At 43.2% G+C, this 144,179-nt stretch overlaps 1 protein-coding gene across 1 annotated transcript; it reads left to right on the top strand.

The window, feature by feature from the left end:
- The first annotated feature begins 3,357 nt into the window (after positions 1-3,357).
- Positions 3,358-89,145, top strand: CD28 (CD28 molecule). Its single transcript, XM_029606315.1, has 4 exons — positions 3,358-3,545; positions 59,971-60,315; positions 68,428-68,534; positions 87,050-89,145. The coding sequence occupies exons 1-4, from the start codon at positions 3,491-3,493 to the stop codon at positions 87,164-87,166; spliced, it is 624 nt and encodes a 207-aa protein (XP_029462175.1). The 5' UTR covers positions 3,358-3,490; the 3' UTR covers positions 87,167-89,145.
- Positions 89,146-144,179: the final 55,034 nt, after the last annotated feature.

The raw sequence follows: 144,179 nt of genomic DNA on the forward strand, positions 1-144,179 counted from the left end.
GCTCGGTGGGACTATCCTTGTCCTGGGCCTTGTCTTGGACTCTCTTTTCCTGGACTCAAAATCTTTTTGTTTTTCTACATGACCTGCAGGAGGCGCCTGCACCATCTTTGTTCCAGATGTCTTGCCTGATGTTAAAACCTCCCATAGGAGGGGAGGGGACCCCCTTTGAGTGGGGGTACTGTTGTGATTCCGCTTATGGGAACTAGCTCACAAGCGGCTTCTCACCATCCCTGGCGTTTTCAGCAGCCTGGAGTCCGCTGGCATTTCCTGTGCACAGCTGGGAGCCACAGCTTGCCTTTCATCTTCGCAGCAGCACGAGCCACAGACCTCTGCCTTCTGCAGCGGCATGAGGCCACCGACACCATCTTCAAGCAGCAGGAGCCACCCTCCATGCTCCTTCCTGCGGCAGGGAAGCCGCCTCCCACGCTGGGGCCTGCCCTGTGGCCCAGCTCAGCTCCTGCTCTCCTCAGCAGTAGGATGCCACTGTCCAGGGTCCTGTCCACTTCCTCTAGGGGTGGGGCCGCTTCTTTTCTGCAGATCTAAAGGGCCTGTGGCCGGATCCGCCCCAGGCCCCACCTGCAAGCTCCTCCCTGGGTGTTTCCTGCAGAGCCCTACAAAAGGGCTCAGTATTCACTTCCAACTCACCTTCCCAAGGAGCCAGTTCTCTTCTCTGGACTTCCATCTTCTGCTCTTGCCTGGCATCTGCTTGGGATCCCATTCCACGTTCCTGGAATCTTCATTTGATGTTCCGTTCCAGTCTTGATGTTCCGTTCCAGTCTTGATGTTCTGTTCCAGCCTTGATGTCCATGTTCCAGTTTGATGTCTCATGTGGCTCTGCTGTCCTGTCCCTGCGTGGTCTCCGACCAGCCTGGCGGGGTTGTATAGGGCGCAAAGTGGCCGAGTGGTCTGCGACCGTCCCGGCTGGAATATGTAGGGCACTTGGTGGGATTCCAGTGGTCGCCGCCTAGGATCCTCCATGTTTCTGATCTTCTCAGCAGTGCAAGTCTCTGAGACCTTGTTTTAAACCTGAACCAGAACCTGAATCAGAACCTGAACCAGAACCCTGCACCCATTCTTGGTCCAGAGCTCCTTGCACTTGCCCCTCTCCATGAATGAACTCTTGTGTATGCCTGTCCGTGGTGTGGTCCGCGCCTGGCCTTAACTGGCTGTGGAGGGCTCGCTCGGCGCAGGTCCCTGAAAGTCTTCATCTCTTCTGTGTCAAGTCCTCTTCTCTTCTGATCTTCAGTTACAAGTCCTCGTCTCTTCGCACCTTCAGTTACAAGTCCTCATCTCTTCGGATCTTCAATTACAAGTCCTCATCTCGTCTCCTGAGTCCTTCCCAGACTTGGACTTGTCTCACCGCAGGGGCACACACCACTTGTCCTGCACTGGGGAGCACCCCCTAGCACTCCCGTCCATCGCAGAACAACCCAAGCCAAGGTATAATCCAGGGGAAGGACATAGAATCAAATTACCCTACAAGGGAACCTGAACTTTGAAGCAAGGAGTTTCAAAATTCTGCCTTCTCTCTCTGAGATCCAACAAAGAAATGACTGAGAGCAAAATGGTCACTGGCTGCTCAAAGTATGATAGAGGTATTTAAAATCACGAAAGGTCTAGAACAGGTAAATGTAAATTGGTTATTTACACTTTAGGATAATAGAAGGACTAGGGAGCACTCAATGAAGTTAGCAAGTAGCATATTTAAAACTAATCAGAGAAAATTATTTTTCACTCAATGCACAATTAAGCTCTGGAATTTGTTGCCAGAGGATGTGGTTAGTGCAGTTAATGTAGCTGCATTTAAAAAAGGTTTGGATAAGTTCTTGGAGGAGAAGTCCATTAACTGCTATTAATGAAGTTGACCTTGGGAATGGCCTCTGCTACTACTGGCATCAGTAGCATGGAATCTACTTAGTGTTTGGGTACTTGCCAGGTTCTTGTAGCCTGGTTTGGTCACTGTTGGAAACAGGATGCTGGGCTTGATGGACCCTTGGTCTGACCCAGTATAGCAATTTCTTATGTTCTTAAAGTACTCTTAGTTTACCTTTCACCAAAAAAAAAAAAAAAGATGAAATCATTAATCCATGCAGCTGCAGCTGGGAATGCCTGGTTGAAAAAGTGCTTAAACATGTTTGGACCCATGCCTTCCCTGTCCCATCCTTCACTGGCTCTACTCTGCCTGGTTTTACTTACCTCAGGACTGAATGGAATGAGCCAAGAAAGATGAACCAAGCTGAAAATCGAATCATTTGGATCAAATTTACATTCAGATCATCTGAATGCACATCCTTTAAAAAAAAAAATCTCTAAAGCCAATATCAAGCATATTGAAATCCTAAAGATAGATCGCAATGTGTGTTTCACTTAAATATGAAGCAAAACAAAGATTATGAATTACTGTGCTTAGTAAATATGTGCCAACTGGCAGTGTTAATGTTGAATTGAGGTACAATAGCACCCTATGAAGAAGAGATAAAGACATACATGTAGGGATAAGCTCTTCTTTCTGGCTTTGAGAGTGTTATATCTCTGGTGTTTAAACAATGTGATTTGAACTTTAACTCAATAAAAGTACATTTTCTTTTTAGGAAGAGGGCTTGCCCACCGGATCTCCTCTAGATTCTAGTGGCAGTTGATGACATAACTTGGAGGCATGAGATATGGTAAGGTATATAAAGTACAAGTGATACCCCAGTACCCATTTTCTTCTCTCTCTGTCCTCTCCCTTAGCAATCCCTCTGTCTCTCTTTCTCTCTTGTTTGGCATAGTGGGTCAAAAGCTTAAAAAGCAGTCACTAGCAAATGGCTGCTGAATGAAAGAAAAAGCTAAGACATAAAGCCAAGAAATGATTTTCATTTAACTTTAAACTTATGGAAGTCCAGAAATGTTATAAATGTGAATTTGAAAGTAGTCATATACTTTTGGAAGTCAAAGTGGAACACAACCTCTTGCAAGTCATGTGCTTCAGAATATTTTGCATTCTCACTATAAAAAACTGCAATTAAATATACATGAAAACCAAATATAATCACACCATATTTGTAAGAAAAAAAGGAACATTTTTTTAAAATTCACTTCTTATGGCAGGTTTGTGTGGTTTAAAAAAACCCAAACAAAAAAACATCTCCAGTGGAATAAAACCCTGCGTACAGGAGGTAACAAGAAGATGAAACGTTGTGAAACACTTAACCAGGACAAAAAAGCTTAAATCATCAAGTTAATCTATTTCCTGTGTGCACAGTTACAATCCTGAGCCCTGCCAGCTGTGCTTCTGCCGTTAATGTGCCTCAGAAACAGAGAGAGGGTGAACGAGTGTGAAAGAAGAGAGGAAAGGGCAGAACAGGACTAATTAAAGTGAGGGAGACGAGGAGGTCTGAGTGTTGGACCGCATGAATGAGACAATTCCACTTCTACCATTTGGGCTACGGTTTACATCTTTGCTCATCTTTGGAGGGGTGGGGGGCAAGATTCCCAGTCTACCATTAAGATGACTCTCAGGATGCTCCTAACTCTTGGCTTTTTTCCACTGGCTCTGCTGAAAGGTAAACAAGTTCTTGTTTTTGTTTGTTTTTCTTTCCAGATCTTTTGTTTGCAAGTTTACAGAAATGTCTACCTTTCCAGCTGAAGTCTGCCCACTTTCTCCAGGGCTGCTTAAACTAGATTTTAATTCACAGTTTTTCTGCTAGGCAGTTTGGAACCAGAGATATTAACAAATGGTGACCGGATGGGCTTGAATGTCAAGGAAAGAGTCACACTTTCTTCTGAAGTTCCTGGCTCATGCCACAGCGCGCACAGCCTATCAGTTGTGCTGCAAATACTATTGGTTGGTAACTCAGCAGTAGGTAATAGCAGAATAAAATGTCTGAGGAAATCTGTTGTTTTGAGTAGGGTTATATAAATGACTGCTATCGAACATTTATATAGTGCAACGATGTGTACACAGCACTTTACAGATACACATAACAGAAAAGCAGTCCCTGGAGTTTATAATCCAGTCAAGATAGACAAGACAAATAAGTGTTTAGAGAAAGCCAGGAATAGGAGAGTTTATGTTTTATGATCACATGTTTTAGGTAAACCTTTCATTTTCAGATTCAAAAGAATGGAAGATTCAAGATTGTTTTCTGTAGTGTGGCATGAGCACACATTTATACCTGCTTAATTTCTCTCCTGGTTCCTCATATACATCGTTTTGTCTACCCATCAAGCTATTTGTTAAAAATAGGATGCCTGTAGAGGTTAATATTAAGTTTACATGCTGGAACTTGCAACTCCTGCTTAGCAAATCTTTGGCTGCATTTCTATTTTCGGAACAGTATGAACTCTGACCTGGCTTTGAACAGTAAAGCAACATAATGTCTTCCTTGCATTATAGGACAGGACTACAAGCACTTTCATGTGGCAATTAAATTTTGGGTTCTTCTGGTTTTGCATTTTAATACATCATGGGCTACATTTTCAAAATGTGGCACAGAAGTGAGATGTGTAAAATCTCTACTTAGCTACTGTCATAAGTGAGACATCTGACAGATTTTCAAATAGCCCAATTGTACATCCAAGTATCTTAGACAACTAACTTTACACAGTCATTCAAGTGGATGGTCTGGAGGTATGGTTTTCCTACAAATGTCCAGATATCATTTTTAAATATAAGGAGGTCAAAAGCCATTTAGATGGATAACTCACAGGTTTTTCGTCTACAACACAATTTTGGAATAGCCAGCCACATCTGGCTAAATTATGGCCAGATAAGTCATTACCCTGCTATAATTTAGCTGGATGAAAAAATGGTGTCCTGTGGGCATTTCGGAGAGAGGTTTAATTATGCGGCTAACTTAGCCAATTTTAAACTATATCTAGCTAACAGGCCGATACAGTACAGTGCGCTCTGGCATATTATTGGATTGGACGCGCTAGCTTTACCCTTTATTCAATAAGTGAGGAAACTCACTCCAAGATGAGATTTGGGCAATGTTCTCTCAACCTAGCTTGATGTTACCCAAGTAGAGAGTCCATCAAGCTAGATTGAGAGAACATTGCCCAAATCTCATCTTGGAGTGAGTTTCCGAAGGCCAGCAAATCTTTCCATGAGACCACTGTTCTGTTCGTAGATGTCACGTAGCATGTCAAAGTGGCCCCTAACCCCCTACACACTTACCTAATCCCCACCTCGAGTTACTAGGTGGGCCTACCATAGGGATACAAATACCTGCCTATGGGCCATGATATTATGGCCAGTCTCTCTCTCTCTCTCTCTCTCATCACAAATGGCAATGAAACCTCACCACTATCGCACAGCCTAACGCATTTGAAAGAGGTGTAGTTAAAATCTGTGTTATGGCTGTGCAATAGCTCTTCACAGACAGGCTAACTCCTCCTATTTTTAGGATTTGCATCACACCATACGATATGGTGCGATCGCATGCGGTAAACACGTTTTCGCATGCGTTAAGGGCTTATCGCATGCGAAAACACCTTACCACATTTTGAAAAATGACCCCCTAAGTTTGTAACTGAGGCAATAGATCAGAGGTGGCCAACTCTGGTCCCCGAGAGCTACAATGCATAAGCATGAGAGAGATTTGCATGCACTCCCTCCATTTTCTGGCAGACTGAGTTGATGGTGGAGGTAGGGGGGATATGACTGGCCTTTCCATCTCTCCCTGACTGCTGTTGAAAGAGTAGTGGTTAGAGATGTACAAACAATACCTGAGTGCCACTTTTTATGGCTGGCAGGGACAAGGGGTATGCAATTTGCAGTTGAACATAAACTAGATAGATTTCAGTCTGATATGTATTCATCGTAAATGTTTTATTTCACCTAGAACTGCTGGGAAGATTCATGAAATTTTCCCTAGTAGATGATATGCATGAAATTCAAAGGTCAGAAATAATGGCAGACATAAAGGAACAGATATTTGCCGTTTCTGTGTTGCTGCTACGAGCAGAAATTTATGTTTTTTATGAACAAACAGCAGTTACAGTTTTGCAAACTAAACATATTGCATCTTGAACTGATTTCCCCCTAGTCATTTTCTTGCCCCCTTATCTTTTGGCTCTAGGGCCCAGTATTAGATCTGAATAAGATCTAATAATTTGCAAATTGGAGATTTGATGTTTTAAAGATTGAATATATTTCTAAAAAGAACCACAACTAAACTAACAGTACTGCTGTTCTTTTGATTAATTAGTCAGCAGTTAGAAGAAACATGCCAATTAAGGAGGTAATTGTAAAAGCAGTTACACTTGTAAATGTAACAAACTATCATAGCAGTTTAAAAAGGCTATTTATGTGCGTAAAACACACTTAGATGTGAATTAGCCTATGGATAATTCAATGGAATATATTGTAGTGATTTTCAAAAGCCCACTTACGCAGGTAAAGTGCATTTACACATGTAAAACATACTTTTAAGCGTGTAAATGCTTTTAAAATCAGGCCCTAAGGTTTTTTCTGGTGTCTATTTAATTTCTTATGGCCTGACCAATCCTAACACTGTTGGCTAAGGAAATTGTGGTATGGCTTGGGTGCTTGCCTCCTAAACTTGTACTAACATGTGTGCAGTGCAGAGTTATAATAACTATACTGGTCCTAGGCTATTCGCAGGTTATGAATCTTTCTGGTGGACTAACATAAGAATAATCCAAAGATTTTGTAGTTATGGGCATGTGTATATGTAGATAGTTTCATTGGCCTTGGGATACAGGCCTCATATGCAAGGTTGGATTTTCTAGTAGGCCATGTAGGTATGTGTTTAAATTGCCTCGAAGCACATAGTACTGTCGAGAGTGTTTTTCCTCACCCTTCTAGCCTCTTCCCAGCCTGATTGACATTCCTCAGCCCCCATTGACAGACAGGAAACCTCCTCTTTATTCCAACATTCACTGGCTCTAGACTTCCCTAGGTGTCCCTGTGGGTAAGGGGTCCTAATCCTTTCCAGTTGGTCTGCCACCCTGGCAAGAGATAAACACTTTTCCTGGCAGATCAATAAAACCCAAGGTTGGGCACCACACTGGGGCTACCTTCCCTGAGCTCCCAGCAAAGTGTCTCACTTTCAACTCAGATTTCTTAAAGTTCCTCCCAGTGCCTCGTGGAAGCGCCATATATACCACCCCACTTTTCCAGTCCCTCTGCGGGAAGTACTCTCCTATCATTTTCACTACAAACTAACACCCCCAAACCTCCCACTGCTGAAAAATTCTTCATTTTATCAAATAGTACACTTTAGTGAACCCAGACAAAGGTCGCTTATATCAGTGCCTCCTATCCAGCTGGATTTTCAATATTGCCACACTGAATATGCATAAGATGGATTTGCATACACTGGTTCTCCAATGTACCTCAAGGAGAGGGTTGCGAAACACTGGCATATTTAAAGTACTTTGTAAATCCAGGGCTTCGCAAACCATGGCCTCTGGACCCCACAGCCAGTTGGCTTTTCAGGATATCCACAATGAATATGCAGGAGATAAATTTGCATATACTGAGTTTCCGAGGCATGCAAATTTCTCTCATGCATATTCATTGTGGATATCCTGAAAACCCAACTGGTTGTGGGGGTGCCAGGACAAGTTTGGGAAGCCTTATTGGTTCTTTCTCTGGATCTTCTGTCTTTGTGTTGAGGTGCTCAATCAGTTAATACAGATAAAGGCATTTTTTATACATAAACCTGAATGTCTATGCATGCTGAGCCATGGTGTTGTGAATTCACGGTAGTACGCAAGTTTTAGAGTTCACATACATACCTTTTTCAGATGTGTACTACAACATGTCTGGATTATCCTTTAATTGATCCAGTATAAGATATGATTAAATCGTAATGGATTAAAGAATATATACAAGTGAAAAAGGTTTGTTAATTTACCCTGTTCCCCTCCTCCCTATGTAAAATTAGGGATATAATTTATGTGAATTCACAACATACCAAAATAAACATTTTCTTTCCAGTATAGGGTGCTAATTTAGAAATAAAAAATATATTTCAAAAACTGTTTCCATAAGAACTTTATATGAATTCTCCAAACAAGTGAAATACTTACAATGTATATTTAATATTGATTTATAATATAGCCAAGCTCATTTTTGTACAAGTATTTATTGCAAAATTTGACTTCTCAGTTTTTCTGCCCAGTGTTAATATACCAATAGAAGATACCACAGTCTACCAAGATAACTAGCAAGCACGTGATCTATTAATATAGCACAGATAGCTAAAGCCTAAGCTCAGGCGAGGAAATGCAAAAAGTCAGGGCTTGTGCTCATAATTCAGACTGCATACCCTTGATGCCCCTAGGCCAAAAAAGGTTAAAAAAAAAACAAAAACCCCTCCCCAAAGCAAAAAAAAAAAAAAACCAAACAAATTGTAAAACCTAATGTAATTCCTTTGAACTTAAAAAAAGGAAGGAGAGCTAGACTCAAAGAATGCCAAGAAATGGGCAGGATGATATTTCATGGAAAATAAAGTAGGTACAGGTTAGTACTGCTGCTTTTATAATACATCAATAGCCATCATATGCTTCCTCCATTTCTGTCTCCAAGAAAGATAAACTCCAACTGCAATGGGAATCAGAAGGTCTGCAGCTTTATTCAATAGCAAAGAGTAGCATTTTGTGTTGCTTTTCAGATTAAAACGTTTGCATTATGGGGAAGCGGGATAACACTGTCGATGGAGGATGCTCAAAGAGAAGTTCTTCCACTCCTAATTTTCCTCATTGCCCTGACTTATTTCTAAAGCTGAATCTATTGAGGCATAAGGCCAGATCTAAAGCTTACCCTTCTGAGAATCTTCGCGTTGAATCTATGGATAAGTTTGTCAGAGCTTCAGTGTTGAGATTTGTAACCGCCGCAGTGCAGCTCAGCCTCTAATAAACCATAGCTGCATGCAGGAGCCCACAGCCTGTGAAGTTTGCTGGGAGGTTTGCCTTCTTTGGAGCTTTCTTGGCAAGTTTTGTTTACTGCTTCAGAAAAGCCTGCAGCTGAGACCTCATCTGATTCTGTGTTAGGGGATTCGGCACAGAAGTTGGAAGAGGATACAGGGATGGCCAGGCCACTTAATTTATTTAGACATTTTATATACCGTCTTTCCATGTAAGGATCATAACGGTTTACAATAATTACATTCATAGGTATAAATCAGCAAATAATAACAGGTTACATAGGAGGTATTCATAAACAGGTGTTAACATCTATCAAATGAATTGTTCAAATACATTACCGACACAGTAAAATGTGTGGGAGAGCCGGTGCTCCGAGGTGAGCGCCCGCTCTCCTGCCGCGTTCTCAGGCCACTCTCCTGGGCATGTGATTTTGTATTCAAATGAGGGCCTGTGGTAATAAGGAGGTGCTAAGGACACTAGCACATCCCTAGCGCCTCCTTATTGGCAGAAGCGGCGGCTGTCAGTAGGTTTGACAGCCGACGCTTAATTTTACTGGCGTCGGTTGTTGAACCCGCTGACAGCCACGGGTTTGGAAAATGGACACCGGCAAAATTGAGTGTCCATCTTCCAACCCATGAGCTGCGGGCTGGTTTTTTATTTTTTTAATGATTTGTTTTTATTTTTTATTTGTGGGGCCTCTGAAATTAACGCCTGCCTTTGGGCAGGCATTAATTTCTGAGAGTAAAATGTGCTGCTTGGCTGCACATTTTACTTTCTGTATGGTGCGGGAATAAATAATAGGCTCATCAACATGCATTTGCATGTTGTGGGTGCTATTAGTTTTTGGGGGTTTGGACACGCATTTTCCTCGCGCTATTACCCCTTACTGTATAAGGGGTAATATTAGTGCATAAAAAATGTGTGTCCAGACAGGGGCTAATGGTGCGCTTGGCCGAGCGCACCGTTCTGTATTGGCCTGATATTTATTAAAGATAAAGATATAAGATGTGAAGTACAGAAATAAAATAAAATAATTTCACATATTCTCTGCTTGTATTGAGATTCTTTTAATCTCTCATCAATTTGTTTCTCATGGATCAAATATTATCTTTTGTCATACTTGTTACTGTGGATATCTACATTCTGATGTTTTAAGTTAGGTTGTATGCATTTTTGAATAGCCATGTTTTTAGTTCACATTTAAATCTCTTTCTATCATTCTATTAGCATTAATACAATTGTTTCTTGATCATCAAATTCTTTGACTTACAGCTGGTTTCCTAGACAGAGCAGCAGTTACTATTTCGACTGTAGCTCATAAGTTTTGAGTTTTTATGGATGATTAAGGTATGAGTGGAAGTTACAAATACTGGCAAGTATGAAAAGAGGCAGCATGATATTTCCTTGTTGGAACTATGGTTGGTGGATCAGGAAGAAAGAAGAATTGATAATTGTAACTAATTGGATGATTTAGAGAATAAGGTACTTAATTTTCAAGAAAATTCCTCTAAGTTAAAGAAAATCTGAAATTTTTGAAAATATAATGAAAAACACAATTTTCAGAATAACCGATTTTCCTGAAAATGAAAAAGTGCACCAGTGTAGGCTTTCAAAAAATATTTAGTGGAAGTGTTACAAATGTCTAAAGAAACTCTTGCACCAATCAGTCATATTTATTATTTTCCTGAAAGAAAAAGTGAAAAAGATTGGTTTCTAATAAACAGGATAACCTAAAAGGACTTACCTAGAACAGTGAAAAACATATCAACCTTTTGCTTAAAAAATTGTAATTTTGGACAAATAATTATTTATCTAGAAAACTAACACTTTGTCTTTTAATATAATCTCCAAAAAGCTAATCATAAACAGTCTAATACAAAAAGTGTAATTAGTATAAAAAATGCAGGCAATACAATTAGATATCATTAAAATATGTACAATAATACCTCTACAACATGTTTATGTAAGAATGTATTTAAAAGTTTTTGTATACTGTCTATACAGACAGTGTTAGATCTAGGTGGTTTACAGAATAAAAACATACATTATCAATTTAAAGAAATAATAAAACAAATAAAAGAAACAAAGGCATAATACGACAAAGATTATAATAGCGCATAAAAATATGCTTAAAGCTGTCTTAAAGGAAAGGAAATTATGATAGTGGAGCTGGAAATTCTAAAGAGAATAGATATGTTTTGATAGCTTTTTTGAATTCAGTTTGGTGGTATATTGATGTATTGAATTGGGTAAAGAATGCCAGAGCCTAGGGCCTGCAAAAGAAAAGGCATGATTGCAAGTTAAATCCAATCTAGCAGCTTTTACGGTGGGAACTTAGAGGTAGTTTTTATCAGCGGATCGTAGGTGTTGAGGTGGTTGGGAGAAGCTAATAGAGAACAAAATAGTTTCAAAATATGTGAAGCCCCAATTGGAATCCTCTTCATATAGGCAATGGAAGAGCAAGTTTACTAGATGTGAAGAAAAATGCTGGAAGATCCAATTGCTGTATGGTGAAAAATATTGACAACCAGTTTGTGTAAGCGACTCTAAGAATACACCTATGCCATTAATATATCGCAGCTCTAGCAGTGTCCATCAGTAGACAAAAAAATTTTTAAGCACGAGGTTGATATATTTTTCACTGTTCTAGATATGTCCTTTTAGGTTATCTTTTTTGATAGAATAGTCTTTACAGTCTTTTCTATATTTACTTCTAATAAACAGGGTTATTCATCAAAATCTGTTATGGCATTAACACCTGTGATAATGCCATAATGCATGTGATATTTATCACAAGACATGGCGTGAATGCAAATTTTTCAAATGTATTAAAAGAGGCAGGATTGGGGAGGGGTTTGGGTAGGATCAATGAAATGAGGGGTACTATTGCACTCTTTTAACGCCAGAAATAACTACACCTTTTTTACTGGTGTTAAGCTGTGTGATATGCCTGAAATGCAATTCACGATTAATGTTTCAAATTCCATTTCAGGCATTTTTGGGTGAGAGAGCAAGAGAGTGAGGTGAGAGAGAGAGTGAGCCTCTGGGATGTCACACACAGTAGTTAACTATTTATACTGCCATAGGAGGGCCAGCTAGTAACACGAGGTAAGGTTTTGGTGGTGGTCTAGGGTTTTGAGGCCAGTTTTACATGTAGAGTGAGACGTACGAACAGCACAGTATACCTTGGTGAAGATTTGACGTGATTTGGAGTGAGGAAAGTCACACAAAGATGAGATTTCTACAATGTTGTCTCGCCCTAGCTTGATGGACTCTCTACCAGGGTACTATCAAGCTAGGGCGAGAGAACATTGACGTAATCTCATCTTTCTCTGACTTTCCTCTCTCCAAATCATGTCAAATCTTCACCGAGATCTACTGTGCTGTTAGTACATCTCACTCTGCATGTAAAACTGGCCCCAAAACCATAGACCATCAAAACCTCACCTCGCATTACTAGTTGGCCCTCCTAGAGTGATATAAATAGTTGACTAAGGGGGTTATTTTCTAAAGAGATCGCATGCGATAGCTAAATTGGGGCAGAGTCTGCACTGGAAGAGGAGGAGTCAGGGTGGCACTGAGGCAGATGTGGCGGAAACATCACTGGCTGAGAAAGGGTAAGAACCCTTATTGCTGCCAGTAGCACGCACAATAGCACCACCTTTTACGATGGCGCTATTGGGTGCAAAAGCCGGCAGCGAAATCACCGCAGTGGTGTGATCGCTGCCGGCTTTCGCAGGCCAGTCCTCCGTTATCGCTGGATTCCCTAAGGTTGCGACCTTAGAAAATACAGGCCTAACATGTATACACCCTACAGGCTCTCTCTCAAACACATGTTATAATAAACTACCTGTGCAATGTGATAATTCTAAAATTATCATAGTCACACCCCTTTTCCTTATCACATGCAAAAGTTATAGCATTTTGATGAATGTAGGGGAAAGATCTATAACCCTTAAAGCAAATTTTATTCCAAAGCGGATTTTTTTAAAGCTTCATCTTCTTGATATTGCACCAAAGCAAGTTTCAGATTCTGCCACTTTGAGTCTTCTGTGTGCTATTTTCCAGCTGTTTTTCCTAGGAAGGGACGTTTCTTTCTATGGCTTAAGTTTTGTATGTTCCCTGATGTTGGCAGTTAAGACAAGATATTGTCAATCTGTGGGTTATTTTTAAGTGTTATTATCCTGTTTCACTATTCAGGGAACAATTCTATTTTTTACTATCCAGATCAAGTGATTTCTTTCTTGAAGGACAAGCAGAGAACTATTCAATCTGAATCTGTACTGGGTAGTCATTTATTATCTTCTGAAGATTCCATTGGACTCATTAGAAACTGTTAACTCAAATTTATTTTCTTATTTTGCGGCAACTTTGTTATTTTGTTCTCTCAGTCAAATATGATTATTTGATACATATTTTTTAATTTGATTTATGAATATAGTTTTTCTAGACTTTTGGGTATATTTATTATTATAATTGTATTATTTATTATACATTACTAGGTAAGAAATATTTATTTTTAAGTTTAAAATATACAAATCAAATGTATGCATTATTTATTTAATATTAGATAGACACAAGCTGGTGAAAAAATATTGGCAAAGAGAGAACAACAAGCCTCTGAGATAAGGGAGGGGGAATAGAGTCAAAGAGGAAAAACTTATTAGGTGATTAGACAAAGCAAGAAACAGGACAGTAGAGAATAAAATCTGGAATGATGGAAAATAACAAATGAATGTCAAAGCCTAATTTTTCTGGTTACCAATTAGGATATTATTACAGATGCTAATTTAAGCACAACATATGTACAAATTGAAAGCTTTTCCTTGTTACAATTGGGCAACAAGTTAAAAATTCAAGTTTTTTATGCTAATCCTGTTTTTCTTTGAGATTGCAGACCTTCACTTGGCTAGGACACTAGCTATTGAGCTATGCCTAAGGTCATGGTTTTTGTATAAAACAGCAAACTGTTACTGTACAAAAGTATACTGTTCTAAATGCTATTTAATACTAATAAACATTGCTTTCTGTAAACAATATTATCTTTCCTCATTCTCCATAAATAATTGGTTCCAATGTTTGTGAGAGAAATTAGCTAAAAGGGTGGTAACAATGCCAAAATATGCAATCAGGCTTGCAAATGAAATTAAATATATCTTGGAGACCACAATGTCAATGAAATAGGCTATTTTATTATAAGGACTACAATTACTAAAAATTACAACTGTAATCAGATTATAGCATATGATTATACAGAAATTTAGAAATATTGCTTTCACTAGGGATTGTTAGGGAGAAAATATGTAAAAAAAAAAAAAAGTAAGGCTCTGCTATTTATTATTCTTGCAAGCAATACAATAGAACTTACTGGTAGTTGGCCAAACTGCCTCTTGTCTATCATATGGGTGGGACTGGGGAGGTCAGATAATCAGTCTACACTCATAGTTGTTTCATAATGATGAAGATGGCAACTCCCCTGAAGTTCCTCTGTCTTGTTTCATGTCTTTACCTTTTCAGCAGCATGTCTGACAGTCATGGGTGATGTCATCCCTGTCAATCAGGGTCATATCTCATGCATTCTGGACAGAATCACTGTAGCTTTCTACTCGGGATGTGTTTTTTTGCTTTGCAAATAGGTGTGCCTTCCATTGTTTTGATAGAAGAGGAAAAAACTGGCTCATGGTCTTGCAATGTCTGCTTGCACACAGGAACTATAGACAATTCTCAGCAAATATGTTGATCTTAGCTTATTCATTATCATCATCATTTTGTAGTATTCCTAGACGTTATTATGAGCTGTCATAGAAGTTTGCATGAGTTTCATCTTCGGCCTATAGAAATGAACCTGGAACCTTGAGCGGGGAAGAGTAGAGAGAGGATGGAAAGTAGAGAAGAAGTGAAACACTTTCTTGCATTAGAGTTGACTTTATATCCCCCCAGGTTATTCTTGACTTGTCATAAACTGAAATATTTTCCTCATCCTATTCATAAAGATGTGGGGAAAATTTAAAGTCAAACTTGAGGCAGGAGAATGTTAGCTTTGTTTGAGTTTCAAGGATTTTTTGGATTTTTTTTTCTCAGATTTAAAGGGAAAGTTTGTCAAATATGTTTACTGTGAATATGGAGAAAGAAAATCTGATAAATTCAATGTAGATTTGTGATGGCATTGTGGATTCATATGAGTCTGCATGGAATCTAACTGCTGCTTGAATATAAGTGCAGATTCACCGATTCATGGAATCTGTATAGGACTTTCTTGGGAAAAGTTTTGACAAACTAGTTTGATGAACCACAAACTATTTTGTAGATTGCACAGTACTATTTGGCAGACTTTTTTTGAAAAACTGCACACTCTTACTCATAAACCTGGTTTCCACACTGGTAAGTGGATGATACAAATCTCTACTATCTATTCCTGGAAGAAATTCCATAATTTCTGTATGCTTAAAACTGCAACGTAAGATCTTCACATTTCTCTAACCTTGTAGAGGGAGAAATGGCAGGCAAGGTTAACTTGTTTTTCACTTTCCTGCAGACCCTGCTATTAACTTACTCACTGAGTTTCCTGCATTTGAGCACTTGTGGTTATGTTTCTCAGGCTAATTGGTGAATCATAGAGGAGCTTGCCTGTGAGCCACTCTAAGCTAGTTTATAGGAATGTACATTCACTTGAAATGAATTGGTAAAATGCAATGAATAAGTCTATTTTTATTTCATTCGTAGACCTCTGAAATGAATGGAGGGCGTCCCAAAATTTGAATGAAAATTTTAGTTTCATTTGTTTATGTTTCCCATTCAAGTCTACAGCACATTCAAGTCTATGGCTGTGCACTGCTGATCAAACAAACAACTGATAACTACAGCAACCAGCTCTTGGCTGTGTGATATCATAGCGTCCTTGAAGATGAGGCAGGACAAACTGGTAAGGAGACTAGATGGAGGACAAATCATGGAGAAGCATCTTTTTAATTATCATATAGCTGCCATCTGTGAAATATAAAATAAATAAATAAATGAAATAAATGTATTTAATTAAAAATAATATTTCACATAATCCCACAATGTTCAAACACAGACTACAATATGCATTCATAAAATATGAAAAGAAACGTTAAAACAAAAAGAGTATCAAAATAAATGAAAAGGCAAGATATTAAATCAGTAACACATACTTTCAGTTACTACTTTGCCTGAAACCCCCCTTCATCAAATGCTTTATGAAATAATTCTGCTTTTATTAATTGTATACATTTTAAATAATCAGATTCTCCATGTATCCCAACAAGCAGTTCATTCTACATAATTGGTGCACAGACAGAAAAAGCCTTAGTTCTAGTTTTGTGTAACTGATATTTTTGCAAAGAAGGGACCAGCAATAATTCTTGACTTGATGAGTGTAAATCATGAGAGACATTATGCATAGCCTTATGGGTAATAAGTAGCATTTTTTTAAAATTGTTTATTTATTGAATTTCAAAATTATTTCACAAAGAATCCACTTTGCTACAGAAATATGATACATCAAATTTAAGCAACAAAACTAAAAGAAAATAGAAAAAAGAAATACCATTTCTCATGCTACACATTGTATCCAGTAGACCCCAATCTAAGGGGGAGGCAAACTTAAATCAAGGAGAATAAAGAAACATATACTTGAAAAGACATAGCATAATACGGCTACCAATATTTTATGTCTGAACATTGATCACGCCAGATGATAACATTTTCCTAGACTCAATGAACTTTTTAAGTTGTTCTGGTGAAAGAAACACAAAATTATCTCCCTTGGACTTGACCAGACATTTACATGGATACCTTAGAAAAAAGGAGGCCCCTATGGCCAAGGTATCCTGCCTCAAAGCCAAGAAGCCCTTCCTTCTTTCCTGTGTAGTCTTGGACAAGTTCAGGAAAATTCTCACAGATTGTCCCATAAATAAGATGTTGGATTTCTTGAAATACTTTTTCATAACTGCGCTCAAGTCACTATCAGTTATGAAGGAGACCAGTAATGTGGCTCTTTCTATCACTTCATAATTGGAGGACTCCAAATAATCTATAAGGTTATCCAGGTCAACAGCTAGTGCTTGCATTTATCCGGGGGGGGGATGACTTCCGAGGAAAATTCTAAGATTTCAAGGAAAAATCTCTTTAAAGTAAAACATGGTAATTCCCCCACCACCCTTGGAAAATTTAGGAAGTGCAGGTTTAGGTGTCTCAACCTATTTTCAGCAAACTCAATCCTTCTATTCAGGATATCACCATCCTGAATTAAAGAACTTTGTACTCCCTTGATTGCATTTATCTCCTCTTCATTATGATTAATTTTTTGCTGATTGTCCTGCTGTTGTAACACATTATTTTTACATACCGTCTCTAGTTGTTGTGATAGTGTAGAAATCTTGAAAGAGTAATCAGAAATAGCATTACCCATATTTGTAACAAGGTCCCATATTGAATCTAGGGTAACCATGGCTGGTTTCTGGATCAATGCAAAGGTTTTCTCTTCAGGCACCCACAGCCTCTCACCTTCTACTCCACCGCTTACCCTGTGAGTTGTTCCATCCGGCAGGATCACACCTGGTCCTCCCGTTACAGTCTCCAGGCCTTCTAGCGTGGGATTGTGCTTCGCAGTTGCTCCCTCATTGTCGACAGCATGAGAAACCCCTCCAGGACTCTGCCCGACCAGCTGCTGCGGACCCTCCCACACCAACGGTGAAGGTCTGACATCAAGCGGGCTCAGGGATGCTTCCTCCGAGGCTGTGGTGAGTTCTCCTCCACTCACCACAGCAGCTGGGTCTCCTGACCCCAAAATTGTAGCCGTTGCCAGGCATTGCTCAATTGTTTGCTGCCCAGAACAGAACAGTGGTCTCTTGTGAAGATTTGATGGCCTTCGGAGTACGGAAACTCACTCCAAGATGAGATTTGGGCAATGTTCTCTCAACCTAGCTTGATGGACACTCTACCTGGGCAACAACAAGCTAGTTTGAGAGAACATTGCCCAAATCTCATCTTGGAGTGAGTTTCCGTACTCCGAAGGCCATCAAATCTTCACAAGAGACCACTGTTCTGTTCGTACGTCTCATGTTGAATGTGAAAGTGGCCCCAACCCCCTACACTCATACCTAATCCCCACCTCGAGTTACTAGGTGGGCCTCCCATAGGGATACAAATACCTGTCTAGGGAGCAGATGTTATAGCAAGTCTCTCTCTCTCTCTCTCTCTCTCTCTCTCTCTCTCTCTCTCTCTCTCTCTCTCTCTCTCTCTCTCTCTCTCTCTCTCACCACAATAAACCTTTACTGACAACGTATCATGAATGAAAGGGTTGTAGCTATTGGCTGTGCTAACACTGTGGCTGTTTTGCCGTACATATGCTCCGCCTCCTGACTAAAAAATTTGCAAATCGTGTTAATGGCTGTTAGCGTGATTTGTGAAATTATCTCCTGCGGTAACTCCTTGGAAAATGAGTCACTTGTCGCTTTAAGGTTAATGAATTGAAGATCTCCCCCAAATTATGTATTTCAATTGCTCAGGTCAATTCATGTTTCTTAAACTGAATAGATGTGGGAGATGACAATGGTATATTCCCCACCCATAAAATTGATGTCTTATCACAATTTAACAAATTATTGTATAACAACCATTCATTAACATTTGACATACAGCACCAAAGTTTTTCCCAAAAAACCTCACCTGGGCTACCACTAGGAATAAATACCTGCGCATCATCAGCGTAACACTTATACACCACTCCCACATTTGATGACACCTTAACCAAAGGAGTTAAATAAAGGTTAATCAGGCATGGAGAGAGACTGGAAACTTGTGTAATTCCCTCAACCAGAGAATACCAATCTGATACATTATTCTTCTGACACACACTTTGTTCCCTGTAACTTAAAAAAGAATGACACCATTGAGAACAGATCCTGCCACCCCATAATCCTGTAATTTGAAGAACAACTTCTTATGACATACCCTGAGGCTGAACCTATATCCAACTGGACTAGGGTTTCTGTTTTCTTTTTTTCCACTAAACATTAAATGTCATCCATCAAGGATAACAGCAGAGTTTCAGTACCACAATTTTTCCTAAACTCATATTATTCATGATTATAGATCCTAATGGCAAATGCAAATTCTTCCATTTCAACCTCTATTTCTCCAAAACCTTCGATAAAGTAGGTAAATTATGTTGCGTGTCCCAGCCACGGCAGGCCCTCGACTGGCCCTACCCACCCCCCAGCGCCCAGGTCCCGGACCTGGCCCTTCTTTTTTAGAAGCAGTAGGCAGCCGCCTACCCGCCCACACTCCTACCAATTCCCCAAGTCCCTCCAGCTGCTCTGCGGCCTCCTCCGGTTCCAGTCAGGTCTCCCCACATGTGCATAGGGGAGACGCCACAACCACGTAATCTCAGCCATTTTCCATAGGCACGTACGGGCCTTTCCAGACTTTAAAGGGGCTGCAGTGGGAATCCTTTCGCAGCCCCGAATGATGACGTTGCTGGGCCCTGCAATTTAAGGCTGGCCCTGCCACATGGTCTTGGCCTTGGCAACAGGTCTCCACATTTTTCGTGTGCTTAGTTGCTACTCCTTCGTTCCTGTTCCTGTGCTCGTTTGTTCCAGACCTGTGTCCCTGTTTCCAGTTCTTGAGTTCTAGTACCTGTTACCTGTTCCTGATTACCTTGGATGGATTCCTGACTTTAACCCTTGCTTCTCCTGATCACGCTTTTGGACAGATTCCTGGCTCTGACCTGTGTTCGTACTCAACCTTGTTTCCAGCCACCTGCCTTGACTTCAGCCTCTACGCGACCTTGTCTCCAGCTGCCTACCCTGACTTCAGCCGGTACTCGACTTGTCTCCAGCCGCCTGCCCTGACTCCAGTTTGTACTTGACCTTATCTCCAGCCTTCTGTCCTGACCCCAGCTTGAATCAGACTCTGCCTCTAGCTGTTTACTTGGACTTGGCCTCTTTTAGGCTCCTGTCTGCTTATAAGCCCGGACTTAACTTGTTCCTGTGCTCTAGGCTGCCTCAGCCTGTCCGGGCTTCTGGATCCAGGTCCTGTCTTGAACTCAGCTCCTGCGGAGCCTGTGTCTCTGCTGCTTCCTGGATCCCTGTCCTGAACATCTTCCATGGGATCAACTACGCGGAGGCCCGCCTAAGACTAGCCGGCCCCGGTACCCAAGGGCTCAACCTGTGGGGGAACGAGGGCTGGTATTGGCAAAACTTCAGTTGGCCTCTGCTTCCCGGTCTGCTCTGCCTCCCAACAGTGGGGACCCATGGGGGTTTCCCCACGGGTAGCGTCAACTCTACCTCAGGCCAAGGGTCCACCTCCGCAACAGATTGCCAAGGCCATGGACTCAGTAGAGCCATCCGCTCTCCAGGCCATTCCGGGGCCTGAAGATACAGGAACAGCAGCAGTTCTTGGAGGCATTGGCTACCTCCATTGAACAGCTCAATGCTTGTTTGGACTCTCATGCTGGTTCCGTGGCTTCTACGACCGCACCACTCAGTTCTCAGGCACCGGTTACTACATCCAGAGCTCTGCTTGCCCTGCCCGCTCCACCCCATTTCAATGGGAACCCAAAACTCTGCAGAACCTTCATTAATCAATGCTGCATGCAGTTTGCTCTGCAGCCTTTCGTCTTCCAGATCGACCTCATGAAACTATCCTTTATTCTGTCACGCCTAGAGGGCAAGGCATTAGCATGGGCATCTCCCTTGTGGGAGCGTGCAGACTCTCTTCTCCAGGAACTATCATGCTTTGTGACTACCTTTCATTGGACCTTTGATGATCCAGAGGGGCAGGCTATGGCTAGTTCAAATCTTCTACATTTGCGGCAAGGTCACCGAGCATTCAATGAATACACCATTGAATTCTGGACTCTCGCTATGGAGTTGGACTGGCAGGAGGACTGCCTCTGAGCCATTTACCTAGATGGCCTGTCGCCTCAACTCAAAGATGAACTTGCAGCCCGTGAACTACCCTCCTCTCTCAAGGACCTCATCGACCTTGCAGGTCGCATAGACCATTGCATCCAGGAGCACCACCGGGAGGTCCAGGTACCCTGGCGCCCTGCTGCCGAACATTCCTGCTATCCACCAGCAGCGAGCCCCGCATCCAGCAGAGTCCCACCATCCACCAAGGTGAAAGAACCCATGTAGCTGGGGCGTGGATGCCTAACCCCAAGGAGCGCCTTAGGTGGAGGCATTTGGGTTTGTGCCTGTACTGTGGAGCTGCAGGACACCGCCTGTCGTCTTGTCCCATCTGTCCGGGAAACTCTCTGGCCTAACTTCAGTTGGGGTCCTGAATTTGGGTGCTACGACTCGGGCCCCCCAGTTAACTTTACCAGTTACCTTGACCTGGAATTCCTGCTCCTTCCCCTCCTTGGCTTTGGTCGATTCAGGAGCTGGTGGGAACTTTCTTGTGAAGGATTTGGTTCAACTCCTAGGCATCTCTACCCATCCCATCAAAAAAATTATTGCCTTCATCTAAGGCAACCAGCTACCGGGAAGAATTTCCCAAGTCACCATGCCTGTCCACCTCCTCACTGGAACTTTGCATGAGGAGAAGGTAGAGTTCTTCATCCTGGATAAATCCATCCATCCAGTGGTGCTACTTTATCTTGGCCTTGGCAACAGGTCTCCATGTTTGTTGTGTGCATAGTTGCTACTCCTTCGTTCCTGTTCCTGTGCTCGTTTGTTCCAGTCCTGCATCCCTGTTTCCAGTTCCTGAGTTCCAGTACCTGTTACCTGTTCCTGATTACCTTGGACAGATTCCTGGCTTTGACCCTTGCTTCTCTTGACCACGCTTTTGGACGGATTCCTGTCTTTAACCCTTGCTTCTCCTGTAACTCCTTGCCATTGAAGCAGAGAGCAATGATGGGAGTTGCATTTAAAATATGTAGGCTTATTGGTTAAGGGTAGTAACTGCCACAACAGCAAGTTACCCCCATGCACCCTTTTCTTCATTTCCAACCTCTAGTTTTAGGTATCCACAGTATTTATCCCATGCCCCATTGAATTCTTTCACTGTTTTCTTCTTCACCTCCTCCTCCGGAAGGGCATTTCAGGCATCCACCACCCTCTCCGGGAAGAAATATTTCCTGATGTTGGTTCTGAGCCATCCTCCCTGAAGTTTCATTTCTACTGATTTCTTTCTAATGGAAAAGGTTGGTGATTGTGAATTATTAAAACCTGAAGATCTGTATAATATCTCCCTTGCACCTTCTTTCTTCCAGTGTATACATATTCAGATCATTCAGCCTCTCCTCATAGGTCTTCTGATACAGACCCCACACCATTTTGGTCACTCTTCTCTGGACCACCTCCATCCTGTCTTTATCTACCTGGCTTCAGATATAGACTCCAGAATTGAACACAGTGCTCCAAATTAGACTTTACCAAGGACATATACAAGGGCATTATCACCTCCTTTTTCTTACTGGTTATTCTTCTCTCTATTCAGCTGAGCATTTTTCTGGCAATAGCTATCACCTTGTCAAATTGTTTCACCATCTTCAGATCTCCAGACACTATTACCCCAAGATCTCTTTCCTGGTATGTGCACATCAGTCTTACATCTCCCATCACATATGGCTCATTTGGATTATCGCACCCCAGATGAATGACTCTGTGCTTCTTGGCATTGAATCCCAGCTGCCAAAACTTCGATCACTCTTCCAGTTTTCTTAAATCACTTTTCATTCTCTCTACTCCTTCAGGCATATCCACTCTATTGCAGATCTTAGTATCATCTACAAATAGGCAAATTGTACCTTCTATCCCTTCTGCAATGTCACTCACACTGATCCCTGTGGCACTCCACTTAATATGGTTCTCTCTTCACAGTAGATTCCATTTACCATTACACTCTGTCTCCTATCAGTCAACCACTTTGTAATCCATGCCGCCAGCTTGGTGCTCACTCCCAAACTTCTTATTTTATTCCCAAGCCTCGTATGCGGAACCATATCAAGAGCTTCACTGAAATCCAAGTAGATAACATCTAGTGCTCTTCCTCAATCCAATTCTCTAGTCACCCAATTAAAAAAAAATCAATCATATTTGTCTGACAGGAGTTTCCTCTGGTGAATCCATGCCGCCTTGGGTCCCTGTACCCCACTGGATTGTAGGTAGTTCACTATCCTTTCCTTCAGCAGAGTCTCCATTAATTTTCCCACCATCGAGGTGAGGCTAACAAGCCTATAATTTCTGGCCTACTCTCTGCTACCACTCTTGTGAAGCGGGACCGCCACCACTCTTCTCCAATCCCGTGTTACCACTCCTGTTTTCAGGGATCTATTGAACAGATCCTTTAGCGGACCTGCCAGCACATCTCTAAGATCTCTCAGTAACTTGTTTTATCACTGTATAAGTCAGAAAAGCTTGTCTAATAAAATTCAAAACAAATTTACACAAATCTCCAACCTGTCCTGACCAATAATTGTTGGAATGACCGCCCCCTCCATAATAACTCTCATCCAAACACCCCAAACAAAGAGAAACAGGAGGTTAGCCCTCAAACCCACAAAAACATAGTTAGACCTTACTGTTACTATTACTTTATTTACCAGTCCTCGCAAAGCCCTATGCAGAGTCTTGTGCATGGTCCCTGAAAAGGGCCTACTAAAGGGCAGGCCCTTAGGTGGACCCTTTGGAAAAAGCCTGCTGGTGGAGGCCCACCTGTGGGCCTCTCCTTTTAATGTGAGCCCCAGCAAAGCTTACTGGTGTTACATGATGGCGGTGTGGCTTGCTCTGGCATCAGAGGCAGATTGGGTAGCTCTCTTTCTCTCAGCAGACAGCGAAAGCAGCAGGCAACTCGGGGCACAAAAGCAGCATTGAGGTCCAAATAAAGTGCACAGTGCACTTAATCTGGATTAAATGATGTTGATATCATCCTACTGAAAAGCCTGATCATGTGCAATGAAGAAAATTCTTGCCATGCTGTCAGCCTTCTTGGTTTTGTTTACAGTTTTTGTGTGTGTGTGTGTGTGTGTGTGTGTGTGTGTGTGTAAAAGGAGTCAGTCAGCAATGTACACACATACACTATATATTTGTGTGTATGTTTGTGTGACAGGCATTTTTGTACATATGAGAGTAGTACTGTTACTGGTGGTGCAGTATCAATAAATTACAGTCCTTTATGATATCAAAAACCTTACTAGGCATTTCAAATTCTAACATATCATTGAGAGGAAAAGGCAGAGCAGAGAATGACAGAGGAAGAAGGTTTGCTGCAGATCCAGCCCAGCCTAGTAATAGCAGCAGTGAGAAAAAAAAAATGCAATCCTGCTCCTATACTGAAAATAACTTTTTTTAGGTGGAGAATAGCAGAAGTGGAACCCAGCTCAAGACAGAAGAAATTGAAATTTGGAAAGCATGTGCCACTACTACCTGTACCTCTACCTCTTGTTTTGGAGCAGTGGAAAAAGGCAGGAGAGCTATTCAAGGCTGGTATTTGCAAGGCAGGGGCATAAACAGAGGCAACAAAAGTAAAGCATCAAAAACCAACACCAGCAGCATGCTCCTCAATCTTTATGGCTACTACTTCTCAGACAATGGAGGCAGTATTTTCAACAACTGATTCTGAGGAAGAATCATGACTGGGATTCCATATAACAGAAATTGAAGAGCTAGTAGCTGTAGAAAAATGTGGAGATTTAGTTGGTAGTGTCTTTGTCATCAGTGAGGCGATGGGGGAGATATATGATAATGTCAGAGTTGAGACCAATCCATAGGAAGAACAGGCAGTACAGATAGAGAGTGTGAGCAATATTCCTGGGCTTTTTCCTCAGGGTTCACTCACTCTCACTTCAGTGCCATTATCAGTCTCCAATGATGCAGAGAAGGGTATTAATGAAAACAGGTTGACATCTTTTGACTTCAGCCAGAGCACAACAGTATATAAAATGTAAACGTTCTCTTGACAGTGATTTTGAGATGCAGCAATGTCTCCAAAGCAAACAGCATGTGAGATTTGAAAATCCTCCTGATGAAGAAAGGACATTTTGAAATGCAGCCTCTTTGGGTTCTTGGACATTGTTTTTAGCTTGAGATATGCTGTTAGCTCAAGTTAAGTGCTAGTTTAACTGCATCTATATTTAAAAATGTAAAAAAATGTTAATTAGGAGGAAGGAGGTTTGATGATTAAAATATAGGCAATATTAAGCAGAGAGTTAATCGCTGCAAATTGCCATTTATGAAAAATACTTCCTTTTATATCTCTATTTCCAAATTAATATGGTCTTATAGAATGTTATGACAAACGGCCTTGGAAGGCCTTGCATTCTGTTGTGTGACACGGGTTTTAGTGTGCCCTTGGGCCTCAGCCTGACCCCAGATGGATCCAGGACTGAACCGAGGGTTGGCGACGTGACCCAGCATGGCAGAACACGGTCTTACCCTCTGCCGGGCCTGCAAGCTTCCAGTGCCAACAACAGGATGATGTTGGTAGGGGAACGTTCCTCCGACCGTTCCAAGCCCTTTCGGACCTGCCGCTTGGATCGGCATGGAGCAGCAGGCTGGCCTGAGGATGAGGGCAGACAGAGGCCTTGACATGAAGACATGACACCAAGGTTGATGCGGCGGCATCACAGACGAGGGTTGATGTGAAGACATGACACCAAGGCTGATGTGAAGACATGACACCAAGGATGATGAGCAGACATGACACCAAGGCTGATGCAATGGCATCAGAGACGAGACGAGGAACTTGAAGAAGTCCAGACGAGACAAGAGGCTGGGAAGGTAGACATTGGCACTGTCTCTCAGGGTGCCCTACTCAGCCCACCTTCATGGGCGGACCCAATGGGCTGGTCGCGGACCATCCTGTCCCACTACGCGCCCCACACAGCCCAAGGAGGCTGGTCACGGACCACGAGGAGAGCGGGACGAGAGCGCAGGAAAGAATCCAGCCGAGACGGGACTTTGACGATGGAGCCGGTGTCATCCGGAGCACCACAAAGGCTGGCAGGACAGAATGGCTCAGTAACACAGGACATCAGTCCACTGCCAGCATCTCCTAAGATGGAGAAGTGTCACCTGGAGATCCACGGCCAGCAGAACAGAAGGTTCCAGAGCAAGAACAACACCAAGGAGGGCTGGAACACCAGGAAGCGAGACATCAGGAGATAAGACACCAGAGAAAATAAGACATGGAGAAAATTATTTTTCACTCAACGCACAATAAAGCTCGTTAATTTGTTGCCAGAGGATGTGGTTAGTGCAGTTAGTGTCACTGGGTTCAAAAAATGTTTGGATAAGTTCTTGGAGGAGAAGTCCATTAAATGCTATTAATCAAGTTTACTTAGGGATAGCTACTGCTATAATTGCATTAGTATCATGGGATCTTCTTGGTGATTGGGTAATTGCAAGATTCTTGTGGCCTGGTTTGGCCTCTGTTGGAAACAGGATGCTGGGCTTGTTGGACCCTTGATCTGACCCAGCATGGCAATTTATGTTCTTATGTGCCCAATATGCAAGCCTGCTCTTCATCACAATCCTCAGTGAACTGGATGATGCTTAGACACTACTGTATATGCCTCCCAAATTGCCTAAATCAGTGGATGAAAATAATGCTTTCATTGCATCATATTTAGTGAGGAAAGAAGAGCATGCTGCTAATTTTGGGCATTCCCGTTCTCCTACTTTCACCTTGCTGCTACTTTCTGCCTGTAAAAAGTCTGTCTCTTTTTCCCTCTTTTCAAAAACAGAATGGAGTGCAACATGCTCAATATTATCTGCACTCTGCAGTGGCACATACTCATCTCCATATGTCAGTTTCTTCTGGACAGAGCTGGCTTCTGTCTTATTAGTCTTGAAGAAATCCTGCTTCAGCTTAGGTGCATAATTACTTTGGTTGTTGCTGCACTGCCAACCTTGCCAGTTTTGGAAACATTTTCTTTGTCTGCTATGCCTTTCCCTATTCTTGACATGACTGATTTTGTCACTGGGGGTTTGGAGATTAAAACAATGTTATATTTATCAGTGGTACCATAACTGACAATTTGCCCACTGACTGTGTCACACTATTGTGTGTATGCAGGGAACACAGAGATAATGTTGCACTGAGTATCACACTTTGTGCATTAGTTGTGACATCGCTAAGCTTAGTGACAGCTTCCACAACATAGCCTGGTATGCTGCAGTCTCTGCAATGCGTTTAGGACTCACCTAATGCCCACTGCCCATGACCCAGGCAGACAGAGACAAAATCAGTAGCAGCTCTGCAAGCAACTCTCCATATTCTGCCTCCACCCTCCACAAAGGGAGAAAAAAAAAAACCCAGCAGCACAAGTTTGACATAGAACTCCTGCAGCAGTGTCTGGCTGACTTTTTCTACTGACTGGCACAGTGAATCTAAAATGGTCAGCAGCCAAAAGATTATTTGGGAAAAGTTAACTAGGAACACAGAGAGAGTTCAATGTCCTTCACAGACCATGCCTTCAGAAGGAATGCACAGTGAATCTCAGACATGCTCAGTCTTCAAGATCAACATCACTGGATACAGTGCACAGTGATAGTTTGGATAGTGAAAATGCTTCACTACGATATATGTCATCTCTGTTGTCCCCTTGACAACATGTCCAACCTACTCATGTCTGGTGGCTGGCTGCTTTATACTTTGTATCAATTCCTAACTGTACACCTGTTGCTCTCCCATTAATTTCTATGAGGCCATTGACGTTAATGGCTCATATAGAAATCATTTCAAAACGAATAAAACCAGTCTGATTCATTTAATTCAGAGGTCCCTTTCCATTCATTCTGGGGACACCCAAAAGAAAAGAATTGGACTCAATTCATTTTTGGATATCCATTTGTTTTAAATGAATCCACATCCCTACTTGTCATGTCATTCCTCCTAAGTCATTTTCCTTTCCATTGATGAGAATGTTTCAGCACTTGTGAGTTTTATGCAAGCCATAGGCAAACCAAAAGGTGCTGCATAGTCTGATTATCACCATAGTCATAGGTCTTGGGTCTGGGTTGAGCATCCCCATTTGGCCATGTCTGCTCTTGGCGTGGGTATAGAGACAATTTAAAGATTTCCAGATGGTCCATTCCTCTGCCACCCCTATAGAAAGCTGTTCCTTTGCTCTGTAACCTGTGCTAATCCCAGCAGCAAGATCTTCAAGTTGTGCCTGTCATACCTCCATGCAGGTGTGGTGTTAATTACTTCTGTTTTTGTGAGGAAGTTCCTGTTCAACTTCAATTATTTATTTGCCACAGTATCATTGTATAGGGCCTAGTGTCCTTTGTTTGCAGCTTCCTCTCTGTTTGGCTGGCCACAACTCCTTGGATATCTGGTGACACTATTTCAGCAAGGATACACAACCTAGAAATCCAATAATATTTAGAGATCTCATTATGATGTAAATGCCTTCCACAGAGTCCTCTCTGTGCAGACCAAGGAGCCACCTTTGGGTGCTTCAGAGTTCTAGGACAACTGTCTGCAACTCCTGGAATAGGTTCTTCCAATTGGGAGGGAATGCAATGGGGGAGCACTTGAATATAGGGTTAAAGGGATTATCAACCCAGTCTCTCAAATAAAGTCCTCACACAAAAGGTTGTTATTCCAAAACAATTTGACATTTACTGACACAAGATAAGTGAAGGAAGGAGATGACAGAAAGAAAATATATAAAACACTCCAGAGCTCACAAATAAAACAGTTCCTCAAGGCATTTGAAGAAAGTAGTTGAGGTGACAAATCTCACAGGATCCTGTAGGTCTCTCTATTTCTTCAAGATCTTGGTAAGAATTCTTTGTCCTCACTCACAATGGGCACACACAGTTCAGTGCCCTGAATAGATTCATTTATCCACTTGATTGAGACAGTGTCCATCTTGGGACTACTATTGCAGGTTCTCTCCTTCAACCCAACACCAATGTTATATAGAGTACACACACCTGCACTCAGGACCTCTATTTACTGAGAGAAGTTATTTCTTCAGAGATACCTTATTAAACAAGCAGATCAGATATTCAGTCATGTATTGCTATTCTGGCCAATGTTCATCATCTCTGTTTTTCTGATGAAATACAGGTCAGCATCCATCTTGTAAAGTCACTATTCATATTTTGTTGAAGTGTAGTAAACCTTCTGGTATTTCCTTATATGAAGGAGTTGGGATTTGGACTTATACTCAGGAACTATATTGGGAGGGCTGGCTGGACCTAGGGGGGGGTTAAGCTGGTTATTTCAGCACAGGGGTGGAGACTGACACTGAGCCCAATGGACCAGGGGTGTACAGACCTTGATGCTGCTCCTGAAGTGTGATGCCGGATGTGAGCTGTTTCTGAAGGGTGAGAAAATCGGTGACTTCTGTAACTGAGAAAAACTACCTTCAGGATCCCGTACTGGTCCTAGAAAGAGAGAGATTGCTGAGTGAGTGTGGCGTGAGAGAGGTAACAGAGGTTGCCCAAAAGTGCAGTAAGGAAGGAGGAGATAGAGCCACAGAGGTTCTGGGAAGGGTACAGTAGAAAATTCCCAAGTGAACTTCCCAAGATGACAACTGATGGAATTGGACTGTGATATCAAGAAACTGCCTACATTTTCCTATTAAATGTTATAATAAATTATTTTTTGGAGCACAAGTGAGATGAAGACATTGGACTTTATGGACTGTGTAAGAGATGTCTTCATCCAGTTTGGCCTTACAAGTTATCCTGTCCCAAGTCCATGCCCAGAGACTGTATATACTCCACCCTGGGACAGCCAGTCAAACACTCCCCAGGGCTGGAAAGGTGGCCCCTTGGCACAGAGGTTATATATTCCATAGCGAAAAGGAAAACCTAGTATTGCTGTCCCTTCCCTTCCATGTCTAGGTCAGGGAGAGAGACAGCGGAGTACTGATCCTCCCTAACTCCACTTATGATTCCTTTCCTAGTGATTGTTTGAACACTTATAAAATTGATGGAAAGGACACACCCTGTGGGAATGGGCCAGTTCAATGAAAACATTCCTACTACTACAACCCCTTGCCAAAACTTTCCACATTGGCAAAAGCCTGATAGGCCTTACAACCTTATTCTTGGGGTCTGTGTATCGATTAAGACACAGATACTAGGAAGAAGGGGCCTTTATGATCTCAAAATTCATGTCCTGCTACATCATTGACTTATTACATTGGTCCAATTAAAGAAGTTACAGTCTACTAAGATTCCAGTTTTCTTGAGGACTAATATGGCTATTATAATTCTGTTGCAAATATTTAGAAAAAAAATATAAGCAACAATTTCTTGGAAATTCTTTGCAATATTATAGAAGACTGCAGCCTTGAAAATGAGAGGTTAAAGATCCATTTTCTAGGGTGCTAAATGTCAAAGGTACTCATATAAGTAATGTTAAGTATTAAGTGCTATTATGTTGCAGGTCAGCACTCCTTAAGAATCCAGGATAAGGAAATTTAGTACCAGGTTTTAATCCTTGTAAGATTCACTACCCGAAGAAAATATCTTGGAGGGACTTGAATTGTTGATATTTAAGTTTCTTTGTCTTGGGCTCTTCTGGTGTACTTTTTAATTGAAAACTTATTGTCGCATTAAAAAAAAAAAGATCTACAGTATATGTACCCATGAAATATGTGATTCTGAGCTTCCCAATGTAAAGCATACATCTGTTGGACATATGCTTCCAGGGTTATAACATAGGCAAAGTGTAATTTTGTAACACTGAGGGTAATTTATGGGGCAAATATGTGCATAAGTTGTGCCAAAGTGAAGATATACCTATACTTTCACTTTGAAAATTATCCCACTAAAGGAACTGCATAAACTGCTCCTCCTATTCAGAAAAATATGTGTGAAAGTAAAAACTCCTTCCCACCCCTGTCCCAGAGATCGTGTACACACAGTCTTGCTAGCTAGAGATGTGCATTCGTTTTTGCCGAATTAGACAATTTCAACGACATTGTCTAATTCTGCATGGTTCAGGGGCAACGAAACCCAAAAAGAATTTTTCCAAAATTTTGGAAAAATCTGTATTTCGGGCTAGTGCGCACTAACCTGAAAATCGGGGGCCCACAAAAAAAAAAAAACCCCGAACCGCGGGAAAAATGAAGTTTCCCACGGTTCACCGAAAATGAAGCCCGAAATAATATTTAAAAACTATGCACATCTTTATTACTAACTTTATGTGTTTGACTAACAATACAGCAAGGAAGGCTGCTTAACAAAGCCGTGAGAGCAGAAAACCAAAATAAGCAGCCAAATGTCCAATCTGGATTTCTTTATTTTGTAGAGCTCATTTGCAAATTTTTGTCTCTACAAAATAAAGAAATCCAGATTGGACATTTGGCTGCTTATTTTGTATTTCTGCTCTCATAACTTTATGTGTTAACAGGACATGTGCACATAAGTACCCTCACATCAGGTGGGCAATTTTATAAAACCCCATTTTTGTGTGTAAAAAAGTGTTTTATGTGCGCAAATGTGTTTGAAAATTACCCCAGAATGCCTTTGCTTGCTCCACAGGCCTCAGCTGTTCTGAGTTCTTTTGTCACTTAATTACAATTAGTAATATTATGTTATTGTGCTATGAATGCCTGCAAAGAACACATATCTCTGGTCCCACACCAAAAAGTACTGAACGATGGCAATGATGTTGAACTTAGACGATAAGTGACAATGCACTATACAAATGGCTGACAATTATAGATTCCCACAGGCAATATTTGGGTTTCTATTGTTAACTTTATTATGTTATATGGCACAGTCTATAGATTGCCTACAGATATCCACAGAGAGCTGCAGGTTGTTGCAACCTCATTTATAGAATTGGGTGGAGAGAGGGTCATGGAAATAGAAAACAATTGTTAGAGCAGTAATTCACCACAGATGCAAATAGTTCCTACAAAATGCATTCTCAAGGGTCTACAGCACTCAAATATGCGATTACACATGATATACAAGCAATAGCATTCAACCTAACTCTAGAATTGATAGTTTTAACTGTGCAGTACCTAACCCATAACATGTAACATAAACGTGCTTATAGTCTGCTTCTCTAGTGATGATATATTTGGATGGTCAATTTCCATGTTTAAAGGAAAACCTCCAAGCATAAAGATTCTTCTGTGCCACAGAGATGATTGGGTTTTATGATGTGAACAAGCTTCCTATCAATAAGAAGCAAGGTACTGCTGTGTCTAAGGTAGGTGTCCTTTATTTGTAGAAACCAGATTATGATACTTAAAGCTGCATTGAAACACAGATAACAGCAAAGGAAATATGTTTAAGAGCATACACAGAGATGTACAGGGCTATTTATTTTGAAAGGCAATATTGTGGACAGCTGGGAAAAATTCAAATACCAAAATCCTGAGAGCACAATGCATGTATAAGGCGTACTTCCCAAATCCATTTACCCGCATATAAGCTGGTTTGATGTGTGTAAATGGCTGTTCTAAAATTGTCCCAGGCCCAGTGTGCATAAATGTTTGTACAGAGCTTGATCTCATGTGTCATTTTTATACCCCCTGAGGAGGTGCATTCCAGGGAGCGGAATTGCGACTAATGCATATACTTTTTGGTTTAAAAAAAGAATATGCACATAAAGGTGAATTTTAAAAGCCTGCCATGCGCCAAAATTAGGGATGAGCAAACAATGTCGGGCTCAGGCGCACCAAGCAGATTTTAAAAGCCACCCAGATACCTGCGTAAATGCCACTGTGGACACATCTCGGAACTTCTCATCAAGGGGAGCGCGGTCTGGGGCGTGGACTGTACATGGGTGTTTCGGGACACAAACCAGAAACTTGCGCATAAGTAATTACGCGTTCCGGTGCACGCTGAGGTCCCCTGCTGCGAAACTTTACTACTGCTGTGGATGGCAAGTAAGTAAAAAAAAAAATAAAGATATGAGCCATTTCAGAGGGTTATAAAGGGTCAGGGGTAACTGGGGGGTGGACAGGTCATCAAACAAGGGGGGTTTGGAGGAACCAGCTGGTAACTGGGCGAATTGGGGAGGAACTGGTAAAACAGGCAATGGCATCGGCACGCGTCCCTTTTCAAATTTCCCCAGTTATGTGGTAGAAGTGGCTTTTGTGTGCACAGGTGTGTCCAGTTAAAATTGGGCGCACTTGCATGCGCAGCCAGGCTATTTTATAATATGTGCGCCTGTACGCGCGTATGTTATAAAATAGCCGCGTCTCTTGATATGGGCCAACGGACGTGCGCCCCACATCCCGATTTGAAAGTTACCATCCTTGTGCACCCCGCTCAAGCCTCGCTCGCCTTAGGGCAGATGTGACTTTGTGCTAGGTTATTTGTACGTGTATTCATCCAATTGCCAGAGGATTTTCAAAGTGAGCTTAAAGTTTGAGAATTTCTGGTAAAGTCTTCATGTACAATGTACATTCAGACTTTACGGCTATGTGAGCTGTTATGCAATTACCTTCCCTGAAGGAAACGGGCAGTCATGGCTTTAGTCACAGACTGGAAGATGCATTCGTCCTCTCATTCATAGTCCAAATCTAAATATTTTGCTGGGATTTGTCATATATTGCAATTAAAAGACAATCTAGCCTCAAAAGGAGAAGAGGAAAACTTAACTTGTAAGTTACGGTCACAGTTCAGAACATCTGCTAGAGAACCATTCGTAATCATCTGGACACCACCTTCAAGCCACATTTCTTCAAACTTTTCTTCATAAGATGTTGTCTAAAAAGTGATCCAACATTCAGCCTCCTACAGTTAGAGTCAGCCAGTAATGAGGGATGTAGAAACTTTTAAAAAACGTTTGTGAATTAACCTGACAAAACTGTAATGATTTTGTTTGGGTTGAGAAACTACTTCCTATTTTTTTTACATCCAGTTGAGATTTCTGTGAATCATCAAATTCACATTGAATTTCGAGTGAATCCACTGATTTGTGGACATTTGCAGTGGGCAGATTGGATGTGACTTTCTGAATCTCAGTGAACCTGTTAGAATTTTTCCCAGATTTGCAGGGGAAAATCTGCTACATTTTCCCCAGTGAACCTGTAGAAAGAGGTTTCAGACAATCTTAAGCCAGATTAAAATTTGTCTGGGTCAAGTTTGTTGCCATATTATTCACACCTCTTTAGCCATAGTACAGACAGAGGGACAGATAACATTTGGATGAAAATGGCAAAAAGTATAGAGAGCCTAAAATTCAGTTTGCTTGTGCAATTTTGAAATAGCACAGCTTCTGGAAGGGAAAATAATTCCATAAAAAAAAAAACCAACAAAACCTTGTACTAAAAGTACTTTCAGTTAAACGTCTTACCATTTTTGTACAATTTTTTGGTATTATAAAACATATTCTATTTAGGATAAGAACATAAGAAATTGCCATGCTGGGTCAGACCAAGGGTCCATCAAGCCCAGCATCCTGTTTCCAACAGAGGCCAAACCAGGTCACAAGAACCTGGCAAGTACCCAAACACTAAGAAGATCCCATGTTACTGATGCCAGTAATAGAGACCATTCCCTAAGTCAACTTGATTAATAGCAGTTAATGGACTTACCCTCCAAGAACTTATCCAAACCTTTTTTAAACCCAGCTACACTAACCGCACTAACCACATCCTCTGGCAACAAATTCCAGAGCTTAATTGTGCATTGAGTGAAAAATAATTTTCTCCGATTAGTCTTAAATGTGCTACTTGATAACTTCATGGAATGCCCCCTAGTCCTTCTATTATCCGAAAATGTAAATAACTGATTCACATCTACTCGTTCAAGACCTCTCATGATCTTAAAGACCTCTATCATATCCCCCTCTCAGCCATCTCTTCTCCCAGCTGAACAGCCCTAACCTCTTCAGCCTTTCCTCATAGGGGAGCTGTTCTATCCCCTTTATCATTTTGGTCGCCCTTCTCCATCGCAACTACATCTTTTTGAGATGCAGCAACCAGAATTGTACACTGTATTCGAGGTGCTGTCTTACCATTAAGTGATACCATTAAGTGATACCATTTCCTTCCTAATAATGTCTAACATTGTTTGATTCTTTAACTACAGCACACTGAACTGGCAATTTCAATGTAAAATTGACTGACACCCAAATCTTTTTCCTGGGTTATAAATCCTAAAATGGAATTTATGTACAGCATGGGTTATTTTTCCCTATATGCATCACCTTGCACTTGTCCACATTATATTTCATCTGCCATATGCCAATTTTCCACTCTCGCAAGGTTTTCCTGCAATTTATCACGATCTGCTTGTGATTTAACTATTCTTCTTGGAGCTGCTGTAAAGTGTCCTCTACCTGTTGGGTAGAGGGGACTTCTGTACTTCTTGCTATAGAGTACTGAATAATTCTTATCGAAACATCTCTATCTTAATTTCTTTTTCTTTACCTACTAGCTGCAAAGTGTTTACATGAAATTGTGGCTTCCTTTTGTTATTTTATTTTTGTACGTTTGTGTTTTGTAACTTCCTGTGCTTTGCAAAGTGAGGTATGTCTCACCACATTTTCTGTTCATGGCTCAGTCTGTTGAAGCTTTATAAGGAAGACCCCAGGGGTAGTGGTTTTTTTGAATAAAAGGGAAACTCAACTTTCGATTTCACCTGTAATTAGAGGGTCTTCCTCGTCACAAAAGCACAGCAGTAACTCTGCTAAATCATGCAGATGTGTACCGATGTCATACTCATGGGTTCTAAAAGACCATAAAAATGTCAGTCATCTGGTAAATGCAGGAAACCCTTCTATATTGAGCTGGCAGAAATGCTGAAAACTATCCTGGAGAAATGTGTTGGTAGACAAGACTTTGGCTTTTTCTAGTGGAAGCATGTGGTCTGTGAGCTTCGAGCAGGACTTGTGCCATAATTCATCTATGGATGATGGCATTTCATTTGACTTTCTGCTGTCTCTCTCTTTTCTGAGTATTTTGAGTGCCACAGTAGTGGCTTCCTGTTCTCACGAAACCTTTAAAGCCTTAAATCAGCAGGCTGGCAATACAGTTGGAGGTAAAATAAATAAAAAAACCCTCCAACCCATTTAAGGTTCCCATCATTCATTGTAATTCTATTTTGCTCTTTTGTGTTTAAACAGATGTAAAGCTCATCCTACTTTTTTGTCCCCACCATTATGAATCTAAGGATATTGGGGTCGTGACCCTTATCAGAGCCCCCTGCAGCCATTGCTGATCAATGTAAAGTATGAAACCAGCATAGACCGCTGAAGAGCAAATGCAAGGAAGGACATTTTTTTTAAGGGGCCCTGCAGTTTCCTCCTGCTTGTTTTGGGATTCCCAGCCTCTGTTGGTTGCCACCAGGGATTTTCTCCCCCTTATTTCATGTAACTCCTTTACAGCCTGCTTTCCTACAACACAGCTCAGCTATTGCTCACTGCTTCAATGGCAGGGGGAAAAGAGGAAATGAGGAATGGGATTCAGTCAATCAATAAGGACATTGAACTGTACAGTCTGTGAAAACAAATAAGCAAGGGGATAACTTGCTTGATGCAGCAGTTACTACCCTTCACTAAAAGGCCTAATTCTACACTTCTGATGCAATTCCAATATTGCTGTCTGCTTCAACTGCAGAGGGGGGGGGGGGAAGGTAATTCAACCCAAACAGTAACCAACAAGAGCATGGGGGTAACTTGCTTGATGCGGCGGTTACCACCCTTAACTAAAAAGCCTTATACTACACTTTTGTTGCAACTCCAACATTGCTCTCTGCTTCAACAGCAGGAGGGGGGAAGGAAATTGGACTCAGTCACCAACAAGAGCCCTGACCTTGGCGGACTGAGTAACTGATAAGTATGGGAAACTGGTGACTATGGGAACTTGCTGGGCAGACTGGATGGGTCATATGTCCTTTTCTGCCATCACTTCTATGTTTCTATGTTTAATGTTTGGGTACTTGCCAATTTCTTGTGACTTGGATTGGCCACTATTGGAAACAGGATGCTGGGCTTGATGGACCCTTGGTCTGACCCAGTATGGCATGTCTTATGTTCTTATGAGCATGAGATATTGTATTCAAGATTTTAAACACTAAGAGGTCAATATCCAGTACCATTTGTCTGACTAGCTTCAAAACTTAGCTGGACAAATGGCGGGATCTAAGAATCCCCACTGGCCAGATAAAGTGGTTAGACAGGTAAAATTTAGCCGGATAAATTGGAAGCATTCCAAAGGTGTTTTGGGGCAGAGTTAAGTTAGATGGATAAGTGGATGAAAATGGACAACTAATAGCTCCAGCAACACTGGCTTAGAAGAGCCTGACCTTGTTAAATCAAAGAAGATAAATAGTGTTAGGACCAGGGCTGGTTCTTATTTAGCTAGAATGCCAAAATTTGGTGACAGCACTCTAGAGAGGAACAGGGTGAATGCCTAAAAAGGTGTTCTGCAATCATTTGGCCACTGCCTGCCCTCCTCTCTTTCCCTTCTGATAGGCCTACTGGGCCAAAGAAAACAAGACTTGCTGCCCTGGTTACTGCTGCTGCTATCACTTGCTTCCACTATCTTCATATCAGCAACATCAGCTGAAGAAAAAGACCTTCCAGCCCGGCCACAGTTGATGCTGCCTCCCAATCCTTCTCCCCATACGGCTAGTGCAGGCTGAAGAAAAAACTTCCTGCCAGCCTGGCTGTTTTTGCCTCCCGCATTGACTCCCCTCATATGGTGTGCACAGCCATAAAGAAGGAAGATCAGTTGACTTGGCTGCCACTGCTGCCTATAATGATTGTGAGCCCTTGTGCTGTGGTATGATTGGCACAGCCTAGTAGGTGAAACTTCTAAGCCCACGCTGACAGGTGAAGAACAAGCCCTGGTCTGGGACAAGCTGGAACTTCACCTATACCAGCCCCCATTCTCCACAGGTTGAGCAATGGGGTGCCAGGGGCTGGCAAGACTTGGGAAGATCTCGAGAGTGGTCAGAGAGTGTCTAGTAACAGGCCAAAGTCAGGGCAGACAGCAATCAGATAGATACCAGGTATGGGCTGGGGGTCAGGGCAGGTGGAAAGCAAGGCGTAGTCAGTGGCTATAGCAGAGGTCGATAAGGACAAGCAAGATGAGGACTGGAGACAAGTGTAAAGCAGGAAAGCTGGATGAGCAAGGCTGGGACAGCTGGAAGGGCAAGACAAGGCAAGCTGGGTGAGATGAGGCAAGGCAGGCTAGGCAAGACGAGGCTAGGCAGGCTGGATGGGGTGAGGCAAGGCAGGCTAGGCATGATGAGGATAGGCAGGCTGAATGAGACAAGAAGAAAACGAGGCAGGATCACAAAGCAACACACACTGCACTAGGCAGGAGGATCTGTTGCTGAGGCAATGGCTAAGAGTGTAGTTGAGGTTTAAATACCCAGCTGTGCTGATGTCATCACTGGGCATCTCAGGGACTTTTCCCACCATGGAGCCGATAAGAACTGGTGCATGCCCAAAGGAGGCTGGAGGAAGAGTGTGCTGATGGCGTCCATGTCTTGGGCTACTGGTTGCGTTGGGCAGGCCTTCACCACTGGGATCCTGGTAGCACAAGGGTGAGTGTGACCAGTTGCAGGCCTCCCCTCAACCAGCCAAAATGTTACATTGCCTCCCATCTCAATTCCAGTTATTGGAACCAAGGAAAATCAGCAGTGCCCTGTATGCTACCAACCCAGGGTCAGCAGAATAGGCCTGGAATTTCTAAAGCTGCTTCTCCTGCCACTAATGACTATCCTCTCCCTTCTAACCTGATCTGAACTGTGTGGGATGGAGAAGAGAAGTGTCAGTTGCAGGAGGAGTAGCAGGATTAGAAGGGACATTGCTGTTTTGCTTGCTTACTGGAATGAGGAGGCAAGAAGGGAGATGAGAGGTTCAAGAGGAAGGCAGGAATGAAGAGCAAATTTGAAGCTAGATATAGTAAGTAAGGGCTCAAGGATTGTGGGAAAGTAGACATAGAGATTGGGATTATGTCAAGTGAGAGCAGAGTACTGGAGACTCAGTGACTGGCTGGGGGGAGTGTGAAGTCTCAGGAATTCGTGGGTAAAGGAATATAGTGAGAAATAATGGGTTGAGTTGGGGAAGGGGAAAATGGGGATTCAGTGACTGGGAGGCAGGGAGAACAAGGATTGGGAGTCTGAGTGCAGGATAGAAGGGATTAAGAAATTGACTGAGGACTTGGGAAAGCAGAGATTTGGAGACTGATATGGAGAATAAAACAGAGAATATAATAATGCTTCTGTATTGCTCCATGGTATGACCTACTTCTTGAGTACTGTGTGCAATTTTGGTTGCCGTATCTCAAAAAAGTTATAGCAGAATTAGAAAAGGTTCAGAGAAGGTCAACCAAAATGATAAAAGGGATGAAATGATTCCCCATATGAGGAAAGGCTGAAGAGGCTAGCTTCAGCTTGGAGAAGAAATGGCTGAGTGAAAATACAGTAAAAGTCTATACAAATAATGAGCAGAATGGAACGGTTGAATGCAAATCATAAGATCGTTTACTATATTTATTTAAAAACTTTTCTATACCGTCGTTTTGTAATGCACCATCACGACGGTTTACAATTAGGTACGAAATAAGTTTGGTTTGGTTTCTAAATTAACCAGGGGGTGCCAATAAATTTCACGGCTACATGTTTCAATAATATACTTTATATGGGAAGTGGATTGGGAATTCCAATTATATGATTAATAGGATAATCATATATGTTTATACTGTACGTCTCTTAATTTAATACTTAATTATGAGAAACATAATAAAGCAAGCAATTCTGCTTTTTCTGCGTGACTATCATTTGTGTGCATGTGTTCTCATTCACTGGTCTCACTGTGAAAGGCTTTTTTGAAGAGCCATGTTTTTAAACTTTTTTTGAAGAGTTTTAAATCTTTCATTAGTCTTATTTCAAGAGGTAATGCGTTCCATAATATTGGCTCCGCTAAAGATAGTGCTCTGTCTCTAACTTGGGTTGGTTTTGCTGTTTTGACCGAGGGTGGTTAGTAAAGCTTTATTGGCTGATCTGAGATTTCTCTGGGGGACATGTAATCGTAGTGCAGTGTTTAGCCAATCGGCATTTTCGTCATTGATTAGTTTATGAATTGTACATAGCGATTTAAATTGTGCTCTTTGTTCTATTGGCAGCCAGTGGAGATCAGCAAGTGTTTGGGTGATATGATCTCTTCTGCCTTTTCCAGTAAGTATTCTGGCAGCCGAGTTCTGTAGAATTTGCAGTGGTCTGATTGTTGTATATGGTAATCCTAGGAAAAGTGTGTTACAATAGTCTGTGCTAGCGAATATTAGTGCTTGTAGTACTGTTCGAAAGTGTGCTTGTGTTAATAAGGGTTTTAATCTTCTAAGGACCATTAGTTTGGCATAGCCTTCTCTAACTTTCAGACATGAGTGTTGCTTAAGGCTGAGTTTCGTGTCAATAATTACTCCTAGGTTTCGAGCTTTATCAGTTAGCTCCATTGTGTTGTTATTTTTAAGTTTGATGGGATTCTGAACTATTCCAATATTTTTTCGTTTAAGATGTATAAATTCTGTTTTTTCAATGTTAATTACTAGTTCCATTTGGTTTAGTAGTAGTTTTATTATTATATCTAGGTACAATATTGCAAAGTTCAGAGTTTTTTCAATTGTTTCTTCTAATAGTAGGATTAGCTGAATGTCATCAGCATATATATAATGTATGATACCTAGTCCTGCCAGTAGGTGACAAAGTGGGAGCATGTAAATGTTAAATAGAGTCACCGAAAGTGCTGAACATTGGGAGACTCCTGTCTTTAATTCAATTTTGTCTGATACTGTGTTTTTTATCTGTGCCGAATAGGGATGTGAATCGTTTTTTGACGATTTAAAATATCATCCGATATATTTTAAATTGTCAAAAACTGTTAGGGCCACGATACAATACCAATTTCCCCGATTTATCGTCAAAAAATCGTAAATCGGGGGAAGGGGGAGGGCAGGAAAACCGGCACACTAAAACCCCCTAAAACCCACCCCCGACCCTTTAAATTAAATCCCCCACCCTCCCGAACCCCCCCCCCCCAAATGCCTTAAATTACCCTGGGGTCCAGCGGCGGTCCCTAGCTAAATCGGGGGAAGGGGGAGGGCAGGAAAACCGGCACACTAAAACCCCCTAAAACCCCCTAAAACCCACCGACTGCAGGAGGTCGTTCAGAATGACCTCCTGCAGTCGATCTCCTGCCGGCGCCATTTTCCGTACGGAAAACGATTTGCGGCAGGAAATCGCTCCCAGACCCCCGCTGGACCCCCAGGAACTTTTGGCCAGCTTGGGGGGGCCTCCTGACCCCCACAAGACTTGCCAAAAGTCCAGCAGGGGTCTGGAACGACCTCCTCCAGTCGAATCGTGTTGGTCTATGGCCGCCGCCATTTTGCGGCGGCCATTTTGCAAAACGGCGCCGGCTGAAGACAACGCGATTCAATAGCAGGAGGCCGTTTTGGACCGCCGCCGTTACGGACCACCGCTGGATCCCCAGGTAATTTAAAGCATTTGGGGGGGGGGGGGGTTCTGGAGGGTGGGGGATTTAATTTAAAGGGTCGGGGTGGGTTTTAGGGGGTTTTAGTGTGCCGGCTCACGATTTTAACGATTTTCACGATACTTTACCCACCCAAACGGCAACAATACGATTCCCTCCCCCTCCCAGACGAAATCGATCGTTAAGACGATCGAGGACACGATTCACATCTCTAGTACCGAACAAACTCATAGTAATGTTAATTTTGTACTGTTGATAAATTGTCATACCAAACTGATTAGATTACTTAAACATATAGCTTATTGTACTTTATTGTTACCGAACTATGATGGCACATTTTCAAGTTGTAACCTATACCACTCATAGTTGTTATCGTGCCTATATGTAAACCGTTGTGATGGTTCTCCAACTTAATGACGGTATAGAAGAGTTTTTAAATAAATAAAATAAAAATAAATACCTGAAAAGATCTATTGTTAAGGTAGGAAGTGAACCATTCAATTGTTTTGTTTTGTAATCCTATTTCTAGTCTTTTCAGTAGTATGTTGTGGTTTACTGTGTCAAATGCTGCTGACAGATCTAATAGTATCATAATATAGTGTTTTCCGCTGTCAAATCCGCGTAGTCATGTTGTGATGGGTAGAGTATGTTATTGTTGTCTAGACGTTCCGCTAATTGCTTTTGTACTGCTTTTTCTATTAATTTAGCAAGCATAGATAAGTTCGAAATAGGTCTATAGTTACTTAAGACATTTGGGTCATTGTTTTTCTTTTTCAGTATTGGTTTTATTATTGCTTTTTTAAATGAGTCAGGCATTACTCCTTCGCTAAATGATAGATTAATTATTTTGGCTATTGTGTAGGAAGTTATATCAGCTAGTTTTTTTTATCTCTATGGTGGGAATGGTGTCAATTTTATGTGGTGCGGGATTCAAATTTGTTATCATGGATTATACTTCGCTCTGGGATACATCGTCAAATGTGGACCATTGTGTCACATCTCTTTTGTGCATCTTGATTTCCTGTTTTGTTAAACTTGGGATCTTTGCTTTAAGGCTTGTGATTTTGTCTGAGAAATAGTGTGCTATCTCGTTACATTTATTCTCTTGTGGGAACTGGGGCGCCTCTGTTTTATCATTAGTCAGATTTTTAACTATGTTAAATAGTGTTCTTGGGTTGTTTGCAAATTTTTCAATTTTTGAACTAAAGAATAGTTTTTTAGCCTCAAGAATTAATTTTTTATAATAGGCTAGTTGTTTCCTAAATTTGGTTAAATTTTCTGCTGATTTTCTTTTTTCCACTTTTTTTCTCAGATTTTGTTTGATTTCTTTTATCTTCTCATTAAACCATGGGTTTTTTTTGTTTGGGCTCATGGATTTGCATTGTTCTTGTGGGGTTAATGCCATCTGCCAATTTACTCGTGCTAGTCAGCCATTCTGTTGTTGCGGCTACACAGTCTTTGGGGGTCAAAGTGTATTAGTGTTTCTTCTAATTTGTTTTTTAGTATGTCAGAGTTAAAGGGAGGCCGATATTTAAATTCTAAAGGCTCATTTTTCTGTATTTCTTTTGGGTTTATGAAATTAATGGTGGACTGGATTAGGAAATGGTCTGACCATAGAATTTGACTATAGTTAGTATTCATGTGTTCAAGGAAGCTATGATTGATGTATGTCAGGTCAAGTGTATGCCCTGCTTTGTGTGTAGGTTTATCTGTAATTAAAGTGAATCCTAGTGCTGCTATCATATAATTTAGTGTCTGGCATGTATTTGATAATGGATATACGTCCATGTGAAGGTTAAAATCTCCCAGCACGATTGTTGGTTTGGAAGTGTTTAGGTTTATTGTTAATTATTCGATTACTGGGGATAAGTTTAGGTCAAGCAGGTTGGGCGGGCAATAAATTAGGCATATTTGAGTGTGTTCCATATCAAATATTGCAATTTCGTGGTTCCGAGGGGGTGTTGTTGGAATCAATTTATATTTGAATTTTTTTTCTATAATTAGAGCTATGCAGCCTCCACATTTATTTATCTTGGGAATTGAGAATACATCATAGTTTCTATATGCTATTTGGTTTTTAAGGATAATGTCGGATTTTTTTAACCAAGATTTGGTGATAGCGATGAAGCTTGGTTTGATGTCGTACAGTAGGTCAGTTACTATTGGGAATTTCTTTGTTATGGATTGAGCATTTACTAATATGAAAGTTAAAGTTAACAGTTTATTCAGACTTAATGTGATTGGATTTTTGGTTTTATTTACTGGGATGAGATTACTTAAGTTAGTTTTTCTATTAGCTAATAATTTGTAACTTTCTTTTGATTTCCTCAGGTAGTTGTATTTGTTGCTGTACTTACCTTTGTTGATGCAGATTTCAATGGGTTGTGTTATCGATCCAATCCATCCTTTTAATGCTTCCATCATGCCTCGATTTTGGTGTGTGCTTTAATGTTTATCTTTCGGATTACCTCGGTCGTACGAAGGGGCGTACGAAGGGGCATGCCCCTTTGTCGCGCTCCTTTGGTGTGCGACTCTGGCGTGCAGTGCCTCTGGTCCCAGGCCCTCTTTTAAATCCCTTCCTGGCGCGCTTTCCAACGTCGGCACATTGGCAGTGTCCGCCAAAGGGGGAGGGGCCTGGCTGTCTCTTCCGGGTCCGGATGCAGCGTCTGTGAAGAAAGGGCGAGAATGGGAAAAAAAAGAAAGAAACCAAGGTTAAACCAGGGAGAGCACAGCGATGTCCTCAGCGAGCCTCTGGGTCTTCAACGAGGCAGCATGTAGTCACCCTGCATCTCCAGTCCCGGGCCCTCTTTTAAATCCCTCTCTGGCACGCTTTCTGACGTCGGCATGTTGGCAGAGTCCACCAAAGGGTGAGGGGCTTGGCTGTCTCTTCCAGGTCCGGATGCAGTATCTGTGAAGAAAGGGAGAGAATGGGGAAAAAAAGAAAGAAACCAAGGTTAAACCAGGGAGAGCACAGTGATGTCCTCAGCGAGCCTCTGGGTCTTCAACAAGGCAGCAGGTAGTCTCCCTGCACCTCCGGTCCCGGGCCCTCTTTTAAATTTCTCCCTGGGTCAGACTAAGGATCCATCAAGCCAGCATTCTTTTTTCACCAATGGCCAATCCAAATCACAAGTATCTGGTAAGTATTCAAACATTAAATAAATCTCAAACTACTATTGCTTATTAATTAATAGCAGTTTATGGATTTCTCCTCTAGGAACTTATCCAATTGTTTGCTCTTTCAAAAAGTACAAAGACTAGGGGACATACAATAAAGTTGCCAATAGTATATTTAAAACAAATAGGAGAAAATATTTATTTACTCAATGCATAATTAAACTCTGGAATCTGTTGCCAGAGGACATGGTGAAAGGTGTTAGTGTGGCTGGGTTTAAAAAAAGATATAGAGAAGTTCCTGGAGGAAAAGTCCATAAATCATTATTAAAGTGGACTTGGGAAAATCTATTTCTTATCCCTGGGATAAGCAGCAAGGAATCTATTGACTATTGTGATCTTGCCTGGTACTTGTGACCTGGATTGGCAACTGTTGGAAACAGGATACTGGGCTTGATGGATCTTTGATCTGATCCAGTATTGCAAGTCTTATGTTCTGAAATGAATGAGGATTTGGGTGAGTGGGAACTCAGAGAAGAGGAACAGTGGGAATTCAGAGATAAGGTGGAGGCTTGGGGACTGAAAGGATGGAAAAGCAGGGACTCACGGATTGGGTTGGAGGTCTGTGGGGACTGGGAGATTGAGTGGGGATGGGAATGTGGGAACTCGGGAATTGGGAAGTACAGTGGAAGGTCCAGGATGGGAGTTAAAAAGCTGGTAAATAGATGAGAGCTGAAAAGAGGGAGATTGAAATCTGGGAAGTACAATGGGTAAGAGACAGAGAGGTGGGAAAGGTATGTGAAGGAAAGACATAGTTGAAGAGGGTTGCAAGATGACAAAAGATGTGGAAAAGTGGTTAAAAGGGGTAGGTAAGGACATTATGATAGGAAATCATGAGCAAACAATTGGGAGAACTTGTAAGATAGTGAGAAGGTAAGGGAATGGTTGGAAAAAATCAGAGTGGAAGTTTGAGAGAACCAGAAAGAAGCAGCAGGGAAGAGCAGGGAGGACTGATAAGTAGGAAATTGGATAGCTGGGGAGGTGAAGAATGGGAAAGAAAGAACTAGAGAGTGAGAAAGGAGGTGCAATCTATTTATGAATAGAAGTAGACAAAAGTAGAGAAGAGAAATATGAGCTGAAAGGGTAAAATCAATGTTACAGACAGATGAAGAGAAGGAAAAGAAGAACTCAAGTAGGAAGAGAAGAAACAGAAAATGGAAAGAAAACTCTAGAAAAGGATTTAGATGAATGATTGCATAACAAGAGGACAGCAGAAAAAAAAAAAAGAGGCCAGAACCAACGTGATTAGAAAAATAAAATGTTTTAAAAGGCAGAAAAAAATGATTTATTTTAAGTTTAGTGATTGGAATATTTCAGCTTTGGGTATGGGCATCCCCTACAGTTCTATAGTTTGCACAGTATAAAAGTGTTGCGCTTCCCGGCTGCGTATGCTCCGCGGCCGGGCCTGTTCACCTCTCCCGGCCGTCCATGAGCACAGGCGTCTCTTCCACTGCAGGCCCCGGCCGTCCCCGTTGCTCTCCTCAACCCGCTGCGGCTCCAGCAGTATCACAGGCCTCACAGTGGAGCTCCCGCCGGGTCTCCGCGTCCACCGTCTCGTCGGCCCCACCCCTAGGTGTGCATGCAGCCAGCGTCATGAACTTTAAAGGGCCAAGTGCGGGAAACTAGGACCTGATGCTCCCCGATGATGTCTCCAATCCACGGTATATAAGGCAGGACTCAGACCCTTGTGGTTACCACCACGTTACCAGTCGGAAAAATGGTCGTCCCACGCCGACTACGTGAGCGTGTACTCCGCTGCGCCCATGACTCAAAGCTAGCCGGACATCCTGGCCGAGCCAGAACCCTTGAGATGTTGAGGAGGTTTTATTGGTGGCCCAGTATGGTAAAAGATTCCTGCAACTATGTTGACTCTTGTCCTATCTGTGCTGAACAGAAGCCTCCAACTGGTCGACCATGGGGACTTCTCCAACCGCTTCCAGCACCCACTGAACCTTGGTTAAGCCTATCAACTGATTTTATTACCGACCTGCCTCTGTCTCAAGATAACATCTTCATCTGGGCCATCATTGACCGCTTCTCTAAAATGGGCCACTTTATCCCTCTGTGAAGGCTTCCTTCAGCTCTAGAACTCGCCAAGTTGTTCCTGAAACACATCTTCTGCTTGCACGGCCTGCCCAAGGAAATAATTTTGGACCGAGGGCCGCAATTTGCCACTAAGTACTGGCGATCACCATGCAAGAAGTTCAACATCACTCTGAACTTCACATCGGCCTACCACCCTCAGGGAAATGGCCAAGCGGAGAGAACCAACCGTATGCTGAAGACCTTCCTATGGTCTTATGCAAATGACCAGCAGGATAACTGGGCCGACCTGTTACCCTGGGCCGAGTTGTCACACAATACGCACATTGCCACTGCCACCGATGTCTCTCTATTCTCCGTGGTGTTTGACTGCCAACCACACTTGCCTCTGCCAGTGCCTCTCTCCGTGCCTTCGCCAGCGGCTCAGTTCACGGCACAAGCCATCCGACTTGTATGGAACCAAGTCAAGGAACATCTAGCCCAGGTCGCCGAGCTTTCAAAAAAAGTTGCTGATACCCATCGATGGTCGGCCCCACTCTTCCGACCAGGCCAGAAAGTATGGCTGAGCACCAAACATATCAGATTGCAATTACCCTCTCAGCCACTGGCACCTAAGTTCATTGGGCCGTACCCAGTCTTCCGCATGTCGGAGCGGTAACATACCAACTCCAGCTACCAAGATCAATGGGTATCCACAATACATTTCATGTTTGTTTACTTAAACCCCTTGCAATCTCATGGCCATCTCATAAGGCTCCTCCTCCTCCACAAGTCTCCGCGGAACCAGAAGTCTTAGATGTCCGGAAAAGACACTGCCATTGGGAGTATCTCCTGTCATGGGAGGGCTTTGGGCCTGAGGAGAACTTGTGGGAGCCCTCCCACCACATCTATGACAAACAACTCCTCCAGGACTTCCACAGAGACCACCCTGACAAACCAAGGCCAGTAAGGGGGAGGCCTAGAAGGGGGGGGGGGTACTGTTGCTTCCCGGCCGCATATGCTCCGCAGCCGGGCCTGTTCACCTCTCCCGGCCGTCCACGAGCACAGACCTCTCTTCCACTGCAGGCCCCGGCCGTCCCTGACACTCTCCCCAACCCGCTGCGGCTCCAGCAGTATCACAGGCCTCACAGTGGAGCTCCCGCCGGGGCTCCGCATCTAGCGTCTCCTCAGCTCCGCCCCAAGGCATGCACACGGCTAGCGTCACGAACTTTAAAGGGCCAAGTGCGGGAAACCAGGACCTGATGCTCCCCGATGATGTCTCTGATCCATGATATATAAGGCAGGGTTCAGACCCATGATCCCTGCCTTGGCAATCGGGTCGATCACGTTGAGATAGCAAATTTGCCTTCCTACGTGCCAGCGCCTTGTTCCAGTCTTCTGTTCCAGCATCTTGTTCCAGTCTCCTGTTCCAGCATCCTCCTGTTCCAGCGTCCTCCTGTTCCTTCATCTCCCCAGGTAGTACCATTCTCGGTACTGATCTCTGCCTGTTACTTAACTACGTTTGACAGGCCGCCTGGATTTGACCTTTGCCTGTTTCTTCAACCACGTCTGTACACTGCCTGGAACTGACCTCTGCCTGACCACTGACCACATCTGACCACCACCTGGAACTTGACCTTTGCCTGTCTGACTATCCACGGACTGACCACTGGTATTGACCCCTGCTTTGGCTGACTATGATATCCTTGACTCTGGCCTTGATCCACGCTCTACATTCAGAGACTCTGTTCTGGCCTTCTCTGATTCCTGGACTTCCTAACCTGAACATCAACCACTCACCCTTGTTCGTGGTGGGCACACCCCTGAACTTCATCTCTTGGAGATCCTGCGAGGCTCACCTAAGACCAGGCGGCTCGGGTAACCAAGGGCTCAAACTGAGGGTTGCTATTGGTGAAGCTCCAGCTAGTCTCTGTCTCCTCCTGTGCTCTGCCTCCTGGTGGCAGGCACTCTCTGGGTCCGACCAGGGAGCCTATCAATCCTGCACCAAGCCAACGGTCCACCTCCCGGCGCAACAAAAAGAAAGAGCATTTCTATTTCTATTTCTCCAGTGTTGTATTGTCTGTAAAGGTTGGCTTCTTGGGGTTTCTCATTCAGTTTTGTGTACATATTTCCATTTATAATATGCATTCCCTTATTCTGTATTTGGTGAGGGTCTGTCTATAATCTGCATTTGTGACCAATGTGATGTATTCTGTTAGTGTTCGGTTCGGAGTTAACAGTCTGTTTGGAATTAGCAATCTGTTCTTATTTAGGAGAGTTGTGGGTGGATCCTTGGACTGGTGGCAGATGACCACGCCCTGGGGGAAGATCCCGAGAGGGACCACTGGTCAGGCTCAGAGTATGGAGACAGACACACACTAGTTCTTTTATTAGACAGTATACTGAACCACCAGATGTGGCAGTAGTGAGCTGGAATGCCCGGCTGAGCTGTAGCCCCTCAGATACTGGATCAGCGATCCCTGGAGGCTGAGCTGTAGAGAAACTGAAATATAGTGAGTATGCAGGGTATGCAGAGTTCATGTACTGAACCAGATGGTAACACTCACACAATGTCTCATAGAAGCCCAGGAGCTGGAATGTATAGGCCCTCGAGGAGCGAGTACCTGGTTCCAGGGAAAGCTCTGAGAGATCAATGGTAACTCACTGATGTAGTTGGCAGTGATGACTTCCAGGCAAAAGAGAGTACTGAGTAAGTCTGGGAATGAGGGCCCTCGAGGAGCTAGTACCAGTTCCAGACTGTCACCTGAAAAACAAAGGAGAGAGCGAGGCCCCCAAGGAGCGGGTACCCCTAGTAAGTCCGAGGAGGCAGAGTAGCTTAGGTAAGTCCATCTGTTAGCAATTTCTAAGACCTTATATATCTGACGCGGGTGACGTCATCTTCGGGGGATGTCCCCGAGGTTTGCGCCATCGCCGGTACTTCAGTTGGGGCCGTACCACGTGTGCGCCCCTAGACCTCCAGGAAACATGGTGGTTTGCAATGTCTAGCCGGTCCAGGGACGCCGGAAGACTTTGGCAGAAGAATGCTGCGGCAGCAAATCTTCCCGCGGGCGAAGAGGGAGGCGCCAAAGAGGTAAGGAGGGCAGAGAGAGGGCATCGGGAACCGACGGACACAACAGTACCTCCCTTCAAAGGGTGATTGGTGATTTCCTCTTTGGGTCCAGGCTTAGGTTTTGAAGGATGCGCGAGGTGGAACTGATGTAGCATCTCTTTGTCCAGGATATTGGTCTGAGGCTTCTAAGAGTTTTCTTCGGGGCCGAAACTTTCCCATTTTAGAAGGTATTCAAAAGTCTTGCCTCTTTTATGAACGTCCAAAACTTTTTCAACTTTGTATTCTAAGTCGTCTTCTGCATTGATGACAGGTAGATCTTGAGTCTTGGAAGAAAATTCACGAAAAGATGCATCTTACCCATCACACTCATCTATCTTTACAGGTCCAAAATAGGGAAGTTCGGCTTCACTAAGGGGTGAATTTTCAAAGAGTTAGGTATGTAAAAATTAGCATATACATGTGTATGTAGCTTGTACATGCTTAATTGGTATTTTATAAACCTCAAAGGTCTGCACTTACTTTAGGCTTTGTGTGCATATATGTGCGTGAATAAAAGGGGCAGTCTAGGGGCATAGCAGGATGGAGCCAATAGTTGCGCTGTAAGTTGCTGTTTTAAAAGAGACTTGTGAAACATATAGAAACATAGAAACATAGAAATGACGGCAGAAGAAGACCAAATGGCCCATCAAGTCTGCCCAGCAAGCTACGCACTTTATCCATTTTTTTTTCCCTTTTTCTCTCTCCCACTTGTTACTATTGGCTTCCAGTACCCTCCAGCCCCAATTCTCCTCCACCCAATTTAGAGAGCAGCTTTGAATCTGCATCCAAGTGACATCCAGCTCAATTGGGGGTAGCAACCGCTGTAACAAGCAGGCCCCTTTGCCCCATACTCTTACCCACCCCTGTTTTTATTTTTTTGTTTATTTATTTATTTTTTTTTTGGAAATAGCAGCCCTCCATCCTTCCGCTCCGTGAAGGTGGAACACCAACTACTGGCCACTGGCATCCCGCTCCGTGAATGCCTCTGTGGCTACATGTACATTTGACAACTTGCATAATTTTACACCTGCTAATTATCGTGCATAATTGATATCAGGCTTGTTTATGCTGTACTATTGGCTAGGAGGTCTGGGTGAACCAGGGGGAGTTTAGGCTGAAGAACCAGTAGGGTCTTGATGACTGGGAAAACTGGTAGAGGAACTAGAAAAACGGTAATTTCAATTACATATGTATGCATTTAAAATATACTGATTTTTGCATGCAAAGAAGATGTGGTAGGCCTGATTGACAAACTGAAGAGTAGTAAATCACCTGGACCGGAAGGTATACACCCCAGAGTTCTGAAGGAACTAAAAAATGAAATTTCAGACCTATTAGTAAAAATTTGTAACTTATCATTAAAATCATCCATTGTACCTGAAGACTGGAGGATAGCAAATGTAACCCCAATATTTAAAAAGGGCTCCAGGGGTGATCCGGGAAACTACAGACTGGTTAGCCTGACTTCAGTGCCAGGAAAAATAGTGGAAAGTGTTCTAAACATCAAAATCACAGAACATATAGAAAGACATGGTTTAATGGAACAAAGTCAGCATGGCTTTACCCAGGGCAAGTCTTGCCTCACAAATCTGCTTCACTTTTTTGAAGGAGTTAATAAACATTAGGGATGTGAATCGTTTTAGGACGATTAAAATTATCGTCCGATAATTTTAATATCGTCTTAAACCGTTATGGAACACAATACAATACAGATTCTAACGATTTATCGTTATAAATCGTTAGAATCGTGAGCCGGCACACTAAAACCCCCTAAAACCCACCCCCGACCCTTTAAATTAAATCCCCCACCCTCCCGAACCCCCCCCAAATAACTTAAATAACCTGCGGGTCCAGCGGCGGTCCGGAACGGCAGCGGTCCGGAACGGGCTCCTGCTCCTGCATCTTGTCGTCTTCGGCCGGCGCCATTTTCCAAAATGGCGCCGAAAAATGGCGGCGGCCATAGACGAAAAAGATTGGACGGCAGGAGGTCCTTCCGGACCCCCGCTGGACTTTTGGCAAGTCTCGTGGGGGTCAGGAGGCCCCCCACAAGCTGGCCAAAAGTTCCTGGAGGTCCAGCGGGGGTCAGGGAGCGATTTCCCGCCGCGAATCGTTTTCGTACGGAAAATGGCGCCGGCAGGAGATCGACTGCAGGAGGTCGTTCAGCGAGGGTTCCGGCGCCTCGCTGAACGACCTCCTGCAGTCGATCTCCTGCCGGCGCCATTTTCCGTACGAAAACGATTCGCGGCGGGAAATCGCTCCCTGACCCCCGCTGGACCTCCAGGAACTTTTGGCCAGCTTGTGGGGGGCCTCCTGACCCCCACGAGACTTGCCAAAAGTCCAGCGGGGGTCCGGAAGGACCTCCTGCCGTCCAATCTTTTTCGTCTATGGCTGCCGCCATTTTTCGGCGCCATTTTGGAAAATGGCGCCGGCCGAAGACGACAAGATGCAGGAGCAGGAGCCCGTTCCGGACCGCCGCTGGACCCGCAGGTTATTTAAGTTATTTGGGGGGCGGTTCGGGAGGGTGGGGGATTTAATTTAAAGGGTCGGGGGTGGGTTTTAGGGGGTTTTAATGTGCCGGTTTTTCGATTTTTCGATTTTTCGATTTTTTAACGATTTTTCACGATTTTTCACAATATTTTACCCCCCCAAACGGCAACAATACGATTCCCTCCCCCTCCCAGCCGAAATCGATCGTTAAGACGATCGAGGACACGATTCACATCCCTAATAAACATGTGGATAAAGGTGAACCGGTAGATATAGTATACTTGGATTTTCAGAAGGCGTTTGACAAAGTTCCTCATGAGAGGCTTCTAGGAAAAGTAAAAAGTCATGGGATAGGTGGCGATGTCCTTTCGTGGATTGCAAACTGGCTAAAAGACAGGAAACAGAGAGTAGGATTAAATGGGCAATTTTCTCAGTGGAAGGGAGTGGACAGTGGAGTGCCTTAGGGATCTGTATTGGGACCCTTACTGTTCAATATATTTATAAATGATCTGGAAAGAAATACGACGAGTGAGATAATCAAATTTGCAGATGACACAAAATTGTGCAGAGTAGTTAAATCACAAGCAGATTGTGATAAATTGCAGGAAGACCTTGTGAGACTGGAAAATTGGGCATCCAAATGGCAGATGAAATTTAATGTGGATAAGTGCAAGGTGATGCATATAGGGAAAAATAACCCATGCTATAATTACACGATGTTGGGTTCCATATTAGGTGCTACAACCCAAGAAAGAGATCTAGGTGTCATAGTGGATAACACATTGAAATCGTCGGTTCAGTGTGCTGCGGCAGTCAAAAAAGCAAACAGAATGTTGGGAATTATTAGAAAAGGAATGATGAATAAAACGGAAAATGTCATAATGCCTCTGTATCGCTCCATGGTGAGACCGCACCTTGAATACTGTGTACAATTCTGGTCGCCGCATCTCAAAAAAGATATAATTGCGATGGAGAAGGTACAGAGAAGGGCTACCAAAATGATAAGGGGAATGGAACAACTCCCCTATGAGGAAAGACTAAAGAGGTTAGGACTTTTCAGCTTGGAGAAGAGACGACTGAGGGGGGATATGATAGAGGTGTTTAAAATCATGAGAGGTCTAGAACGGGTAGATGTGAATCGGTTATTTACTCTTTCGGATAGTAGAAGGACTAGGGGACACTCCATGAAGTTAGCATGGGGCACATTTAAAACTAATCGGAGAAAGTTCTTTTTTACTCAACGCACAATTAAACTCTGGAATTTGTTGCCAGAGAATGTGGTTCGTGCAGTTAGTATAGCTGTGTTTAAAAAAGGATTGGATAAGTTCTTGGAGGAGAAGTCCATTACCTGCTATTAAGTTCACTTAGAGAATAGCCACTGCCATTAGCAATGGTTACATGGAATAGACTTAGTTTTTGGGTACTTGCCAGGTTCTTATGGCCTGGATTGGCCACTGTTGGAAACAGGATGCTGGGCTTGATGGACCCTTGGTCTGACCCAGTATGGCATTTTCTTATGTTCTTATGTTCTTATGTTCTTACTTTATTTTCATGCTTAAAATATATATATATATATATATATATATATATATATATATATATATATATATATAAAATATATATATGTTCCGCAAATTCTACACTGACCCTCAGACGTCTGATCATTCCAACTCTCAACTGAACTCTAAGTTATAAACCTCTTAATACATTCTCTTCACCCTGAACTGCATACCCTCCTCTTCCAACCTAATAATGCTCTTTGGACTTGATATGCTTATTTCTGATATTGTTCAAATTGTTTTTTATTGTTGCACAACTGCTAAGAAAATGTATAATGTTCACATTGTTTTTTCTGTTACACAACTGCTAAGAAAAATATATATTTTTGAAAACCGTTATGATGGCTCTACCGAATGACGGTATATAAAACTCAACAAATAAATAAATAAATACATTTAAAATGAGAAGGAAAATTACGTGTGGTCAATGCACTGACATACTCGCTTTCAATGTATTGCATGGATTGACATGTAAGCACACTCGCATATTGGGGTTACACTTATGTGGGTTATAAATTATTATCATAGAACTCCATGCAATCATATTTGTGTATATGTGCAGCAGTGTGGAGTTGTTTAAATGTTATCCTCCCTGTTTTTTCCCCCCATAGACCCAAAATGGAAAAAATAACCTTGGTGAATCTGCCCCTTAATTCTCAAATATATTAGGAGGTTCATATTCAAGTAATTTAGATGAATAACATAATAGTTAGCTGTCTAAATGGCTTACCCGGCTATATTCATCCTTTATCCAGCTAAATTCTAGTCGAGTATCTAATTACACAGCTAAAATTTCACCAGATACGAAAGGAGCATTTCATAGCCATTCCGGGGAGGGGCTTGCGTTGTCAGGCTAACCTAGCTCAATATTGGGTATATCCGACCTTGCGTGGCCGCTGTCAGAGCAGCACTGGAGGTGCCCAGAGTGGGGCAGAGGGTCCCTTTCTCCCAGTACAGATGGGTTGGGGAGGGTCAGGGGGGAGGTCAGGGACCATGATTCTTTGCTGTGGGTGAGTGGGGGTGGGGAGGCAGTGAAACAGCATGCTTACCGATTGGGACTGGGGACTGTATGCTTGGCACTTCAGTTTTAAATAGGTTTGGGGAGAGGGGGGTGGATGGGGGTAAGAGACTATAGCCTGGCAAGGCTTTAGCATCATGCTTTTGGGGGGGGGGGGGGGGGAGATCGTCCACCCTCTAATCTGATCCTGTTATTTTATAGGGTGACAATGCTACTTAGCCAGATATCTTTCAAAGATATCCGGTTAATTAGGATGTTATATGGCCACTGTTACGATTCCTGCCCGTGGAGCTACTCTCCGCGAGCAGGCCTCTCCACCCACCTGTTTCCTTGACACGGCAGGACGCTGCTGACTCCGTTCTCCGTGTCAGGGCTGATGCCCATGCCAGGACTCATGCGGCAGGGCTGCCGCCAGCGCCATTTTGTTGTGGCCCTCATCTGACGCCAAGACCTGCGGCCTGGAGGCCATGCTTGTCTGCTTCCCCTGTGGCCTAGAGCTGCCACCGGCCTGCCTCCATGGCAGGGAGCCACAACATCATCCCCGGGGTCCTCGTCGGATGGCTGGAGGCCGCCCCAAAGCCTGCCTGCTCCTCTCAGCTGCATGCAGGAGCTTGCCGCTCTCCGTGGTCCTGTGTTACCTCTTCTGCCTGTCTTTAGGAGCCTATATGTTCAAAAAACTGCTTCACCTTTGTGTAACACCTGATCCAAACACTCACATAACACTGGTCTTATATTGGAAGAATCCAACACAATCAAATGAAATGAACCATTCAACCAGACCTCATACACTTTAACCAGTGCTTGTTTGCACAGGATAAATACCACATATTTTGAAAAACTTATGTGTAGAGTGGTTCTAATCATTGGTCATTGGTTGTTAGGTTCAATACCATATTTTTCATTTTTTGCTTTTTATACTTTTGTGTTTTTTATTCCATACTGTGGAAAGTACTTGTCTTAAAGAACATTATTTTGTAAGAAGTACTTATCTTAGACGATGTTTACAGCTGAATGTCTTTAAGTTTTAGACTGGAACGCCGGAGGAAGACACGGCTCGCGTTTCTTTTTTTTGCTTCTTCAGGGGCTCTTGATAAGTTGTATCAGTTAAATAGACTTGTGTCTCCCGACTTCCACAGTCTGCAAAACAGGAGGAACAGCTGTTTTGCAGACTGTGGAAGTCGGGAGACACAAGTCTATTTAACTGATACAACTTATCAAGAGCCCCTGAAGAAGCAAAAAAAAGAAACGCGAGCCGCGTCTTCCTCCGGCGTTCCGGTCTAAAACTTAAAGACATTCAGCTGTAAACATCGTCTAAGATAAGTACTTCTTACAAAATAATGTTCTTTAAGACAAGTACTTTCCACAGTATGGAATAAAAAACACAAAAGTATAAAAAGCAAAAAATGAAAAATATGGTATTGAACCTAACAACCAATGACCAATGATTAGAACCACTCTACACATAAGTTTTTCAAAATATGTGGTATTTATCCTGTGCAAACAAGCACTGGTTAAAGTGTATGAGGTCTGGTTGAATGGTTCATTTCACTTGATTGTGTTGGATTCTTCCAATATAAGACCAGTGTTATGTGAGTGTTTTGTCTTTAGGAGCCGGCACATGCCTCTTCATAATATTTAAAGGGCCAGCCACAGGAAGTGCTGCTGGCCCCACCTGATGACGTCTTCCTGCTTTAGCCCTATAAAAGGGATTCCTCTTTAGTCACTCCTGGCCTTCGGATTGAGTCTCACAGTTGCCTGTGCTCCTTCGTCGATCCAGGTCCTCCGTGGTCTCCTTGATATGATGGCTTCGTATTCATCTTGTTCCTGATCTTGATGTCCATGTCTTCAGATGTCTCTGTGTTCCTGATGTCTTTCGTTCATGTCTTCAGGTTCCTGATGTTCTTCGTCCGTGTCTTCAGAGGTCTCCATGTCTTGTCTTGATGTCCGTCACCTGTTCCTGATGTCTGTGATCCAGTCCTGATGAGGACTGGAGGAGAGGAATGAACAGGATTAGACACAGTCGTGTGTCTACCGGTACTATGTCCTTCACGAGCTCTTTCTTGTAAACAGCGATCAATCCTGGTGACAAGGTCAATCAAAGAATCCAAGGAGTGAGGCAACTCACGGGCCGCCATTTCGTCTTTAATTTTGGATGACAATCTCTCCAAAAATATGGTCCAGAGACAGTTCTCCTCCAATGGAGTTCTGATGCAAGAGTTCTAAACTCTATGGTGTAATCCGCCAACGGACGACCTCCTTGGTGGAGTTGAAGAAGCTTGGAGCCAGAGACTACTTGTTTTCCTGGATCATCAAACACTGTTTGAAACAATTTCAGGAACTGAGGAAGATTTTGCAGAATAGGATTTGATCGTCTCCAGTAGGGGGAAGCCCATGCTAGTGCCTTATCTTCCAATAAAGATAAAATATACGTAGTCTTAGTTAGATCATCCGGAAAAAGAGAAGCTTGTAGCTGGAAATGCATACTGCATTGGTCGAGGAATCCTTGGCATGAACAAGGTTCACCAGCATAACGTGGAGGAATAGGCAAAGGAATCATAGAACGGGTTTTACCCTGTCCCACAGATGGTGGTGGAAAAGATGGTGGAGCTGTCTGGACCGCAGCAATGGAATCCAGCCGGGCGTTGAGTCGCTCCAGGGAGGCGGCCATAGATTCTAATATCCGTTGTTGCTCCATGACTTTCTGGGCTAGTCCAGGAATGGCCTGACGAGCTGAAGCCTCTGCCGGGTCCATGGCCTTGGTATTCTGTTACAAATCCGGAAGTGGACCCCTGTTCTGAGGTAAGGTTAGCACTGCCAAAGAGGGAGTTAACCCTCTCTGGTCCCTACCGTCGGAGGGCGAAGTCTTGTACTCGCCCTTCCAGGGCGAGTACAAGACTTCGCCCTGGAAGCTCGCAGTTCCCCCAGAAGGGGCCTGTAGGAACCCAGCCGCTGGGACTTAGGAGACTCCCTCAGGACTGAAGATTGGTCTGGATGCAGGCGCCTCCTGCAGGTCGTTGATTCCAGACAGCTGGCGCCTCCAGCAGGTCGAGTCAGTCCAGGAGTCGAAGCCGAAGAGTAGTCGAAAGCCGTTCCGAGGGTCGAAGCCAGGAGAAGGGTTCACAGCCAGTCCAGAAGCAAGCCAGGAGAAGGATCCGCAGCCAGACCAGAAGCAAGCCAGGAGAAGGGTCCGCAGCCAGTCCAAGGTCAAGCCAAACGAAGAACGACAGCCGGTCCAGGGGTCAGAAGCCAAGAATCAGTCCAACAAGGAAGGAGAACAGAAGCGGGACGAAGACCAGGGACAGAGATCCGGAACACCAACACAGAATCCGGAACCAAAAGCCACAATACCAAGGCAAGGTCTGAGGAGCAGACCTTGCCTTAAATACCTGGAATGAGGGAGGAGTCTCAGAAGGGAGCCACGACCATTTCCTGTCGTGGCCCCTTTAAATCTTATCTTCAGTTGCGCGCGCGGCTCTAAGGCAGCCAGGAAGGGGGAGGAGTCAGCTCAGTCCCACTGGGCTCCACGGCCGACCTAGGCAGCGGCCAAGGCCGCAGGAAGAACGCCAGAGGAGGCTTCCTGCTCCTGCGGGAGCCTCTGGACCCATCCGACGCCACGGGTGAGTACCTGCTCCCGACCGCGGACTGCCGCGGCTGGCGGCCATGACAGTCGGCCCCGGTCGCGGCATGCTGCAGCCGGCGGCCATAACAATAGCTAGTTAAGCTTTTTAAAATAGCAACTTAGCCATTTAGACGGATAACTGTTCAGTTATCCGTCTAAATGACCATTGAATATCTACCCTTTAGTCTTTATTCCCTCTGAGACAAAAGCATTTGACAGACTCTGTGTGCTCATTGTCTCTCATTCTGTCATGTTTTTGAGAATCTTTATTGGCAAAGCTATCTCTTACAGTCCTCAGCTATCTCCTGTAAAGTGGCTGTAAACAGGAAAAGCTGATTTTGCAAATCTAGGGGGTCGATGCAATTAAAATGCACTGAAAGCGGGTGCTGAACACTCAGCGTCCGCTTTTCTAACGCACCTCCAGGCACCCCTCCTGGGGGCACCATGCAATATTTAAATTAAGAGTCGCATTGACAATGGGAGCAGTCGGCTGTCTGCTGGTTTAGAAAACAGATGCCAAATTTATCGGCATCTGTTTTCCTAATCGGCGCACAGCCAGTGGTTCAGGAAACAGACATTTGTTAACTGAGTATCCATTTCCTGAACCTGACTACTGGCAATTTTTTTTAAAGATTTGTTTTAAGATTTTGTTCCTCCTACTTAATATTTTCTGCTTTTCTAGGCAGGCGATAATTTTTGAATGTAAAAATATGTGTCTTAGATGACCATTTGTTTTTGCATTGCGTGTGATTGCTAATAGCCTCATCAGCATGCATTTGCACGTGATGAGCACTATTAGTTTTGCCGCACGTTGGATGTGCATTGTGTAGGCGCTAATTCCTTTATTGCATAAGGGGATTAGGTAGCGCCTTTACAACCCGCGTCCAACTGCGGGTTAAACAGTGTGCTGGGCTGAGCTCACTGTATTGCATTGACCCCCTGAGTGCCCTTAATTTTGGGATCCTTAAAGCCAAGGGGAAGAAAGCATACCCATCCAAGTAGATGTCTTAAGGTAGGAAACTACATTATCCAAATTTTAAAGGGAGCAGAATTACCTGACTAATACCTGATTTTAGTAGGCAAAATCATTTGAAAATCAATCTTTGTGTGTCCAGTGATTGTGAGCCTTGTTAAGAGATGGGAGTGCAAAGTGGCTTAATATATCTGCTGAAAAAAATGGGCATTTAGGGGAGGTAGGGTTAGGCCAGGAGTAGGATAATATGCTTGTATATTTTATTTTCAAATATACATGCATATTTTTCAGCATGTAGTAACCCACAGATATAGTAGGTGAAAAGTACAACATTTTTTACCCATGTGCCTCATAGCCACCCATGTACTTTCTCTTTTAAAATTAAGTGGACAGGTACAAAAGTATCTACTTACCTTGCACTTTGCCAGCTATCCTGTTTGTCGCAACATTCAGGAAACCTGAGTATCAGTCACTATTAACTCCAGGGAAGTTGAAAACTCTGAAATTTGCAGAAAAATGGAGAAACAAAGTAAAATTGGAATCCCCAAATTACAGGTGAACGAATCTACAGAAAACTGTGTGAAAAACATCCACCCAGATGGGGATGTGTGGTGACTGCATCAACATCAGAAAAAATTGAAGGAAAAAGCTAGTAATACATACTTTGTCCTGATGAAATAAGCATGCAAAGTGACCATTGAGTATTTATTGTAAAAGTATTTCTTTTCTCCTCAGAAAACATTTCAGTTGGCCAATCATCTGTGCTTGTAGTGCACAGTAACGTGACTATTACCTGTAACTGCAATTGTAAGGAGACAACAAAAGAATTCCGGGCTTCGCTGCGCAGAGGAACTGGCAAGTCAGTAGAAATCTGCGCTGTATCCTTTAATAACTCCTACCAGTCTTTCAAATCAATTGACAACATCAGTTGCTCTGGAGCTCTGGATGAGGACAAAGTAACTTTCCACCTCTGGAACCTGAATGTGAACCATACGGACATTTACTTCTGCTACTTAGAGATCATGTATCCGCCTCCCTACTCCTCAAGCTCAGACAATGGAACCATTATTCACGTGAAAGGTAAAACAAGAAACCTTAACAGCCAATGTAAGACCAGCAACTTCAATGCAAGAGTACTTTACGGTATTTTTAAAAATCTTTTAATTAGTTATTTGCAATGGTGAGATGCTGAAGGAACATCAGTCAAAGCTCAGTCAAACAAGAGATAGATCCTAAGGGCATGAAAAGGGGACCACTGAGATTTCTTTTTGTTAAAAATGTTATTCTAAATGAACAGTGTAACCACTTGTCATGGGATGCTTGGTTTCTGTTAATAGTGATTGTTTTAAAAAATCATTCTTCCCTTTTATGTATTTCTTAACATGATGCTTGTAATAGATTCCAATAATATTGCAACAGCTGGACCTCTTCTTCTGATGTCACTTCAGGAATGCAGCTCTATATATGGAACTGTTGTGATGTCACTGTGGGAATTTCAGGCCTGCAATAATATTTTGTTAAGTTGCTCCTATTGCTGTATTATAAATATATGTAAGGACTGTTTTATAAAACAGACTCTGCTTCCAAAATCACAGTATTGTATGATAAGTGATTATAGGGAGGAGCATTTTCAAAGGCTCGGGTACCTTTTACATGAGTCAAAATAGAGTTAGCTCTCCCAGTTTAGCCATATCTGTCTAAATTGACTTTTAAGGGGCAGAAAGTAAATGCATATTTGCATAATGAACATGGTTTTTTTTGGCAGCATTGAAAAGAAGCATTCTGGAGGTATTTCAAATGCATGGTTAGAATCTATGAGGGCAATTTTCCAAAGCATTTACCTGGGTTACATGACAGTTTGAACAATTTCCCATCTTCTAAGAAGCTAAAAGTTCATTTACAGTTTCACAGTGTACATAATTTTAGCCGCAATTACAGGAGGCATTGCCTGGGGAGTGTTTTGATAGAATAAGAAAATAATGTGTGTGAATTGATAAGAACATAAGAACATAAGAAAATGCCATACTGGGTCAGACCAAGGGTCCATCAAGCCCAGCATCCTGTTTCCAACATTGGCCAATCCAGGCCATAAGAACTTGGCAAGTACCCAAAAACGAAGTCTATTCCATGTTACCATTGCTAATGGCAGTGGCTATTCTCTAAGTAAACTTAATAGCAGGTAATGGACTTCTCCTCCGAGAACTTATCCAATCCTTTTTTAAACACAGCTATACTAACTGCACTAACCACATCCTCTGGCAACAAATTCCAGAGTTTAATTGTGCGCTGAATAAAAAAGAACTTTCTCCGATTAGTTTTAAATGTGTCCCATGCTAACTTCATGGCGTGCCCCCTAGTCTTTCTATTATCCGAAAGAGTAAATAACCGATTCACATCTACCCGTTCTAGACCTCTCATGATTTTAAACACCTCTATGAAGAGTGGGTGACTCGCCAGAATGATGGCTATTGACACAATACCCTTACTAAATAAACATACACATGCTTACTGTGACTCCTACATCGCTCTAAGCTTCAACAGCAAGAGGTAATGGAAAAAAGGATTTGCACTCATAAAGAGGGGAGTAGCTGGCTTGTTACGGCGGTTACTACCCCAAACCAAATATGCCTGATACTTCACTTTCAATGCATATACAGCATAGCTCTCTGCTTCAATGACAGGGGAGAAGAATAACTGATACTTCACACATCCAGCAGAGCTCTCTGCTACAACGGCAAAGGAGAAGAAAAAGGGTTCGCACTCAAAACGCGGGGAGTAGCTGGCTTGTTACGGCGGTTACTACCCCAAACCAAATGTGCCTGATACTTCACTTTCCATGCATATCCAGCATGGTTCTCTCCTGCATCGGCATGGGAGAAAGACTGATACATCACGCATTTCCAGCATAGCTCTCTGCTTCAAGGGCAGGGGGAAAAAAACAAAAAAAAACAAAAAACCTGATGCTTCACGCATATCCTGCATAGCTTCAACGACAGGGGTGAAGAAAAAAAAGGATTCGCAATCACAAAGCGAGGAGTAGCTGGCTTGTTACGGCGGTTACTACCCCAACCAAATGTGCCTGATACTTCACTTTCAATGCATATCCAGCATGGCTCTCTGCTTCTACAGCAGGGGAGAAGAAAAAAAAAAAAAAACCAACAAGAGCTGTACAACATAGTCTAGGTAAAACAAATAAGCATGGGTGTAGCTTGCTTATCGCGGCGGTTACTGCCCCTACTACCCCTAACTAATCAAGCTAGATATTTCACTTGCATGCAGCTCCATCACTGCTCTCTACATTAATGGTGGGGGTGGAAGGGGAATAGAACAAGGAGCTAAGAGTAACAGATAAGAATGAGAGAAAAAATGTGTGAGGCTTGCTGGGCAGACTGGATGGGCCATTCGGTCTTCTTCTGCCGTCATTTCTATGTTTCTATGTTTCTATATCATATCCCCCCTCAGCCATCTCTTCTCCAAGCTGAAAAATCCTAACCTCTTTAGTCTTTCCTCATAGGGGAGCTGTTCCATTCCCCTTATCATTTTGGTAGCTCTTCTCTGTACCTTCTCCATCGCAACTATATCTTTTTTGAAATGCGGCGAGCAGAATTGTACACAGTATTCAAGGTGCGGTCTTACCATGAAGCGATACAGAGGCATTATGACATTTTCCGTTTTATTCACCATTCCCTTTCTAATAATTCCCAACATTTCCCAACATTTCCAATCTGTGCATGTAATTCCCTTTCTAATAATTCCCAACATTTCAAATCTATGCATGTAATTTTCCAATGAAGTTCTTACCCCCACAAAAAGCAGGTAAAAAATCCTCAGATACTTTGTACCCTTGGAAATTTGCAAAGAAACCTATGTGCATAAATTCCCTTTGAAAATTAAGTACGAGGTCTGGCTCCATGGGTGGGAAGTTTGAAAATTGCTCCTAAATTTTCATTTTAAAAAATGTACGCTCATAAGAGGCACATAGATAATGTGCATAATCAATTAACATCGTGCAAGTGTATGCATGCACTTTTAGCCACACAAGAAGCTGGTCTCCAAATACTCAATATACATGGGCACGTTGTGTTTCAAAAAGGTGCCCTAAAGAAAGTGTATCCCATTGTGTGCATTAGGGATGAGCACTGCACATTTTATCATTTTGCTTTTCCTCATCTTCTTGTTTCATTTACTATTTATTTAAAATGAAATAAAAAAAAACCAACTAAAAAATTGAGAAAAGGAAAAACAATTCAATTAAAAAATGGTGTCTGGTTCAAGACTCTAACCCCTCCTCCCACCACCAAAAATTAAAACAAATTCAGAGTGGAGGAGTAGCCTAGTGGTTAGAGCAGAGGGCTACAAACCAGGAGACCAGGATTCAAATCCTGCTGCTGCTCCTTGTGAGCTTGGGCAAGTCACTTTACTCTCCCTTGCCACAGGTACAAACTTATAGGGTCATTCACTAAGGGGCAGATTTTAAAACCTGCACACAGGTGCAGATTTGTTCGCGTAACCAGGCACGAACAAATCTACGCCTGATTTTATAACACGCGCTCGCAGCCATGCGCGTGTTATAAAATCCAGGGTTGGAACGTGCAAGGGGGTGCACAATTGTGCAACTTGCGTGCGCCAAGCTGCTCAGCCTGCCTCTGTTCCCTTCCCCTACCTAACCCGCCCCCCAGCCCAATCTAAACCCCCCCCATACCTTTGTTGAAGAAGTTACACACGCTGGCTGACGGCCGGCCCGCGATCCCAGGCACAGCGGCAAATGGCTGCTGTGCCTGGAGGCTCAGGCCACGCCCCCTCCCCACCAGGACCGCCCATGCCCCACCCCTTTTTGCAAGCCCCGGGACATATGCGCGTCCCGGGGCTTGCGCGCGCCGCAGAGCCTATGCAAGATAGGCTCGGCGCGCGCAGGGGCAGCTTGGGGCAGCTTTTCAGGGGTTATGCATGTATCTTACGCATGTAACCCTTTGAAAATCTACCCCTAAAGCTTTATCGCATGCGTTGGGGCCCTGATACAAGTGATAAGGCCTTATCGTATGTGAAAAGGGACTTTTCGCATGCGATATAATGCTAATTAGGGGGAGGGGAGGAGTCGGGGCTGGAGGAGGGAGGAGTTGACTGTGTCTTCGCTGCCGGTGAAAACATTACCAATGTTATTGTCGGCAGTAGTGCGCTGAATAGCACCACCTTTCACGGGCCATCCAGTGCTCCTACCATGTTACAGGGGCCGGCCAATGGCACGGATACCCTGTCACATGGTAAGGGGAAAGGGCCATCGGCACCATTTTGATTAGTGGCAGCCAACGGCCCGGGAGCGGGAGATCGCTCCCGGGACCCCCACTGGACCACCAGGTACCTGTAAAAGGTTTTTTGGGGGGTCAGGAGGGTGGGGGAAGCTAAGGGATTAGTTTTAAAGGGTCGGGGTTATTTTTGTGTGCCGTTTTCCCGCCCTCCCCAAAACAATAAGAGAACCCCCACGAACAATATCATGGGGTTTTCCTATCGTTTTGGGGGTGCCCCCGTTTTCTGATGATTTTGAAAGTATCGTACAATATTTTCAATCGTCTGAAGCCTGATTCACATCCCTATTGCTTTGCTCTTACCATTTCTTCTTTTAATCACCAGTCCCTCTACTGCTGCCATCAAGCCAGTCCCAATACCTTAGGATACTTCCTCTTCTGCTCTGTCTGTCTTTGAAGTTCTTTCCAAATCTCTTTCCCTTATGGTACTTGCCAACTCTTGGTCTTGCCCTGACCATCCTTTGCTTTGTATGGTAGCTGCATTACTTCTTGGGCCATTCATAACACTATTGGTACTGCTTCGCCTCTCCTGGTGCCTTGGGCTTTTGATGCCATTCTTCCTCCCACCTCAGCCCCGAAGGTACACCTTGGGTTTTTTTCAGCTACTCTTCTTGCTGTGCTTCTGTGTTCACACCATTTCTATTTTAAATTGCCAGTGTGACTGCTACTGCTCCATGCCAGTCTTAGTGCCTTAGGGTGCTTCCTCCTCTGTTCCAGCTGTCTTCATGGTGCTTTCCAAATCCCCTTCCTCTATGATAGTTGCTGACTCTTGGTCTTGCCCTGGCCATCTAATGCTTTACACAGGCATTACCCACAGTTATCATTAATGCCTTATACCCTCTTAGATTTTGTCTTCCCTTATGGTTTTTTTGCCCATTGGTATCTTTTGCTATGTAGCCTTTTCCAAATTATACCACAGCAAAAGGCAGAGGCAGCAGAAGTGCCGGGCCCAAAACCAGGACCTTATTCCTTCATTATTATTGCTTCTCAGGTGATGGAGGCAGTGTTTACAAACACTGATTCAGAAGAAGAATCATGTCCTGGATTCCCTGAATTTAAGAACATAAGATTTGCCATACTGGATCAGATCAAAGGTCCATCAAGCCCAATATCCTGTTTCCAACAGTAGATAATCCAGGTCAAAGTACCTGGCAGGATTCTAAAATGTTGATGGATTTCATGCTGCTTATGCCAAGGATAAGCAGTAGATTTTCCCCAAGTCTACTTTAATAATGGTTTATGGACTTTTCGTCCAGGAAATTGTCCAAACCTTTTTTAAACTCAGGTATACTAACAGCTTTAAACACATCCTTCAGCTATGAATTCCAGAGTTTAATTATGTGTTGTGTAAAAAAATATTTTCTCCTATTTTTCTTAACTGTATTACCTAGTAACTTCATTTCATATCCCTAGTTTTTGTACTCTTTGAAAGAGTAAACAATCAATTAATGTTTACCCATTCTACTCCTTGGCTCCCTCCCTATGAAGGGTGGGAAGATCTGGTTCTTTCTTAATCATAAGTCACGAAAAATGAAGTGAAACAAAAAACAATCTCTTTCCAGATATGTCTGTCTCTACTATTAACTGAGCTTAGAGCTTCAAACAAGCTGGAATGCAGTTCCTCCTGGAAGGGCTGATGTATCCTTCGGGTTGAGACCAATCTGACTCCAAAAACTCCCTCAGTTTCCAAACATATTTTCTTAATTATGGACCTTAAGGACTATCCAAAATGCAGCATGCTCAGAATCTGCTTATCAAGGTCTGATGCCAGTTCTTACAAAAAAAATCTACTTTTCTCACTGCCAGCACAACATGACCTATCCCATTTATAGGAAGGCTCAAACTCATCCCCATTAAGGGTGGGACACAAACCATGGGAAGGCCAAAAATGCCAAATCACCTATAACCTGGAAAACCAAGAAGGTCCAGAGGTCCAGAAGTCCAGAGGCAAAGCAACAATTACACAACTATGTATGTAATTCTGGATATTCAAAACTACAAATGCTTTTTGCCTAAAAAAGCATACTTGCACAAAAATCAAGTCTTAATTTGTGGGGTAATTTTGAAGGGGCAATTATGAGAGCAAACATATCTGTGTAGTTTTGCTTTGATGAAACCCTGCAGGTAAAAACTACCTGTTGGGTTTACTAGACCAGCAATTCTCAACCGGTGTGTCGTGACACACCAGTGTGTCGCCAAGCACTGGCAGGTGTGTTGCGGCTCCCAGTGTCCCACTGCCCCACTTGTGCTTCCCTTCTCTCCAGGGGTGGGGCTGAAGAATGGAGAGATGCTGCACCCCACCGCCGGAGGCCAGGCCAGCGGGGCCGAAGAATGGAGAAACCTGTGCGCTGCCGCTGGAGGCCAGGCTGGCGGAGCCGAAGAGCGGAAAAACCTTGTGTGCCTCTGCTGGAAGCCATATTGGCAGAGCCGAAGAAAGAGAGACCCTGTGTGCTGCCGGAGGCCAGGCTGCCGGCGGCTGGAGAGACGTTCCGTGCCGCCGGAGGTCAGGCCAACGGCAGCTGATAAGTGGAAGCCAGGCTTATTGGGCCAAACAATGAGAAGAGCCTCCATGTGAGCTTGTGTGTGTATGAATAGTAGATTTGGGTGCCTGTGGTAGAATGGATGCATGAGTAGCAGCTTTATGTATGTCTGTGGGCATGTGTGTGATTGAGAGAGAGACTGGTCAGAGGTGATGTGTTTCTGTGAGAGAGAGACAGACTGGTCAGGAAGATGATTGGTGCGTGTGTGTGTGTTTGTGAGAGACAAAGACTGGTCAGGGAGGTGTATTAGTGTTTAGGGCCTGGTTAAATATTTGTAGTGGTAAATTACTGTCTTTTCATAAGGAGGGGTATTGTGCCTGCCAGTAAAGAGTTTGTTTTGCTTTTACTGAGATGTCATCAGAACCAGAGTATCTTGTTTGGTATGGTGAGTTGTACGGGTAATGCCCTAGTTCTGCTCTGCACCCATTGTTGGGGGTCAAGGGTGTTCCTGAGGATGCAGAATGTATATTTACATTTTGCCCCGTGACGGTCACATGTTCAGTGTATGACTCATGTGAGAACCATCTGTCAGGTGTGTCCCGGCCGAAAAAAGGTTGAAAACCACTGGACTAGACTGTGGATAATTTGATTATCTAGCTTTTAGAATACAGGATGATATTTACCATACAGACAAAACTGCTTTTACTGTTACCAACTTTAGTGAATGGGGATTGGCTGCTTCACCTGAGCCTAAGGTGGAAGAACCTCTCCTCCCCCCCTTCACTTTGACACTTTTGGGGTGGTTGGGATGGGGTGGAAACTTTTGGCCACAATTTTTAAAGGTAGGGCAAGGGGTATGGGGTATGGGATCAGGGCTGCGTGGCTGGGAATGTTAAAAGATATTGGGGATGGCGGAGGGGGGAGGGGTTCGGCTGTTGCTTTGCTGCTAGTGTTTTTGGAAGTGTTCAGTATCTTGATGAGTGGCAAGGTTACCCAAATAACTTTATTCTGGCAACTTTAACCAAGTATATTCAGCAGAACACTTGTCTGGATTTAGTTTCGTGGAATATTTGGCTAAAGTTTTCTAGGTAACATCTGGGTAACTTCTCTGCTCATCATTTTACTGAATATTGACTTCTTTATTTCTTGGGGAAAAAAAAAATGACAATTAAAACTTACAATGAAACAGGCCATCTTAAGACCATGATTCAAGCAGCAGCAAACTGGAGGAGGGAGGGTGAAGTGGAAAAGTGAAGGAATATGAGGAAGCAGGGTAGGGTTAAAGAAGGAGAAATAATAATGTGCTGAAAAATACAGCTATGTATCTCTTGTTTAAGCAGTGCCTGAGAGGAAACTCAGTCTTACTGTGTATGGTTTTAGTAAATATTGATTCTATCTTTTTCTTTCAGAGAAGCTGTTGTGTGAACCTCATAAGCCCTTCATGTTGATGGTGATTTTAGTCGGGGTCGTGGCATTTTACAGTGTGTTAATGACAGCAGCTTGCTGTTACTACTGGGTAAGATTAATCTTCTTACATTACATTCAGATGTACACAATACTCAGAGACATTTTTAGGTATGATTGGAGCCTGATGTGGTAATAAAGTGTGGAGTCTAAAAGACTGATTTGTAGTGGGGGTGAGCAAGGAAAAAAGGATTTTTTAAAATTAATTGACTGTTTTGTTTTCCACTTATTTTTGCTTATTTTACAGTCAATGAGAGCCTCCTTGTCCTAACTCTAATAGAATTGAAATGCACAATGTTCTAGAGGGAGAGTCTACCTTCATTCCCTTCCCTCAAACATAAACTAGTAACATAGTAATGATGGCAGAAAAAGACCAAAATGGTCCATCTAGTCTGCCCAGCAAGCTTCCCAAGGTAGTAACTGCTGCTCCATGCAGGTTACCCCCACGTTTCTCTTAAGAGTAGTAACTGCCACTCCGTGTGGTTAAGCTTTTTTATTTATTCCCATCCTCTAGCCTTTCAGGGATCCACAGTGTTTATCCCATGTCCCTTTGAATTCCTTCACAGTTTTAGTGTTCACCACTTCCTCCAGAAGGGCATTCCAGACATCCACCACCCTCTCAGGGAAGAAATGTTTCCTAACATTGGTTCTAAATCTTCCTCCCTGGAGTTTCAAATCGTGACCCCTAGTTCTACTAAATTGTTTTTAATGGAAAAGGTTTGTTGATGACCATGGATCATTAAAACCTTTCAAGTATCTGAAGGTCTGTATCATATCACCCCTGCTCCTCTTCTCTTCCAGGGTATACATATTCAGGTTCTTCAACCTCTCCTCATAAGTCATTCGATGGAGACCACCCACCATTTTGGTCACCTTTCTCTGGACCGCCTCCATCCTGTCTCTGTCTCCTTTGAGATACAGTCTCCAGACCTGAACACAGTACTCTAGATGAGGCCTCACCAAGGACCTGTACAATGGGATTATCACTTCCCTTTTCTTACTAAATATTCCTCTCGCTATGCAGCCCAGAATTTTTCTGGCTTTGGCTATCACCATGTCACACTGCTTCGTTGACTTCAGGTCATTAGACACTATCACCCCAAGGTCTCGCTCCTGCTCCATGCACATCAGCTCTTCACCCCCCAATGCATATAGTTCTTTCAGATTACCACACCCCAGATGCATAACTCTGCATTTCTTGGCATTGAATCCCAGCTGCCATATTTTCGACCACTCTTCCAGCTTCCTTAAATCCCATCTCATTCTCTGTACTCCTTCTGGCATGTCCACTCTGTTGTAGATCTTAGTATGATTCGCAAATAGACAAACGTTATGTTGCGGGAGCGCTAGGGAGTGGTCCCAATTTCAGGGAGATTAGTGTGCCTTTGGACCATGGCGCGACTGTAGAGGAGGTCCGAGGAAGCACTGAGGCAGGCAAGATGTGTCCATGCTCAGGCAGACAAGCTGAAGACCAGGAGCCCTGACCTCTGCCGAACCTGAACATACTGGAAGAGTCCCAACAACACAAATGCTGGTCTCTGGGGTAGCCCTCCGGCCACTTGACAGCCCTTTCAGACCTGCCGCCTGGAAACGGCAGATGTGACAGGATGGACAGAGGTTGAGGACAGGCGATGGTACTAGAACAAGACGAAGACATTTGAAGACATAGTCAGATGAAGGTACTTGGAGGCATGGTCGGGCAAAGGTACTTGGAGACATGGTCGGGCAAAGGTACTTGGAGACATGGTCGGACAAGAACATTAGGCAAGAAGACAAGGCTAATGCAAGGCTAAGGCAATGCTGAGGCAAGGCTGAGGCTTCAGGATGAAGAGAAGAACATCAGGATCATAGAAGAGGACACTTGATGAATGGATAGATGATAGCATGGTTAAAACTCAGCATGAAGAGGAATCTGGGCAAAACTCAAAGCAGCATCTGACATGGACAGAGGCTTCAGTGACCCAGCATGATTGACGTACCTGACAGGTCAACCAGAAGAAGACGAAACTTCAGACCTGGCATGGAAAATGCACCAGAAGGCCATCTTGAAGCTGAACAGAGGACGGCAGGAAACTAGGAGTCGAATCCAGAACCAGGACATCCGAAGACAAGGCTTCTAAGGAGAGGAGCTGGAAGAGGTGAACATCTGGAGGCGGAACATCTGAAGACAAAGACGTCAGGATCATCTGAAAACGAGGACATCAGGGACATCTGAAGATGAGGACATCTGAAGACACGGGATCTGACAAGAGACCAGGAACCATGGACGAAGACAGGATGAAGAACCAGGAACCACAGATGAAGATGACGAGGGAATTCCCATGAAGAACAGAGTGCCTTGAAGAAGCTGGAGATGAGAAGTCCAGGAGCGGACTGGCTCCTTGCAAAGGTACTGAAGGACTGGCAAAGGACCCTTTTATAGGGTTGAAGAGGAGACACCCAGAATGACATCATCAAGTGGGGCCATGGGGCTACTCCTCCCTCGGGCCCTTTAAGAAGTCAGAAGAGGCATGGCCGCATGCCTAGGAAGGCAGGACCAGGGACAGCGGGAGCCATGCTGCGGAGGACACGCTGGAGTGGCACCAGGCTGTGAGGCAGGCCAGAGGTGTTGGCAGCTCCTCTAGCCGTAGGAAGCACGGCGGCGGCCACTGGGCCACGATGAGGAGGCTGAAGGCGGCGGCCCAGCCCACGCAGAGAAGAGGAAGACAATGGCTGCCTTCTGGCTGTGTGGAAGGACAGCGTCTAGCTCGCCGTGCAGGACGATGGCGTGGGTGGCCAGGCTGCAGAGAGAATTTGAGAGGCTGCTTGTAGCTAGGCCAGCGAGCATCGTAACTCTTTACCTTCTTTTTTTTTTTCATTTATACTTTATTTGAATTTATCAATTATACATCAATAAAAACATTAGAAATATAAAGAATAACATCTGAAACCTAAATAGGAATAAACAAATAAAGGCAAAGATTAACTTTCTGTTTCCTTTCTTTAGTCCAGTTGGGAGTGTGTTATTACAAGAAAATATAAATCAACTGTTGCGCACGGGGGTGGACCCTTATCCTGGAGCAGAGATGGAACACCTCCTGAAAGGGAACAGAAGGCAACTGCCCCAGGGGGCGGGGCACTGGAGGAGACAGAGGCTAGGGAAGAGCATCACCACTGGAAGCCCGAGGTCCCCCCGGGAGGAGCCCATAGGGACCCGGGCCACTTGAACTTAGGTGGGCCTCGCAGGTTCTTCTGGGAGAGAAGAAGTCTGGCATGATCACAGACACAGGGAGAGTGGAATCGGGGTTGATACTGGAGGTCCGATGGAGCAAGGAAGACCAGCACAGCATTGTGATGACAAGGCAAGGAACAAAGCCAGAGTCTGGAGATGAGGTCAGGCAGGTGAAAGGTCAATGTCTAGAGGTCAGTCCGAGAGTGGACAGACAAAGTAGGAGTCAGGCACCGGAGGTCAGACAAAGTCGAAGGCAGGCTGAGGTCTTGAAGCAGGCGGCAGGCAGGCAGGCAGGCAGGTCAGGAACAGGCTGTGGTCTTAGAGGCAGGCGGCAGGCAGGCAGGCAGGTCAGGGAGCAAGCCGGGGTCAGTACCAAGATTCAGTCCAAAGGTACTACCTGAGGGTGCATGGGAACAGACAGGCACCAAGACAGCGGGATGCTGGGACCGGCCTGGAACAGAAGGACACTGGAACAGGCAGGGAAGCAAACGTAGTCAATCAGGCAGAGATTGGGTTCCAGCGGCGGTCAAGGGTGGTCAAGGAACAGGCAGAGGTCATGGTCAGGCGGTGGTCAAGCATGGTCATAGAATAAGCAGAGGTCAAGATCAGGCAACAAGCAAGATAAAGGATACTTAGCATCAGATACAATTAGCAGGAGCCCAGACAACTACGGAGGAAGCCAGTTGCAAAGGCAAGCTCTGGTAGTCAGAGCTTGCCTTATATAGATCTGTAGGGCTGACGTCATCCAGAGGGACCCGGCAGCCCTAGAGCATCACGGCCCCTTTAAGCCTCGGGAAGAGGCGAGCGTGCGCTAGGGGAGTCCGTGGCCAGAACAGGGCTCGGCAGCGGAGGAGCCATGTGCGAAGATACTAGGGATGTGAATCGTTTTTTGACGATTTAAAAAAATTGTCAGATATTTTTTAAATCGTCAAAAATCGTCAGAGTCGCGATACAATAGAAATTCCCCCGATTTATTGTGAAAAATCGTAAATCAGGGGAGGGGGGAGGGCGGGAAAACCGGCACACCAAAACAACCCCTAAACCCACCCCGACCCTTTAAAACAAATCCCCCCAAAATGTTTTAAATTACCTGGTGGTCCAGTGGGGGGGTCCCGGCGCGATCTCCCGCTCTCGGGCCATCGGCGCCATTTTGGCTGCCACTAATATAAATGGCGCCGATGGCCCGATAAAAAAAAAACCCACCCGACCCTTTAAAATGACCCCCTTGACCCCCCCCCAAAACCTTTTAAAATTACCTGGTGGTCCAGCGGGGGCGCGATCTCCCGCTCTCGGGCCATCGGCTGCGTTAATAAAAATGGCACCGATGGCCCTTTGCCCTTACCCTGTGACAGGGCAAAGGTAGCGCTGGCGCCATTTTGAATACTGGCAATACGGCCCGAGTGCAGGAGGTCGCTCCCGGACCCCCGCTGGACTTTTGGCATGTCTTGTGGGGGTCAGGAGGCCCCCCAAGCTGGCCAAAAGTCCCTGGGGGTCCAGCGGGGGTCCGGGAGCGATCTCCTGCACGCAGGCCGTATTGCCAATATTCAAAATGGCGCCGGTGCTACCTTTGCCCTGTCACAGGGTAAGGGCAAAGGGCCATCGGCACCATTTTTATTAACGCAGCCGATGGCCTGAGAGCGGGAGATCGCTCCCCGCGCTCTCGCTGGACCACCAGGTAATTTTAAAACCTTTTTTGTGGGTTCGGGAGGGTGTTTTGATTATCGGATCGGGCGCAGCCGATAATCAGAACTCAAATCGGGCTGGGCGATAAAAATTTTAAGATTTGGATCGGAACCGGAACCGATCAGATTCCGGTTCCGATTCACATCTCTAGAAGATACAGAAAGGATTGGCAGCGGCATCCCCGTCGCACCACGCAGCAGTAAAGGAGCATCCGGGCCGCGGTGGAGGGGTAAGGAGAGCAGGCCACAGGATTTGTGGTCGGCCTTTGTAACATCAACAAAACATTCAGTTACAAATGAGAGATAAATTTAATATTATTTTTCATCTATATCTCAAAACTTATTATTTCACAAAAAAGAAAAAGAAAATATACATGTACTACTTATTGGATTCTTTATCAAGAAGAAAAGTTTAAATTGTGAGGGTTCATAGAATATACATTTATTTGTAGAAAGGGTTATACAACACCTACATGGAAATTTTAAAAGAAATACCGCTCCTAGGGAAATAACCCTGTCTTTTAACAATAAAAATTGTTTTCTTCTCATCTGTGTACTTTTTGCCACATCTGGAAATATCTGGATTTTCTTTCCACAAAATAAAAGTCTCTATTTTTGAAGTATTTTTGTAAAATAAGATTCTTGTCCATTTCACTATTAAAGGTAACCAGGAGGGTAGCCCTGGTTGGAATATCATCCATAGATGCTTCCAAAAAAGATGTTAAATTAGGGCTACCCCCCTGAATCACATCAAACTCTTCTTCTTGTACCACATTATTAATTCGAGACTTAGGAACATAAAATAATTTGGAAAACAGCATATTTTTACTAGAAGAAATTTGTAAAATTTCTCCTAAATATTTACGAAGTAACTCAGTAGCAGACAACAGCTTTGTAACAGGAAAGTTTAGAAAACGGAGATTTCTAACTCTCATCCCATTTTCAAAACTCTCAAGTTGTCTTTGGGTTACAAGATTATCTTTGACAAAAGATGTACTTGCTGTTTGTAAATTAACAATATGTTGATCTACTACCAAACATTGATTTTCCAATTTATTTAAACGTGTTGTATGCTCCTGAAGCATATTTTTTGTCTCTCATTGAAAGATCCAAATTGAGCCATAGCCTGAGATAACAATTTCTCCATATTATTTACTGACCTCCATACATCAACTAAGGTTACATTTCTTAAGTCTGGTAATTCTACACTGATATTATCCATCTTATCTGCCGCTGCCTGTGAGAAGATCTCGAGTTTCCCACCTTCAGCTGAGATCTCTAATTCACCAGGCTTATCCTTAGAGCATTCTGCAATTACTGAAATCACACTTGAATTATTTAAATCACTATAAATTACAATATCTAGATTTTGAGGAGATGAATGTTGGCCGGGACTCTGTATGGAGCCTGATGATAAGGAGACTTCAGGATTGGAGTTCAAAGATTCAAAATTAATTGTATGAGTTATATGTGTGTCCATAGGACCCCTTACCATTGAAGTTGATGGTATAGAGGAAAAAACCTTTATCTTCCTTCTCCGGGCCATGTGCCTTACTATACGGGCATTTCCGAAAGGAGGTAGACTCAACAAGGGATGCTCCCCTTTGGCAGCGCGCCGGCGGCTGTGCGCCGCAGGCCCCTGGTTGTTATCCCGGAAGAAGCATCTCGGGCAGATGACATCACTGGGGGGGGCGAGTCCGGTCGCTCCTTTCGGACACAAACCTCGATGTTCTCGGTATCCCAGCAGTCCTTCTGGCCGCTTCCCCCAAAGAAAGGGGAGTCTCTCCAACTGCACTCCCAAGAGTCCCTCCGCAGGCCCCTAGTTTTTATCCCGGAAGAAACATCTCAGGCAGATAACGTCACAGGGGGGGCGTGTCTGGTCTCTCCTTTCAGACACAAACCTCAATGTTCTCGGTATCCCAACAGTCCTTCTGGCCACTTCCCCCAACAAACGGGGAGTCTCTCCAGCTACACTCCCCAACTCTTTACTTTCTATCCCTTCCACAATGTTGCTCACGAAGATGTTGAACAGAACTTGTCCCAACATCGATCCCTGTGGCACTCCACTTAACACCATTCTCTCTTTAGTGTAGGTTCAATTTACCATTACCCGTTGTCTTCTATCCATCAACCAGTTTGTAATCCATGCCAACACCTTGGAGCTGACTCCCAAGCTTCTCATTGTGTTGATGAGTCTTCTATGTGGGACCGTATCAAACGTTTTACTAAAATCCAAGTAAATTACATTGAACACTCTTCCCTGATCCAGTTCTCTAGTCACCCCATCAAAGAAATCAATTAGATTCATCTGACAGGACCATTCCCTAGTGAATCCAAGGTGTTTTTGATCGAGCAACCACCGGATTGTAGATAGTTCACTATCCTGTCCTTCAGCAGAGTCTCCATTAATTTTCCCACCACTGAGGTGATGCTAACCAGCCTGTAGTTTCCAGCCTCTTCTCTGCTCCCATTCTTGTGAAGCGGGACCATCTCTGCTCTTCTCCAGTCACTAGGCACTACACCCTTTTCCAAAGATCTATTGAACAGGTCACACAGTGGACCCACCAGCACATCTTTGAGTTCCCTCAGTATTCTGGGGTGAACCTCATCAGGTCCCATAGCTTTGTTCACTTTCAGTTTTCTTAGCTCTTCCCATACATTATCTTCCATAAATTGAATTTCGTCTATTCTACCCTCTTCTACAGTCTTGATAACTGTTATTAGAGCTCTGTTGTTAAAGCTGAGAGATAGCAATCTGTTATTAACGGAGTTGCTGGAGATAGCAATCTGTTATTAATTTGAATAGTTGTGGGTGGATCCTTGGACCAGTGGCAGGTGACCACGCCCTTGGGGGAGCTCCCGAGAGGGAGCACTGGTCAGGCTTAGTGTAGGAGACAGACACACACTAGTTCTTTTATTAGACAATATACTAAACCACCAGAGGTGGCAGTAGTGAGCTGGAAGCGCCCGGCTGGGCTGCAGTCCCTCAGGTACTGGAACAGTGATCCCAAGGTGGCTGAGCTGTAGAGAAACTAAGAAAGTGAGTAGGCAAAACATGCAGAGTTCAGGAACAAGTCCTTGATGGTAACACTCACACAATAGTCTCTTGAGGCAGCCCAGGAGTTGGTATGCATTAGGTCCTCGAGGAGCGAGTACCTGGTTCCAGGGAAAGCTCTGAGAGATAGATAGAAACTCATTGATGTTATAAGCAACAAAGACTTCTTAGTAAGCAGTATATTAAACCACCAAAGGTGGCAGTAGTGAGATGGAAACGCTCGGCTGGGCTGTAGTCCCTCAGTTATTAGAACAGCGATCCCAAGGTGGCTGAGCTGTAGAGAAACTAAGAAAGTGAGTAGATAGTATATGCAGAGTTCTGGAACAAGTCCTTGATGATAACACTCAAACCATAGTCTCTTAAGGCAGCCCAGGAGTTGGAATGCAGTAGGCCCTTGAGGAGCGAGTACCTGGTCCCAGGGAAAACTCTGAGAGATAGATGGAAACTCACTAATGTTGTTAGCAGTGATGACTTCTGCAGAGGTGGTATTCAGGAGCTGGTCCGGGACGTGGGCCCTCGAGGAGTGAGTACCAGTTCCGGACTGTGACCTGAAAAGAAAAAGAGAGAGCGAGGCCCCCGAGGAGCGGGTATCTCTAGTGAAGTCCGAGGAGACAGAGTAGCTAGGTTTGCGGAGAGCGAATCCCATCCACAGCGATACCCGGAGGTAGCGAATGCCCTTGCTAACTCGTCTTTAGTGAAAACTGAGACCTTAAATGTCTGGAGCTGATGAAGTCATCTCAGGGGGACGCCCCTGAGGTTCGCGCCAATGCCGGTACATCAGTTGGGCCGCGCGCACGACCTCAGGCATCTGGTCAACATGGCGGCTTGCAGCGTCGAGCTGGTCCGTGGAAGTTGGAGGAGGACGGCCTGGAGACACCGCAGCAGCTAGCCTTCCATCAACCCCAGAGGAAGTCGCCAATGAGGTAAGGTGGGCGGAGCAGAGATGTCAGACAGCGATGGACACAACAATAACAAGTGACGGTCCTTCTCCAGGGTTTTCTTTTGTGAACACTGAACTGAAGCATTTGTTTAATATTTCTGCTAATTCATCATCTCTCTTCACCAATTGATCCTTATCCCCTTTCAGTTTCACTATACCACTATGTACCTTTCTCTGATATATCTGAAAAATGTTTTGTCACCTTGCTTTATCTCCTTGGCAATCCTTTCCTTTGCCTGACTTTTTGTTTTCTTGATTACTTTTTTCATCTCCCTCAGTTTTGCCTGATAATCCTCCCTGTGTTCCACTTTTTGGGATTCTTTATTTCTTAAAGCTGCTTTTTTTGCTTTTATTACAACAGCCACCTCCTTTGTGAACCAGATTGGATTCTTATTTCTCTTACTTTTGTTTACATACAAAACTGTTGCTTTTGTAATTGCTCCTTTTAGTTTGGCCCACTTTTGTTCGACCTCTCCCATTTTCTCCCAGTCTTCAAGTTCTGCCTCCAGATATTTCCCCATTTCAACAAAGTCTGCTTTTTGAAGTTCAAAACTTGGATCTTTGTGACACTTCTCCGGATCCTTTTTGCAATATCAAACCATACTGTTTGATGATCACTGGTGCTGAGGTGGGCACTCACCCGGACATTAGAGACATTATCCTCATTAGTGAGCACTAGGTCAAGTAAAACTCCCTCCCTCGTGGGTTCCATTACTATTTGTTTGAACAGAGCCCCTTGCAGGGCATCCGCTATCTCTCTACTTCTGTTAGATTCTGCAGAAGGGATTTTCCAGTCCACATCCATCAGATTAAAGTCACCAACAATCAACACTTCCCCCTTCTTTCCCACCTTTATAATGTCTTTGATCAGATCTCTGTCTAGATCTTCCGTTTGAGTCGGAGGCCTGTACACTAGGGATGTGAATCGTTTTTTGACGATTTAAAATATCGTCCGATATATTTTAAATCGTCAAAAATCGTTAGGGCCACGATACAATACCAATTCCCCCGATTTATCGTCAAAAAATCGTAAATCGGGGGAAGGGGGAGGGCAGGAAAACCGGCACACTAAAACCCCCTAAAACCGACCCCCGACCCTTTAAATTAAATCCCCCACCCTCCCGAACCCCCCCCCAAATGCATTAAATTACCTGGGAGTCCTCCGTAGCGGCGGTCCGTGGCTAAATCGGGGGAAGGGGGAGAGCACGAAAACCGGCACACTAGATCGTGAGGTCTTCAGCCGGCGCCATTTTTCAAAATGGCCGCCGCAAAATGGCGGCGGCCATAGACGAAAACGATTCGACGCAAGAGGTCGTTCCGGACCCCCGCTGGACCCCCGCTGGACTTTTGGCAAGTCTTGTGGGGGTCAGGAGGCCCCCCCAAGCTGGCCAAAAGTTCCTGGGGGTCCAGCGGGGGTCTGGGAGCGATTTCCTGCCGCGAATCGTTTTCCGTACGGAAAATGGCGCCGGCACGAGATCGACTGCAGGAGGTCGTTCAGCGAGGTCCGGAAATCTTTTTTGTACTTTCTGTCATTCGATAACAAGTTATAGCCCGGCATGGCCGTATCCCAGTCATGAGAATCCGTGAACCATGTCTCCATGACCGCAACAACGTCCAAGTCTGCCTCCACCATTAAGGCCTGCTAAGGAGATGGGCTGTTCTTTATAATAATTCTTAGCCCTAGAAAGCAGGCAAAATGGCTCTCTTTCAGGTTTCAATTTCAATTCTGCCCCTTTCTAACAGACAAGGCAGTCAAAATGGCTCTTTTTCAGGTTTCAATTTCATATCTGCCCCTTTCTAACAGACAAGGCACAATCTTTTGCAAATATAAAGCCCTATTACATTAAGCACAGGTAAATAACAAAATAAAATTGCACTTAGTTTCAGCAAGGCTCTGGCTCATGAAGGTCCCAGCTACAAAATGATCCTCCTCACCCCAGCATTTGTTTTTGACTCCACCCACATACCCATGACAACCTTGAGTCTCCTTTTTTTGGTCACTTTGGCATGAGATCTGCCCAATGACCCCTGAGCCGCTCCCTCCTCTTTGGCTACTGGCAAAATGGGCTACAGCAGCGGCCCCTGGGCTGCCTTTTTACTTTTTTAGCCACTGGTGGCATTGACTCTGCCAGCAGCCCCCTAGGCTTCTTTCTCTGTTTGGTGGCTAGTCAGTCACCCTGTGTTGGCACTGCAAGCATTTTTAAAACTCACAGGCTGGCTTGTATGTCATTCTGACCTCACAAGATCAGCAGTCAGGTAGCAACAGCCCTTGAGTTTTAAAAATGCTCATGGTGCCAGCACTGAAAAGTTTTGTGCCTGGACTATCAATGACATGGAAAACACAAACGATATTTGTCTTTGGTTTGGTTTGTGTTATTTCAGATGAGAAAATACACAAAACAAAACAAAAAATATCATTGGTTTTTTCCATGTAATTTTAAACAACTGCACCTTCCTAATTCCTAGTTCAATATAGCATTTTTGTACTCCATCCTTCCAGTTATTTCTTCTTTCCTCTGGGTTTACTCATACTTACCCCTTTATCTTCCTTGTTGTTTTGTTGGGGATGATAGCTTGAGTCAGCCAATTTTCATCTGCTATCTCCTTCATATAGTTTAAACTTGTTTTAATTTGTGGACTGAACTGTTCACCTAAGATCATGGTTCACCACTCAGACAAATATAAACCAAAACGTTTATGACTCCTTGAAGAGCAGAGTTTCCCAAACCTGCTCTGGTGACCCCCATAGCCAGTAGGGTTTTCAGGATATCCACCATAAATATACTTGAGGTAAATTAGCATAAACTGGATCTCCAATGTATGCAAATTCATCTCATGCATATTCAAGGTGGATATCCTGAAAACTCAACTGGCTATGGGGTCCTCAGGACAGGTCTCGGAAGCCCTGAGGTAGAACCTTAGTTCCAAAGAAATCCTAAACTTCTCTTCATTACACCAGCCTTTAGCCATGCACTGAAGATCCTGGAATGACATACTCTGTCTTCCTTTTTACTATTCATTAGTGATTCCTCAGAAAACACAACTGGCCTTGACAGCAGCCTAAGGCCCTCCCTTAATTTCTTGAACTCCTTTTCTACTGCACTAACTTGGATCCTAGCCAGATAATTTGTCCCCAAGTGGATTATGACATCAGTCTTGCTGTGCCTATTTTCAGCTCCAGTAAAAATGGAATATGCTTTGTATCCTAGCTAACTGAGGATCCTGATAAGCATTTGATTCTCTTATCTTCTTTCAGTCCTGTGCTTTCTTGCTCTGGGACCTTCTAACAAAACACTTAAGTTCTTTAAAACACGGAGACTCCACTTTCAACTGTGTCTCCATACAGCTGCTTCTTAAAGAACTTTCAGTTGTAAATGCCATGAAGGTAATCTGTAGCAGTATTATTTAAGGGATGTATCTCAGACTTACAGCTCTTATCCTATCTGAACTCATCATAATCCATCAAGACCTTGTTTTTCAGATGCTGTGAGGGAAAGTGGGAATACTTGATGGATTTTGGATGCAAGGGAAGCCCCTTTAATCTTGGCTAGTTCTACTCTGGGTGTAATTATCACTATGCTTGGTCCAAATAGCTGGAAAGAGATAGGGAAACACCACAATCTCCAGAATTAATTATTATTCAAGGGCTGGATTAAAAGCTGAACATATTCAAAAAGATTTGTCTGACTAAGTTTGGGACTTAGCTGGACCAACCGCTGAGTTTTCAATTTCCTGGGCCATAGAACAGATACATTTTAGTAAGGTAAATCTAGAAGCACAGTCCAGATGTATTCCACACATTAAAAAAGGTGGAAAGAAGGCAAAACTATTACCAGCATGGTTAAAAGGGGAGGTGAAAGAAGCTTTTTTAGCCAAAAGATCTTCATTAAAAATTGGAAGAAGGATCCAACAGAAGAAAATAGGATAATGAATAAGCATTGACAAGTTAAATGTAAGACATTGATAAGACAGGCTAAGAGAGAACTTGAAAAGAAGTTGGCCGTAGAGGCAAAAACTCACAGTAAAAACTTTTTAAAATATATCCAAAGCAGAAAGCCTGTGAGGGAGTCAGTTCGACCATTAGATGATTGAGGGGTTAAAGGGGCACTTAGAGAAGATAAGGCCATCGCGGAAAGATTAAATGATTTCTTTGCTTTGGTGTTTACTAAAGAGGATGTTGGGGAGGTACCCGTACCGGAGAAGGTTTTCATGGGTAATGATTCAGATGGACTGAACCAAATCACTGTGAACCTAGAAGATGTGGTAGGCCTGATTGACAAACTGAAGAGTAGTAAATCACCTGGACCAGATGGTATAAACCCCAGAGTTCTGAAGGAACTGAAAAATGAAATTTCAAACCTATTAGTAAAAATTCGTAACCTATCATTAAAATCATCCATTGTACCTGAAGACTGGAGGATAGCTAATGTAACCTCAATATTTAAAAAGGGCTCCAGGGGCAATCCGGGAAACTACAGACCTGACTTCAGTGCCTGACTTCAGTGCCAGGAAAAATAGTGGAAAGTGTTCTAAATATCAAAATCACAGAACATATAGAAAGACATTATTTAATGGAACAAAGTCAGCATGGCTTTACCCAAGGCAAGTCTTGCCTCACAAATCTGCTTCACATTTTTGAAGGAGTAAATGTAGATGTAGTGTACTTGGATTTTCAGAAGGCGTTTGACAAAGTTCCTCATGAGAGGCTTCTATGACAAGTAAAAAGTCATGGGATAGGTGGTGATGTCCTTTCGTGGATTACAAACTGGCTAAAAGACAGGAAACAGAGAGTAGGATTAAATGGACAATTTTCTCAGTGGAAGGGAGTGGGCAGTGGAGTGCCTCAGGGATCTATATTGGGACCCTTACTTTTCAATATATTTATAAATGATCTGGAAAGAAATACAACGAGTAAGGTAATCAAATTTGCAGATGACACAAAATTGTTCAGAGTAGTTAAATCACAAGCAGATTGTGATAAATTGCAGGAAGACCTTGTGAGACTGGAAAATTGGGCATGCAAATGTCAGATTAAATTTAATGTGGATAAGTGCAAGGTGATGCATATAGGGAAAAATAACTCATGCTATAGTTACACAATGTTTGGTTCCATATTAGGTGCTACCACCCAAGAAAGAGATCTAGGCGTCATAGTGGATAACACATTGAAATCGTCGGTTCAGTGTGCTGCGGCAGTCAAAAAATCAAACAGAATGTTGGGAATTATTAGAAAGGGAATGATGAATAAAACGGAAAATGTCATAATGCCTCTGTATCGCTCCATAGTGAGACCGCACCTTGAATATTGTGTATAATTCTAGTCTCCGCATCTCAAAAAAATATAGTTGTGATGGAGAAGGTACAGAGAAGGGCGACCAAAATGATAAAGGGGATGGAACAGCTCCCCTATGAGGAAAGACTAAAGAGGTTAGGACTTTTCAGCTTGGAGAAGAGACGGCTGAGGGGGGATATGATAGAGGTGTTTAAAATCATGAGAGGTCTAGAATGAGTAAATGTGAATCGGTTATTTACTCTTTCAGATAATAGAAGTTAGCATGTGGCACATTTAAAACTAATCGGAGAAAGTTCTTTTTCACTCAACGCACAATTAAACTCTGGAATTTGTTGCCAGAGGATGTGGTTAGTGCAGTTAGTATAGCTGTGTTTAAAAAAGGATTGGATAAGTTCTTGGAGAAGTTCATTACCTGCTATTAATTAATTTGACTTAGAAAATAGCCACTGCTATTACTAGCAACAGTAACATGGAATAGACTTAGTTTTTGGGTACTTTCCAGGTTCTTACGGCCTGGATTGGCCACTGTTGGAAACAGGATGCTGGGCTTGATGGAGCCTTGGTCTGACCCAGTATGGCATGTTCTTATGTTCTTAAATTATTATATGTGGCTTAAATGTACACAGACAAAAGGATTTGGCACCAGAGGAACTCTAGGGTTGGGGCTTAATTTTAGCTGGATAGTGCCTATATTGAACGCTACCCAGTTAAACTTGCCTGAGTAAGTTTGATCACTATCAATGCTGTCCTAAAGTTAGTTGGATGAAGTTACTTTGCCTACTTTACTTGGGTATATTCACTGGGAGCCTTATCCTGTTAAGTCCTGCTAAATACCCAAGCTAACTTCCTGCTCCCTGCTCTGTTCAATATTGACTTCAGGATTACCAGCTGGCTCATTTTTTTCAGGCCAGGTTGATCCAGTCCTGGTTTAACTCCACTACATGCATGGATTTGTCGTTTTAATTGTCCTATTGCTTTCTCTAAGAAGAGTAGAAATGCCGAGGTCCATATTCAGGCACAGTCCAGTTAGCAAAGTTAGCCAGATAAACCTATCCGACTAACTTTGTAGGTATATTCAAAAGGGCAGCCGCACTAACTTCTGAGTTAACTAGCTAAAAGCTTTTGAATATGAACCTCATGGAATCTATGCATTCAGTGGGGTAAAACAAGGGCCAGCTCAACCTCTCATGAAAACAATGAGCCAGTTGGCAACTCTAGAAACAAATCTCAGATCTCAAAGCTTCTGAATCATGAATATCAGATTGTGAATTGGCCTTTCTTTAATTTCAATTACCTGATCGAAATAACCAATATTCCTGTATAGGAATCCAAGACTATTACCGTGGTATTGCTTTCTCGCTCTGGTAGTTTTGCTCACATGTTCAGTAAGATGGTTAAAAAGTCATTTTTGCAAATATTTTTCAATGGAATAAATGGAATTTCATTGCGGAGGACAGGTGGGGGTGTATGGAGTAGAAATATAAAAATGAATGAACTTTTGACAATTAGATGTGAAAAATAAATAGGACAAAATCTTGCAGGATTCTGATTTATTCATGATGTGAATTCTCTTTCAAATGATATAGGTCACAGCAAGCTCTGCAATAAAAAAAAATCCACTGACCTCCTCCACAAAATCCACAGCACATTTCTGCCAATCTGCCACTGATTTCCCAAAATGTATAGCAATTTTAAGGAAAACAGGCAGTGAATTTCTTTTTTGTGAACCAGGCTTACATTTGCCTGGTCTGCTTCTGTAGCATATGTGTGTGTGTGTGTATGTGTGTGTGTGTGTGTGTATGTACACAGGCAAAAACACGCAGACACGCATATCTATCTATAAGCCTACCCCATGTCACCTCCCCCTACATAAAAAATTCCCTGTTAATCCTCCACCGAATTTTGACTAAGAATGCTTTATGACCGCTGATTCTTGTACATTGTTATTATGTTATAGTTGTTGTATTTATTTAATGATTATTGATTTTGTTATGCCTTTCAGTATTATCCACTCTTCCTGTTAATTGTATTCTTTGGTTACTTGTAAGGGCTCCGCCCAAAAGTTTTTTGTTTTATGCAAACCGATACGATGTGCGAACGGCTATCGGTATAGAAGAGACTTTAAATAAATAAATAAATAAATAAATAAATAAATATATCTTCACAGACCCCAGGGCCGGTGCAAGGGGATTAGGTGTCCTAGGCCTTGGGGTCTGCCTTGCGCCGACTGCCCCCCCTGGTCGTGCTGACACCCCCCCTGATCCCGCTGCCCCTGGTCGTGCCAAAACCCCCACCCCGCCCCTGGTCGCAGCCCCGTCTCCTACCTCTTGTGAGCGGCGGCGGCAAAGAGGAGTGAAGATTTTGAATTCCCACCCCTCTTTTCTGCCAATTCTCATGCCCCTTAATGATCGATGCCCTAGGCCCAGGCCTAGCTCACCTAATGCTTCTGCCGGCCCTGACAAGCCCCCTTGATAAGGTATTCGTATGCCAAACCAAATGTAGGAATTTCACTTTTGAAACTTTTCATTGTCTGCTAGGTAAATAATTTATGGTTTTGGACTATAGGAAACCTTTCCAGTGTCTGCATCATTTCTTAGCTGTTTCATTCTTTTTCGATGTTCTGCATTTGAACTCCTCTCTATCTTTCTAGAGGCAAACTACCAGGAAGATGCTTAGTCCCACTGTGATTGAATTTTCTGCTTTAAATGGCACTGTACCAGTTAGGTCCAGTGATGTGCTCTTATCAGTGGTTTTTACCTTACCTTGTTTGATTATTCCAGTCTGTGCACTTTGCATGTGGATTTGTACTCCGTAGGCCTGTTATTACGGATGTAAATGGAGCGCCTGGAAATGAAAGCTTGTCAATCAGCTCAGGCTGAATGTTTGCCATCAGATTCATTCTGTGCCTTCTGCAATTCTGAATACAGATGAGTAGTGAGAAAGTAAATGGAATCGGCCCCCACACTGGTAATTCTACGTAAGATTCCTAACCCTCTAGGATTGTCTTAGAGTCTTCAGGAATTAAAGGTCATCCTTCAGGACATTGCTGCAAACAGCTTTGGAGACAAATATTTTCTGCAGGTGGATCAGGTTTATGACTTTATCAGCTTCTCATTAGTTTTATGTAATCCTGGAGAATTTAGTCCAGACAGTGTTTGCATTATTAAGGTTTAAAAAGATAGACAACACTACACATTGAACTACAAGAGATACAACTTTTGTGAAATAAATACAGTACTATATATTCAAATACCATATATTTTTATCTTAAGGAAGACATTTAGGGATTATCAGTCATTATGTTCTTTTCTTTTTTAAGAACTCAATGGAAGTAACACACATACCATTAACATACATTAAAATGTAAAGTATATACCATAGCCTTTTAAAACAACATAAGCTTTACAAGAATGTTTGTTTAAATAAGCTACAATTAGCCCAGTCTTTAAAGCCATTACATCACAAAAAGAAAACTCCAGGAATAGGTTCAGCCTGAGTTGACAACTTTAGGGGTCTATTTACTTAGCCATGGTATTTTTCTTAGAGGGGAAAATACCTCTGGATACACTAAAATATGATATTGAATACAGAAGGTAAGTGAGTCCTGCAGTATTTTCCCCGGTGGTAAGATACTGCAGGGAAAAATACCATGTGTCACGGCTGCGGAGGCTAATTTAGGTAGCCCCCAGGGCAGGGGCAGCACAGGATCCAGAAACAGGGCAGGATATAGGCAATAGTGGCTCCATATCCCAGGCTGCCAGTGTGTCCCTAGTGCTCCTCCCCAAGTAGTAACATTTCTTAACTCCTTCCCCCCTCCAGCAAAAAGTTACAAATGGGAAAACATTCTTTAAGTAAGTCCCATCCACTGTTCTGCAATTCTTTCCCTTTGTCTCATATACTCAGACACTTCTGCCCCTCCCCCCCGGGCCCCTTTGATGCCTGATTACCCTGGTCCCCTGGTGGCGCAGTGTGGAAGGATGGAGTGCCCCCTATGCTCTGATGCTGATGTCATATACAAAATGACCCTGGCCAACCTCAGGTGCTCCTTTGCCTCATCAAATGTTACTTGTGCCTCCTGAGGATCTTTGTTTTGGCAAGTTGTGTGGGCAGGCGGTGCCTGGACCTGATAATATTTCTTTGTTTGTTGTTTTTTTTAAATTTCATTTTAAATAAATGAAATAAAAGAAATTGACATCAAATTAAAGAAAAAAGAACACATTTTTGCAGTATATACCACCGAGAACTGCAAAAGATGGCATTTCATAATTGTAATAATAGAGTTGTGTTTTGAAATATGAACCTTCCCTCTTGTTCATACAACCTCTATTTCTATATTGAACTGTAAATTGCGGACACTACTTTACGATTTTTGTTTTTCTTCTACAGCAGAAGAGCAAGAAGTCCAGGATCCTTCAAAGTGACTATATGAACATGACCCCTCGAAGACCCAACAAGCATTATCAACCCTATGTACCAACTCGAGCAAATACCAAATTCCATTGATCCTTGTATACAATATTGATTTCATACTTAATCTATGCTCTTGGCATCATAGAGTCAACCGGCTGCATTTACATGGACAACAAAACTATAAAACAAACTATACTTATAGTAATAATTTAATTTATATTGACCTTTATAACTCCTACAATAATATATAGGAAACTGGTTGAACTGATTAAGCAGGGAGATGAAAAATGATTTAATGTCCTGTACTGTACCTGATATATATATGTAATGTAGTGTGTTAAGCTACTGAAGGGCTGACCAAATTTCACTGTTCATGAATCCACATCTATAGTCATATGTAATTTTAATTTTCAAAAAGCAGGTGCTTGTACTCTCAAAATGAGTCATTTTTCACAAAAGGAATATAGAGAGATCTGCTAAAGGGCTTTGTCCAATGGGAAAAATTCTCAGAACATCTGGTCCTTAAGTTTATTTACTGTGTAACATGTAGCACATTATAAGCAAGGGTTAATTAAGGGGCCAGTTCCCTAAGGCTGTTTTTCCATTCTGCGTCTATGGGAAAAAACCTTGATAAATCAGGTCCTTAGGATGGCTAAGTTTTCACCTATTACTAGAGATATTTACAAAATACTTTTAAATGAGTAGGCAATTCATATTAATGAGAAAGTTCACTTACAACTATGAGTATCATCTGAATATGCAATATATTAGGCTAGAACAGAAGAAGGATTATAGGCTAAAATCATCTATAAAGCTATGCTATTCAAATTTTAAATGTTTTGTTAGTGAACAATTTCTCTGTAGTAATCTGACTAATGTCCCATGAAGATACTAAGAATTTATTTCCTTCTTAGAAACACATTCTACACAGAGTAGGAAAAAAGTAGCTATTCATTAGTGTTACTATTGAAAAATGATTATAAAATAACCACAGCACTAGTAGATTATGTCCAACCAATAATAATAATAATAATAATAATAATACATTATGAAAAGAAAACAGCATTTGACTCAGCTCCACTGTTTTGGGGCTCTGGATAGTGAATATTTTGGGATACGTAGGATTTGCCTTTAAATGGGGATATCCTGGAAGCATACAAGGTGATCAAATATATTTGGGTGGTGGAGTCACTATAGATGCTTCATTAATGCCTTTTATTTCACTCAGGGACCGGACTACAAGGAGTTATTCACTCACATGCTTAAGTCCCTTTTATTTGCCTTTTGAAGCCCTCACATTCAAATGCATTAAATACTGCCTCAGTTTACGATATCTCTAGAAGGTTCCTTGCTGCAGTCATGCATCTTCAAGTAGTCTATGATAGCAATTGGGAGAATGAGAAAGGTTAGCCAGGGTAGGACATGGCTGGATCACCACCATCTTCTGATTGAATCAGGTAATTTGCTGAAACACATGACTTATGCTCTTGGACTGTGTGCAGCACATCCACAAGGGTGGTGCTACAAAGTCATTGAAAGGGCCCACATCTCTTATAGGAAAGTTCACACAGAAGAAATACATCCTCTCATTTATTTTTCCAATAAAGAGTTGCTTTTATAAAAGAGGCAGGAAGAGTATAACAAAACATATAACAGTGTAGTGTTTAAACAAACCCTGTGTGAAAATATCTTAATAAAAATTATATTAAAAAAAAAAAGAGGCAGGAAGACTGAATGATAGCAATCACTTTTCTGTCTTCAGATGTGTCATGCTCTTTCTGCATGCTATTGTTGCCTACACAGAAACGAAGAGTTTGTCAGAAAGGACCATTTAGCCTACCTAGTTTGCCCATTTATACTTGTCTATTGTACAGTCATTGTTCTTACTCAAACAGTGACCTTCTTTCTCTCTCTCTCTCCACTGCTCTGGTTCCTTTGGGTCCATGCATGCTTGAATTCTGCCAATTTCTGATTCTGCTAACCTTTGCTGGAAGTCTATTCTAGGTATCCACCACTCTTTCAGTATTTTCATTTTAATGACCCCCTTGTCCTTGAGATTTTTATTCTATGGAAAATGCAAACTTCTAGCACTTTATTGAAGTCTGCTAAATATTTGAATGTTTGTATCATATCTTTGCTTTTCCTTATTTTTTTTTTCCAGAGATTACATCTTTAGCACTTTCATTCTCTGTAGGTTTGACTTTAGTGCAGACCTTGCAGCATGTTGGTGCAATTGCCTCTACTTTGTCAATGTCTCCAGAATGACATTTATTTTATTTATTTTATTTAGAGTTTTTCTATACCAGCATTCGTGATTAAAAATCACATCATGCTGGTTTACAGATAACAGGGGGAGTGAGTCAAATAACAGAACATTAACAAGTGCGACATACAAGTAGAGTAGACATACAAGTAGAGTCTCACTAAAGACCAAAGTTACCTTTCTTTATGCATGGAAGGAAAGGGAGGGCAATTTTCATACATGATCTGTCTGGGTAAATATTAATTTACCTTGTGAAAGTGCTCTCTGAACATTGCCCACTGTTTAACCGACTAAAAGCTTGTGCATTGTTCCACAGCATGCATGCTTTTAGCTGCATTAGGTGGAGGCATTCCCAAGGGCAAACTGAAGGTCAGGATTGCTTTTTCAAATCTATGTGCATTATTTTCATGGCAAAGGTATCTGCAGGAAAAGAAAATGCAAATGTCTATGGATTCTTTTTCCCCCCAAGGCAATTTTCAAAGTGAAAATGCATGCAAGCTTTCACTTTGAAAACTGGTGCAAGAGACTGCGATTAAAAAAGTACCCGTGGACTTTGAATCAATGGAATCAGTTTGAAAATTGCCCCCAATGTTAGCTTTCCCAATTGCTTTGCCACACTGACTGGCTCCCTGAGGTCATCATGCCAGCTCCCTTTCAGTTTGGTGAGTGCAAGTTCTTCACCTCCGAAAAGGTATTTGGCCTTTCACTTGTATGATTTTTTTAAATTAAACCCTAGTTGCCTTACCTTTGACTATTTTTCCAATTTTTTTTAAAGTCATCTTTCAACTTTGCAGATTTATTATATATAATTTTCAAATAGGCAGAATTTCCCTTTTAATTCTTTCCCAAAGTGACTTTTAAAGACATTGAAGAGGAGTAGGCCTAGCACTGATCCTTTTGGCCTTTTTTTCTTCATCACGGGGGCTCAGTTGACTACCACTCTCTGGGGCTGATGCAGTACAGTGTGCCCAGCCGAGTGCACTGTTTAACCCGCAGTTGGACGAGGGTTGTGTAGGTGCATCCACAGCCCCTTATGCTATAAGGGGTTTAGCACCTCCACAACGTGCATTCAATGCACAAGGAAACTAAGGGGCAGATTTTAAAAACTTGCGCGAGCGCGTACTTTTGTTCGCGCAGCAGGCGTGAACAAAAGTACGCGCCTGCTGCGCATAGCCGCGCGTATCTTATAAAATCCGGGGTCGGCACGCGCAAGGGGGGTGCACATTTGTGCAACCTGCGCGCGCCGAGACCAGCACGCGCTGCCTGTTCCCTCCGAGGCCGCTCTGATTTCCCTTAACTTTGCGCGCGTCGGCTGGCTGCCCCACTTCGTGGTCCGGTCCCGGGGGCTGTTCCGGAGGCTGCGGCCACGCCCCCAAAACGCCCCCGGGCCGAAACCACACCCACGTCGCTGCCCCCGAAACGCCGTGCCCCGCCCCCTAAATGCCGCGTCATCCCAACACGCCCCCCGACATGTCCCCGACACGCCCCCAACAGGAAGCCCCGGGACTTACACGTGTCCCGGGGCTTTACGCGCGCCGGCGGCCTATGCAAAATAGGCACGCCGGCGCGTGAGGGCCTTGCGCACGTAAATCCGGAAGGATTTACGCGCGCGGGCCTTTGAAAATCCGCCCCTAATAGCGCACATCATATGCAAATGCATGTTGATGAGGCTATTAGTTATTCATTGTACATGCAGTAAAAAAATGTGCATCCAATAAGCACATTTTTGCACTCAGAAATTAACGCCTGCCCAGAGCAGGTGTTAATTTCTGAGCACCAAAAAGTTGTACAGAAAAGCAAAAAATACTGCTTTTCTGTAAATCCTCCGACTTAAAATCATGGTAATATTAAGTCGGAGGAACAAAACATTAAAACAAAATTTTTTTTTTAAAGTGCTGGCAGTCAGGTTCAGGAAATGGATGCTCTGTTAACCAGCATCCCTTTTCTGAACCCGTGGCTGTACGCCGATTAGGAAAACAGATGCTGATAAACTCAGCATCCATTTTCTTAATCGGCAAACAGCCGCGGACAGCCGACCACTCCCAGGCGTCAGCTGTCAAGGAGGCGCTAGGGGTGCGCAGTCGACCCTAGCACCTCCTTGACAGCATGACCCCTAATTAAAATATTGCATGGTGCCCGCAAGAGAGGTGCCTGGAGGAGCATTAGGAAAGTGGGCACTGAAAACTCAGCACCCGCTTTCAGTGCATTTTTTTGCATCGGCCCCTTTGGGTCTTATTACTCAACGAACTTTTCACCCAGTTGATAATCTTTCTTCTAACTCCAGATTGGCTATCTTGCTCACCAGCCTTCTTTTTAGAACAGTGTCAAAGGCTTTACTGAAATACAGCTACCTCACCACCACCCCCAATCTCCTATTCTGGTCATGTCATAAAAAATTGTTGGGCAAGATTTTGCACTTCTGAAACCCTATGAGGTCCCATGGCCTTGTTTACTTTCAATTATGCTAATTCCTTTAACATTGTCTCCTTACCAAATGGTAAAAGAGTGCAAATTTCAAACTTTTCTGCTTTAGAACAAAGTCCATGGGTAATTTTTACCCATAGACTGTGCACCACGTTTCAAAGAGAAAGTATGCCCATACTTGCACTTTGAAACTTCCCGTGGGGACAAGGTAACTAACTGTAGACATTTGAACCTGCTTGCTATGTGGATAGATCATCTTTGGAAAATAATTTGTGTAGAGTTGTAAATACAATCTATATGTGTTCTTTTATGATCTCTCCTAAGACATGATCCCTCTCCCCCCACCGGAAACATCTCCGCTAAAGGTGGCTAAAATTGCTATTTACCCAAATACATGGCTTTGAAAATTGCCCTGTATGTGTTGATGCCATGGTCCTTTATGTCCTTGCCATTTCCCTTTGGCCAATCACCATCTCCCTCTAGTGTGAGTATCAAGCAAAGCTATTTGTTTACCATATCTGTTTCGTTATGATCTCCCTCTTTATAAAGCTCATCCTTCCCTTAAATTCATACTAGTCTCATTTTGATCTTCCTATTTTCACTTACGTATTTAAACAATGTGTTGTTGGCTGCTTTAATCGATGGGGCAATATACTCCTTCATTTGATTAGTCTAATTACTCTTCCTGCCTCCTTTAGTTTTTCCCTGCTAATTTTCTCTGTTATTTTCCTTCCATGTCATTTTCCTGAATGCCATTATTTTTGCTCTTGTCTTCTATTTCTTTGGTGAGCCGTAGTGATCTCTTTATTCTCTTCCCCTTGCTAACATGCCTGAAGCAACGATTTGCTGCCATTCCAATGCTTCTTTTTATTACCGTCCATAGTTCCTGTTTATCTCTTAGATCCCGTACTCCTAGCAAGGCTTCTTTTTTTAATGTAATTTTTCATTTTCTTAGAGTCTCTCCTTTGAAATCTAGGACTTTTATTTTTGTCCCCTACCATAAACTCACTGAATCAATCTCTGTTTGACAGTACCCGATAGGGATGTGTAGCTCAAATATTTTTGTTTCCGTTTTTCATTTCAGGGTTTTGTTTTTTTTTGTTTGTTTACTTTTAATGTTTATTTCAGTTTGGTTTATTTGTCAAACTAAAATAAACATAAAAAATGTTCCCAAAAGAAAAACAAAAACCCTGAAATGGAGCCTCCCAGGCTCTTACTGCCACTTCATGGGGCATTCCTGGAGTCTGCCCAGGCCTCTCAAACCAATACCCCTCATCCATAAAATGGGGCTTGAGCTTACCTGACTGGGCTGAGCCAAGCCCAAATGGGGCCTCCTTAGGTCCCTTTGATCCCCCCTACCCCCAACAAACTAGCCAGGAGTGGGGACCTCCCCAGTCCCCACTTACCCCTTCTGTGGAGGTTCTGATAGCATAAATGGGCTGGAATGATCCCCACTCACCAGGGTCCCACCAGAATTCTTTTAAAAATGGTGCCAGATGGCCATAATACTGGCGCCAAGTGTGATGTCAAAATGGAGCTTGTTTCCAGGCGAACCAGCGTCATTTTCTTGTTCAGCCGTATAATGTTATTTCTCTCCTTTTTTTACCCATCCTATCCTTTCTGAAAAGAGTATATTTTGTTAAATTCACCTCCCAGTTATGATTATCACTAAACCATGATTAGGTTATTGCAACCCATCAATGGCTTCTTCTATCATGGTGGCTTCTAGGTCAATGATTTTGTTAAATAGACCTGACCATGTGCATTTGTATACTTGACTTTCCAATCTTTTTTTCTAACTTTTTTCTCTTGTTTTCTATCTGTTTCTTTCCAAGAATTGCATCCGTCTTCTCATTGCTATTTAACCAGCAAACTAGGTAGGCTATTAGATGTATGCAGTGCTGTAGATATATATAAGAGAGATTGTCCCAATTCAGTCTTCCAATTACCATCCTGTATTTTATTACCTTCCAATTTACAAATGCTTTAGTATCTCTGTCTGCTAATACAGGACCTCCTGTACAGTACCCCATTCGCAAGACTTCCTTGCTGCATCATTGGTGCCCTCATGGCTGAGCTGCTGGAGTAGTGGTCAGAATACCTGATGAGTTTCAGGTTTGTGCTACTGTCAGCAAGCAACCTACCTTAGTGGACAGCATGTTTGATCTGCAGATGAAAAATTAAAGGAAAAAAAAAAAAAAGAGAGCAACAAACAATAGCCTGTCTCTTTGTCATGGCCTCTGGAGTGCTGTTCTGTATATTGTATATCTTCCTCTGGTTATGTAACTAAATAAATAGGAGCTTGGTGTGGTATAATCTCTGCTGTTTGAAGTCGCTTTAGTCTAAATGTTCTGCCATGTCTTCCTTCTCCTCTCCTTCCTCTGTCATCCCTTCTAGTTGGGTCAAATGAACATTCATCTTCTTGAGTGCACCTCAGCCTGGCCACTTCCTCTTGCAGCTCCCCTCCCTGCTCCTTGAAAGATTTCATCAGCGGCTCCTTTCACTGGATATTATCTACAGATTGACATTCATTTGCTGGAATATTCATGCTACATTCACAGAAAACTGAGATCAGAACCTGGGTGGAAGCATGTGTAGGATGACTATGTTCATCAAGGTCCTAAATGTGCAGACACAGGATGAGTCAGCAGTAGTATTGGGTTTGGCGAAACAGCAGATTCCAGCCATTTCCTTCCTCTCTGTGTACAATCAGCCGTTGTCACTTTGCTACTGAAATCCTCTTAAAAACTAAATATACAAATCAATAAATTAGGGATTACAGTAACGTAAAGGGATTCCCTTCTCCAGCTCCCCCTCAAACTTTAGTTTAACTCCTTTTCTGAGGTTCTGTGTACTTGTTCCTGTGTCACTTTGCTCTTGTGTCACAAGAGGACTTGTCTTAATAAAGTTCTACCCCATTTGTTAAGGTTTGTTTTCTATTTATACTGCTACAGCAGTGAAGAGCTGTGATAAGCTTTCCAGAAAGCACTAGTATCAAGTCTAATAAACCTTCAAAACTCGCAAAAATAATCTTTAACTAAACTCATAGATACAGCCAAAAGTAGTAGCAGTTTTCCCTTAAATTCCATTTTCTGCAGTCCTGTGTATTTGCTTGTATATTGCAAAAAAAAAAAAAAAAAAATCTTACTACAAGCAGTATTCCTATACAGAGCAGTAGTAGATGGTGAAAAGAACGTTCTATTAGATAGCTCACTTTCCCAAGGTAGCTGATGGATGGGCTAGCCAAATTTCCATGGGTCCTATCATGGTGAGCATTTTTTTAAGACAGAGAGTACATATATAGTCTAGGAATGCTGGATGGGGTACCACTGTGTGAGAAGTTTCATTTGCCACTGTCATGTGCTGGGTTATTATTATTATTATTTATTAGCCTTTGCTCTGAGTAAGATGGTTATGAATTCTCAGGCAAGGCTAGTATTGAAGGGGTGGAATGGTACTATTTTTGCGTAAGCGAAAAGTATCTTTTGCTATCTGAACAGCCAGTTTTGTGCCTGTGTGAGCAGCAGTGTAGTAAAAAGAGAATATGGTGTAGACATGTAAGACAGACAGGTTATTTTTTACCTGAATGCATTGGCTTTCCATTACTTTAATTCTTAATGTCCTGTACTAGCTTCTTAAGCCACTGCAGTTGTTTTATTCAAAATATGTTTTCCTATGTGCTGCTTTCCCCCCTCATTTATTTCCTAGAGAGCTGGATTATGTAAATGTTTCAGAGCTCATTTGGTAGTGTGGGCCAATATTTTTCCCTTTTTGCCTTCCCTTTACAATGACATCACAGCTTTAGCATAATGGGCTTGATATTCAGTGCCACTAAGCTGGATAAATTCTGACTTATCCGGCTAAGTGGTGACATCTGAATATCTGGCCATTTTCAGTAGCTGCCACATAGCTGAATAAGTGGTGAGTGAGACGAGGGCATAATGGGGAGGAACTACTTATTTGGCTAACTTAGGGCTGGATTTACTAAGGCTAGCTAAGTAGTGATATTTAGACTTCTCTGGTTAAGTTAGCAAGATAAGTTAGATCTATTATTGAGCAGATCTAAATTTAGCTGGAAAACTTTTGACTATGGACCTCAATCTGTTTGCTTCCTCCACCCTATTCTAATACTACTGATGTCAGGAGAGCGACTTTACATGTCTGGAAATGTATAGTGAGCCTCATGCATATTATAATAAAGCTATTGCATGTCAGAAACCAAAGTCTGGCCTAAAAACTGGAATAAATGGGGTTTATTCAACATTACAAAAATGCAAAGATCCTTTCAACAGTCCTTTTCAAACAGAGGATATGAATAAATGTATTTGACTAAGGTTGTGAATAACTTTTGATGGCAAATCAAAAGTTTCTAAGTCCTGACTGGGGGTGAATGAAGCCCATAATTCCAAGAGTACGAATATAATTGGTTTCATGTGTACAGTAGATTGTGGCACTGACGTCTTCCCATTGAAAGGTCTGAGCATGTACAAAAAAACTCCATTTTCTCTGTTGTATTTTGCAGAGAAAGCTTCTGAAGCTTTCTTTAAAGTCAAAGAAAAGCTTTAAAAAAGAAGGAAAGAGAAGAACTTTGTCATTGGCAAAGAGCTTTTTCTGATACTCACTGCTGCAGTCACATTGCTGTCGCTGTGACAGAGCCACTGCTTTCTGTCTGTTCCCTGGGGCAGGGTAGTGTGCTACTGCCAAGCATTCTAACTCTGCTTGCTAAGCAGTGCCACTCTTCTTGCTGTGTTGCTTTGCATCTATTGCTTGTGATTTTAATCACCAGCACTGATGCTGCTGCTGTTCCAAGCCATTCTTGCTACCTCTGAATGGTTCCTCCTCTGCTCTGAAGTTTTCTTCAAATTTCTTTCTCTTACAATACTTGCTGATGCTTGGTCTTGCCATGGTAATTTGATGCTTTACACAGACCTTACCCAGTTATCTTTAATGGTTTCAAGTCCTTTTGTGCTTTTTCTTCAAACTCCCTTCCATTACGGCTTTTACTGACTATTAGTCTCATCCAGTATTCCAGTATTTAGCCTTCGATGGATTATACCAGAGCAAAAGGCATGGGCAACAGAAGTGCAACATCCAAAACTAGAACCATGCTCTTCCATTATTATTGCTTCTCAGGTAATAGAGGCAATATTTGAAAAAAAGAGATTCAGAAAAAGAATCACATCCTGGATTCCACAGATCACAGGCTATTCAACAGCTAGTGGCTGAAGATAATTTGGGGCCTCTAGTCAGTAACATCCTAACCTCCATTGAAGATGTGGAGGAGTCAAATGATACTGACAGGGCTATGATTATGCACAGCAAAGGGGAAGACCCACTCCAAGCCTGTACAGCCAGCCTCTTCCCCTAATTATGGAAATGACATGAGGCCTCTTCCAGGCTTCTCCAGCCTAGAGCTTTGTACTAATTTGGTTGGTGACCTTTACTCCCTTGTTTGGAGCCTTTGGATGTTCTTGCCACTGTGGGTGGCTGCATTGCACCTTTCTTGGTGCTTTGGGGTCTTCATGCCACTCTCTCTTCTGCTTTGAGCCTTTATCAATGCCTTGCAGTTTTTCCTGACAGTTTTATTTTTGCTTTCTTTGCCCATCATGGTGCCTTGAGTTGTTCATGCACACTTTGTGCTGCTTTGCCCATCTTGTGCTGCCTCGGGGGGGTCATGCCATTGTTGTTGGTGCTCTTTGCCCTGCTTTTGGAACCTCAGGGTATTCTGAGACTCTTGCTGCTGCTTTGCTCCTCTCACAGTGCCTTGAAGAAATCCTATCACTGCTAGTAGCATTTTACCCTTTCATGGGTCCTTGAGCTATTCATGACACTTTTGGTGTCACACTGAAATAGTCTTTATGCTTTGGAATGCCCTTCACCCTTCATTAGAAATGATTAGAAAACTCCAATTTGGGAGCACAAAATAGGCTGCATTACTTCCCCCTTTGACCTTAATGAGAAACAAATGAACAAATATAAGGGTAGATTTTTTAAAAGTTGCACACGTGGAAAATGGGGGTTATTTGCATGGCTGGGCCTTGCGCGTGCCGCATGCATTTTCAAAGGGGCCCGGCCATCCACGTAAACCCTGTTACATGCAGAACAGCCAGGCCTCTTTGAAGGGGCGGGCCTGGGGGCAGGGAGGGCTGGGTCGGGGGGGGGGGAGGGCTGGGTCAGCGCCATTCATCGCTGTCCTGGCACGTGCAACTTACTTCAGGTTGGGCCCTGAAGTAAGTATTGAAACAACAACAAAAAGGAATAGGTAGGATTTAGAGGTTGGGGAGGAAAGGGGAAGGGGAAGGGAGGTTAGGATAGGGGGTAGGGAAGTTCCCTCTCAGTCCGCTCCTTAATTGGAGTGAACTGGGAGGGAACTGGGGAATGCCGGGATGCGTCACCACACAAAGTGTGCATAAATCTTCACCCTTTGCGCGTGCCACCCGCACATACGTGCACGGATTAGAAAATCTGGTGCGTATGTGCGCGCATGTTATAAAATTGCTGCATCCATGTGCGCGTGCTGGGAAGCACGCGCACATGGACACGCGTGCGTTTCTTTTAAAATCTGCCCCATAATGAATAAATGAAAAAAAATGTTCATCTGAAACAAATTAAACAAATGATTGTGAACTATGAATAAATGAATGAAAACAAAATTTTTGTCTCTAAACATGCTTACTGGATGACTAAGAGGACTCCTGAGAGTGGAAGAGACACTCTGAAGGCACCCACTGCTCTGCTTGTTGGTTGACAGGGGCCTCCATAGTAGCTGAAGCCATTCTCCCTCCCTACCTGGATCTGATTGCAGACCTTCCTGTTTTTAACTGGTTCCTGTCATCTATCAGCCTACTTCATTATCAGGCTTGCAGGGACCCTGAGTGAGAGAACAAATTGCAGAGGTGCTTCTTGATGAGCCACAGGCCTAAGGTATATGAAAAATATTTTGCTGAACCCTAATGCTTTCAGTTCTAAAACAGCATTTCTAGGTTTATGTGACCTAAATAATATGGACTCAAGTCTGTAAAATTCCTATCCTGGGAAAGTGACTTGTAAGGAACCTTTGGTTTTCTTATCAAAAGGAATGCACTAACTAGCTGGAGCAGTTCAGAAAGATTTAAGGAAGATAGGTCTGGGCTTTAACTGCCCCAAGTGGGAGCTGAAGATGGTGTGCTCTAGCAGCTTATAAACCCCTGCCATCATCTTAGAGTGTGGAAGTTTTAGCTAACCTTTCAGAGTGCAGAAGCGCTTGTCCCCTGTTGCTCTTTTGTCAGCCTTTTCGATTCTTAGTTGAACCGCTGTTGAGGATTTTTGGTTAACTTTTCAGAAGGAAAGCTGTCCCTGCCTCCTGTTAATTATTTTTGCCTCTGGGTCTAGTTTCTGGGTTTTATCCCACCCAGGGGTTACAAACCGAACATCTGGAAATAGTCATTTAGCCCTGTCTAGCAGAGCTTTACCTTTTTTTTTGTGCATCTATGAATTTTTCAGCATAAAGGCAATGAAAAACTCAGGAACTTCTTGGAAGCTCAGAATGCTAACCTGTCAGGCAGTAATACTTGTTTAACCTGCTTCAACTGTCTCCACACTTTAATGGCCGTATGGTGGGATGAGGTAAAAGAAATTCACAAAATCTCGTCAGCATCCCTATTATACATTCAAAACAGACTCTTGATTGAAAGGTCGAATGTTTCCACTTTCACAGTATTTGCTGAGAGACTGGAAAAGCTGTCTGAATCATTCACATGGGTGTGATTTTGTTACTCACACAAAGAAGGGTTGTGGCAGGATGTTCTGTTTTTAGTGCTAAATCGGAGCCAATCAAAGCTACCGATAATCTGAAAACACTGTTCAGTTACCATGAACTCACCCTCCTGTCCCCCCCCCCCCCCCCCCCCCAGCTCCAGCCCCCAGTCACACGGCTGTTGATTAGCTTAGTTGGAAATGGGCAAGGTATTATAATTTTGCCATTTTTATTGTAAAATATGTTCAAGGCTCACTAATAAACTCATGTGATCATTCAACCATATTTCTGCCAAAGAGATAACATTGTTTAATATTTATTTATTTATGTATAAGTTTTTTATATACCGCGGCACGTAAAGCACATCACCTCAGTTTACAGCAAACAGCAATTCAGCCACAGGCTTTACAATAAACATATTAAGTGGAGAAAACCATATGGAATGCTTTGAATTGTATAGCATACATTTAGGTCTAAAACAAGACTACTTCAGATTTTTTATTATTATTTTAATTAAATTTTCCTTGATTTTCCACTTTTTAGGGATACCAACAAAGTGATTTGCATAAGAACATAAAACTTGCCATATTGGATGAAACCAAAGGTCCATCAAGCCCAGCATCCTGTTTCCAATAGTGGCCAAGTACCAGCAAATGGTTTGCTAAAAAAATTAATTTTAAAACAAGTATTGCATGGTATAAGAGATTAGATATACAGTACCCTTGGAAGTGGAAGCATGAGGAATAGCCAAGCGCTCAATGTGTCATAATACTGATGGACAGAATAGTATATGAACTCCTGTTATTAATATCCCAAATGTCTAGTTGCTATTGAAAGAAAATTTTACTTTCAGGTCAACTTTTATTCCTCATTTCTGAATTGTGCAAAGGTCATGGATATTTTGGGTGGTTATGACCTTGTAAGTGAGCATACGTTTTGCACAGGAGCAAACTGTACTACAGGGCAGTGGATCACTGACAAGATGGCGTACAATTGACACAGAAAATACTGGTGTAAGGGGACCCCAAAATCTGCCCTTTACTAGCAGTGTTTGCCCTTCAATAGAATGGCAATAGTGGCTTCAGCAGGTCACCCTGCCAGCAGTGTGAGTCAGAGGTCCCCATCCAGACTTTGCCCCTATGCGTGAGGTCAGCGTATTGTAGGTGTGTTAGTGTAGCACACCTACACTAACCTCCTGTTGGGAGGAGTTTGAGATCTAACAAAATACCTGGACCCATGTGACACATGGGGAGTCAAGAATAAACCTTAGAACAGGCTGAGGGAGCAGATGTCGCTCCTTATGGAGGACTCTTGAGTAAGATTGTCCCTCCACAGGGACAAGACTGAAGGAATAATTCTTTTGGGCAAGGGGGTGCCTGAAAGGAGAGAGAAGTTCCAGAGCCCAGGAGGGGTGAAATCCTGGTTCTCCAGAGAATCCAGAAGAGAAATGTTTATTTTGTCTCCGCAAGGTATTTCCTATGCATAGCATAAACAGATAGGGGTAGATTTTAATAGGTATGCCCGATTTTATAACATGCGCATGCAGGCACGCATATGTTATAAAATCAGGGATTGGCGCCCGCACCGAGCCGCACTGCCTTCCCCCTTTCCCTCCCAGGCCACTCCGAAATCAGAGCGGCCTCGGAGGGAACTTCCCTACCACCCCACCCTACCCCACCTTCCTTTCCCTTCCCCTACCTCCCCCAACCTTTCCCCCCTACCTTTTTTTTCTTTTTGCTTTTGTTTTTAAACTGAAGTAAGTTCCGCGCGCCGGCCAACTGCTGGCACATGATCCCTGGCACAGTGACAAATGGCCGCTGTGCCTGGAGCCTTTGACACCGCCCCGCCCCTCCCCTCCCCTTTTTGCAAGCCCCAGGACTTACACGTGTCCCGGGGCTTTATGCATGTCGCCGGGCCTTTTGAAAATAGGCCCGGCGCACGTAACCTTTTGAAAATCCGGCCCATAGTGTAACTTAGTCCTTTCTCACACACAGAGGAGGCCGCTTTTTCATCTCAAACTTTATTTACAGGTAAAACAAACAGCAGAGTCTTACTGTGTATAGACTGAAGATTATAGCAACCTGAATAGTCTGGTCCACAAAAATGAGAATAGGTAAAATTAAAATATTTATGCAGGGATATCCAGATTAGCTGCAGAATCACTGAGTCCTAGCTAGTGCAAAACTAACCAGAGAGACCCACGAGTAAAAACATCTAGAAACCCCTGTTTCAAGTCAGAGCTTAACCCTTTAGATCCAGCTGTGCTGAATTTAGCAAAAACTGTGAACATGCAGACTGATCATCAGTTAGCAGTATAACAGCAAACAAGATACTATGCAGAATGAAAGCATGCACAACAGCATTAGTAACCGAAACAGACAAGTGCAACTGACTCTGCACCTCCCAGTTCTCTGATAACCTGATATTTGTAACTGCTCTCTTCCTGCTTTTTTTTTTTTTTACCCCTGTTACATGTAAACCGGCATGATATCTCTGATGAAGGTCGGTCAAGAAAACCCACAAATAAATAAATAAATAAATAAAACTACTAAGGAAACAGGATAGTGAAAACAGTGAATACATAGGAAAGCACCTGGGGAGACAGGACAATTTTTGTAAAGGAACTGCATCTGATGACCCCCCCTCAGAAAGAAGGGATCTCTTCAGAAACAGTGTAGTAGATAGTTTTGTCTTGGGAGGGCACAGAAAGTAGCAGCTTGCCCCAGGACAACCTCCAGGAATGCTGACTGGCTAGATCCAGCAGCCAGAGACTCTACCAAGAGACAAGATAGAGGAACAGAGAGGAAGATTTTGTAACCTAAAAGGTACTGGGGAGGGCCCAGGGTAGTAGGGTACCTGTTCAAAAGAAATTACCTTTAGTGGCAAGGAGGGTGCCAAAGAGACTGAGATTCATAGCGTTCTATTATTGGAGGTTGTGCACTACTCCCTAGTATACTGTTGAACTTTGATTTAGTTCCTGCCACCAATTTGCAGTAAAGAAGACTTTTATGTTGAATAACAGTTTGGAGTGAAGAGTGATTTTTGTCTGACTGGACTGGTGTACTGAAGAGACCCAGAGAAAAAGCAAAACCCTAAGGGCCCTGAAAACACTTTCTCCCCCTCCCTACCATGCGGGACCCCTGGACTTCATAGGGCTTTGCATGTTCCGTGGCCTTTTCCATGCGTCCCCGTGTTCAAGGGCCGGCTGGGACTGGGGCTGCACTGGTAAAACAGACAAAGGCAAATTCTGTAGTATAGAATTGGAAATGCATCCATATCATATCACTGGTGTGCTGTGCTGATGTCAAAGGGCCTAATACCAGGGGTGCACATTCATTGTTAAACAAAATGAAAAATGCAATGAAACAGTTGTGTTTTATTTAAAAATGAAAAGAAACTTCAGAAAAATTTGTGGGGTTTTTTGTTGACTTTTATTTGAGATCATCAATGAAAAACAACAAAGACATTAAATTCCTCTACTCACTCCCCCCCCCCCCCCAGCTTTACTACTTACTGCTTCTACAGGAAGCACCGATGTAGAAAGGGGTAGGAGTAATCCCCATTTGCTTCTGCTCTGCTGGCTCTATTTCTGAAATGGTTCTGGATAATATATCCCTGAAGCTAGTATAAGTTTGTTGCACAATCATATGCTGTATGGGGCATTTCTGGGTAAAACTGTCATATGGCTGAGGAATTTTGTAGAGAGGCCCAAGAGAACACATAATACAAGGTTAAATGATTGGCAATGTGACCAATTGTGTCCAGACGTACTATTCATCATCCCTGGGAGGAGGGAAACTCAATCATTGCACAATGGTGACACCCAGTGGCCAGACAGGGATGGTAACTTTCAAATGGGCATAGTTGTGTGCCTAGTTTTGTAAATAGGAGCACCCAGCCACACAAATTTGGGTACATATTTCGCAAGTGAGAGAATTTTATAACTAGCGTGCATCCACGATATGGCCAGTTTCACCAGTTCATCCACTAGTTTGCCCAGTGTAGAGCTGGGTCCTCCAAACCCCCCTGGTTCTTTAGCTTACACTCACCTGTTACCCCAAACCCCTTAAATCCCTCAGGGATGGATATTTATTTATTTATTTTTTAACTTACACCTCCTTCATATAGAAGTAAAGTTACGCGGCACTGGACCATGCATGCCCAGGCACATAGGTACGTGCATTCACTTCTCTTGGCCCTGCCACAGAAGGTCTACCCTACCCATGCCTGCCCATACCATACCCCTTTTTCTCTGATGCAACAAGCCAGACTGGATGGGGAGGAAAGGCACACATGTTCTCCTCTTCCTCAGATACATACACTTTCTTACACACATATTCATTCTCTCTCACACATGCTGCCTCTCACATGCTCACACACACATTCGCTCTCAGAAATACATGCTCTCTCATATGCTTTATTACATGCTTGCTTTCACTCACATACACAGTCTCTCACACTCTCATATGCTCTCTCTCACACACACAGTATCTCACACACACACACACACACTCTCTCTCTTTCACACACATACACACACACACACACACACACACACACACACACACATGTTCTCTCTCACTATCACACACCCAAACATGCTCTCTCTCACTCACTCACACAGTCTCTCACACTCTCTCACACACATGAATCTCATTCATGCCAGGTTTTTCTTCCTCTCTTGTTCTTCTGGCTGCTGGTGGGATGAGCTCAGCCACTGTCCCTGTTTGACCTTTTCTATTTCTCAGGCCATTGGCCTCACTGGGCCTTTCCTATTCTTGGGCCACTAGTCCTGCTGGCTGGAAGAAGCTGACACAGCTGCTGTCCACCTCTTCTGGCCGTGCGGTCCCCAGAACTAGCAATGAAAATGGGAGTCCCCATTCTGGCCAGTTTCAGACCAGTGGTCAACAGAAAACCAGCCAGTTTTCTATTTTGCCGACCACCAACCTGCCTTTAAAAAAAAACCAGCCAGTTGGTAACCCTAAGCAGTGCGCTGCCTCGGGCAGAGATTTGGGATACCCTGGGCCCAATCTAATCCACTGGGGTGGCAAGCCATATTTTTGAGGAGGCACTTGACATCCTTTGTCACCCTATAGCAATGCTTATGTCTCACACATATACACATGCACTCTTTCACACTCTCATACACACTCACTCTCACTCAGGCCAGGTTTCCCCTCCTCTGTTGTTCTTACAGCCACCAGCGTGATGAACTCAGCTTCCGGTCCTGCTGAGCCTTTTCTGTTCCTTGCGCCACCACCGGCTTCGCTGGCTGGAAGCAGCCCAACGCAGCTACCTACTTCTATTCTCTACGTGGACCCCAGAACTAGCAAGGGAAATAGGAGTCACCATCCTAACCAGTCTCAGGTTTATAAATGGCAAAAATATGTCACTTACATAGGCCACCTGCTTTCCTTTAAAAATATAGGTTAGTTGGTAACCCTACACAGTACGCCACATTGGGTAGGGATAGGCATTAACCTGGGCCCGATCTGATCTGCTAGACTGGCAAAGGTGACAAGCCATTTTTATGGGGTGAATCTTGTCACTCTTTGCCAGGCCATAGTGACGCCTATGCTTAGCAGCACCCACTATGATGAATCTAAGTTAATTGGAATAATTTTCTGCTGATCTTTGCAAAAACTACAGTCAGGCACTGAAATGTATTTATTTAAAATCATTTAATATCCACCTATAGCAGAATCACTGTGCTAAGCAGATTCCAACTCTAAAAATCATAAAAATATGCAGCTGAAGAGTACATGCAGGGAACAAAATGTTTACTAAAAGAAAAATGCAGCCATAACAAAAGGTGAATACGTTTTCTTTATAAAAAGACAGAACAATCTAAGAAAATAAATTAGGACAAAAAATAAAGGAGGCCTAGGGAAATTAGGAAAGCATAACAGCCAAGAAACAGACAAGACAATATTTAGAAGAATCTAGTTAGAACTGCTACATTAAACAGTGAATTTGTTCCTTAAGAAAAAGAACAGTAGTTTAATTATCTGATTAATTCTATCTTTATTTTAATTGGGAAGCTCTTTTCAAACTCAGGCTAATTCCTTCTTTACCATAGCTTCACCAGTGTGACCAGCATATTAGCATTTATTACCATGTAATAAAACTAAAAGGAGCTGAGAGAAAACCAATTTGGTAGTTGAGTAGAAATGATAACTTTTCCAAGAGGGGCAAATATTTAAAAAAAAATGCATGCTTTGAGGCTACAAATTTCCCTGACATAGTTTCAGGCGGGGGACCTTAGTGGTCCCAAAAGCATGCATTTGCAAGCTTTCCAAAAGTTTTATTTCTTAAAAAAACAAACAAACAAAAAAACACACTTGGCTTTCTTTCAACTGATTTTGTTTTTGGTGAGCTAAGATGGTCCTCCCCACTTTACGTGCAGTGAAAGAGCCAGCGTCTGTCCGACAACTTACTTTGGTAAACTTAACCGCAAGTAATGCAGTCACAGTTTCAAGTTCAACAAGGTTTCGAATGACATGAGTAACAGGCTGGGGGGAACGTCGGGAAAGACAACTTGTTTAGCGAGTGTGGTTTTGCACACTGGCACATGGAGAGGAAAACAGGCTATGCAGTCAGTGCAACCAGAAACAAAAGCTTTGTGTCATAAAAAGAGCTCATAGTGTTATAGAAGAGTACATTTAGCACGAAATGCTTGATGGACCAATTTTCCCCTTGTGTATCCAGTTCCTGTCAAACCTTAGTACACCTAACATCTTGAAATTAGGGTGACCAACTGGTTCCTTGCCAAATGCACAGGCTAAGCTGGTATTGGTTTTACCCTGCCATGTATGGAATTAATCCTGCTTTACTCACAAACAACAACTTGGACTTACATAGAAACATAGAGGTTGATATTCAAAGGGGTTTGTCCTTACCCGGACAAAGCCCAAGGTTTTAAATTCCTGCCCCTATAACTGAATAAATAAATAAAACTACCACAACTTTAAACTCTTTTTTTTTAAATCACACTGAAGGCTTTCGGGATTTACAAGGATATCTTTTCTTTAAAAAGAGCTGGTTACTCAGTGTACTGGTGCTGTTCTAATAAAAGCCAATGTCCACACCAACTGAATTGCTTCCAACCGTTCCTCTCCTACGTGGCGGGAGTGCCAATGAGCTCTCCTCCTTGCGGCCCAGAGGCCACCATCGCTGCTGCTGTTCCTGCGGCCTGGGTGCCACATTTGGCCTTGCCTTGTGGCATGAATGCTGCCACTGCTGTTTCCTGGCCCCGGCTCTCTCTAGGCATGCAACTGTGCCTCTCTTCGATATTTAAAGGGCCTGCGGTGGGAAAAGCCCCATGGCCCTGCCTGATGATGTCATCTCGGTGTCTTATCTTCAGCTCTATAAAAGAGCCCCTCACCAGTCCCTCGTCGCCTTCGCAAGGAGCTTGCCTGCTCCTGGATGCTCTGTTCCAGTTCTTCATCCAGGAGGCTCCGAGGTCCATTGACTCTCCTTCAAGGTCCATGTTCTCTGTGGGAGCTTCCTTGTCTTCGTCCATGGTTCCTGGTGTCTCATTGGATCCTGCATCCTTGTCTGTCTCGTGCCTTGACTTCCGGTCTCCAGATGTTCCTGTCTTCAGTCTTCGTCTCCAGTTGTCCCAGTACTTCAGTTCCTGTGTCCAGTTGTCCCAGTTCCTCCAGTTCCTGGCTCTGGGTATTCCAGCCTTGTCTTTCCATCGGATTCCTCCTCCAGATGACCATCCTGAGTTTGCCTGAATCCGTGTCTGAATCAAAACCTGATTCCTGTTCCGGTCATTGGAGCCATGTTCTGGTTGAATCTGTCTTCAAGTGCTGCCTGGATTCCTCTTCCATCCTGAGCTTCAGTCCTGTGCTTGTCCTGCTCTCCTCGTGGTCTGCGACCAGCTATTTAGGTTGTGTAGGGTGCACAGTGGGACCAGGTGGCACTTGGAGGCTTGGTGCCTGCCTAAGTCTCCAAGTGCCTCATAGTGCTCGTCTCATCCAAGTCTCCTAGTGCTCGTCTCATCCAAGTCTCCTAGTGCTCGTCTCATCCAAGTCTTCTAGTGCCTCGTCTTGTCCAAGTTTCCAAGTGCCTATGTCTCGTCCTTGTTCCAGAGTCATTGCCTGTCCTCGACCTCTGTCCGTCCTGTCGCACCTGCTGTTCCCCGGCAGTGGGTCCAAAAGGGCTATTGAGTGGCTGGAGGGCTACCCTAGAGACCAGCATTGCATTGCTGGGTCTCCTCTGGAGTGTTCGGGTTTGGCAGAGGTCAGGGCCCCAAGTCTTCAGCCTATCTGCCTGTGCTCGGATACATCTTGCCTGCCTTGGTGCTTCTCTGGAGTCCTCCTCTAGGGCCATGCCATGGCCCAAGGGCATACTCTCTCCCAAATCAGGACCGCTCCCTAGCGCTCCCCAGCAGTTTCATTATCCCAGTAGTGATCTTAATTTAATAATCAATTTGCACAGCATTCCAGTGTAACAAAATGCCCTTCAGTCATTTCACAACATTAACTCCATTCAGTCTCTCTTTTTAGTACACACATGAAATGTACTCTTCAAGAGAAATCCCTCCACCAGGAAATCATATAATGTTGTGCATAATCCCCACTGGGAGCACTTAGAAGCTCTACCAGTGAGCTGGGCTGGTGAAAACGATTGCCATTTCACAAACACTACCAACTGCAGCTTACTTCCTCTCCAGCTCCTTCTCACAGACTCACATTCCCAGCGGGAGCAGGTCCAGTTCCTTCAGACTAAACCAAATTTGTTTTCCGCCAGAGGGTGAATGGATTATAGCAAAGGAATTTGTGATAGTTGGTTACAATTACATATATAAAATTTATCCAGATAAGGGGTGTTTTGGGGTGGGCCAGTTAGCTTGATAACTCTGATATTCAAATTTATCCAGATAGGTTATATCCAGATAACTTTTATCCACATTGAAGTGCTGAAAAGCGGAATATAAATAAAAAAAAAATGTAGAGCGGCTATCCTAAAATTATCCAGATAAACTTAGCTGGACAACTTTGGATTTGTCCAGGTATAACAGAAGGAAAGAAAATAAAAAATATCTACTTGCACGGGGGGGCGGGGGGGGGCATCGTCAGCCTGAGCTGGCTGCCTGGTTGGTAGCAGGGCTGGTCCTCTGAATAGCTGGGGAAAGGCAGGGAGAGGAAGGGCAGGTTGGCAGTCACAGCTGTTTGTTCATTCTTAGGAGAAGGGAGGGCTCAGGACAGACAGGGTCATGTTGCTTTGATCAGCAGCCACGGGAGTAGTTTAGATTCCTTCCGCGGTGCTGGAATCAGTCCGAGGGTAGGAGCGGCTGCAAGCTGTGCAGCTATGACTCCCGGCTGCTGCTGCTGTCACTGATCGCCTCATCACAGTGGCAGCAGTGAGAGACTACGCCGCCGCCGTTCACATGAAAAGTAAGCGGCCACAGCTCCAGGGGCCTTGGGAAAGCTCCCAGAGCAGAAATAAATGGGCAATCCCGGGCCGGCGGTGACGTCACTTCTGGGACTGCGGCAGAGCCAGCAAAATTAATACAAGTTTAAAAATGAAATGAAGGAAATAGAGATGAATTTAAAAAGCATAAGGAGACATGTGGGGGAGGCAAGTGGACCCTGCCCATGGCCCCCAGAATGTTACAAATGAAACTTTAAAAAAAAATGGCAGCAACAGCTTTGCCAGGATGGGGAAAACAATAAAAATAAATAAAATCAAAATTAAACCAATGCAAGAAACATCAGAATAGAGGTGAGACACCTTAATACTTGCCGCCAACATGCTCAAAATGTTAAAATGAGGCTGATTCGGCAGCAAATGTAAACGCTGCATTTTCTTAATAACTGGGGGCAAATTCAATAACAGGACATTTTATGCCAGCTTGAATAAATGTATTAATATCCAAAGTACATCTTTAGAGGCAAAGGGAATGAGAAAGAAAAACTTTTTTTGTTTTTGTTTTAAGACTCCAGGTCAAGGTTGAAAACGAATTCAGATCAAGGCTGAAAAGGAATTCAGTCCAGGGTAAATAACATGTAATCTGCCCAGGGAAGATGCAAGATGACCATTTTTCTCAGCCTAAACTAAATTTAGGAAGAATGGAAAACATCAAAACTATCTGTATGCTGCCCTCACATGTGACAGGGAAACAGCTGCTCTAAAACTGACAGGGCAAGCTAAACATAAAAGTGTCCACAGAAGTATTCCATGAGGGGCTTTCACAGAGAGCTGATATTGTTACCATATACCCAGTTGTTACAGTCAAGAACTTGTAGGAGAGCATCGTTGAACAGTGATGTGAGCAGACCTTTGAACTATCACTCTGTACTAAAACAGCTCAAAGTGACTTTAAAGTGTAGAAATCACCAAGAGGGAACCTTCTTAACACATTGAATGAGAGGCTGTAAGAATAAGAACTTTAATTAGGGGAATTTGATTTTTATTAGCACAGATCAGATAAGGAGTAGGAAGGAATAGACTGCTTGTCCCAAGGTGTGGGTCCTTTCTATGGGGGAAGGATAACCTTCTAGTCCCGGGCAGTGGTGTGATTTTCCTTCTTGTGTGTGACTGTACTGTCTCTTTCTCTCTGTTATGGTGCTGCAAGGACCAGATAGTACACAGTATAGGGTAGAGATGTGATACGGCCAAACCTTTCGGTTCAGCCTTTGTTATTGGCCCACTGCGGGAAATTTTGTTTCCTGCGATTCGGGCCGATTTTATTTCGTCTACCCTCCCAAAACAAAGCCCGAAACCCACCCCAAATTACAACAGGGGTTGTAAAAAAAAAACCCAAAAAAACCAAAAAACCCCAAACCCACCCCAATCCTTCAAATTTAATTAATTGCAACCCCTTTCCCTTCTAGTATGTCCCAGCTTGGAGTGGATGACTAACCTAGTGATAAGAGCAGTGGGCTATGAACCAGGGAAACTAGGGTTCAGATCCCATTGCTGCTCCTTGTGAATCTTGGATAAGTCACTTTGCCTTCTGTTGCCTCAGGAACAAACTCTGGAGCTAGGGAAATCTATTGCTTCTCATGCTTGGTGCACCTCTCCTTGGGCCCTTCATGGCACTCCTGGTGCCGCTTTAGCCACTCCTGGTACTTTGGACTTTTGATGTTATTCTTCCTCCCATCTTAGCCCTTGAGGTACACCTTGGGGATTTTTCAGCTCCTCTTCTTTCTGCATTGCACTACTCCTACTGGTTCTATTTTTAATAACCAGCACCACCTCTGCTACCGTCGCTCTAAGCCAGTCTTCGTCTCTTTAGGGTGTTTGCTCCTTTCCTCCAGCTGTCCTCAAACTTCTTTCCAAATTCCTTTCCCCTATGTTACTTGCGGACTCTTGGTTTTGTCCTGGCCATTTGATACTTTACAGAGGCCTTACCCACCCACTTATCTTTAATGGTTTCATGGCCTCTTGGACTTTTTCAAACTGCCTTCCCTTATGGTTCTTATGACTATTGGTTTCTTTCGGTATTTAACTTTTGACAGATTATGCCACAGCAAAAGGCAAAGGCAGCAGAAGTACAGCTCTCAAAACCAGGATCTCACTCTTTCATTATTACTCCTTCTAAGAGAATGGAGGCAGTATTTAAAAAATGATTTCAGAAGAAGAATCGTGTCCTAGATTCCCTGAATCACAGGATATTAAATAGCTAGTGGCTAAAGAGCATTTGGTGAATCTTAGCCTCCAGTGAAGACCAGCTTTAAGCCTGAGCAGCCAGCTCCTTCATCTATGAAGACATATGGAAATGATATCAGGCCTCCACTGGGGATTTACTCTGGCTTTTCTCTATGTAGGACTTTCTGCCACTTTGGTTGGTGCCTCTTTACCCTTCATTTGGAGCACTGGGGTATTTGTGCCACTCTGGGTGGCTGCTTTGCACCTTTCATAATATTTTGGGATCTTCATGCTATTCTTTCAATGGCTTTGACCTTCTATCAGTGCCTTGGGGGAGTTTCTGCCTCTTATAGTGCTTTATTTCCCCTTCATGGTGCCTTGAGATGTTTATGCTACATTTGATGCCACTTTGCCCCCTCTTGTACAGTCTTGTGGGGGCTTCATGCCACTGTTGTTGGTGCCCTATGCCCCACTTTTGGAGCCTTGGGGTGTTTTGGCCACTCTAACTGATGTTTTGATCCTCTGACAGTGCCTTGGAGAACTCCTGATACAGTTTTGCCCCATGGCAGACTCTTCATGCCATTTTTGGTGCCACATTGACACAGTCTTGATGCATTGGAATGCTTTCACCTACCAGTTTCATTAGAAATGATTAGAAAATCCCAATTTTGGAGCCCAAAATAGGTTGCATTGCTTTCCCCATTGACTATAATGATAAACAAATGGTCGCATAAACACAATTTTTTTTGTGTGAAACAAACCAAACCAATCACTGGAATCTGTGAAATGAATGAACAAATCAAAACAAACTTTTTGACTCTGCACATGCCTAAAGGTAACATGCTAGAAGTTTATAAAATTATGAGTGGGATAAATAAAGGTTATTTACCCTTTTATCTATACTAATAAACGAAGCTTGACCGACGTGCCGCAAATGCGCAGTAGAGAGCAGCTCTACTGCGCATGCGCGCACATCGGCCAGAGCTCAGTGTGTCAGGAAAAAAAATGGCGCCTGCTCCTTAGGAGCAGGACCGGCAGCGGCAGCGAGCAGGACCGGCGGCGGTGGCGGCGACGACGAGCAGTAGCCGTGGCGGCGACGCACGCGCGCGAGAGGCAGGGAGGAGCAATAGTGGCGGCGACGCGCGCGCGTACGAGAGAGAGAGGCAGGGAGGAGCAGTAGCGGCGGCAGCGTGCGAGAGGCAGGGAGGAGCAGTAACGGCGGCGGCGCGCGCGCGGGAGGGACACCCCCTGTCTGCCGGTTGTGGATGAGCTGGGAGGAGAGTGAGCTGAGGGGAGGTGGGAGAGAGTGAGATGGGAGAGGTGGGAGGGGAGGGAGAGAGTGGGAGGGGAGGGGAGGGGGAGAGAGTGAGGTGGGAGGGGAGGGGGAGAGAGTGAGGTGGTGATGTGGGGAGGGAGGGAGTGAGGTGGGGGGTGGAGAGAGAGAGGTGGGGGGAGGGAGGAGAGAGAGAGGGGGGTGGGGGGAGGTGAGAGGGAGGGAGGGAGGAGAGAGAGAGGGAGGTGTGGGGGGAGGTGAGAGAGAGAGAGAGAGGTGGGGGGAGGGAGTGGAAAGGAAATGGACCAAAAAAGAAATTTTAATGTAGCCCGTTGTTACGGGCTTAACGGCTTGTATAATATTAAACTAGGGGGGCGCTCCATGAAACTAACAACCAGAAAATTTAATACAAATCTGAGAAAGCACTTTTTTTTTGCTCTGTGCACAATCAAACTGTAGAATCGGTTGCCAGAGGACATTGTCAAAGCGGACAATGTGGCAGGGTTTATAAGACTTTTGGACAAGTGTCTGGAGGAAAAGTCCATAAAACATTATTAGCTAGGTAGCCTAAAGAACACTAAAGCTATCCCTGGGAGTGAGTAACAGGAAATAGGCTTCCTTCATGGGATATGCCAGGTACTTGCAACCCACACTGATCAGTGCTGGAGACAGGATGATGGGCTCGATGGACCTTGATCTGATTCTGCATGAAATGTTTGCTATTATTGTATTTTATGGACTGTGGATTTTTCTATTACTTAAGGTTGCCAACTTTTTCTGTTGGTTGCTAAACTTTTTTTTTCTGTTTGGAACATACGTTTTGGTGTGGCTTTTATATTTTGAGCATTGTGAAGCCTCCTGGTGGCTTGCAGGAGTATTCCCATGCCATGGGACTCCTATGTTTTTCTTTTCCTCACCCTGTGTGAGCAGACCAGGTTTCTGCAGGAGTTGAAAGTGTGGCCACTTCCCTGAGTGGGGTTAATGCAGATTCCTTTTGCTACATTTACTGTATATAATGTTTCAAATGCTTTCCTATTCCTTTACAGACTTGTGATTTAGATTTGACTTCTTTATTGATCTATTTTGACACATCTAATATAAGCCTGATTTACTAAGGCTTTTCTCCCATTCTGTGTCTGTGGGAAAATCCCTTGATGACTCAGACCCAATATGGGAACAGCAATTTAATTCATCTAGCCATAAATTTATGATAATTATATGAATCAAAACTAACTGGAACACTTTTGGGCTCTGAATCCCTCATGAATAAGGACTAGAACATTTCTGTTTTTTTTTTCCAGCCCTTCCAAGCAGAGATGCCCAATAAGATAAACTAAGTGCCACAGTTAGCATGTATGGCTCAGTAGTTACTTCATTTATTCATTTATTTTTCACCTCCACAGTTTCCCAGGAAATTGCCTGAGGAGGTGTGCAATAAAACCAAAACATGGAAATGCAATAAAGCCAGCCAACACCAGACAAACAAATGTCTGTGTGGTCAAGAAAAAAACATCCAACCATAAACTCGCCCCTCCCCATTCCACCAGCCCTCCACCCTCCTCTCCTATCACAAAGCTTGGAATGACAGCAAACGATTTATCATACAAGGCAGGTGTGAATATGTTTTGTTTTACTGAATATAATGACTGAATGTCATCTGGAACCCCCTTCATTGTTGAAATCATTTTTAGTGCCTTGACTATGAAAGAACTGAGTTGTATTAGATAATGCTAACAAACTTGATGCCTGCCAATACTGCAGAGAGAAAATATATTTCTCCTTCAGGTTAATACTCTTTTGGTTGCCAGTAGAAACCTGCATTCCTATTTTTTTTCTTTTTTTAGATATACTACATTTTACCTTCAGAATTCCTGCAGGGGTTGAATTTGCATCTTGCAAGGCCATGCATACTTTTATAGGCTTCTTACCTGTCACTTGCAATCAAGGTCTCTGTCTTTGAATATGCAGCGATATTGCTAATGAAATGTAGGATTTGCATATGTTTAGGTTGCCATCTATCACCATACCTCTAATTTCAATCCACCAGGGACACTGAGTCAGCCTTAGTTTTTACAATTCCTGACTCTAAACATTGTGGAATTTATAATCTTGCAAATTTTATTGACAACGCAATGACAATTCTCAGAATTCTACAAGATGGAAGTCTACAAATCAGAACTATCTCTGATGGAATAGGATTAGTTGAGAGGACAACCGCTCCCAGTTAATAAGAGGTCAATATTCAAAGCCATTTAGCTGGATAACTCATTGCGTCTCCTATGGACTTTAATGGAAAGCTAGAAATGAATGGAACATGTAACCTTCTCTTTAGGGACGTGCTGGATTGCAGAGGCACACTGTTGTCCCCGGGGCCACTTTCTCTCAGAGTTCCCTCTTCTCACAGTCCACTTTCTCCAAGGTGCTAGTGTTCTGTTTGGCAGAGAGGAGTATTCAACCTCCAGGGCCCTAGGCTCACTGGGATTGAAACACACACATAAAAGTGAATTTTGAATGGAGTCAGACATGTACATGTAACATACTATCGTAGCAATTTTCAAAAGCCACTTAACATGGATAAAGTGCATTTACACATGGAAAACCAAGTTTTAAGTGTGTAAATGCTTTAAAAAATCAGACCCACAGTCTCTCCATCCTTTTCCTCTCAGATGTACTCACGCTTGGAATGTCCTTGCTTTAGGGTAGGAGTGGGCAATTCCGGTCCTTGAGGGCTGCAAATCAGTAAGGTTTTCAGGATATCCCTAAAAAATATGCATGGAATAGATTTGCATATAACTGAGGCAGAATGCATGCAAATCTCTCTCATGCATGTTCATTAGGGACATCCTGAAAATCCAACTGGTTTGTGACCCTCAAGAACCAGAATTGCTCATCCCTGCTTTAGGACACCTGAACTCTCTGTTCGGGTGTTACAAAATAAATTTACTGCAACCAAAAATACTTCAAGTCTAAGTAGCCGCAACAGTTCTGCAATTGATCTACTCACAGCAAAATTCCAAAAGTACTGCTAGTCTTAGACCTGCACAGCTGAGTTAGTGTCCCTCTGGATTTCAGGCACTAGGAAAAGACCTAAAGAGTGATAGAGAGTGTGCTCCTAGTGGGGAGTGGGTTCTCCCAGCTCTCTCTGATGTTTCGCTGGACCTCTGGGTTAGAAAATACCACCATACAAAAATAAAAGTCTTCTTTTTGTGTCATAAACAGGAACTGGTAGCAAAAATTGCTCCCAAAACAACAGGAACAAAAATCTTCAAAACTGCAACACATTTCTCCACTGACAAGACACTGATTCCCCTCCATTGTATGACAGGCAGGGAATCACAGTTCCTGTTCCTGATCTTCTCCAGGCAGGAGGGAAATCCTCCTGAGTCAGGACCAGAGTACAAGGAAAGAAAACGTTCAAACATAACTTCTCCCAAAAATCTTTTTTCACTCTATTCCCAGAGACATTCCCTGCCAGACCGTAGGATGCAGGGCCAAGAATTTGTCTCATTCCTGGTATATAAAACTATATATATATATATCTGTAGAGAGCACATTAAAATTCACTATAAATAAATATTTACTCACTCTAAATGTGGGTCTATATCAATGTATTTCTAATGTGTGTGTATCTATTTATCTATCTATCTATAAGCAAGAGAGCGAGAGAGAAATAATAGTAAGACAGTGCACATGTACAATCAAGTGTTCTGGTAGTAAATATACTTCAAAATGACAAAATATGAACACTCATGTATAGATTTAGCATAATAATTAATTCAACAAATTAAAGCACAAAAACATCTTACTAGACAAAATGTTTTTATTTTTACAAAATCTTATATTTATTTAAACACAATTAAATCACTTTTTTTTTTGCGTGCGCATTCTCTACTATGTTCTGTGTGCACAAGGTGCCTTAGATATGTATTGGCCCCTCCGGGCTCATTACTAGTATGGCCCTGGGTATTCCTGATTCAGATAGTGCAGTATAGGTTAGTGAGTAGGGGGATGCACCATTATGTACATCCCCTCCTTTTGAGGGTGTTGGAATGGCCTTCCCCCCATTTAAGAGTTTTTATAAGCAGCTCTCTCCTGATAGCTCTGGGGGCAGTGTGAGTTATTTTTGGAGCTATTAGAGATGTTGGGAGTCTTTTCAGAGTTCAATTTTTGGGCCTTCTGTTAGGTCTCAAGCCAACCCTACTCGGAATCTGTGAGATGGATCGGGGATCTGCTCCCTGGTCGGTAGGGTTTGTATCCCAGGTTTGTTTTGGGTTTTTGAAAGAAACTTTGTTGTAAAAGGGACTCCCTGGACACTGCTTTGGGAGAGGGCACAGGGATCCCTCTCTGGGAGTCAGAGGTCAGAGGACTGGTGGTGACGTGGTGCCAGGATATTCTGTTGTTTTATCTCAGTTTGGGGACAAAGAATTTTGTTGTGAAGATCGGGGACGAAGTTTTGGCTGCCTCTTTTCCTTCTCTACCAAGGAATAATAAGATCTGCATTTCCAGAGTGGATCCCTCCCATTAGGGATTCGTCTGAGAGAGAAACAGAACAAGGAAGATCTAACAGTGAGTAAAGAACCATTTGGGATCATTGAGAATATCCATCCAGAGTATTCACCGCTGGTGAAAGAGAGGATTGGGATTCTGAGCAGAGTCAGTATTTTTACCTTTTACCAGTTTTTGGAAGGGGTTTTCATGTTCCCTGCCCACCTGGGAACTCCATTTAGCCAAGTCCTGGAGGGTGGATGTTTCCTCTGCCCTGGTGACTGAAACACTTGTACAGATAGAGGGGAAAACTGTAACAAAAGAGACATTTTGTGGAGCTGAAGATTAAGTTTACTGTGTCATATTTCATCTGACTTTTCATCAGTAAAGAGAGAACAGCCTGGAGTGACAGCTGGAAGTGGCAGGGAAACAAGAAGGAAATCGCTAATGGGGAAGAGACAGCACTGGTCACAATGAGAGACAGCCAGCCAGAGCCAGGCCGTGATGCTGGGAGGCGCCGGAATCGAAGCCAGCGCAGGGGCCCGAGCAAGCAGCATAGTGTCAGATCGCTACTATGACCTCACTGCTTACAGTGCCAGTGATCTTTATTATGCTGCCGCCAATCCTGCTATTTCCTCCTGCCATCGCCCAGCTACATCGGGTGAGTGCCCTCGCAATAACGCTGCTAGAGTTTTGATTTTAAGAAAAAATATTGGCGTCAGAGCGCCAGCCCTGACACAAGAAGCACTGCTAGGCCGTAGCCACTGATGTCATTGATGATGTCAGCAGAGGCATGCGAAGCCTGGGAGGGGGGCCAGCTATTTCATTAAAAATAAAGAAAACAAAGTCAAATTTAAAAGAATTGAAGCTGGTGTCACCTGATCAACTTCAACTCCTGACTTAAGAACATAAGAAATTGCCATACTGGGTCAGACCAAGGGTCCATCAAGCCCAGCATCTTGTTTCCAACAGTGGCCAATCCAGGCCATAAGAACCTGGCAAGTACCCAAAAACTAAGAATATTCCACGCTACTGATGCTAGTAATAGCAGTTGCTATTTTCTAAGTCAACGTGATTAAAAGCAGGTAATGGACTTTTCCAAGAACTTATCCAAACCTTTTTTAAACCCAGCTACACTAACTGCACTAACCACATCCCCTGGCAACAAATTCCAGAGTTTAATTGTGCGTTGAGTGAAAAATAATTATCTCTGTTAGTTTTAAATGTCCACAATCCAAAAGCAACTAGTGTCCTGGTATTAAATTTACAATAGCACCTAATACGCCCAACTACTTATGTATGACCCTCTATTCACGGGCAGACATTGTCTGTACTGCTCGTTTTTCATAGGGGTCACTAAATCTTTAATCAAATGTAATTTTTTGTTGATTTTCAAAAATTTTTAGCAATTGCAATCAAAAATAAAAACGGATACTTATCCACACTCGGAACCCAAACCCGACATGGCCGTGTTTCGGACTTCTGTCCTGCCTCAGGGGAAAATATTCAGAAAGCCAATTCAGGTGGTTGAAAACGTCTTTTTCTTTCGGCGAATTTACTCCGTGCCGGTCCTGTTTGTCAACGCGGGCTGCGTTTCACCCCGTGACTCAGCGGGGTGAAACGCAGCCCGCGTTGACAAACAGGACCGGCACGGAGTAAATTCGCCGAAAGAAAAAGACGTTTTCAACCACCTGAATTGGCTTTCTGAATATTTTCCCCTGAGGCAGGACAGAAGTCCGAAACACGGCCATGTCGGGTTTGGGTTCCGAGTGTGGATAAGTATCCGTTTTTATTTTTGATTGCAATTGCTAAAAATTTTTGAAAATCAACAAAAAATTACATTTGATTAAAGATTTAGTGACCCCTATGAAAAACGAGCAGTACAGACAATGTCTGCCCGTGAATAGAGGGTCATACATAAGTAGTTGGGCGTATTAGGTGCTATTGTAAATTTAATACCAGGACACTAGTTGCTTTTGGATTGTTTACATTGGTGTGTACTGGAATACACCGTTGGTGTGTGGGTTTTTTTGGTGAGTTTTAAATGTCCTACATGCTAACTTCATGGAGTGCTCCCTAGTCCATCTATTATCCAAAAGTGTAAATAACTGATTCACATTTACCCGTTCTAGACCTCTCATGATTTTAAAGACCTCTATCATATCCCCCCTCAGCCATCTCTTCTCCAAGCTGAACAGCCTTAACCTCTTTAGTCTTTCATCATAGGGGAACGGTTTTATCCCCTTTATTATTTTGATCGCCCTTCTCTGTACCATCTCCATCGCAACAATATCTTTCTTGAGATGCGGCTATCAGAATTGTACACAGTATTCAAGGTGCGGTCTCACCATGGAGCGATACAGAGGCATTATAACATACTCTGTTTTATTCACCATTCCCTTCCAAATAATTCCTAACATTCTGTTTGCTTTTTTGACTGCCACAGCACTCTGAGCCGACAATTTCAAAGTAATATCCACTATGACGTCTCGATCTCTTTCTTGGGCGGTAGCTCCTAATATGGAACCTAATATGTAACTACAGCATGGGTTATTTTTCTCTATATGCATCACCTTGCACTTATCCACATGAAATTTCATCTGCCATTTGGATGCCCAATTTTCCTGTCTCATAAGGTCCTACTGCAATTTATCACAATCCGCTTGTGATTTAACTACTCTGAATAATTTTGTATAATCTGCAAATTTGATTACCTCACTCATCATATTCATTTCCAGATCAGTTTTAAATATATTGAAAAGCACAGGTCCTAGTACAGATCCTTGTGGTACTCCACTGTATACTCTTTTCTACTGAGAAAATTGTCCATTTAATCCTACTTGTTTCCTGTCTTTTAACCAGTTTGTAATCCATGAAAGGACAACGCCACTTATCCCATGACTTTTTCTATAAGTTCTGTGATTTTGATCTTAGAACACTTTCCACTAAATTCCCTGGCACTGAAGTCAGGCTAACTGGTCTGTAGTTTTCAGATTTCCCTTGGAGCCTTTTTAAATATTGGGGTTACATTAGCCACTCTCCAGCCTTCAGGTACAATGGATGATTTTAATGATATGTTACAAATTTTAACTAATAGATCTGAAATTTCATTTTTTAATTACTTCAGAAACCTGGGGTATATACCATCTGGTCCAGGTGATTTACTACTCTTCAGTTTGTCAATCAGGCCTACCACATCTTCCAGGTTCACTGTGATTTGGTTCAATCCATCTGAATCATTACCCATGAAAACTTTCTCTGGAACAGGTATCTCCCCAACATCCTCTTCAGTAAACACAATAGCAAAGAAATCATTTAATCTTTCCATGATGACCTTATCTTCTCTAACTGCCCCTTTAACCCCTCAATCATCTAACGGTTCAAGTGACTCTCTCTCAGGTTTTCTGCTTCAGATATATTTTAAAAAGTTTTTACTGTGAGTTTTTGCCTCTACGGCCAACTTCTTTTCAAATTCTCTTAGCCTGTCTTATCAATGTCTTACATTTAACTTGCCAGTGCTTATGCTTTATCCTATTTTCTTCTGTTGGATTCTTCCTCCAATGTTTGAATGAAGAACTTTTGGCTAAAATAGCCTCTTTCACCTCATCTTTTAACCATGCCAGTAATCGTTTTGCCTTCCTTCCACCTTTCTTAATGTGTGGAATACATCTAGACTGTGCTTCTAGGATGGTATTTTTTAACAATGTCCATGCCTCTTGCATACTTTTTACATTTGTAGCTGCTCCTTTCAGTTTTTTTCTAAATATTTTTCTCATTTTATCAAAGTTTCCTTTTTGAAAGTTTTGCGCTAGAGCCATAGATTTACTTACTTTTCCCCCTTCCTGTCATTAATTCAAATTTGATCAGATTATGATCACTATTGCCAAGCGGCCCCACCATCGTTACCTCTCTCAACAAATCCTGTGCTCCACTAAGAAGTAGATCTAAAATTTCTTCCTCTCTCTTTGGTTCCAGAACCAATTGCTTTATAAAACTGTCATTTATTCCATCCAGGAACTTTATCTCTCTAGCATGTCCTGATGTTACATATTTTCTATGCCATCCCAGACATAAAGCGCCACCCCACCTCCCAGATGTTCCTCTCTGTCATTGCAATATAAATTGTACCCCCAGTATAGCACTGTCCCTTCCACTACATCTCTGAGATGATAATTAAGTCTATGTCATCATTCACTGCTATAAATTTTAATTCTGCCATCTTACTTCTTAGATGTCTGGCATTAGCATACAAACATTTCAAAGTGTGTTTTTTGTTTGTATTTTCATTCTGCTTTCTAATTGATAGGGATAAATTGGAATCTTTTAGCTCAGGTGAGTTTTTAGGAACTTGGACTACTTTTCTTATTATTGGAATCTCACTGTTGGGATGCCCTAATTCTAATGCATCATTAGTATCCTTTGAAGATACCTCCCTCCGATCCATGTGCTGCCAAGCGAATGTCGGCTTTCCCCTTTGTTCTAGTTTAAAAGGTTAGCACCAGCAGCTTGGTTCCACCCTGGTTAAGTAGCCTCAGGTACTCATTCCTGCTCTTTATGATGTTATTTTCAAAATGAGTACCTGAGGCTACTTCATGAATACCCTAAACATTCTCAAATGATTCCCTTTTTCGACTTGCCTTTGTGGTTATTCACGTTAGGGAATTTGTGGTGTTATTAATGTCACCCTCTCATGTTTTTACTTTCTGCTGGGTCACTGCTCTGGGTCTGGTGATAGAGATGCTGCACCCACCCCATCACATTGCTGGGGAAGCCGTTGCTATGATATCATGGTTACAGCTTCGCTTCTCCATCCCATTACCAGTGACAGTTAGAGTGTCTAGCCAGTGCGTGTAGCCTGATGTGGAAGAAAGCGAAGGTGCTGTCATAATCCTCCATCCTCAGGCCTACAAAAAGTATATAAATACTTTAAATACTGAAAGAACAGTTGCAGTATAAGTTGAGCATGAATGTTAAGTATGATTGTGAATGATATTAATAGAAATTCTCAGTCAGTCACTTCCAGTGATGATATAAAGCAGAGAGGACGTCCAGGATCCGTGTTCCTCAAGGATTGGTATCTATTTTAATAATCTCATATATAATCCTAGTAATTTACAGGAGAATTTGTATTCTTTTCACCTGGTAGTCAATCTTGGGAAGTGTTTTGGTTAAAAAAACAGCAGAAATGTCTAATAGAGGGAAGAGAACAGGCACAGAGAAGGCTGCTACACAGGATGACAAAATGGCGCAGAAACTAAACCCAGTGACAGAATGAATTTCTGAATCTCTGCTGTGTGAACTGACTAAAATGGTCTTAGCCAGGGGTGGATTGGCCTATCGGGGGATCAGGCATCCTCCGGTGGGCCGGTCGCACTAGTCACATGGTCTGCCGAGCGCGGCCGTGACAGAGCCGTGCTCGGCAGACCACGTGGTATCTCCTGGGCAGCGAATCCCCGGGCCAGTCTTCATCGGGAATCCGCCACTGGTCTCTGCTGTGCTAAACGATCAACTGCAGAAACTGCAATCTTCCCTCGAAGAGTTAAATGAAAAGATGGAAAACCAGCATTCAGTAATTACTGCAATCAACCAGAAACTGGGGAGACATGATGATTGCTTAGAAGTTTTGGATACAGAGATGGCACAACTAAAAACTAAGAATCAAGCTTTGCAGGAAAATATTGATGTCCTCGAGAATCGCAGCAGGAGGAATAATGTGAGAATCCTCGGCTTACCAGAGAGTCTGCAAGGAGAATCGCTGCTGCAATGGTGTGAGCAGGGCCTACCTGATCTGCTGAGCGTGGAATCACGTGGCTGCCAGATTCTGGTCAAGCGGGCACACTGTCTGGGGTCATTGATGCCAACGGCCCAAAAGCCAACCAAGACACGTCATTGTTAAATTTTTAAACTTCATTGATAAAATGAAAATTCTAAATGCCTACCGGAAGAAAGATAAAATATTGCTGTTCCCATATTTCTCTGCCAAAGTCCTTGCGGCTTGAAAAAAGATGAAACCATATTTATGCAGCTATATCATTTCATTTCATTTATTAAAATTTATTAATCACTTATCACATGATAGATCTAAGCGATTTACAGTAAAACATACATAAAATAATTTGATAACATCACATAAAAACTAGAGATGTGAATCGTGTGATCGATCATCTTAACGATCGATTTCGGCTGGGGGGGAGGGAATCGAATCGTCGCGGTTTTGTTTCTGTAAATATCGTGTAAATCGTAAATCGGGGAGGGCGGGAAAACCGGCACACTAAAACATCCCTAAAACCCACCCCGACCCTTTAAAATAAATCCCCCACCCTCCCTAACCCCCCCCCAAATGTCTTAAATTACCTGGGGTCCAGTGGGGGGGTCCCGTTGTGATCTTCCACTCTCGGGCCACAGGTGCGTTGATAGAAATGGCGCCGGCGCCATTTTGGTTCCTATCCCTCGACGTCACGAGCGTAGGAGATTGCTCCCGGACCCCCGCTGGACCCCCAGGGACTTTTGGCCAGCTTGGGGGGGCCTCCTGATCCCCACAAGACTTGCCAAAAGTCCAGCGGGGGTCCGGGAACGACCTCCTGCACTCGAATCGTGTTGCTATACGGCCGGCGCCATTTTGCCGTACGGTAATATGGCCATATGGCCGGTGCCATTTTGCAAAATGGCGCCGGCCATATTGCCATACGGCAACACGATTCGAGTGCAGGAGGTCGTTCCCGGACCCCCGCTGGACTTTTGGCAAGTCTTGTGGGGGTCAGGAGGCCCCCCCAAGCTGGCCAAATGTCCCTGGGGGTCCAGCGGGGGTCCGGGAGCGATCTTCTACGCTCGTGACGTCGGGGACAGGAACCAAAATGGCGCCGGCGCTACCTTTGCCCTGTCATATGACAGGGCAAAGGTAGCGCCGGCGCCATTTTCTATCAATGCACCTGTGGCCCGAGAGTGGAAGATCACAACGGGACCCCCCCACTGGACCCCAGGTAATTTAAGACATTTGGGAGGGGGGTTCGGGAGGGTGGGGGATTTATTTTAAAGGGTCGGGGTGGGTTTTAGGGATGTTTTAGTGTGCCGGTTTTCTCGCCCTCCCCCTTCCCCTCCCCCTTCCCCCGATTTACGATTTTTGACGATAAATCGGGGGAATTCCTATTAAATATCGACTCTAACGATTTTTGACGATTTAAAATATATCGGATGATATTTTAAATCATCAAAAAACGATTCACAGCCCTACTAACTGTCAGCCTTAGTAGAAAAGTTAAGGTGGGAATGAAAAAGGGTAAACCGCCTAAACAGTATTGAGGCACGTTAGCAGGGAAATATGTGTTAAGCTTGCACTGCAGTCACCTGGATTGTCCCTGCTTAGCAGTCCAATGGAGCATTCAGGCACACTGCTCATAAACTAGAAAAGGAAGATGTACTGCATTAAACATGCACTATGCAAGTATGAATCATACTCAGAAGACGACATCAGAGCAAACAACAATTATTTCCTATTACATCTTTCTTGAAGATTTTGGATGTGTATGTTTTCTTGATGCCATTAGATTGCCTAGACCACAATACCAACATTTTAAAAGTAGATGTGGTAATACATTTTCTTTTGACATTTTAGTTGACAGTAAAGCAATGTAAAATCATTTTCTCCCTATTAATTATGCTTTTTATTTCATTCCTGAGGAGCAACTAGTGTAAAGTTTGCCAAATCCAGTCCTCAAGAGACATAAACAGGATATCCACAATGCACTGTCTCCATTGTATGCACTCTACCTAGGGGCGGATTGTGGGAAAATAGTGGCCCGGGGGATTTTTCTCCATACTGGCCCATGGGTACCCAATTATACATACAATTTGGTGAGTCACCAAATACAGAATAAAGGGACCATAAAATATACACAGAAATGCACAGACAAACTAAACTAGAAAGCATAACAAGTTAGACTGTATGTAATGCAGCAATGGAAAAACAGAAAATACCATCATTCCTCATAAAACATCAAACAATAAAATCAAGAACTATAAAACATCAATCACAATAGGAAAATCATACTAAAAATATATATTTCAAAACTGCTAATGAATAGAACCGCCAGTAATTTAACTCATATACACATTTTTGAAAATTTCCCTAACACCAATAAAATATTTCAGAAACAGCAGATATCAAATAATAATCAATAATTAAAACTAATAAGGATAGAAAAAAATCCCCGGTTCTCCATACCTGGGAACTTTTAATTCCAATCACCTTGAGATGGTCATGAATTAGTTATTCTCTAGCACAGTGGTTCTCAACCTTTTTTCTTTTGGGACACACCTGACAGATGGTTCTTACATGAACATAAGAACATAAGAAATTGCCATGCTGGGACAGACCAAGGGTCCATCAAGCCCAGCATCCTGTTTCCAACAGAGGCCAAAAACCAGGCCACAAGAACCTGGCAATTACCCAAACACTAAGAAGAACCCATGCTACTGATGCAATTAATAGCAGTGGCTATTCCCTAAGTATAATTGATTAATAGCCATTAATGGACTTCTCCTCCAAGAACTTATCCAAACCTTTTTTGAACCCAGCTACACTAACTGCACTAACTACCTTCTCTGGCAACAAATTCCAGAGCTTTATTGTGCGTTGAGTGAAAAAGAATTTTCTCCGATTAGTCTTAAATGTGTTACTTGCTAACCTCATGGAATGCCCCCTAGTCCTTCTATTATTCGAAAGTGTAAATAACCGAGTCACATCTACTCGTTCAAGACCTTTCATGATCTTAAAGACCTCTATCATATCCCCTTTCAACCGTCTCTTCTCCAAGCTGAACAGCCCTAACCTCTTCAGCCTTTCCTCATAGGGGAGCTGTTCCATCCCCTTTATCATTTTGGTTGCCCTTCTCTGTACCTTCTCCATCGCAACTATATCTTTTTTGAGATGCGGCGACCAGAATTGTACACAGTATTCAAGGTGCGGTCTCACCATGGAGCGATACAGAGGCATTATGACATTTTCCGTTCTGTTAACCTTTCCCTTCCTAATAATTCCTAACATTCTATTTGCTTTTTTGACTGCTGCAGCACACTGAGCCGACGATTTTAAAGTATTATCCACTATGATACCTAGATCTTTTTCCTGGGTGGTAGCTCCTAATATGGAACCTAACATCGTGTAACTACAGCAATCTGATAAACACTTCCGGCCAGCTCCTCTCTTTAACCTGGGGGATCAGGTTTGGCTTAGCACCCGCCACATCCATCTTCGAGTCCCATGCGTGACACACTGAACACATGACCATCATAGGGCTAAATGTAAAAGTACAGTTTGCATCCACAGGAGCCCCCCTGACCCACAATTATGGATGTAAAGCAGAATTATGACATTCCCTGTACAACTCACCTTACAAAAATATATTCTGGTTCTAGTGTCATCTCAGTAATAGCAACACAAACTCCAACTACCAGGCTCAATAGCCCTACTTATGAAAAGACAGCAGTTTATCACTATTGCATGCATGTCCTCTTGAGAAAATACAACAAATAAGACTGATACAGTAAAATACCTCACCTTTGTCACATGTACAGAACCGACCTAACATACTCCCAGGATCTGCAGTAATGCACATAAACCAATCCGCACACAGTTACACTTGTATTATGGAATGTACTCAAACAGTAACAACCGTACCTATGAAAAGGCAACACTACAAATATTAAATCAGGCCCTAAACACCAATACACCTCCTATTAGGAAAACAGAACTAGTCAAGCAGCTTTAGATCCCAACACAGAAATAATTGTATAACTATAATAATAAGCAGAATAAATGTTTCACAACAACTATGAACAGAATAATACCCAACAATTAAAAACTTGTAAAAATGATTTAAAATTCTCCAAACACCAATAAAATATTTCAAAACAGCAGACACATCACATAATATTCAGTAATTAAAATGGCAGTCAATCAAGAAAAATAAACTTAAAAGCCACCTTTACTAACCTCCTCCAGCAGCTCTCCTACTCCTCTTCCATGCAGGCCAGTAGCACACACGAGAAGCAGCAGTAGTGGCTGAAGCTCTGAACTCATGGTCCTCTTCCTTAGGGCCCACGACCAGTCTCTCTGTCTCTAACACACACACATACCAGTTACACCCCCATGACCAGTTTCTGTCTTTCACACACCAATCATCTCCCGACCAGTCTTTCTCTTACATACACACCAGTCACCTTCCCAAACAGTCTCTCTCTCTCATGCACACACACACACACACACACACACACACACACACACACACACAGAGGCTTCCCACTTCCATGTTCTATCTTACATATACAGGCTTCTCACTCCCATGCTGTCTCACACACACCCAGGTTTCTTACTCCTATGCTAGCTCGCCACATGCACAGGATTCTCATTCCCATAATCACTTTCTTTCTCACACACACACACTCTAGTCATCTCCCTGACCAGTCACTTCCATTGTCTCTCCTATATACACAAACACATCACCTGTCTGACCAGTTTCTCTCAATCACACACATGCTCTCTCTCACACACTTTACATAGATGATCTCAATCAAAAGCTCTCACTTACACACAGGCTCTCACTCACAGTTACACATGCACACTCTCAATCACACTTACATACACATACATTCTCTCACTTACTGACTGGCTGGCTGCCTCTCTCTCATTTCCTGCCCCCCCTCCCTCCCCAAGCACAAATGGTAGCTGCAGCAGCCTCTTCCTCTAGTCCTCGCATGCCAAGAAAGAAGAATCCCATTGGCCACGGGAGGCTAATTCTGCTGTCTCCTGTGCCGATTTCTGGCTGCTTCTGATTTTGCTTCGGGTCCACACTACTGCTCGGGGCTGCCGCTGCCGACGCTATTTTTTCATGCGACATGGCTCTTTCTTCTTCTTCCCGCACACCCCACAGCACATCACTTCCTGTTCCGGGCCAGGGGGGTAGGTGCAGGAAGAAGAAAAGGCCCAGCCGCAGTTGCCATCCTCCACTAACACTGCTGCCGTTCCCATCCAGGCTTGAACATGCTGATAGCCCAGGCGGCAACAGCAGCAGTGGAAGATTGTCCCTCTCGTTCGGTGAGGGAAAAGGGGGGAAGAGCAGCGGGAGACCGGTTGAGAAGCGCTGCTTTGGAGGGAGGGGGTGGCCATTTGGGTAGGAAAGCGGCTTGAGAATGAAAGGAGCCTGCTGCAGAGGAAAGCTGTGGGAGGCAGGCATTCAGCCCGCGGTGAGGCAGCGGCAGGAAGTGTGCTGACTGCCTCCCGCCGGCAAAAACGTAAGCGGGGCAGGCGCAAATGTAGGTGGCGGGGCACGGGAGAAGTGCCGCGGGGGAAATTCAAAAGCAGCACTTAAGCGGAGGGCCTTGGGGAAGGCTTCCACTATGAGAAATGTCACATGGCTGCTGTTGGTTGCCGCGACCAACACCTATCACGTGATTGAGGTGACCGGCCCACCGGGGCATGCCCGAAGGCCCGATAGGCCAATCCGCCCCTGACTCTACCACATTAAATTCAGACTCTTAGCCCTGGTTTATAAAACACTCAAAGGCCTGGCCCCCAACCTACCTCAAGAAATCTCTCACCCTCTACACAGCTTTCCAAGCACTAAATTCACTAATACAGGCACAATTGGAGGAGTCATCCCCCAAATCATAAGGCTCTCCAACACAGGAAGAGAACCTTAGTGGGCTCAGTCTTGATACTGTGAATTCCCTTCTACTTCACATCAGGAAATTGATGAAAACCTGGCTTTTTGACCAAGTACACAAACCACAAACCCTCTTAAAGACTCTGAGGAATGGATATTCAGCACCACTTAGTTGGATAAGTATGGACTTATCCAGCTAAATGGTAATGTCTGAATATGCATTCCAATTCAACAGCTGTCACTTAGGTGGATAATTATTTCTCAGGCTAAGTAGTTAGCTGGTTAAGTGGTGGGCATGACAAGGGTGTAATGGAAAAACTACATATTTGGCTAACTTATTGGGTGATGCATCAAGCTGTATTCGTGTGATTATATGTGATATTTTGCATCTCCCCACCCAGATACCCTCCACTATTACAATGATCTTCTTTGCATGTGATTTGCATGCATGAATAATGTAAATGCATCGCAAAGAAGGTCATGCATAGTCAATTTGATATTAATATTTTATCATGGCTGACCGAGAAGGTGGTCAGCTGCAATAAGATAACACCACCTCTTTGAAATGCATTAGATGTGCGGCGGGAGGCCCATGACCCTAACACAGGTCCCGAGGCTCCTTCCGCACATTTAAAGCAGTACAAAAAAAAAGTCGTGGCAAAACATGGAGCTTGAGCTGACTTCTTTCTCAATCGGGGCCGCCAGTCGAGGTGGCCCTGACACCCCTAAAAAGTTAAAAAAATAATAAAAAAAAAAGCCCATGCAGCAATGACCCCTGGCCCCCATCCATGTAAAAAGAAACTGCTTTGGGTCGCAGCTCCCCACCCCCCAAATGTCTCATATAGTGTGCCAGGCCCCCTTTCTTACACCCCCAAGTCAAAGATATGTCCTGGCCCCACCTGCCCATACTCACCCCCCCCCCCCTTGGAAACCAGAAAATAAAGAAATTAGGGTGCAGGCTCCATCCCCCAACACCCTCCTGCACCCACCCGTACCTTCAAATGGATCCAGTATTGGGGCCGGGTGCACCCTTGCACCCAGCCTGGTCAGCACCATTTTCCAAAATCTGGGGACTGGACCTCGGCCACATGGCCTGGGTCTGATTTCTGGACCTTACCCCAGTCACAAGGCAGGGGCAAGGTCAAATCAGCACTGTTTTGGAAAATAGCACTGACCGAGTGTGAAGGTGCACCCGACTCCAACGAGGGATCCATCTGAATTTATGGGGGGGGGGGGGGGGGGGTTGTGAGGGAGGAGGATCGGGGGTGGGGGCCTGCACCCTATTTGTTTTATTTTCTGGCTTCCAGGGGGAGGGGGAATGGTATGGGCAGGTGGGGTCGGGACACTGTCTTTGACTTGGGGGCTGGCACATTAACTTTGACACTTGTGGGGGTGGGGGTAGGGGAAGAGAACAGGACTGCTGGGACACTATCTTTTACACTTGGGGAGGTGGAAGGTGGGGGTCAAGACCTTATCTTTTACATTAGGGAGCTGGGGGGGGGGGGTGCCCAGGAACAAAGGCAGGATTTTTTACATGGATGGGGGGGCCAAGGGTCATCACTGCACATGCATTTTTTTAACTTTTTGGGGATGTCAGGGCCACCTCGACTGGCAACCCTGGGTTGAGATGGGGGTCAGCACCGATTCCCACTCAACCTCCCTGTCCCACTCAACCTCCCTGTTTTCTTATTTTTCAGGCCAGTGGCCCTTTCAGGTGATGGCAGTCCCGTGAGGTTGGGACCACCATCATCTTAAAGGGCCGCTCGACTCAGTGTTTGGCTGCGACACAAAAGAATACGCCATATAGCCATAATGCTTTTTTGGGGGAGGAGCCACACTATCGCAGCAATACCCCCCTTGCAAAAGTGGGACTCCCTCATGTGATAACACATCGCAACTTAGTGCATCCAGAGGTTAGCTAGCCAACTGGCTTTTAAATATCAACTCCTCTGTATACAGCCCCTTAATTGTATTTCACTATTTATACATTTTGCAATATTTATTTGAAGTAGTTTACCTCAGCAACTTTATGCAGCTACTGTAACGACTGTTTGTCAGTATTTAGCAAGTATCTTACACTACAACTTCTATTTATATGATGTACCTTACCTCAGCAATGTTATACAACTGCTCTAAAATCCTGGACTGTTTATATATCTGTATCTATATATAAACAGAGTGTCTTACATTACAATTGTTATGATGCACTATTTCTACTATTGCATATATAACACACTTTGAGCTCCCTGGCTGGAAAGGTGTGTCTTAAATAAATGATGATGATGATATCCTGAAAACCATGCTGTTTGGGTATCTTAAGGTCTAGAGTTGGGTACACCTGAACTAATATCTCCACTTTCTACATCTCTTCTTACTTATGAGTACAGTTTTAAAGGGATTTCTTGCATAAAAATGCCTTGTACATGTATGTATACAAACAATTTTAAAAACAGGCTGAGTACATGCGTACTCATGGTTTACATAGGAACATAAGAATTGCCATCCTGGGTCAGAACAAGATCCATCAAGCCCAACATCCTGTCTCTGATGGTGGCCAGTCCAGGTCACAAGTATTTGGCAGATCTGATAAAGTAGATCTAATTTCTGATACTCAGTCCTAATAGCGTTCTTTAGTCTACCTGGCTAATAACATGTTATGGACTTTTCCTGAAGGAACTTGTCCAAACCTGTTTTAAATCCTGCTATGCTAATCATCTTGGCCATGTCCTCTGGCACCAGATTCAAGATTTTGATTATGTGCTGAGTAAAAAGTACTTTCTACAATTTGTTTTGAATCTGCTGGTTGTTAGTTTCATGGTGTGTCCTCTTAGTATTATAAGAAGGGGTAAATACTCATCCTTTATTTACCTGTTCCACCCTCCTCATGATTTTATAAGTTTCTCTATTATGTCCCCTCTCAGCCATCTTATTCCAAGCTGAAGAGCCCTAGCCTGGCTGCCTGGGTAGCTTCTCCTTAGAGAAGAGATGTTCCACCCCCATTATCATTTTTGTTGCCCCCCTCTGCATCTTTTCTAGTTCTGCTATGTTTTTTTGAGATGGGAGGATCAGAACTGTGCAGTTTTTTCACCTATTCCTCATTTTATTATGTCTCCCTTTTGAAAGTTAAATGCCCCCCCCCCCCGCCCTTTAAAAATCCTTGAGAAAATGAATCCATAGTGCTAGGTCTTCCTCCATGCCCCTAGAAATCCTGATAGAGTAATGTAGGTGGCTAATGCCTGTTGTTGCCATAACCAGCCTCTTCAAAAATAGCCTGCCCATTCGAATAACCCTATATGAGAAATTCAGACTGCCAGCGAGAGACTGTTTGTTGCCTAGTGTCAGTTTCTTAACAAGAAGAAACATAGAAGCATGATGGCAGAAAAAGACCATATAGCCCATCTAGTCTGCCCTTTTGCTCAATTAATTTAGCTTTATAATTCCCATCATTCCCTTAGAGATCCCCTGTATTTATCCCATGCTTTCTTAAACTTTTGACTCACCTCCTCCACTAGGGGTCACTGCATCTGACCTTAAATGTGCTAGAGAATTATCAATGTTAAACATACAACCCATTAGTAGAAATTGACTCTACATGCACTGCTGTTATCCAGATGCCATCTAGTGGAATCAGTGCATCATTTAAATGAGTCACCTTCACTGCCACATGCCAAAGTGGCATCTGAGCACTGATCACTCTCTTCTGTATGCTTCCAACATCCACAGAGGCACTTCTGTACCTGAGATTAGTCCCTCCCTGCTTTATGACTGACTGGGATTGATTCCTCTGTGGTGGATGGCTCTTGCCTAGCTGCTGATGTCTCACTGGATCATCACGAGATTGTCTGCAGAGATACGGCACTCGAATCAATGTCTTGTCATTCAATCAGGACTTCTCCCCCTTTGTAGTGCATGGCATCTGCGATCCTACTGCTGTTCCTGTCTCTGAGCTGGGACCCTTCACTTCTGTGATGTGTGGCATACATAGTCCTACTGGTGCTCCTGCCACCGAGTTGCTGGTGCTTTCTTAGCTCATAAACAGAGCTTCCAACAATTACTTCTCTCCTTGCTGGGCCTCCACACTCCCAATGATAACTGAGATTGGCTTTCAGTGCTGCTGCTCTCGGGTGCTTGGCTACACACACTGGCTGCTGTGGGGAATATGGAGGATGCCACTGCCTCCAACTTTTATCTTGTTTCTGTTATTACCCATCCCCTCTTTACTAGGTAAGACAGTGCTCTTGCACTGGTCTAGGGCCAAGAACAATGACATGGAGATAGACAGTCTGTGTGTGTGTGTGTGTGTGTGTGTGTGTGTGGGGGGGGGGTCCTTGAATCTGCACCTGTTGTGTATATATGTGGGCAAAGGTGTGGGGGAGGTGGCCACAGATACGGCGCCCAGTGCCGTTTTATGTGAATCTCTCGTGCTCCCTGGCCCAGAACCTCCTATGAATGCGCACATATTAATAATACAGGAAGCTGCATATTTTCTCTACCCATTTTATAAAAGCAGGCACATAGATCTGTGTGTGTAATAACTTTAACATATGCATGTAATAATTCTGAGTTATAGACAGAGGCATGTGATTTTTAAGGAATGTGTTATGAAAATACTCACTTGTGCATGAATTTGAAATTGCCAATTTGCCGCAGATATCTCCACCAGTTCACCCAGATCTCCACCAGTACATCCAGATCCTCCAACAGTTCACTCTGAAACCCCCACCCCCTACCAATTAACCCAGACCTCCCATCCAAAAATTGCAGACAAAAGACAAGTGCAAGTTCACTCTTGTGACTTAATTAGCAGGTATAAAAGTGTATAGACAAGTTTGGGAATGTGTAAGTGTTTATAGCTTACAAAAGATCAACTTGTGTCAAACAGAATCCTGTCCCCAAAACAGCCCTAAACCACCTCTCATTTTCCTTTGACCGTTATGCATGGCACTGCCAGTATGCACATACTTTGGGCTCTTGCTAAATACTGCTTACAGGTGCAATTTCCAATTTTACTCCTATAAATGTTTTGAAAATTTACTCCTACAGGTTTATTAATACCCATGTTGCCACTTAACATATGTTATAGAAACATTAACATGATGAATGCATTCGCATTGATACAATCATGCATTAACCCATAACATTTTTAAAGGAGCACCTAAAATTCAAAATTTTGTACATAAGAACATAAGAAATTGCCATGTTGGGTCAGACCAAGGGTCCATCAAGCCTAGCATCCTGTTTCCAACAGAGGCCAAACCAGGCTCATTTAAGTATAGCATGGCAGCACAGCTTGTGTTAACACAAGCACCTGTGTTATTAATGCATAACTGGGCCAATACAGTAAAAGTGCGCTCTCCCGGCGTGCGTACAGGCCACTCTCCTGTGTGCACGATTCTGTATTGAATTGAGGGTCCGCGGGCAAAAAGAGGCGCTAGGGACACTAGCTCGTCCCTAGCGCCTCTTTTTGGACAGGAGCGTCGGTTCTCAAACCCGTTGACAACCACGGGTTCGGAAACCGGAAGCCGGCAAAATTGAGGGTCCGGTTTTCGAGCCGCGGGCCGATTTCAATTTTTTTTTTTTAAACTTTTTTTTAACTTTCGGGACCTCTGACTTAATATCGCCATGATTTTAAGTCGGAGGGTGCACAGAAAAGCAGTAAAAACTAGAGATGTGAATCGTGTGCCAGATCGTCTTAACGATCAGATTCGGCTGGGGGGGGGGGGAATCTGATCGTTAAGATATGTGAATTGGAATCGTTTCCGATTCCAATTCACATCGCTAATTCTTTTTTTAGGGAGGCCCGCGCCGCTAAAAAAAACAACCCACCCGACCCTTTAAATTGACCCCACCCTCCCGACCCCCCCAAAACCTTTTAATATTACCTGGTGGTCCAGGGTGGCCTCGGGGGCCTTGGGGAGAGATCCAGGGGGGCCTCGGGGAGAGGAGAGATCCAGGGGGGCCTCGGGGACAGATTTCCCGTTCCCAGGCATCAGCTGTTCTAAAAAAAAATGGCGCCGATGCCCCTTTGCCCTTACCATGTGACAGGGTATCCGTGCCATTGGCCGGCCCCTGTCACATGGTAGGAGCACTGGATGGTCGGGTGGGTTTTTTTTTTTTATCGGGCCATCGGCGCCATTTTAATTAGTGGCAGCCAAAATGGCGCCGATGGCCCGAGAGCGGGAGATCGCGCCGGGACACCCCCCACCACTGGACCACCAGGTAATTTAACATTTTGGGGGGGTTCGGGAGGGTGGGGGAGAGTAAGGAATTGGTTTTAAAGGGTCGGGGTGGGTTTAGGGGTTTTTTGGTGTGCCGGTTTTCCCACCCTCCCCCAAATAATTCCCGTGCCCTATTTAACGATACAATACAAATGCCCCTGACGATAAATCGGGGGCATTTGTATTGTATCGTGCACTCTAACGATTTAGGACGATTTTAAAATTATCTGACGATAATTTTAATCATCTTTACTCATCAGCCCCTATTATACTATACTCTATAATAGGGGCTGATGATAATAGGGGTTTTGGGGGGGTCAGGTGGGGTTTTTTTTTTTAGCGGCGCGAGCCTCCCTAAAAAAAAAGGGTCGGGAGGGTGGGGGAGGCTAAGGGGGTCGATTTAAAGGGTCGGGTGGGTTTTTTTTTTTTATCGGGCCATCGGCGCCATTTTAATTAGTGGCAGCCAAAATGGCGCCGATGGCCCGAGAGCGGGAGATCGCGCCGGGACACCCCCACCACTGGACCACCAGGTAATTTAACTTTTGGGGGGGGTTCGGGAGGGTGGGGGAGAGTAAGGAATTGGTTTTAAAGGGTCGGGGTGGGTTTAGGGGTTTTTTGGTGTGCCGGTTTTCCCACCCTCCCCCAAATAATTCCCGTGCCCTATTTAACGATACAATACAAATGCCCCTGACGATAAATCGGGGGCATTTGTATTGTATCGTGCACTCTAACGATTTAGGACGATTTTAAAATTATCTGACGATAATTTTAATCGTTCAAAAACGATTCACATCCCTAGTAAAAACTGCTTTTCTGTGCACTTTCCCGGTGCCTGGAGAAATTAGCGCCTACCTTTGGGTAGGCGCTAATTTCTGAAAGTAAAATGTGCGGCTTGGCTGCACATTTTGTTTTCTGAATCGCATGGGAATACCTAATAGGGCCATCAACATGCATTTGCATGTTGCAGGCGCTATTAGGTTCGGGGGGGGGGTTGGACGCACGTTTTCGATGCGCTAGCTTTACCCCTTATTCAGTAAGGGGTAATAGCGCGTCGAAAACGCGCGTCCAATTGCGGGTTAACAGTGCGCTCCGCCGGAGCGTACTGTACTGTATCGGCCTGAATGTTAGCTAAACCTCTAGAGGTGTAAATATTTCTTGCATTAATAGTTTTATAAATTTTAGCACTGGAGCCTATGCCATTAAGTGCATGCACTGAGTGGGGGTTTGGGGATGGAATGCATTGTGTCTCATAGAGATTCACTGAATCTCTTGAGAGCCCTAACCATATGCCATTGATCAAAATAAAAATAATGCAATCCATTTTAATTATTTTTCTTGGACAAAAAAAGGGAACTATTTTATTCGTTTTATTGACATTTTTATTCCTGGCAGTTTATTTACACCACTGTTAAAAAGCAATATAATGAAGAAAATCAGAATTTGTATTAGTAATTATCTGGTATACTACACGGATATTTTCACTTAGAACACTACATTTGATTTTGCATTATTATTGCATTTAATGACCATTCTGCACCATCTATTGGCCAAAGTATGTATAAGGTTTTGACAGCTAATATAAGTGTAAAGCAGAATGGGAAGCATAAGTGGACTGTGGCAATGCCATCTTTTGGTACTGCAGTCTCTCTCCACTGTGAGACCAAAAGCAGACTATTACAGTAACCAGTGCCAGAGTGACTAAAGAAATACTTTTCTTTAATTGTTATTCCATGGAGTGTCTCTCTTGGCTTTCTTATGAATATAGGGGACATTTTCAGATTGTCCACATTGAAGCAAAGTCTTTGGGTACTATTTACCTGTGGATTTTGCACCAATTTTCAGAGACACAGTACATGCATACTTTCACTTTGAATCTTGCCGTAGGCACAAAGAACCCACAGATATGTGTGCCTGCCTTTTGAGTGGGTAGATTGTCTTCAGAGATAATGTGTGTCAACTTGGTTCTTGCTCTGAATTTCAGTAATTGTTATCTAACTTATCATTTCCAGAGTGGAAATTGTGAAAAACACATTTTAAAAGACAATGAAAGACAGTAGGGATGGATTCAGATTCCTCTCAGCTAAATCATACACGGTGAGGACCTCATCAAGTCAAGTCTCAGTTGAGCATCTATAAAATGTGCCATGCTTAGAGCACACAAAGCACAATGGGCTTCCCATTGAGAAATGATGCAGATATTAGGGCACCAGATCATAGGCCAGTTGCATTAAGGGTTTTCTCCTATTTTGAGGAAAATAATCAAAGGTATTTCCATGGATGAAACAGTGTTATACCCACAGAAATGGGCTCTTTGAAGATGCCCACCCTGAATATATTTATTTATTTATTTGGCATATTTTATATACCGACATCCGTTTACACATTGTATCGGTTTACATAGAACTTAGAACATGGACAGCATGGCTGCCATACAGCCATAGCCTTTACAGAGAACAAAATCTGTGTGATAAAGTTTAAAAACAGATTAACTACGAACAATATAACTAGAAAACAGATTTTAAGGTTGTAAGCGGATTCATTAGGTACAGTGTTTAAAAGTATAGATTAACTAGGTACAATGTTTTGAAGGGGGGAAGATAGGGGAGGAGTAAGGAGTGTCTAAGGAAGTAGCTTGGGTATGAGGTTAACATTAAGCTGGGGGATATGGAAAAGGAGATAACGATTAAGAGGGGAGATATTTACACAATGTTCAAAAGTATATAGTATATACACAAGATTCAAAGATATCAAATCATGTGGGGCAAATCATGTGGAGCAAGACCCGGTAATTATTCACATTGGTGGGTGGAATTTGAGGGAAAGGCCTGTAGGAATAGCCACGTTTTTAGGTTTTTTTAAAAATTTAGGTGTGGAGGTTTCGGTACGTAAGTCTAGAGGCATGGAGTTCCATAGAGTGGGGCCGGCCAGAGAGAATGCTCTTTTCGTTGTGGAGGTGAGTTTAGTAGATTTGATCGAAGGTGGGCGGAGCGTTCCTTGATGTGTGGATCGAGTTGGTCTTGTGGAGGTGCGCAGCAGAAGTGGAGGGTTGATCCAGTGGAAGTTTTCATTTATGATGCTTTTATGAATGAGGGATAAGGTTTTGTATATGATTCGTGATTTAATTGGTAGCCAATGTAGCTCAATAAGTGTGGGTGTAATGTGGTCTCTCTTTTTAGAATTTGTAAGGATGCGTGCTGATGCATTCTGAAGGAGTTGTAAAGGTTTGGTATAGGTAGCAGAAAGGCCAAGAAGAAGGCCATTACAATAGTCTATTTTAGAAAAAATAATAGACTGTAGAACGGTGCGAAAGTCAGTGAAGTATAGCAGAGGTCTGAGTTTTCTAATCATTTGCAGCTTGACGTAGCAGTCACTGAGGATAGATTTGATAAAGGGTTTAAGGGTAAGCTGGTTGTCAATCATAACATCCAGGCTTCGAGTGTGTGTAGGGAAGGTGGTGGATGAGTAGGAAGGGGGAATAGAGGGTGAAGGACGTTTAGAGGAGATGATGAGGAGTTCGGTTTTTTGAGGGTTGAGAGCCAGGTGCATGTCGGTAAGTAGTTGGTTGATAGAGGTGAGGCATGATTCCCAGCTTTGGAGAGCGGTTTGAAGGGAATCTGTATGTGCGTTGTTGAACAATGTCTGTACCTTTGTCTGCAAACTGTGAAGGCATTCCCAGAGCTGGGGAGAGGCTGGGAATGTATGGGTGCCTCCATGCTGTTTTAAAATTACCATCTAAATGTGTTGGTGGGAGCAAAAGACAAACCTTTATTTAATACTGCCACCTGATCAGATGACAGTATTTTACCTGACAGGTTAATCACTGCTGATTCTGTAATGTTTGAGACCTGGTTGGTGGACATTCTTTTGGACTAGCAACATTGATTAGAGAATAGATGACATCCTTTGGCTCATCCTCTCCAAATCCTAGCATCCTGCTCTGAATGTAATGTAGAATTAGTGCCCCTAAATACGTTTGACTGAACCAATGATCATCAGACAAATTATCTGCAGATGAATCAAAAGTAACCTGGTTCTGAGGGGTATGAGTATTTTTTTAAATTTTAATTATTTATATCGTCCGCTTTTCGACATTTCAAAGTGGATTACGTTCAGGTACTATAGGTGTTTCCCTACCTCCAGAGGGCTTACAATCTAACAGGTCAATTTTAAAATGAGTATACGTGTGCCCATAAACATGCGGAAGCGTAGATATGCTAAACTTTTAATCATGTGCACACTTACACACATGTTTTAAAATGCATCATCTGTGCATAAGTATGCTCCTAATTTTCAGGTCGATACAGTAAGGCCGCGTTAGAAAGAGTGTGGCAGTGCCGGGCGCACCCTCGTTTGCCGCACGCACAGTTCTGTTCACCTACCGCTCGATACTCTATTTAAATTGCTTGCAAATGCAAGCCGCGTCTGCGAAGCGTTAGGCGAAGCGTTAGGCCCGCACAACCCATTTTACTGTATAGGCGCTTAATACAGCGCCTATACAGTATCCTGGGTGCGCTGGTACCTGTCATTTCAAATGTCATTTCAACCGACATTTGAAATGACAGGTACCGGGAAGTGGATGGTTCCCCCCCTCCTGAAGCAAGGCGCAGGGTGAAAATTAAAACAAAAGGGAATAAAGTGTAAAAAAAGTAAACTTACTGGCGGGAGCCGGCGGGCGCGCGTTCGAGGCGGGAGCGAGTTCATCGAGGCAGGAGCGAGTTCATTGAGGCGGGAGCCGGCGGGTGCGTGTTGATCCAGGCGGCAGCGGGAGTGCAGGTCCGAGTGCAGGAGGTCCGAGTGCAGGAAGTCGCTCCCGGACCCCTGCTGGACTTTTGGCAAGTCTTGTGGGGGTCAGGAGGGTCCCCCAAGACTTGCCAAAAGCCCCTGGTGGTCCAGCGGGGGTCCGGGAGCGATCTCCTGCACTCGGGCCATCGGCTGCCAGTAATCAAAATGGCGCCGATAGCCTTTGCCTTTACTATGTCACAGGGGCTACCGGTGCCATTGGTCAGCCCCTGTCACATGGTAGGAACACAAGATGGCGCGGGCCTTCCAGTGCTCCTACCATGTGTCATGGTCCGGCCAATGGCACGGATATCCTGTCACATGGTAAGGGCAAAGGGCCATCGGCGCCATTTTGATTAGTGGCAGCCGACGGCCTGGGAGCAGGAGATCGCTCCAGGGACCCCCACTGGACCACCAGGTACCTGTAAAAAGTGTTTTGGGGGGGTCGGGAGGGTGGGGGAAGCTAAGGTATTAATTTTAAAGGGTCGGGGTGGGTTTTTTGTTTATCGGCTCGGGCGCAGCCGATAAACAAAACCGCGATCAAGCCTGATGAAAAAAAAAATACATGTGAATCGGAACCGGAATCTGAACCGATTCCGGTTCTGATTCACATCTCTACCACCTATCCCATGACGTTTTACTTTTCCTAGAAGCCTCTTATGAGGAACTTTGTCAAATGCCTTCTGAAAATCCAAGTATACTACATCTACCGGTTCACCTTTATCCATATTTTTATTAACTCCTTCAAAAAAGTGAAGCACACTTGTGAGGCAAGACTTGCCTTGGGTAAAGCCATGCTGACTTTGTTCCATTAAACCATATCTTTCTATATGTTCTGTGATTTTGATGTTTAGAACACTTTCCACTATTTTTCCTGGCACTGAAGTCAGGCTAACCGGTCTGCAATTTCCCGGATGTCCCCTGGAACCCTTTGTAAATATTGGGGTTACATTTGCTATCCTCCAGTCTTCAGGTACAATGGATGATTTTAATGATAGGTTACAAATTTTTACTAATAGGTCTGAAATTTCATTTTTTAGTTCCTTCAGAACTCTGGGGTGTATACCATCTGGTCCAGGTGATTTACTACTCTTCAGTTTATCAATCATCTTCTAGGTTCACCGTGATTTGGTTCAGTCCATCTGAATCATTACCCATGAAAACCTTCTCCAGTACGGGTACCTCCCCAACATCCTCTTTAGTATAGTGTTATCTTCTTGTTTATTTAACCATGAATATATTTTAGCATTGGCATAGTCATTTTTATCTCTTTTAAATTTTGCGATCTTATTGCGTTTCATATCAGTTTTGAATTTGTCTATTGAGTGCTGTAAATCCTCCAAAGCTGGCTGGACAAAATCAATCTCAGTGTTGGCCTTATACTCATCTTCATTAACTATTATTTCAGCTTTTATTTCTTCTGTATCCATCTTGGTATATTCGATGATAAGAAGCATTAAATCCAGTAAGCATTTATTGAGAATCGCTGCCCACTTGGAGAGAAAATCGGGCCATTCAGTAAACATGAGTGGTTCCTTGTTTATACTTAGCCCTCATGGAATGATTTGATGCTTGACATATTCGATTATGGTGACTCCATGTAGTTCTGCTCTAGTATTCCTTTTGTGTAGTTTTAATAGATCCCCTAATAGATCTGAAGAGGGTGTAATGGTGGTTGAATCTGTGAATAATGACACTTCTTGGGCTATGTCTGCGACATGTTCTGCAGAGTAACTGAATGTGTACTTCCAGTCTGAAGCAGCCATTTTAACTTGGGACAATCGTAATACACAAAATAAATCAATACCCAGAATATAGCAAAAAAAGTGAACTAAACATCAATGAAGAGATTTTGCTATGTCAAGGGGCTTATGTGAAAATCTTTTTAAGTATGTATACAGCGACTGTCATATAGTGCCACTTGCTGCTTGCGGCTTTTGATGAAGCCCTTTTAAAGCGCCAGGGCTTTCTAATCATAGCGCATGATAGCTCCTTCATGGAGAACATATGAACTTTTGAATACGCGACCTATGATTAGAAAGCCCTGGCGCTTTAAAAGGGCTTCATCAAAAGCCGCAAGCAGCAAGTTACGCTATATGACGGTCGCTGTATACATACTTACAAATTTTTTCACACAAGCTCCTTGACAAAGAAAAAAACATAAACATGCTATTCTTCACAGTTCAGAAAAAAAAAAAAAGGCAGAAGTACAACTTACATTTCAGCAGTATGCTCTTCCTCTAATCTTCCTTCTCTCCCCTGGATCTCCTGTTCCTTCCTGGGTTTGGCTAGTTATATTCTTTCCCCAGGTGTCTCTGCCCAGGACCAGGAATTCCTGCTGTATTAGATTTAAAGTGGAGCTGGTCCTTTAAGGTTTTCTCCTGTGTATACCCCTTAACAGGCCTAGTATTTCCAAGTTTTACAAGCCTCTCACTCTTTCAACCCTAGTCCTTGTCCTCCCCCTCTTAATCCCAGTCACTCGTACCCATATGTCAGCCTCCTCAGGTGTATGGTGCTGCTCCTGAAAGAATCAGGATTTGGACTGCATATTTCTAGCAGGTCCTGCAAGAATATAGGTCCTCAAAAAACTGGATCCATGTATTACAGGAACTGACATGAATATGAAGCTACAGCATTGCTCTCCTATGGCTAGATGGAAGTAACGGGATGGGAATTTTAATCTGTCAGCAGTTAGACCTTTTAATGTCTTTTATTTTAAATCTTTTACTATTATTACATTTCTACTATTACTTCTGAATGTAATGCAATATTTATGTATTGTATGTATTTATACATTTTTAATCTGCCTTTCTCAATAATATTGAGCAAAGTGGATTACTTATTAAAACATAAAACATCAAAAAACAATTTTCCATAATCGTTTGAACACATATACATGAATGTATAAACTTAACACTTGTACTTCTAAACAAATCACCTGAACATTAAAAACGACATTAAAAGTTAACTTGATAAAATTAGCTCAGACACTAGAAGGATATACTTCAGAAAATAAAACAGCTTACAGAACAGATTCACATACGAGACTTGCATTCTAGTTCATACAGACAAGAGAAATACATTTCTAGTAATCATGTAAGTATTATACTATAGGGGTGAGAAGAAGAAGAATTTTAGTTTTTCATTTTGTTTTTGGGGCTTTGGTTTTCCATGAATTTGGTTTCGTCCAATGTTTATTTATTTTATTTCGTTACAAAATTGAAATATACATTAAAGTACAAAACAAAAACAAAATAAAATAAAAGGAAACACCTGAAAATATGCGGGGCCAGGATTCTCCCCAGCTCCCCATTACCAGCTCTGATGGGGATCCGATGCCAAGGCCTAGGCACAGGCCAAAGCCTGGGCCTTGTGTAAGGTGATGGCCGAGGTTGTGACGACCTACTGTGGCCTTGGCTTACACAAGGCCCAGGTTTCAGCCTGGGCCTAAGTGTTGGGATAGTCCCAATGCCTAAGCCCAGGCTGAAGGTTCGGCCTTGCATAGACCTAGGCCAGGGTAGGTCAACTTGACCTCGGCCTATGGCCTATTCAAGGCCAAGGCTTCAAGGCTTGGACCTGATGCCTGGGCCTCAGCCTGATGCCATAGCCCAGACTGGAAACTGGGTCCCAATATCGGATCCTTGGCCCGGACCCAGGCCCGAGGCTGGGGTTTGGCCTGGAGGCTGTTTCCTGACCCAGGGCCTCACCCCAGTATCAGGTCCAGGCCTGCACCCAGGCCTTGGAGGTCTTCTTGTTTTCATCTTCTTTCTTCTGTCTTCTTTGGTGAAATGATATTAATTAACTCCGGTGCTTCCTCCCTAGCGGAGAGCGCCATTTTGATCCACAGCTGCCTCGGCTGAGACCCTGGTATCTCTCTTGGGCTCAGGCCATGGTTCCTATATTGGGCCTTGACCTATGCCTAGGCAAGGCCCCAGCTTCGGGCCTGGGCCTAGGCCTGACAGATCAATTTTGTTTTCAAAACAAAATGTGAAAGCTAGTGAAATTTCATTGGATTTTTAATTATTTTGCTTTGATAATGAAATAGGAAATTTTGTCTAATTTCCTATTTCATTTCTCCCAAATGCCCATCCCTATTACATTAAACATATTTAAAGCATGAAGGCTAAGATTTGAAAGAGTCAGGGTTTTTGAATTTAAAAGCAATTTCAAAAAGTGCGTTTTTAAGTGAGGCTTCAGTATGGCCAGAGAGGGAGAATGATGCACAAACTCAGGAAGGCAATTCCAAGAATATTGTGCTGCAAAACAGTATGATGTTTGGAACTAGTTAAAACTGCTCTCGGGATGGAGTTCCTTCTGCTATGGTGCCCTGGGCTGATGAAAAGTAGGTAAATAGTAGGGTTGCACAAATGAAGATGGGGAAGCAATGCAGTAAACACAATGGAGAAACCACAGTATATCAAAAGTGTAGCGCCAAAATGCATACAGATCCTTGAACTTCAAAAGATGAATTGATCAATATAATAGGTGCCAAGTGACATCAGTCTTTAATAAATAGATATATGCAGATGAAATACTGGTAAGTCCCCTGACACGGACCATGTTTTGCCACTATGGCTGCATCAGAAGCTCAAAACTAATAATTAAATACATGACAAAAGTAATAATAGCATAGCTTGGCATCTCCAGGTTGTATGTGAGGAAGTCCAA

This window comes from Rhinatrema bivittatum, chromosome 6, assembly GCF_901001135.1.
Source record: "Rhinatrema bivittatum chromosome 6, aRhiBiv1.1, whole genome shotgun sequence".
In the NCBI taxonomy this organism is placed as follows: Eukaryota; Metazoa; Chordata; class Amphibia; order Gymnophiona; family Rhinatrematidae; genus Rhinatrema; species Rhinatrema bivittatum.

Bases quoted from the DNA above. Each gene is read 5' to 3' on its own strand.
- CD28 (XM_029606315.1), top strand. From the start codon at position 3,491: ATGACTCTCAGGATGCTCCTAACTCTTGGCTTTTTTCCACTGGCTCTG. The intron at 60,316-68,427 runs GTAAAACAAGAA...TTTTTCTTTCAG, and splicing joins AACCATTATTCACGTGAAAG to AGAAGCTGTTGTGTGAACCT. The intron at 68,535-87,049 runs GTAAGATTAATC...TTTCTTCTACAG, and splicing joins CAGCTTGCTGTTACTACTGG to CAGAAGAGCAAGAAGTCCAG.